Source organism: Cetorhinus maximus, chromosome 12 (genome assembly GCF_964194155.1).
Source record: "Cetorhinus maximus chromosome 12, sCetMax3.hap1.1, whole genome shotgun sequence".
NCBI lineage: Eukaryota > Metazoa > Chordata > Chondrichthyes > Lamniformes > Cetorhinidae > Cetorhinus > Cetorhinus maximus.
The window spans coordinates 90,078,899-90,180,145 of NC_135890.1; the positions used below are offsets into that span (position 1 = coordinate 90,078,899).

Genomic DNA, 101,247 nt, shown 5'->3' on the forward strand with positions numbered 1-101,247 from the left:
CTGAGGCCTGTAAACAATGGGCAAGCTGTGGAGAATACTGCTGTTCACTCACCTCAGTTCCCCCAAAGTGAAGGCTGCCAAGTGCACGTCGCCTGTGTGCTGTTGTGAAACATGTCGGCGTGATTTCCCGCCAGCGTGGACGGATGATACGGCGGGGTTCCAAGTGCCTGGCGGGATGGCCTTTTAATTATATGTTAATGTATTACAATTAGCTCCCTGCCAACCGATGGTGGGAAACGCGGCCCGCTGTTGGCCGGCTGAGTGGAGGATCGCGACCTGCCTTCACGCCGTTGTAAAGTGGGTCCCACCATAATTTCTGTGCACACCACCTATCATGCCCGCCACCAGTGGGCTCGGAAAATTTCGCCCCATGTTGACTCTGCCTGATTGCCTTGAATTTTTCTAAGTGCCCTGTTATAATATCTTTAATAATAGCTTCTAACATTTTCCCGGTGACAGATGTTATGCTAACAGGCCTGTAGTTTCCTGCTTTCTGTCTCCCTCCCTTTTAGAATAAAATTATATTTGCTATTTTCCAATCTAATGGAACCTTCTCCAAGTCTGGGGAATTTTGGAAAATTACCACTTCCCTCGTGATTGTAATTTTCCCAGTTCCTCCCTCCCTTCCATTTCCTTATTTACAGCTATTTTACAACTATCCATGGAAGCACAGACACACACGTATAGCAAGAGGTACAAAATCATCACTTTCTATCATCACTTCTGAGTTTTGTTTGACTTCACAGACTTAATATAAATAAATGTCCAATTTTTGCTTACAATGGCATTTGAAAGGGACAATTTGAATACCTTGTTTTGTATTACATATTGATTCTGAATCTCTAAGACATTTTATTGAAAATTGTGATTATTGCATCCATTATAATCTGACTTTCATGCATTTATGTTTGAATTATTTTAGTATATGTGTGAACTTTGTATGTGAACCCAATTTGTATACATGCAAAGCATGCAAAAGTTTATTGGCACATCAGGTCATTGGCAGTGTTCTGTGTTAACCCTAAAAGTCTTATCTCATCCTTCAACCTATGCCTCAGCAGTTGCAACAACAACAACTTTCATTTGTATAATGCCTTTAACATAAAAAAACACAGCAAGGGATTCCATTTGTAGGCAGGGATGGTCTCTGAGCAGCAGGAAATCTCTGCAATTTAACTGAAAACAGGATGAAGAGATATGTTTTCAGGAAGTCCATAAAATTGAGAGAAATGGAACAACACAAAGGGATTTAGCAAGGGTGTTCCAGACTGCAAGGGAAACAGTTTATTTGAGGGGTGAGTGATAAATGGGTAGAACAAAGTATTGCTGAGAAGTATTTAATGCAATGAAAAATGTTTCTGCCTTTATTTTGAGGGCACCAATCATTCTATGATTTACCCCAATTTGTACCCTACAACTGCTCTTCCCCTGTCACATACTGTTTTGAAAATGCCTAATTTAATGATTCATATGAATTAGGAATATAGCTTTTAGTTTTAGGGAAATTGAATTTTTGAATGTAGGGTAAGTGGAAAAAACCTGGGTTCGAGAAACTGGTAAACACCCCTAAGATAATTACCTTTTACAGGAAGGTGGTGGCATAGTGGTATTGTCACTGACTAGTATTCCAGGAGACCCAGGGTAATGCTCTGGGGACCTGGGTTTGAATCCCACCATGACAGGTGGTGAAATTTGAATTCAATAAAGATCTCTGATGATGACCATTGTTGTTTAAAAACCCATCTGGTTCACTAATGCCTGGAAGGAAATCTGCTGGTCTGGCCTACATGTGACTCCAGACCCACAGCAATGAACAAGGGTGGGCAATAGATGCTGGCCTAGCCAACAATGCCCACATCCCATGAACAAATATAAAAAAAACATTCAAAGGATAGTCCATATTCCCTTAATGGGACTGAGATGTGAAAACAGTAAACAATGGGTGACCCCTTTCTGAGTCTTGGTAAAGACAAGATGTTATAGTTGTCTCTATCAGGAGTTTAAATTATTCCTGTGGGTCCCAGATCAAATAAAGGTTTGGAAGTAAACACTAAACAATAGAAGATCCTAAAGTATCCATATACTTTTCAGATCAGGGGACAAATTTGGAAATTGCAGTTAATTAGTTGAAATCTCTATCTGGGGCATCCCAGGTATGCCATATTACCATGTTGCCTCCATAGGGAGGCAGTCTTTTGTTTTGGGTTTATCTGTGTCTTTTTCTCACAGAAACAGTTAGTCAGCTTTGAAGACTGTGAGACGACAGTGGGGTATCAGTCAGCAACCAGAACAAGGAGCTTTGAGGCCACTGGGAACCAGGGGTGTTCCTGAGTTGGAGTCACTAAGCAGAAATTGCAAGTGAGGCCCATACTTGGAATGAAAAGTCCAAATTCATGCGGATTAAAAGTTGTAAATCTGGCAAAGCTAGCAGAAGAGATCGGCAGTGGAATCCTTGCAAAGAGAGAGAGAGAGAGAGAGAGAGCTCTAGAAGTCTAAGTGCCAGACTGGGAAACTGAGGAGAATCAAAGTAAATTCCTGAGAGTTGTAGCACACCTTGGTTTGGTCCCAGAAGAAGTGAAAGAACCCTCAAGATTAGGGAAAGTATAGGGGAACTCTTGGGTAGAATCAAAAACAGAACAGGAAATGGTCTGTTAAGATTTTTGGCTTTAAAAAATAAGGGTTTATGAAATATAATGTTAAATTAGTGGTACATGCTTTGCTTTTACAATAAAAGTTTTTATTTAATATGGGAATCCTTTTGGTGTAGTTTTTTCAATTAATGGCTGGGAGTTTGAATTTCTTTTTGAAAGTTTATGGTCTCCCTCAGGATCATAACAATACATAAGAATGTAAGAACATAAAAAATACGAGCTGGAGTAGGCCAGTGGCTCTCTGAGCCTGCCTCACTACTCAACAAGATCATGGCTGATCTCCCACAATTCCACCTTCCCACACTATTGCCATTTCCCTTAATAACCAAAAATCTATTTACTGCTGTCCTTTGTATATTCAAGAGCTGAGCAACAAGAGTCCTCTGGGACTCATCATCTTAGTCCTAAATGGCAGCCTCCTTATTCCAAGACTGTGACCCTGTGTTCTAGATTCTCCAGTCTGGGGAAACGTTTTCTCAGCATCTGCCCTGTCAAGCACAGTCCATGTCTCATTCTTCTAAACTCCAGGGAATACAGGCCTAGTCTACTCAATTTCTCTTCACTGAACAATCCCCTAATCCCAGGAATCCATCTAGTGATTCCCTCTAGGACAAGTATGTCCTTTCTTAGTGAGACCAACTGTTTCTGAGAAGGCAGTAAGGCAGCCTACTCCCAGACCTTTCTCAGCAAGTCATAGTGAGATAATGAGATATAAGTGCGATCAACCTGGGAACAAAGGTTTCTCTAATATTTCCTTCCTCCACTTGGGGATTTGAATAAATAGAGGTGGAGAGGGGAACAAACCCATGTTCCCCTCTCAATGATATCATGGATTGTTGCATCATTGCCGCCTCCAGTTTTGCTCAAGAAACACTTTCTTTCCATGGGTCCAATACCCTGCAAGATTAGCATCAGTCAGAAACACCTTTACTTTTGCCCTCACACTAGTGTAGTATATGCCAAGAGTTAAGGCTCAAACTCACTCTGACACAAAGCGGAGCGAGACTCCATTCACAGGGAGTCTCCCATCATCAGGATCAGACTCTGATTCCGCATTCAGGCTGCACGTACACTATAACAATCAATTTATTTCAAAACATTTCCACCATTCTACACAAACTCCCTTAATACAGAAACCAATTAACTTCAGATACATTACTGGGTAGATATAAATCAGAGGAATTGATCAACTGACAATATAAACTCATGAAGAGGAAAGTATATAATTTAACTACAAGAAAGTTGTAAGTGTTCATGGTAATAGTAAAACTTGCCACTTGCCAGCAGAAGGTTTAAATTTATTAATATCATATTCAGCAGCAACAACAGCTGGAATTAATATAGTGTCTTTAATGCAATAAAACATCCCAAGGCCCTAGATTGGTGTGTTATCAGATAAATTTGACACTGAGCCACAAATGAAGATATTAGGGCAGAGAGATAAGTTTTCAGGAGCATCTTAAAGCGGGGGAGAGACTGATAGAGTTCTGGTTTGGTTTAGGAAGCAAATTCCAGACCTTATGGTCTAGGTAACTGAAGGAAAGGCTGCCAATGTTGGGGCAAAGGAAATTGGGGATACAACAGAGATCAAAATTGGAGGAGCACAGAGTTTCGTGGTGCTAGAGTAGGTTGTAAAGATATTAAAGGGATAGGCCACAGAGGAATTTGAAATCAAGGATGAGAATTTTAAATTCAAGACATTGCCAGACTGAGAGGCAATATAGGTCAGTGATGGGTGACTGGGACTTGGAGGTGATGAGTGACTGGGACTTGGGTGTGATGGGTGACTGGGGCTTGGGGTGATGGGTGACTGGGACTTGGGGGTGATGGGTGACTGGGACTTGTGTGTGGTGGGTGACTGGGACTTGGGGGTGATGGGTGACTGGGACTTGGGGGTGATGGGTGACTGGGACTTGGGGGTGATGGGTGATTGTGACTTGGGGGTGATGGGTGACTGGGACTTGGGGGTGATGGGTGACTGGGACTTGGAGGTGATGAGTGACTGGGACTTGGGGGTGATGGGTGACTGGGGCTTGGGGGTGATGAGTGACCGGGACTTGGGGGTGATGGGTGACTGGGACTTGGGGGTGATGGGTGATTGGGACTTGGTGATGAGTGACTGGGACTTGGGGGTGATGGGTGACTGGGGCTTGGGGGTGATGAGTGATTGGGACTTGGGGGTGATGGGTGACTGGGACTTGTGGGTGGTGGGTGACTGGGACTTGGGGGTGATAGGTGACTGGGACTTGGGGGTGATGGGTGACTGGGACTTGGGGATGATGGGTGATTGGGACTTGGGGGTGATGGGTGACTGGGGCTTGGGGTGATGAGTAACTGGGACTTGGGGGTGATGGGTGATTGGAACTAGGAGGGTGATGAGTGACTTGGTGCAAGTTAAGTTACCAGCAGCAGTTTTGAATGAGCTCAAGATTGTGAAGGGTGGAGGCCAGCCAGCAATGTATTGCAATAGTCAAGTCTGGAGCTATCAAAAACATGGACAAGGGTTTCACCATCAGCTGGGCTGAGGCAGGGTGGAGATGGGCGATATTATAGAGGTGGACGTAAGTGGTCTTGGTGATGGACAGGACAACGTGTTCAGAAGCTCAACTCAGGTTCAAATAGGATGCCGAATTTGCAGTTTTATATTCAGTGTATCTTTCCCTGTGGATTTAATTTGAAACCTCTGCGATAACACGATATTTAAATTTAATCAAAACAGGGCAGGAAGAGGTAAGATATTGCCTCTAACTGACATTGCCTCTAACTGACGATGAGCGGTAGGACCCAGAGGAATCCTTCACACGAGCCATAGGAAAGTGTCGAATACGGCACTTACTCATCCCCAGTGACAGCAACTGCGTTCTACATGACTATCGCCAAACACCAGAACATCGTTGCCACCGACCAAGATCAGAGGCTTCAACCGCATAAATAAAAAATCGCGAAGCCAGGTTTCCCAGTATCGGTCAGCTTCCTTCCAAGAACTTTTGCGAGTTTTAAAGCTGTGGATTTGCTGAAGGCAGGGAAGCAGCGATGGGATCTTCACCCTCCCTGCCCGCCTGGGAAATTCGCAATCTTGCGAACACAACTGGCTGTGAGTACACGCGCTTGTTTACAACTGATTTGTTACTCGGTTAAATGTGAATTAAAAGTGAACAAGCCGAACAAACCAGGAGGGCTCGTGAAGGTCGCGCAACAAGAAGGTTGGTTCCAAACGTATTTCCTCACGCGGAAAGGATGGTAAACATTTAGTAACCGGTTCCTTTTCACTTCCCTTTAATCGCACTGCCTAATCTCAAGAGCTGATAATACATCTGTTGTTCTGAAATATATATTTTGACAATATTTCTTCCCCTTGCCCCCACTGTTTCTGGGCTCCTTTCTGGACAGTGGTTTCCAAGGTGAACGAATCTCTGGTCCGCCAGCCAATTGGCCGTTATTGACACGCGACTGTCTGGCGACCGGCTAACCGACATAGAAGCAGAAATGAGGCCATTCGGCCCATCGTGTCTGCTCCGCCATTCAATCATGGCTGACAAGTTTCTCAACCCCATTCTCCCGCCTTCTCCCCGTAACCTTTGATCCCCTTACCAATCAAGAACCTATCTATCTCGGTCTTAAATACACTCAATGACCTGGCCTCCACAGCCTTCTGTGGCAATGAATTCCATAGATTCACCACTCTCTAGCTAAAGAAGTTTCTCCTCATCTCTGTTCTAAAAGGTCTTCCCTTTACTCTGAGGCTGTGCCCTCGGGTCCTAGTCTCTCCTACTAATGGAAACATCTTCCCCACGTCCACTCTATCCAGGCCTTTCAGTATTCTGTAAGTTTCAATCAGATCAGATTCCCCCTCATCCTTCTAAACTCCATCGAGTATAGACCCAAAGTCCTCAAATGTTCCTCATATGTTAAGCCTTTCATTCCTGGGATCGTTCTCGTGAACCTCCTCTGGACCCTCTCCAGGGCCAGAACATCCTTCCTGAGATACGGGGCCCAAAATTGCTCACAATAGGTCCTCACATGTTCACTCCCCCTGTTACCGTGGCGATCGGGAAATCTGCCTGGTTTTCTGTTCCTGAACTGAGAGGGATGCTGAGGCGAGTTGCTGCCTGGGTGACACCAGCCGGGGCTGAGCACAAACCAGGGGTCAAACCTGAAACCCCGCTGAAGTGTATGGATCAGTCAGTCACTCGACTGGATAATAGCAGCCAGCCATAGAAGATCCTGGTCCTTTGCCGCATCCATTCAACTTTGCCCTATCATATTTATCAAACGTATTGTACAATACACCTGTATATGGTGCATTCGATTAACTCCTGGTAGTATTACTATCAGTAATCCACCTACTACTTTTCTGCTTCCTGTATTTCAACAAGCGGATCGTAAGCCTGGAGATCAATGAATTCAAAAGCAAACTGGATGGGCACTTGAGGGCAATGAACTTGCTGGACGAGGGGGATAAGAACGGGGGGATGGGACTGATTGGATTGCTCCACGGCGACTGAGCACGGACTCAATGGGCCGAATGGCCCCCTGGCCTAATCAGTTATGACAATGTAAGCCTTCGGGACAACCTTAGCTAACCTGAAACAAGTCGAGCAGAGCGTACACAATTGTAGTGAACGGCAGCATCAACACGAGCAGCTTCTACATCCAAAATGTGCTGTGCCTGTCAGTGAAACTCGAAACTGATTAAAAGGATTTTTTCCTCTTTCCCAACACTAGATGCTAACCAAAATGACAAAGCCACTACAGTTCCTCCTCCCACGTTCACTAAATAAGGAACTGTGTAACAGAGGTTTTACTTTTTCTGACTTATTTCTGCTTTGTCACTTTTTAAGGGAATAATAAAATGTAATTTACATTGTCTAAAAATTCTCCATAGTGTAGTATAGTTGGCGTCATTTCGATTTCATTATCTATCCCAACTGATGGCACATCAAAGCTGCTCGAGAGTTGTTTAATTTCACCTTTCATTTAAATCCAAAGCGCCCTCCTCACAAACAACCATCTCTTCAAAAAGATGTTTTTTAAATCCTCCCTGTCATTAACATGCAAGGGGAATGTATAATTTGTTACCTTTAGAACCTACCTTTAGAGTTCAGAGTGAAATATGAGGGTTTTCCTAAAATTGTTAGGTTCAGTCTGATAGCAGGTTATATTAGTTAGCCTATGAATTATATTGTGTAAGAAATGCAGGAATAGAAGACACACCCAAGCTTTCATTTGATTTTGCCTAAACTAAGGCCAGTGGAATGTCATTGTATGAAGTTTAACACATTCAATTTAACTTGCTCACTCAGTTATTTTAACAGTTATATCAGAGGTGTTAATCTATTTAAAATAAAAGATTACCTTTAATGGACTCTGTGGGTGTACTGTTAACTGATCTGTCCTCCCAGAATGCACAATGAGCACTGATACAGAAAATCTCATGCAGTGTATGAAATAATATGGACAGCTTAGGATGTCCCCTCTTTGGATATAATATCTAACACTTGGGATTTCTTTCCTCCCAGTTACTTCAGAGCAAATTGAAATCCTCCACAGAAGATTCTTGCACCTAACTGATGGGAAGGATACAATGTGGTATTGTTATTGTCCTGGATATTATGATTTCATAACAACATTTAGAGCAATGTTTCCCCCATGTTTGAGTACCTGCTTGACTACATAAAATACTCATCCACTTTATTTTACAGCAAAGACTGCTTTGATAACATACCAGATCTGGAGTGTAATCCAATTAAGTCAAGAATTGTCAATGCATTCTTTGATAAGAGGTAAGACTTCAGTTCAACGTTTCAAATTAATCCATTTGGGGGAGGTGGTGGCATAGTGGTATTGTCACTAGACCAATAAACCCAGGAGTAATGTTCTGGGGACCCAAGTTTGAATCCCACCATGGCAGATGGTGGAATTTGAATCCAAAAAAAAAATCAGGAATTAAAAAGCCTAATGATGACCATGAAATCATTGTCATAAAAACCCATCTGATTCACTAATGTTCTCCAGGGAAGGAAATCTGCTGCCCTTACCTGGTCTGGCCTACATGTGACTCCAGACCCACAGCAATTTGGTTGACTCTTAAATGCCCCCTGAACAAGGGCAATTTGGGATGGACAATAAATGCTGGCCTAGCCAGCGATGCCCACATCCCATGAATGAATTTTTAAAAAATTTGGAAAAATCACATCTCATTTTATAATAAAGAAAATCTGGCTGTTGGTGGGTGAACCCACTCTGATTACATCTGTGAAATTTGACTACAAATCCAACTCAGACTACTGGAGTGGAAGCCTCCTCACTCTTGTAGGTGGCTTTGAGCAATTCTAGCTGCTTCTATGGAAATGTGGGTACAGAATACAGAAACTGCCCTCAAACTAGAAACCTTAGACCGCAAAGACGCCTGGTGTGCAAATTGGAAATAACACAGCATAAGCAGGAAGTATTTTTCTAGGTTGGGATTGAAGTATGTTGACAGGTTAAGGAAAAGGGGGTTTGTAACCTGTGCTAGACCTGATTTGTGAATAATGGGTGCTTAAAATGTGATTTCCTAGAACAAAAACCACCCAAATCCAGTAGAATAAAACCAAGATATTACAAGTACTTCAAGTCTTCTGATATAAAATTTTCATCCTAATTTCTATGTGTATTATCCTAGAAACCTGGGGCTACAATCGATTGGAACTGTTGATGAAATCACTTTTGAAAACTTCCTGATCACTTTATCGTTTTTCCAACATATGGATAACAGCCACTCAAAAGAGGATCTGGAATACTACAAAACTGAAAAACTGCGATGTAAGGCACTAGTAATAATCATCTTATTTATGCACTAGAAAATCACGAATTAAGTACTGTAGTAAATATATATATATATCTATATATATACATATATAGGAACTAGAAACAAATAAAAACAGAAAATGCTGAAAAAACTCAGCAGGCCTGACAGCATCTGTGGAGAGAGAAACAGAGTTAACGTTTCGAGTTCATATGACTCTTCTTCAGAGCTAAAGAGAAGTAGAAATGTGATGGAATTTATATTGTTTAAGGGGGGTTTAACAGGTGAAGCTAGATAGAAGGTCAGGGATAGGTGGGGGCTGTGGAGAGATTGACAAAGATGTCGTAGACACAACATGACATCTTTGTCAATCTCTCCTTAGCCCCCACTTATTGCTGACCTATCTAGGCAGACACTCTCACCTCACTTGTTAACTTAAATTTAGCTTTCCTTAACTTATTATCATGTTTGCTAGTTATCTTCATTTGATACAATGGATTTCTTTCGTGATTTGAAGAACTTGGACAATGTCCCACTTCAAACACTTATCAAATTCTTACTCAAGAAGCCAAACCTGTATGGTAATTACATTCATTACAGAGATGTTGGGAGATATCCAATTTTGATAGTGACAAAACCAAAATGAGTTACATAATAACTCATGATAAACATGAGGATTTCACAAGCTTACTACTTCAATTGGAGTGCGATATCGTCTATGCTTTTCTATTTCTTGTGCAACTTAGGAAGGCAGCAAATATTATTCACTTAGCTGCAATGGGACATAATAAAGAGAACATGCATCATATAAAAGATGTGTTTTCAGAAACAGAGCGAGAGCCTCAATGTAATCCTATTCTTCATGGTGCTGATTTTTAATTGTTACATAGCATATCATGCAAACCAGTTGTGTCACAGCTGTTGCAATATCAAATCAGAAAAAGCAGGAACACACAACAGGAAACATATGAAACATTTTTTAAAAATGTTTGAAAACAGCTTGAGCTCCTCCCTCCTCTTCAGCTTCTCTAATATCCTCATGTCACAGGAGTCACACCCAGTTTAGAAATCAACCCGAGGCAGGCTGGTGCCCTATCCTGCACAATAGCTCCTGTCAATATTTATTTTTTAACTTTTATTTAATCTTGAATGTTTGCCTAACTTCTGCCTCAATCACTAAATGTTGACGTAAACTCCACAGCTTTGCAACTCTTTAGCTGGAATCGTCCCAGATTTTCACTAAGTGAGGTAGTGGGCAGGAAAAACAACATTTTACCCGCCGGCCACAATGGCAGATTTTCACGCCATATCATTCCAAACCCATCACATTAATTATGCATTCCCAGGAAACACACCGTTTCCATGGCGGGAGGGCTCTAATAGCCCGCCACACCATCTTCTCGCTGCTTCATCATACCAGGCGCCATATTTAAAGTGCAGCCACACACACGTCTCTCAGTGCTTCCAGCCCATGACAGCTGCAAACACATGGCCCTGAAAGGTGAAAAGACTGCAGCCTCCAGGTCCAATGACACATCCCTCGAGCGCCTTTTGGATACAGTGGAGATGCTCTGTGATGTCCTCTACCCCCGCTCTGGCTGCAGGATGAGCAGCAACACCACTAATCCGGCTTGAGAGGCGGTGGCAGTGGTGATCAGCGCCAATGCCCTTCAAAAGAAGACAGCCACTCAGTGTCGCAAGAGGATGAATGAACTCCTCTGTTCTACCAGGGTAAGTCACTCTTCTCATCACTCTCAACTCACACACTCACAAACCCATCACACATCCACAGGGCCCTCACTCACTATTAGTTCAAGGGACATCACCATTCACTCTCTCAAACACACCTTCATTGTCTTCATCCCGCCCATGGGACCAGTCACCACCCACACAAGCCAAGCATACTTCTCATCTGGTCTGGCAGGCATCCTACTTACACTCCCTCCATCTCTATCCATGCAGGACAAGCTAGCACATAACAAGAGGGAGAGGTCACAGACTAGTGGAGGAATGCCTGCAATCAAGTCCTCACAGACTTTGAAAACAGAGCCATCGAGCTGACCGGCGAGGATCTGGACCGGTGCTGTGCTGGACAGTGAGGTCAGCGCTGCTCTACCAAGTGAGGGTCCATCAGTGCAACATCCATCAGACAGCCATGTTGTGAGTGATGTGTCCTCTTTCACAGGCCACTGCCATGCATTCATTATCTCCCCTTGCTTCCGCAGGCAGATCTGGTGACAGCCGACAGAGTCCATGACCCAGGGCCTCTAATCAAGCCCTGAAGAAACCTCTGAAGAGGAATCTGAAGATACCCTCCTTGAAGTCCTGTCACAGCACTCACCCACACTCTCCACCAGCACAGAGACACATGCCTTGGTGAGACCTAGCTTTAGAGTAGCCCCGGGATCACAATCTGGTGAGCACATCGCACTTTCTGATCCATAGCAGGCAGCGGCAGGGACTTCCCAGATGTCTGGCACTTGGAGGACTGCTGGAGGCCAGAACGTTGCTGAGTCCAAGTCAGATGACGAGCCTCTGGACTCGGTCATGTCACAGTTGCTGGAGCTGCAAAGGCAAGCTCGGGAACAACAGGAAGGGATGTCCGCTGCACTCCTCAGATTGCAAGGCACGATGGGGGAGTCCGTCTACCTTCAGGCTGAGGTGATAGCGTCGGCATGCCAATGCACCAAGGTCAACACTGGTAGGATGGTGGTCGCCATGGAGACCTTGGTCCAGAACATTGCTCCTGCACTGCTATGCAGGCTGAACTCCATCGCTGTCGCCATAGTTGGCCTCCAACAGTGTGTATGCGAAAGGGGCATGGGGCAGCTCGATGGTCCGGCCTCACACTCCCTGGACACGTTACAGATGCCTGCACCTAGACGGTGCTTGTCATTGCTGCCAGAATGTTGTGGGCAGGTGTCAAAGAGTTCCATCATTCTCTCTGTGTGCTCTCAGCAACTTTAAGGTGGGACTGGCCCCCATCTCTTCAGCATCTGTGACCAGGCGCTGTGCTCCTGAAGGGGTCAGGTGCTGAAAGTGGGCAAAGGATCAGGTGCTTTTAAAGTTTCATTGCTTGTCTCCATGATATGACCCTGATCACAGAGCGCAAGTGAGCTGTCCTCGGCCAGACAGGAGTCAGACATTCTCAGAGGCTGTGTGAAGATCTATGGAGTGTCGTCACTGCATGTCATCATCATCTTCCTTCAGTCGAGTGACTATTAGGGCCCCCACTGCATCTCCATGACAGGAGCCTTATCACAGAGGGTATGGCACTGTCATAAGCCAGACTGGAGTCAAATGTTCATAGATGCAATGTGAGGATCTTATGGTGTCTCCTCACTGCATGTTGTCACCATCCTCCACAAATCTAGCAGCTATGAGGGCCTCCTGAGCGCCTGCCTCGTCTGGCCAATGCGAGGGCCTCATCACTGTCATCTTCACCTTCGAGGACCTCCTCATTCTCATCACTATCGACATCCTCCAGCAGAGGAGACCTCCAGCTTCTCCATCTCCTCCTCAGCCAGCTCCTCTCTCCGTTGTAGCACCAGGTAGTAAAGGGCACAGCAGGCAACGATGATATGTGACACCCTCTGTGGACTACATTGCAGGACACCATCAGACCAGTCCAGGCACTGGAACCTTATTTTCAGTCTCCCGATGGTCTGATCCACCAAGGTGCGAGTTGCAGCATGAGCCTCATTATAGTGTCGCTCTGTTGCAGCCTGAGGCCGCTGCATGGGTGTCATCAGCCATGGCCTCTGCGGGTAGCCCTTGTCCCCGAGGAGCCAACCCTGCAGCTTCTGTGGACCTTGGAAGACGTCAGGGATCTGTGACCAACTGAGGATGTAGGAGTCATGGACACTCCCTGGAAACCATGTGTAGACCTGCAGGATGTGTTTGTGCTGGTCGCACACCAGCTGCACATTCAGCGAATGGAATCCCTTGCCGTTGACATAGTTGACCACGCATTGCGATGGAGATCTCAGTGACACGTGAGTGCAGTCGATTGCACCCGTTGGGAAAAGAGAGATCTGGGCAAATAGCTTTTGCATCCTGGCTCTCCTGGTCCCAGGCATAATGCAGAAAGTTGTGTGCCCTCGTGAAGATGGCATCCGTGGACCTCATGTGGTGGTGGAGGCTTGTGATATCCCACAGAGGTCATCTGTGGAGCCCTGAAAGGAGCCACTGGCATAGAAATTGAGCATCACGGTCACTTTCACAGCCACTGGCAGTGGATGCCCTCCAAGTCCACGTGGCGCCAAATCCTGCAGTAACTGGCAGATGTGACCGACCACTTCCCTAGACATGTACAAGTCTTTGGCGACACTGGTTCTCAGTCATCTGCAGGAATGAAAGGCAGTGTCTATAGACCCTGGGTCTAGCTAGGCACTGACCAGCGACGGCTCACTCTGGCTCTTTGGCAGCTTGTACAGGAGCCCCAGCCGCCCCTTCTTTCAGAGATTGCTATTCCTCCCTCTGCGTAGCCATGTGCCTCCGTCACTCTCTTCTCCATTGTCTTCGCTCTCTGTATGCCACGAAGCATGCAGCTAGCTCACCAGGCTCCATGATCCTGATGTACTCCTCCCACAGGATGAAAGAGAGAGACGCATGGGTTAGCATGGGTGTACTAAGAACTTGCCTTGGTTAAGTCTGAAGGCCCCTTAACGCATCCTGGAGAGTGCTGGCCACCACCTTGATGGCCAGAGATTGGTGCGCTGCATGGCTGCCTGAAACCCCAGCCACCTCTGCTGCACTCCACCTGACCGATTGGCAGCAGCTTTGCCCACTGGACTATTTGCTGTGCTCTCAGCTCAGGCACGGGCATTCTCCTAACCTGTACTACAAGGCTGCACTGTTAGCTTGAACTATGGGGAAGACTAGTCCAAACTGGGATGATGACATTGCAAGCGTCTGTGAGCGCCTCCAGCAGTGACTGCTCCACGACCAGCTTTCACAAGAAGATTGTACAACATGCTCAGTCGTCTAACTGTTCTTTAGTCCACTAAAACTCTCATTACTTTGCAATCTGTGCCCGAGGGGTGAAAAGCTCTCATGAACTTGGTGGCACTTCGATGTCTCTGCGTTGTTTCAGTAGGCAGGTGAGCTAGAGGCCAGACTCCAATCATATCAAAGTGGCTGCGCCTGAACTGTCTCAGCTGCAGAGGAATTTTATAGAATGTTTCTCTAATGTGTGGCCGCTTCCCTCACCCATACCCCCTGCACCCAGCACGTGCTTATGCGCTACCTTCAACTGCAGGGCAGCCTTTGCCCCCCACCCCCCTTCTTCCCCCCCACAAAGTTACCTCAACTGCAGGGCAGCCTTTGCACCCCCCCACAAAGTCGCCTCAATGCAGGGCAGCTTTTGCCCCCCCACCCCCAAAGCACCTCAACCTTGAAGTCCAACAGGCATCTCTTGCGAGTGACCTTCAACATTACTGTGCACTCACCTCCGAGTTCCCCTCAAAGTGCAGCCCGCCAAGTGCACGCCTTATATATGCTGTTGTGAAATACGTCGGTGTGCAATCACACTGACGTGGTGGACAATCCAGTGGGTGGGGGGGGGGCGCAGATGATTCCGGCATGCTGGCCTTATAATGATATGCAGATGTATTACAATGAGGTTCCCAAAGTCCGATGGTGGGAAACGTGGCCCGCCATCGACAGACTGAGCGGAGGATTGCAAACTGCTTTCACCACTTTTGGCCTTCTCACCATATTGTCTGCTCACGCCACCAAACACGCCCGACGTCAGCGGGCACGGGCGATTCCGCCCTGTGTACCTTTTGTTCTAATTGTCTAATATTTAACCTAGTGTCTATGGCCCCCTCAACTACTGGAAACAGCCAGCTTCTATTTACCTTGACCTATCCTTGCATAATTTTAAACACTTCTATCATATTGCCCTGTAATCTTTCTTGTTTTTCTTCATATTTATATTTTCTTGTACAAGACAGTATCCTGCTGAATCTGCATTATACCCTCTCTAAAGTCTCAATATCCTTTGCATAGGAAACCAATACTGCACACGTTATTCTAAATGAGGTCTTAAGGTTTTAAATTGGCTCAACAATATATGATGACTTTTACGTTCTATCCTTCTTGAGATAAAACCCAGAATTCCATTATCCAACAGGTCAGGCAGTTGTGGAGAAACAGAGTTAACATTTCAGGTTGATTGTCATCTTACCTGCTGAGTAATTCCAACATTTTCTGTTTTTATTTCATATTTCCAGATCCATAGTATTTTGTTTTTGTACTAATATTCCATCAGTTTGTTTTAGAACTGGATGTTCAACTGGCGTGCTGCCTTTACTGTCCTACAAATCTGTATTTCCAATTCCCTCTGCTTCTCCACAGCACCATGTTTACGTCCATTCAGGGTATAATTACTACAAGTGAATTACTGGCGATAACCCTTTCTGTTCCCCAGCCTCTGTCTCTGGTCACCAATCTCTCTGTCTCTGAGCCTCAACCTCTCTGTCACCTTCCAGAAATGGACGATAGTGTCACAATTTTTCATTGCAAAATATCGTAGTACAGCAAGCAAAGTGGGGCTACATTATAAAAATGTTTACATAGTTGAAGTACCAAAGCTAAAATACACAGAGCAACAGCTGCCGTTTTATATAGCCAGGAACCCATGTCCAAAGCTAAAGATAAGGGGCCAGTTTTTTTCCCCACCACTTCTCTAGCTTTAAGTGATTTATATACTGGACTTTTACTCCCTTTATTCATCTAACCTCGATTCTAGCACTTCATCATTTAAATTATAATCTTATCTGCCACTTTTACCCCTATAGTGTACTAACTCACACTTTGTTGCTTTAAATTGCAGCTGGCTTCTCCTGACACTGATTCATTCTCGTCAAGCCTTTTTATAACTTTTTGTTCTCTTCATTATTTCCTGTAATTTCCCTCACAGCATGAAGTACCAATATAAATGCTGACTGTTTTTATTATTCATTTGCTAAGATACTGTAAGAGTTTATACTCTATTTGTGTTGTATAATCACTTAAACCAATGGGCCATCTATCTCAGGTTTTGTTGCCACCTACGTGCACTTAATTGAAAGTAAATACCTGTAGTATTTAAGCTAAAGGATGCCTCATAGTCTATTAAACAGCTAACATTATATACGTGCATAGTATAGTTTACATGCTTATAACAATTCTTGCTTTCTAACAATTAAATAGAGGTTTAGCCACCACGAAGAACAGTTGCTGAAAAAATAAATCCCAGGAGAAGGAGATATACATGTAAATAGGGTGTGGGTTAAAGGGGAATTCAGGGAACAAGGAGTTGTGAGGTGGAGGTCATGTGCCATGATGTGGGGATGAGGGGTCAAGACCCAAGGTGATGGTATAGTAGTCAGCTCTTGAGCTAAGGAGACCGTGAAATGGGAAATATTTGGTAGGCGACTACAATGTCAATCTGGCAGCCAGGATGGGGTCACACAGGCCTGAGGGCTAGACTCAATGTCAGTCGCAGGAATACCAAAACAAACAACAGATAAGAATATCACAGTCTAAGGTTGTGAATTAGGTGATTTCAAGTGGTGGGTAGATGGAAAGTCACAAGTGAGCAAGGGGATCTTAAGTGTCTGATTTTCCAGGTGAAAACCCAAAAATCAGGCTGTGGACACTTGTTAAATGGAGCAAGTAAAAACAAAATGGTGGATGAATCTGGGTGACTTCGACTGACAGGTCAGAAACTATCATGTGACAGACAAAAACTTTTACAACAGTTTTCACATATTAAATGTTGACTTGAAAGTGTCACTCAAATATTGTGACACTGGCAGATTGAGAAAAGAAAGTTCACATAGTAGCAAGACTTTTAATAGAGCATAAAATATGTAAAATATCATAAAAATCAATACACCAATAATCCTTGAATCACCAAGCTGAGCATGTTTCTCTCAGCCCAACTTTCAATGTCTGAAAGACAACCTCCCAACTAGTTTTGTATACATGCCTCAAAGCTATTTTCAATTTCAGATGCCTCTAATTTTAGCTAGCAGTCTCTAGTGCAGGATCTTATTCATTGTCCTTTCAATAGCTATGTACATGACATCTAGTGGTCAACATTTATACTGCAGCCAACACCACTAAAGCATTTATCTGATCGCTATTTGTGGGATATTGTTGAGTGCAAATTAGCTGCTGTGTTCCTCCACATTACAGTGATGGTCACACTTTAAAAGCGCTTTGGGGTATTCTGAAGTTGTGAAAGGTGCTATATAAATACAAATGAACTATTTTCTTATTTCACTTTGTACAGTTTTATGCAGTTTGAATCAAATGTCCTTAATCTACATCTACTAATGTTTGGTATGTACTCACCCCACGTGGGCATTAATACATTTCCTACATTACAACAATAACTACATTAAAAAAGTGCGTATTGGCTGTAAAACACTTTGGGATATCCTGAGGTTGTGAAAGATATTACATAATGCAGGTCTTCTTTAATATGACCTGAAAGTTATTCTATTTATCCACAACTAGGTGCAAATCCCCAGGCAATCTGTTTAAGCTCTTTCTGCATTGGCTTTTACTGTTGAATACCTGAGCTTTGTTTATTTCCATTGTTGGTATTGAGGATAGAACGGCCATGTAGTAGCAAGACCTTTAATGTAGCAAGAAATAGATAAAATATCATTAAAATATCATAAGTCACAGCTAATGAGATTTTGGTCACTCATTAATACCAGTCCAAGATGTCAGTTACCTCTTACAGCATCCCTAATACTTTGGGTCAGAAAGTAGACATGTATTACATTCAGACTCTAGATCACAAGGACATTTTCGACATACTGTTGTGAAAAGGCTGCAACATTGTGTGAAGAAATTTCCAAGTTCTCATTAGAAGTTTGTTTGTGCCCATCACTGCCTTCTGTTAGTCTGTGTCACAACTCCAAGACACAAATGTGCTGGCTAGAATCCTAGCTGTTGATGCTTTAAGACCCATGTCCTGACTCTTCCCTTCCCCTTCAGGTACTACTGCACAAAATTGGTGCTCGGGTATGTTGGATTGCATACTATTAAAGAAGAAATACTGCAGCTTAGACAATGGAAAAATATTATACTATAAGAGGTAACTGACATCTTGGACTGGTATTGATGAGTGACCAAAATTTCATTATCTGTGACTTATGATATTTTTATGATATTTTATCTATTTTCTGCTATATTAAAAGTCTTGCCACTACATGGCCTTTCTATCCTCAATACCAACAATGGAAATAAACAAACCTCAGGTATTTGGCATTGCACCAGCTTTTTGTGCATAAACCCACTAAGGGGTAATTGAAGTAGGGTACTACTTTATACCAGAGAGGACAAAAGATTGCACAAAGAGTACAACCAGGTTTAAGTTATTGAACATTCCACCATCTGCTCCATTTACCCGTTTTGTGAAATCTCTGTATTTCTCCCTTACCATAAGGTGGTCCAGTCCCTTTAACACTCTCAGCTGTTAATATGTGTACAAAAGTTCATTACAAAACAATGACTTTGATTTCACTGCATTGAACATTGTAGCTGTTATTTTCAGAAACAAAAAAAATTATGCTTTAAATATTCTGTTTATCAGCTGTTCAATTATATCAGACCATGAGCACTTTGAAAGTATTTCCAATTTAATATCATTAATTGCTGAACTGATGTGTGTAAATTAATACTGCTATGTAATTCACAAATTTTCTGTGCACATTTGTTGGGGTACTCAGTGCAGTGTAATGTAAAGCTCTTCTGCACTAATGTAAACTATCTTATTTTTCTTCTAGTTTTATTTCGCATGTATGACACTAATGGAGATGGGAAAATCACCTTGGATGAATTAAGAGAGGTATCTTTTAAATTCACAATTTAAATTCAAAGTATTTAAAGGCGAATGTTATGGCATTTAATGCCATATAATTTCTACCAATATATGTAATACAGGATGCCTGAAGGGATGACACCTAACTACTAAGCCCAAAAGGCAAGTCAATTAAGCCAACCAAAATCATTAGTAGGTTATTATTTGTAAACTGCAAAGACCTGTCTTGTATCTTATTTATACAACACACCATAGTGATGTTACATATGGGCACAAAATACTAATTATTTTATGTCAAATTATTGCTCTCTCTTGGAGTAATTAAAGGTGGAGAAGAACTGAGCTCAGTCATAGGAATTTACAATCTTATAGAAAGGGCTCTTCATCAGCGAGTGTGGTAAATAACTGAATGCAGCATGCTGCAGTAAATAACTAAATATAACGTTCAGTAAGATGGGACAACATCCAGAGAGAGAACAGGCAGGACCAATCAGAAGGGATAGCAGTAACAAAAAGGTGAGACTAAGAGAACTGGGGGCAACAGCAAGGAAAACAGGCCAGTGGAAATAGAATCAGCAGCAAGAAGGACAGCAGGGAAAACAGAGACAGCCAAATGGACAGGGTAGAAGAGACAGAGGCAAAACAAGAGGGAGAAGCCAGAAGGGAGAGATGAGGATACTAAGGGAATTAGACTGGAAGGGGAAAATTATAACAACTATGGACCCAGTGGGTGAGCTCCAATGATGGGAATAAGAGAAGCAAAACAGAAGGAAATAGGGTGCTAATGAGGACGACAAGCTAGGAGTCTGCATAAAAGGAAGAAAGGCAACAAACATTGAATAGAGTAGGAGAAAGAGCATCATTAATGAGGAGATGATGGGAAGAAGTGGGGCAATAACCAGAGTTAAAAGCTGGAAGGAAGAATAACCATGATGAGAAAAAGGTAAAGTGATGATGGACAGAAAGGAGGACAACAACAAGAGTCATGGCCGGAAGAGAAAGGTGCCAACCGGAAAGACAAGCTGGATGGCAGCGAGGCAACAGTGAGAAATGTTAGTAAGCCAATGGTGGAGTTAGAAAATTCCAAAGTCTTGGAAGTAGAAAACAAATAACCCCACATCTAAATCACAAAACATGACAAACTATTACAAAATCAGTTTTGGAATACCACTCACCTTTGTACTCGTTGTTGTGGACCTTCAGCCCCTATACCACAATTGGCTGTAAAACTATTACACGCACAACCCTGACTTGGAACTATATAGCCATTCCTTCACTGTCACTGGGTCAAAATCCCTGAACTCCTTCCTTAACGGCACTGCGGGTGTACCTACACCAGATGGACTGCAGTGGTTCAAGAATGCAGTTCACCTTCACCCTCAAGGGCAATTAGGGATGGGCAATAAATGTTGATCCCGCGGCGTTGCTCACGTCCCAAGAAGAAATTTTTTAAAAACATATTTTACTGTGACATTGCTTCTGGCTTAGTGGTTGCACTCTCACCTTTGCATTAGAAATCGCAAATTAGCTGTTGCATTTCCCTATATTGCAACAGTAACTATACTTCAAAAGTATTTGACTGGCTCTGAAGCACTTTGGGTTGTCCTGAGTACATGAAAACCCAACATAACTGTGTATTTTATCTTGACACTGTCCATTCGGTATGCAACCGTCTAATGGTAAATGAAAATAATCTTTTAAAATACTTATTACTGTAAAAACAAATGCAATAAGAATGAGTGAATTAAACTCTGCAATTCAGTCTTTGGGTTCAAAGGTAACTTTGAAACCATTAAGTTGATTCTCATGATTTGGAAAACTTCAATCAGCGTACTGCCTCAAACTCATCATTAGGTTATTATTGTTTGTAATACAAACTTAAATCTGTATTGCCTACTTTTTATGCAGATTATAGATGATCTGTTATCCAAGACATCAGAAAAGACTTCCTCATCAATTGCAGATGCTGCAATGTTGGAGGCTGAAACCATCTGCATAGGACAAACGGTTTGTGACATTTTAGGTTCACATTCATCCAATTATGTTATTTTAATATTTGATTCCTTTTCCATCCAAACCACTCTCTTCACAATTATAATTTGTAATAACTTGTTGATCACACATAGAGGCAGCAGGAATCAACTATGATTTCTTTGTGACATATCTGTGAGGCTGTTATGATGGATAGCAGTCAAGACTAAACAGGATTATCAAACTATACACTCCAGACATGTATTCTATTTATGGAGGGTATTTAGGATCTCTGAGCGAAGAATATATGTATGTGTGTGTATACACTGAACTATTCTACATTGCTGAGAGATGACTTGAATTTAGTGCTTAAAATGCAAAAAATCTTTGAACATAATCTTAAAAGATTTATGAACCCATATAACTGATAGCATTACATGCTTAATAATAGCTGATAATGGCTTTTTGTACTGGGGTGTCTACAGAAGGAATTTTTAGATTGATATACACCAGCCTATTATTATGTTAAAGAGGTGTTGAATGTTTTAATACAGAAGGTCTGTAGGCAATTTTAACAACAGGGATTCCTACACTCGGAATTGCATGACTTCAAATAGTTGGAGATCTGCCCTTTTGAAGGCAAAATTTCCCACTAGTAAAGATTACATTTATTTTCTTTTACGGCCTACGGTGTTAAAAGCTTTTTATGTTTGATGTTTTTGTTTGTTTTTTTTTATGGGGAGACTGACTGACTGTAATTTTTCACTTCCGCATTCATTGGCCTGCAAGTTCCCCTCCTTTAAAATGAATAGGTCTTATTTGGAGGCTGGCCAACATAGAAATAGAAAATACCAGCCATTATTTTTCAGGTATTTTCTTTTACAGGATATTTTGGGTCTATCTTGCACTTACGATAGAGACTCCTCCTCTGCATTTACCTCTCTTGGTGTGGGGGAGTGCTTAGTGTGTGCTGAGAGATGGCACAAAGGGATTAACAATAGTGAAGACTTGGGAGTACATTTGGGATCCTGTAGCCTCCCCTTACACTAATTTTACAAAATTGAAATGTGTGGCTGATGGTAAATAATTTGTAGCACAAAGAGATGTTGCAGAGACATAGGATTGGTCTGGCTGATATTTTATATAACCTTGGCATTCATTTTAACATAACAGCTGATGATAATTCTCCTCTTCAGCTGTGTTCATCCAGTGTAGGATGTAGACCTCTTCATGCCTTTTCCTTGAGGGATTTCTGCCATATACTAGCACTCTGGGAAGGCATGTTGTTGATAATGGCTGACCATAGGAATCTTGCCTGCTCTTACCACCCACCATGAGTGTATTGGAAGAATTAACAGATTAATTATCAACCTGCTTGGCCATGTCATGAACACTCTGGTGATACTTGGTACATGGAATATATTTAACACAATGGCTGTGATCTTTTAAAGGGATAACACAGCAGTCTACCAATGTAAGGTATCACTGTATAATTTAAAATATTTAGTCTTCAGAGGAGATTGATGTAATCAATCAAGTAAAATCTCCTTACAACTATTTGCAACTTAAGTATGTGCCACTGAAACCTTAATCCATACCTTTTTCACATTGAGACAAGACTTCTCCAATTTTCTTCTATTGTCCTTAAACTACAAATAATTCAAAACACCATGAGCCACATCCTCAGCTTTGCAAAGACTACTTCACCCGAATCAATGTCAACTCTTACATACCTTCACAATCCTCTCCAGTTGCACACATCTTTTACGTTCTGACACAAGCCTATTTCCAGTTTACTACTCCCTCTAAAGCACTGGTCGCTGCTCCTACATCCAGCCATGCCCAACCTTCTGAAATTATTTTCCTCAGTATCTGCACTGTTACCTTGCTTTCTCTCTTTAAAATCTCCTAGAGACAGTACTGTCATGTTAACTTCCCTTCTTCCTTCTTTTTCGGTATTCACCATGTAATGTTACAGATAGCTCCTATAGAAGTGTAAGTTAATGCATTTTGATACGAATTGTTCTCTGCAACTGTATGCCCTTATAAAAAGGACTTTAGAAATAGAGCTGTCTGAGTGGAATACGGTGAAATCTTTTCACAATGAAATAACAGTGTACATTGTTTTGGGGACCTTGGGCAAACTGTAGACCTTGCATCTAATCCATAATATGCATTTTAGAATGTTTGAGGATTGACACCAATAATCTACCAATATAGTTTCTTACTGCATAAACTCAGCTAGATATACCCTAACTTTGCGGACTGGATTACTTTGTTAACTGCATTATACAAATTTCAATTAAAATAGTTACTCCATTCCCTGTCTTAATCTCCCAGTGTGTCAACATGTAGCACAGATTAGATGTAAATAAGTGGAGGAGGCCTTTAAGTGCCAGTAAGTGATATTTCCAACATTCCTTTCTCTGTATGCTTCACATACCACAGGCTAACTGCATCAAAACAGCTGGAGACCAGTTTGAAGGATAGCCTGCAGACAGCCACTGAAATCAGAACTATTCTGGCAAATTTCTGATGCAAAAAATGGATTTGGATTTACGTAGTGCCTTTCACGTCCCGAAAATACATTAAAGTTCTTCACAATCAATAAATTACTTCTGCAGGGTAGTTGGCTAAAGCAATGTAGGTAAATGCAAAAGCCAATCTGTACAGGATAGGATCCAACAAAAATAGTGAGGTAAATGACCAGGTAGTGGCTTGGATTTTGCTGTGTGCAGCGACAGAACAGCTTTTTGCTATTCACTTCGGGTACACTTGCCACAGGCATTTAATGGGCTCGTTAGCAATTACTTCTAGTCATTGGCATCTGTTTGAATTTGGCACCTTCCACAGTGAATCTGTGGTGTTTTTGAAACCAACCAGATTGAGAATCCTCACTGAGACATGCAGACTGCAAAGTAGGTTAAAAACAGGGAAATATAAATTAAATATAAATCATTATACAGGGAGCTAAATAAAGATTGGAGCATACGCATGGGATTAAGGGAATGATGGGAAAACAGAAAAATAATTAAAATGTTATTTTTAAATCTACATTAATTTTCTTTTGCTAGAATGAGACTCCAAATTTATAAAGTTAACTTTTCAGGGGAAGGGAGGCTGTTCAGCAGTATTTATCACTTATTACACCATTAAAAACTCCTAAAAGTACAAGGCCTAATTTTTCCATCTGTCTTTGGAGCAAGAATAATAGTTAATTAGCTTCTGGCTCAGTGGTGTCGTTTTTACACCTAAACCAAAGCTGACACCACTGAAGAGAAGCAGGTCAAAGCATTAATACTCAACTGTTGTATATATAATACTTCAATTTTATAGATGTTTTCAAGGTAAACTTCCTTGAAGCAAGCACCAAAAGCTGGTGTCATGTTGTGGGCTACTGACAATTCCTAGAATTGTTTTTTGTTTGGTAAATGGAGACAAAGAAGAATACATGCTGTTTATCCAGTCTGTACTAGTAAGTGCAGTACTCTGTGGTGTGAGTTATGAACATTACTCATACCCTGTTTTTCTTGCTTTTCTTGTACCTTGTGAAATCAGAACAAACGCATACAGCACAGTGCATTAAACAGGGCTCTGGTATTAGGAATCTGGAGCAGAAGTGAATGAGATGTGCAGTTTTCTGAATCTCCTGCAAGTGGGGAGTTATACCTTATGGCCGGAATTTTCCGCTCCCGTTGGCAGTGGGGGTCATGCGGGTGGGGAGTGGTGGGGGCAGAAATCGGTTTTACGCCGGCGTGAAACCACAGTGGGATCATCCAGTGGTGTCAGGCAGATCGCATATGCAGCTGGAGGCCGGCGTGAACACAATTTGCATCCTGCTAATGGGATACAAGGCAAGGCTCAACCAGAATCATTCCCCCCCCCACCACATTTCATTTACCGTTACACCGGCAGGAAAACACGCCGGCCCAGAACATGTCTGGACAAGCGTGAAGTGCAGAAGACAGGACTCGCCCTTAGGGCCTTTCTCTGATCGCGGACATCCGAGGAGATGATGATGCTGGCACCTACATCTTCCGGACCCTGGAGGAACACGTGCATCGCATGCTGGGTGAATCCTCATGCACATGGCTCCACTGTGAAACAGCCCTCAGAAGGTGGGAGGTCTCCACGCAGCAGCTTCAACTTCATTGAGGCTTCTGAACTTCACTGAGGCTTCTGAACTTCACTGACTTCACCATGGGCTGGTATGGATAATCAGCGAAGGTGGGGGATGGTGGGGGGGAAGAGGAAGGTCTCGGTGTGTGTGGGAGAGGAAGATGTACTGGGAGGATGAGACTGTGATGGTGGTGGACGAAGGTGTCGGAGTGTCGTTGGGAGGGGTTGGGGGGGTGAAGGTGTCAGGGGATGACGTTGGGAGGGGGAAAGAAGGTATCCAGGTGGAGGAGGGAATATGGGGAGAGGGGGGTGTAATGGGGACAATGCTGCAAGTTGGAAAATAGGTGTAAGGGGGAGGAAGGTGTAAGGGAGGGAGTTTGGAGGCGGGAAGGTGTCTGGAGGGAGGAGGGAGTATGGAGATGAGGTCATTAAGGTGGAAGAAGGAGTAAGGGTGGAGGAAGGAGTAAGGGGCAGATGGAATGTCCAGGTGGAATCAATGGCTGTCTCCTGGGGATTAAACTCAGGGTGGACGTGTTAGGATGGAATGGTGAGAGTGAGAGGGGGCAGAGTAGGAGGGTGGGAGAGTGGGGGTGCATTGGCACCAGTAGAAGGGGCAGCGAGGGTGGTTGGTGGGGATACAGAGGCAAACACGGACCCAGGGGATGGGAAGGAAGAGGTAGGAGAGGTCAAGGTGGATGGGAGTGGGATTTTCATGAAGGTAGGGAGCATGCACATTCACCTAGACATTCTTGAAGGAGAAGGGTTCGGGCTGTAGGGTAACGGTGGGGAAGTCGAAGGTGATGCCAGGTGGGTCGACTTTGATGGGGGAAAAGACATGGGTGACTGGGAGAGGGGAAAGGACAGGGGAGATTACGAGAAACTTGACCACAACCATGTTATCAAATCAAAAGTGAGCGGAGCCTCATGCTGGACGGGCACAGATTCTGCATGGAAGTGTGATCAGAAGGTGGGTGGAGATACAGGTCAGCTCAGATGGACAGCTGAAAGAGAACCCCAGCAGGCAGCATTGAAAATGCTCGGGAGAGTGAGATGAGTTTAAAGGATGAAGACTCTGCGTGCATGCAAGAATGCTTGCACAAGACTCTGAAAGGCCCTGCCACACACACACTTCTCCCTCCATAATCCAACTGGTCCAGCTGCGTGCAGCTGAACTGCTGGTGGGGAGGGGTGGGGGCCGGTGAATGCAGGAGGAGGACTTGCAAAGCCTGTAAATGAAGCTGAAAGACAACATTACACATTTTACAGTGAAAGTGAATATATTTTCAGATTATAAAGTGACAAAATGTATTCACCCGTACAACCACTTGTGATCAGAATTTCTTAACTTTTCCAGGTGCTGCTCTGACGTTGGCAGCAGGGGTGGAGACAGCATGTATAATTGTTGGCCCTGTTGCCGCTGATGACTTCGGTGTGCGTCTTCTGGAGAACAGAGGCCTTGAGGACCCCGGCTTGCTTTGGCTGTCCTCCTGTGGACCAGCTGCTCCCTCCGCACTGACAGAGGATGAGGTTGCGGGGGTCACAGGCAAAAGGCACTCGGAGGGAGCAGACAGCCTCTGAGATTCATGAGTGGATGACCCAGGGATGCCCAGCTGCCGCTCCTCCTCCCTTCGGGGCCTGAGGGCCCTGGCCTGACTCCTTGAGGGGAAGGAGCACCTGGAGGGATGGCGAGGTGTCCTGTTTCCCTCTTGCGTTACCACTGCAGGAACTCACCCATGGCTACCATGCTGGGGTGCAGGTCTGCACACATCTCCACGTTCTGCTGGACCAGGGTCTCCAAAACATCCGCCATCCTTCCCGTAGAGTCCATATGCGCACATGTGGGCACCACTTCATCAGAGAGCAGGTGGACGCAACTCCTCCGACTCGCGTGTCACTCTGTTGAGGGCTCCCAACAACTCTGCATGATGTTCCCCCACCTTCTATTGACTCTCCAGAATGAGTTGGAAGGCCGAATCCAGAGGCTCGTCATCTGACTCGGACCTCACAGATGCCTCTTCCCCAGCAGTCCTCCGAGTGCTGGGGAGCTCGGCTGAACTTGCCTCCTCCTGTTGCGCACACTTGTCCGTGCGGTGACCACCAGAGTGTGAACCCGAGCCTGCTCTCGATCTAGGTCCCACTGAGGTGTGTCTCTGCGCTGATGGAGGTTGTGGGTAAGCGCTGTGACCGGTCTTCCAGGCTGCTTATTTCCAGCTCCTCAATGGAGGAGGTGTCCTCTTGGCTGGAGGTGAGGATGTGGATGGAGCTGAGGGACTGGCTGGCTGAGGGCATCGGTCACTTGGCAGAGCTCCCTGTGAACCAAAGTAGAGATAATTAGTGCATGGCAGCAGAGTCAAAAGCAGGAGAGAGAGCACTCACAGTTACGTTGAGAGAGGGATGATGTGGTGCAGGATCCTCACTTGGGTGCACACCACCAACCTCACCTTTGCACAGTCCACGTCCTCACCAGTCAGCACGATGGCACTCTCCTCAAAGTGTGAGGTGCCTAATGTTGGCCTCTCCATCCTCAGTTGGGACCTCTCCCTCCTGTTGTAAGCCAGCTTCTCCTGCATGAAAACTGATGGAGAGTGTGCGTGAGCAGGACGCATGCCATGCCAGATGATAAGGATGCATGGAATGTATGTGTGGTGAGCAGAGCCATGGATGGGATGAGGATGTGAGCTCGAGAGGGTATGAGCCTGATGGAGATGTGAGGGTGTGTGTGAGAGTTAGTGGTGTTGGCCCTTGAGGTGTGAGATCCCTGTGGATGTGTGATGGGTTTGGGAGTGTGTGTTGAGAGTGATGAGGTAGTTGACTTACCCTGGCAGAATGGATGAGAGCATTCATCCCATCCCTGCACTGGATGGCTGACCTCCTCTGTGCTCCGTTGGTACTGGCTGCCGCTGCCACCACCTTACCCAGACAGGATTGGTAACTCTGGTGGACCTCCTGCGGCCAGAGCCGGGGTAGAGGAGTTTGCGGCGGCCTTCCATTGTGTCCAGCAGGTGCCCCAGAGAGAGGGCTGCCATCACCTTTGCTTTCGGGGCCACCTGTCACCTGGAGCAGTCCTGGACTGTAGACATGAAGTAGGCTGCGCTCTGGTGCGCTTTAAATATGGCGCCCAGAGTGAGGGCGCTGAGGTCACAGCGTGGCGGGCAAATTTGAGCCCACCTGTCAGCGATCCGGCGTGTTTCCCGTGAATGCAATGGGGCGGGATGCACCAGGAAGGGAACGAACTGGCACGAAAATCCACCATTGAGGCCAGTGGGTAAAACTACACTTAGTGCAAATTTGGGATGATTCCGCCCTGCATCTATTTGGACATTAGGTGTTTTGGGTTTCCCTAAGGTGGCAGAGCTTGGTGTGAAATCCTTTGTGGGTGGAGTTATGTCACATACACAGGTTATCCAAAAAGCTCAGTGTGGTTCACATGAGCTTTCCCAGATCTCTCAGAATCTGCGCTAGAGTGGCACCACTCACAAAACTGGCCCCGAATTCATCACCATTGGGAGTGTCCACTAATTACATTCTTCGTAGATTTTGAGGAGCCTTCAAAAATTAAGCTGGATCTTTCAGGTGCATAGACACTAATTGAAAGATTTTGAATATTTTTTCTTAAGTTTACCATTAAGGAACCTGACAACTGTACCCCAATCTAACTAGAAAATACTGTAATTTACGATCAAGTTACTCATAGCTGGTGAATTCATTTATTTAAAATGCTTATTTTTTGTGATAAACTAATTTTCAGTTGTATTAATCAAACTTCAAGTTACCACTGTAAATATATCATTGAATATTTTTTGCCCAAGTTGGGTGGGAGGAAGCTCAAAGTGGAGCATAAACTAGCTGGGCCAAATGGCCCATTTCTGAGCTGTAAATTCTATGTAACTATATGTAAATGACACAGAATCAGACTCTTCAATCCAGCTGATTTATAGTCCACTTTAAGCTCCCTCTCCCCCTACTGAATCTTGGTCCAAACATGCACAAGAGAGCTGAATTCCAGAAGTGAGGTGAAAGTTACTCTCCTTTACAGGAGATCCTTAGGGCAGTGTCCTTGGCCAAGCCATCTTCAGCTGCTTCATCAATGATCTTCCCTCCATCTTATTATCATAAGTGAAGGTGTCCACTGGTGATTGCACAGGATTCAGTAATATTTGCAACTACTTAAATTACTACTGAAGCAGTCTGTGTGGGCACGCAGCAAGACCTGGACAGCATTCAGGCTTGAGCTGATAAGTGGCAACTGCATTTGTGCCACACAAGCGCTAGGCAATGGCCATCTCCATCAAGAGAATCTAACCATCTCCTCTTAATGTTCCATGGCATCACCGTTGCTGAATCCCCCCACCATCAATATCCTCAGGGTTACCATTGACCAGAATCTTAATTGGACCAGCCATATAAATACTGTGGCTACAAGAACAGGCCAGAGGTTGGGAATTCTGTGGCGACTAACTCACCTCTTGATTCCCCAACGTCTGTTCACCATTTATAAGATACAAGTCCGGAGTTTGATGGAATACTCCCTGCTTGTCGAGATGAGTGCAGCTCCAACAACACTCAAGAAGATCGACACCACCCAAGACAAAGCAGGCCACTTGATTTGTACTCCATCCATGAATTTAAACATTCAATGCATTAACCACCAGTGCGCAGTAGCAGTTGTGTACACCAAATACGATATGCATTGCATCAATTCACCAAGGCTCCTTTGACTGCACCTTCCAAACCTGTGACCTCTACAATATAGAAAAATAAGGGCAGCAGACGCATGGAAATGTCCAAGTCATACAACAAACTGTCTTGGAACTATACATTCCTTCAACGTCACTGGGTCAAAATCTTAGAATGCCCTCCTAAATAGCACCACGGGTGCACCTACACCATATTGACTGCAGCAGTTCAAGAAGGCAGCTCACCACCACCTTCTCAAGGGCAAATAGGGATGGACAATAAATCCTGGCTCTACCAGCGAAGTCCAAATCCCATAACTTTAAATTTTTTAAAATCTGTGTTGGTGTTTATCCTGTACATGAGCAATCATCACATGTAGCCATGCTAATCCCATGTCTTTTCATCCCCCTTTCTGCCAGTCACCTGTCTATATGCTGTTATTAAGATTTGACATGGTCCATGCTTCAATCACTAAATCCAGTTGTGTATTCCACAACTTCACAATCCTCTGCACATTTCTTCTCCTCAATATTAAATGTAAGAGATTTAGGATGGCGTCTCTGTTTCCCTCATAATAGACCTTTCAACCTTGAAAACAGTCTGTTTCTGTTAATTGTGTCCCATTACCTCATTACTTCATAATTTGCATCAACAAATATTCTTCAAAAGAACTTCAATGGCTGTAAAGGACTTTGGTGGGTACCGCAGGTGTGAAAGGTGCTATATAAATGCAAGATTTTCTTTTTCTACACCTCTATTAAAATCCCCATAATCTCCTATGTTTTAATGAAAACAGCTCCAGTTTTTCCAAGGTCATTTTGGAAGAACCAATGCTATCTGCTGTAATGCTGCTCTGCAGTTAGGACAATTATCCACCAATCCTGCCAGATTGAGTTTAGTGGATTTTCAGTATCAAGAATTTCATTTATTTTGGCATGGTATCAGGACCCATCACACTCAGGGGTTGCAGGCTTCTGCATGTCAAATAATCTTTTCATCAGACTCTACCACCTTATTTTCCTTTTGACTTCAAAGTTCTTTGTAAATCTGAATATTTGGATGACAGTGTCTTTTTTAAGAAAACGTTTATCTATTTGGGTAGTAACACCTTTTTCACTATCACAGCTCTCTTTACGAGTGGTATTGATGGAAAACTTTGTGCAAGTAACTTGGAAGGTGCAAAACCAATGCAGCTCAGCAAAACGTCTACAATGTTATTGGGCACTTCCCTGAGGCAGCATGTTGTCTCATTGCTCTGGAAACTATAATTACAAATTTGTGATAGTAATGGGCGGCAGATTGAGGCAAGGAAGACACTGACTCTAACTGACATAGAGTGCCATTCAATTAAATCATATATATTGAATTGAAACTGTCCAACCTTGGGACCAAAAATTGATAGCTTGCCAGAAATGTTAAGTCAAACAAATTCGACAATGTTTACACTGTAAATGGAAAAATAACAAAAATGACCTAAAGCATGTTTGCAAGCAACTAACTAACTCGCTTGCAAGAAACAAAATTGAGATTATAAATACACAATGTTTATTATTTAGAGTGTGTTCGGAAGTCACATGAATAAAATAGCATGTTAAAGTCTCAAGATATTCCGTTGCAACAGTCTAAAGGGGTAACTAGAATTGGGTTCAATGTATGAAAGGGATTGACAGTAAAGAACGCTTGCATGCATAAAGAACACCAAAGCAAGTTGAAAAACCCTTATTCTAGAGGCTAGTAGAAGTAGTTATGCATTAAAAATGGTAAACAATTTACAAATTAACATATTTATAGGCTTTGTTGAGACAAAAATTTGGTTTGATATTGCTACGAGAGCAAGTCAAAGTTGTTCTCTATATGATTCCTAAAGCCCCTCCACCACTTACAAGGCACGATTCAGGAATGTGATGGAACGTTCTCCACTTGCTGGAGCAACTTAGGTCCAACAACACTTAACAAGCTTGATACCATCCCAGGACAAAACAGTCCACTTGATCAGCACCTCGCCTTATAGCCTAAACATCCACCCTCTCCAAACACCTGTGTACTATGGCTACACTGTGCACTGCAGCAACTCGCCAAAACTTTGTACAGCAGCACCTCCCAAAGCAAAGATTGCCACCAAATGAAGGGACAAGAGCAGGTGTATGGGAACACCATTGCCTCCAAGCTATACATCATGTTGATTTGGACAGACATCATCCATCGTTGGGTGAAAATCCTGGATCTCCTTACCGAACAGGATTATGGGAGTATCTTCAAGACAGGCAGCAACGGTTCAGCTCACCACTACCCAGAACAATTTCTCAGCAACACCCACATCCCCAGAATTAATTTTAGAGATGCATGATGTAGATTCTCCAAGCACTGGCATGTCAAGTAATTATAGGGCTTTTTTAATTCGTTCATGGGATGTAGGTTTTGCTGCCAAGGCCAGCATTTATTGCCCATCCCTAATTGCCCTTGAGAAGGTGGTGGTGAGCTGCCTTCTTGAACTGCTGCAGTCCATGTGGTGTATGTACACCCACAGTGCTGTTAGAGAGGGAGTTCCAGGATTTTGTCTCAGCGACAGTGAAGGAACAGCGATATATTTCCAAGTCAGGATAGCGCGTGGCTTGGAGGGAAACTTGCAGGTGATGGTGTTCCCATGTATCAGCTGCCCTTGTCCTTCTAAATCGTAGCGGTCGTGGGCTTGGAAGGTGCTGCCTAAGGAGCCTTGGTGAGTTCCTGCAGTGCATCTTGTAGATGGTACACACTGCTGCTACTGCGCGTTGGTGGTGGAGGGAGTGAATGTTTGTGGATGAGGTGCCAATCAAGCGGGCTGTTTTGTCCTGGATGATGTCAAGCTTCTTGAATGTTGTTGGAGCTGCACTGGTTCAAGCAAGTGGAGAATATTCCATCACACTCCCTAATTTGTGCCTTGTAAATGGTGGACAGGCTTTGGGGAGTCAGAAGGTGAGTTACTCGCCACAGGATTTCTAGCCTCTGACCAGCTCTTGTAGCCACAGTATTTATATGGCTAGTCGAGCTCAGTTTCCGGTCAATGGTAATCCCTCAGGATGTTGATAGTGGGGGATTCAGCGATGGCAATGTCATTGAATATCAAGGGGTGATGATTAGATTCTCTCTTGTTGGAGATGGTCATTGCTTGGCACTTGTATGGCGTGAATGTTACTTGCCACTTGTCAGCCCAAGCCTGGATATTGTCCAGGTCTGCTGCATTTGGACATGGACTGCTTCAGCATCTGAGGGGTTCACGAATGGTGCTGCAAATTGTGCAATCGTCAGCGAACATTCCCACTTCTGACCTTATGATGGAAGTAAGGTCATTGTTGAAGCAGCTGAAGGTGGTTGGGCCTAGGGCCCTGAGGAACTCCTGTAGTGATGTCCTGGAACTGAGATGATTGACCTCCAACCACCACAACCATCTGTGCTAGGTATGACTCTAACCAGTGGAGCATTTTCCCCCTGATTCCCATTGACTCCAGTTTTGCTAGGGCTCCTTGATACCACACTCGGTCAAATACTGCCTTGATGTCAAGGCCAGTCACTCTCACTTCACCTTGGGAGTTAAGCTCTTTTGTCCATGTTTGAGCCAAGGCTGTAATGAGGTCAGGAGCTGAGTGGCCCTGGTGGAACCCAAACGAGCATCAGTGAGCAGGTGATTGTTAAGCAAGTGCCGCTTGATAGCACTGTTGATGGCCCCTTCCAACACTTTACCGATGATTGAGAGTAGACTGATGGGGCAGTAATTGGCCGGGTTGGATTTGTCCTGATTTTTGTGCATGGGACACACCTGGACAATTTTCCACATTGCTGGGTAGATTCCAGTGTTGTAGTTGCACTGGAACAGCTTGGCTTGGGTCGTGGTAAGTTCTGGAGCACAAGTCTTCAGTACTATTGCCAGAATATTGTCAGGGCCCATAGCCTTTGCAATATTCAGTGGCTTCAGCCGTTTCTTGATATCACGTAGAATGAACTGAACTGACTGAAGACTGGCATCTGTGATCCTCGGGACCTCCAGAGGAGACCAAGATGGATCATCCAATCTGGCTGAAGATTATTGCAAATGCTTTAGTCTTATCTTTTGCACTGAAATGCTGGGCTCCCCCATCATTGAGGATGGGGATATTTGTGGAACCTACTCCTCGAGTTGTTTAATTGTCCATCACCATTCACGACTGGATGTGGCAGGACTGCAGAGCCTAGGTCTGAACTGTTGACTGTGGAACCGCTTAGCTCTGTCTATCACTTGCTACTTATGCTGTTTGGCATGCAAGTAATCCTGTGTTGTAGCTTCATGAAGTTGACACCTCATTTTTAGGTATGCCTGGTGCTGCTCCTGGCATGCCCTCCTGCACTCTTCATTGAATCAGAGTTGATCCCCTGGCTTGGTAATGGTAGAGTGGGAGATATGTCGGGCTATGAAGTTACAAATTATAGTGAGAACAATTCTGCTGCTGCTGATGGCCCATAGCGCCTCATAGTTGCCCAGCCTCGAGTTGTTAGATCTGTTTGAAATCTATCCCATTTAGCACAGTGGCAGAGCTACACAATACAATAGAGGGTATACTCAATGTGAAGACAGGACTCCGCCATGGTCACTTCAACTGATATTGCCATGTGCAGATGCATCTGCGGCAGGCAGGTCGGTGAAAACCAAGTCAAGTATATTTTTCCCTCTTGGTTCCCTCACCGCCTGTCGATATTGAGGACTCCCATGGAAACTTCCTCCTGACTCTATACCACTGTCCCGCTACCTCTGCTGGGTCTGTCCTGCCGGTGGGAGAGGACATTTTTTTTTTCATTCACAGGACGTGGGCTTCGCTGGCTGGGTCAGCATTTATTACCCATCCCTAGTTACCCTTGAGAAGATGGTGGTGAGCTGCCTTCTTGAACCGCTGCAGTCCATGTGATGTAGGTACACCCACAATGCTGTTAGGAAGGGAGTTCCAGGGTTTTGACCCAGCAACAGTGAAGGAACGGCGATATATTTCCAAGTCAGGATGGTGAGTGACTTGGAGGGGAAGTCGCAGATGGCGGTGTCTATCTGCTGCCTTTGTCTTCCTAGGAGGTAGTGGTCGTGGGTTTGGAAGGTGATGTCTAAGAAGCCTTGGTGAATTCCTGCTGTGCATCTTGTAGATGGTACACACTGCTGCTATTGTGAGTCAGTGGTGGAGGGAGTGAATGTTTGTGGATGTGGTGCCAATTAAGTGGACTGCTTTTTCCTGGACGGTGTCCAGCTTCTTCAGTGTTGTAGGAGCTGCACTCATCTAAGCAAGTATTCCATCACACTCCTGACTTGTGCTTTGTAGATGGTGGACAGGCTTTGGGGAGTCAGGAGGTGAGTTATTCGTCGCACAATTGCTAGCCTCTGACCTGCTCTTGTAGCCACAGTGTTTATAAGGCTAGTCCAGATCAGTTTCTGGTCAATGGTAACCCCCCAGGATGTTGATAGTGGGGGATTCAGTGATGCCATTGAACATCATGGGGTGATGGTTGGATTCTCTCTTGTTGGAGATGGTCATTGCCTGACAATTGTGTGGCATGAATGTTACTTGCCACTTGTTAGCCCATGCCTGGATATTGTCCAGGTCTTGCTGCATTTGGACATGGACTTCTTCAGTATCTGAAGAGTCGCGAATGGTGCTGAACATTGTACAATCATCGGCGAACATCCCCACTTATGACCTTATGATGGAAGGAAGGCTGCTAAAGATGGTTGGGCCTAGGACACTACCCTGAGGAACTCCTGCAGTGATGTCCTGGAGATAAGATGACTGACCTCCAACAACCACAACCATCTTCCTTTGAGCTAGGTATGACTCCAACCCATGGATGGTGATGTCTGGGACATATTCTGTAAGGTATCATTCCGTGAGTATGGCTATGACAGGCTGTTGCTTGACTAGTCTGTGAGATGGCACTCCCAATTTTGGCACAAGCCCCCAGATGTTAGTAAGGAGGACTTTGCAGAGTCGACAGGGCTGAGTTTTCTATAGTCGTTTCCGGTGCCTAAGTTGATGCAAGGTGGTCCAGTCCAGTTTCATTCCTTATGGACTTGTTTTTAGTGGTTTGATACAACTGAATGGCTCGCTAGGCCTTTTCAGAGGGCATGTGAGAGTCAACACATTGCTGTGGGCCTGAAGTCACATGTAGGCCAGGCCAGGTAAGGATAGCAGATTTCCTTTCCAAAGGGCATTAGTGAACCAGATGAGTTTTTTTTTTACGATAAACGACATGGTTTCTTGGGCATCATTAGATTTTTAATTCCAGATATTTTTACTGAATTGAAATTCCACCATCTGCCATGTTGGGATTCAAACCCGGGTCCCCAGAGCATTACACTGGGTCTCTGGATTATTAGTCCCATGACTATGTCACCTGGTCCCCCGCTGTAATAAATGGGATTTTAAAAGATATTAAATTACACTTTCTGATGAAAGTCTTAGCTCTGACCTAACAAAATATGCTCATCTTCATACTAATGTGTCATTTATATTAATTTTTGATTTTTAAAAATTTCTCCAGGAACCTGATCAAGTGTACGACGGAATAACCTTTAATGACTTCTTTAAGGTCTGTATTTGTTTCCCTTAAACACAAATGAAATTAATATAAAATTTCTAAAGTAAAAGTAGGCCATATGCAAAACTGATAATGTAATACAATGATATCACACTCTACAAATGACTGTTGATGGATTCCAAGTAACTGCTCGGTCAACTAGTTTTATAGAAATAAAATACTGTGGATGCTGGAAATCTGAAACAAAAACAGAAAATGCTGGAAAAACTTAGCAGGTCTAGCAGCATCTGTGGAGAGAGAAACAGAGTTAATGTTTCAAGTCCATGTGACCCTTCTTCATAGCTAAACAGAAGTAGAAATGTGATGAAATTTATACTGTTTAAGGGAGTAGAGCAGGTGAAACTGGATAGAAGGTCAGCGATAGGTGGGGGCAAAGGAGAGATTGACAAAGATGTCGTGAACTAAAGGACAAATGGGGTGTTAATGGTAGTGGTAAGGGCTAAAAAAAGGTGCTTATAGTGGCATAAAGGTAAGAAAGCAGAATGTGATAATAGCAGAACAAGGATAAGCACTAAGTGAAAGAACAACATGGAACAACTAACAGATGACCCTTTTGGGGGTGGGGTGGGGGATGCAGGCAGTGGTGGGGAAAACAGGATAGAAAATGTGATAAAAGAGGGGATAAAACAAAGAATAAACATTAAAATATATAAAAATAAGTGGATAAAAAATAAGTAATTTTGAAAAAAAAAGATTAAAAAAAAGGGTTGAGGATAGAGGAGAGAGTTCATGGTCTGAAGCTATTGAACTCAATGTTAAGTCCAGAAGGCTGTAAAGTGCCTAATCGGAAGATGAGGTGCTGTTCCTCCAGTTTGCGTTGGGCTTCACTGGAACACTGCAGCAGGCCAAGGACGGACATGTGGGCCCGAGGGCAGGATGGTGGTGAACCAGTTTTGTTGGTTTCAGTTCACACTCTGATGCTAAATATACATGTTGCAATATGTACTCAAATATCAAGTTCAGTTTTATTACTGTAGTATCAACCCTAAACTACTGAAATCAACTTACATTTGTTTACATTGTAGCATTTTTGTTCTTTTTTCTTTTGTATTTTAACTTTTTTCCCCTACTTTAACGATTTATTCTTTACATTTAAACTATTTAATTTACCTTTTTCTTTTGCCTTCCTGCTCCAACCACCTATCTTAGAAATTTGAAAAAAAAACAAATGCTTTAATGGAAAAGCAGTCAACAAAAAAGCTGAACTGTAAAAATGGAAATGGTCAGATCGCAGACACAACCTGATCATGTTTTGACACAACAATTTTGACACAAAATTAGTAAAATGCAACACTGACAAGTAAACTAATTGGAGGACACTAAAATTCCGATAGACAACCCTGTCTACCAAATTCAGAGGCTTAACCAGTTCAGATATCAGTATACAATGGCTCACCAGCAGCCTGTATTATGATATGGAGCTAAAGCATTAACTAGAACACAGTTAATAAATATACTGGATAATCCATGATGTTGCTCACAGTAGGTTGGAGGTAAGCCACTATTTTATAATAACTAGGGTGTTATACCATGTGTAATATAAAATCTAACGGAGTGTTTACATCCTCATAGCCCTTTCCTAATCTGCATAAAAGAGCAGGCTTGAGGGAAGTAGTCTGTTGCCAAAATTGAAATGTGATTAATTGGCCTTTCCCTGCAAGACCAACTGTACTTCTGGTGGGGAATCATTCCTTGTGTGAATCCATCAGTTTGGCTGCCTCAGTCAAAGTCACCATTGTCATCCTTTATTGCTGCAATCATGCCAATCTATCTCTCTGTGTCCTCCTTAATCTCTCCACAGAAATCAATACAGGCTCAGCCACTTAATCTGTCATCATTACCCTCTCCTCCACAGTCCTCAGCTGCAGAATTGTCTTTATTTAGCTTTACTCCTGCCAGCATAATGCCAGTTGCAGCTTAAAGGATCCTCATCCCATCCTGTATGTCATCTTGGAAGGCCCCCACAATTCTACCCTTGAGCTTCTCCTATTCCTTGTATACATGCTTATCCATAGCAGCACCCTGTTGGCATGGGGTCAGCTTGCTATCAACACCCAGTTCTACTGTGCTAACGGTTTCAACTTCATTGCTACCATCAAGATGGTGGTAACACGTGAGCCAGAACTACCTCAAATTTAACATCAGCAAGATCAAATGCTCCACTTGCACAAAAAATCTTTGCAAGATAGTCCCTAATTTAATTTTTCTCCTGATCTGACATCGGCAGTGTGCAATTGTGGCGTTCTTTTAGACACGCAACCAAATCTGCCTGTTTGCACCAATGGAACACTGCCTAACTCAGTCCTTCATCCTAGCCATCAATGAAGATCTTGCTTATACCTTTATCACCACCAACTTTGACTTCTCCAATACTTTAGATTAGATGTTAATTGCTATGACTGGCACATCCTGAGGTCATCAGGTGCTAATTGCTGAGGAGAGTTTGTCTTCAGTTGGCACTTGCTCGTGAATCCCCAGGTCCTACCCTTGGGAGAGGTCAAATTATTAAGGTAACCAGAAAACAGTAAAATAAAAGTTAACATTTTGTTTTCAATGTTTCCCTTGTACCTATTGCTGTTTTATGAACATGAACAACCAGTTGCACTTATGACACAGGCTTTGCGTGCATGACAGCTATGTTATTAGAAGACTTTATCTATTATTACTTTTAAAATGGTAGATCTACACACACATTGGCTGGGATTTTCCGGTCCTGCCCACAGTGGGTGTCATGGCGGGCAGGAGCGGAAAATATTGTGAGATGATAAAAAATCAATTTTACCTTGGCTGGAAAACAGGGACCTATCGACTTGGCAGAGCGTGTTTCCCGACGCACAATGTCGGTAAGGCAATTTGAATACATTTGAATGTTATGAATACTCATTATAAAGCCTGCTTGCCAGTATCAACCCCCCAACGCTAGATCAAGAGGGCACATCGGCGTCAAATTGGACAAATGTGTTTCTGTACCGGATATAAGCGACATGCCGAGCAGCACTTCACTCGTGACTTTGAGATTTGCTCACCTACCTTTCATCACACGGCACCTCGACTCAGCGCCAGACTTCACAGGCAGCACCACATCACTCTCTGGGGGGTATCCCAGGCAAGGCTCTACCTACCAGACCAGCAGTAAGGTGGGGGTGTTGTGGAAGGGGCCACAGAGCAAGGCCTCCACCAGGGAAGGGGGCAATAATGGACAGAGATTGTGGAAGGGGCCACAGAGCAAGGCCTCTACCAGTACCAACAGTGGACAGAGATTCAACTCAGAAACATGACATGGGGGGATTTGAGGGTGTGGCGTCCTCTGGGCCAAAATGGGGAAGAGTCTGTCACAAAGGGATATAAGCAAGTTGCGGCCAGAATGGGAGGATCGCGGTATGAAAAGCATTTCATTTTACATGGTTGACCTCACACAGACTGTGCTTGTCCCAGTCCAGGGAGGGTGAGGGCATGTCAGTCCAGAGTCAATGGTGGCCAGAATGTTGTGCATAGGGAGTGGTTGTAGCATCATGCAACTTTGTCCAGGGGGGGGTTTCTGGCACACTCACAGACAGGGGAGGCATCTGCAGCCTGTAGATGAGGAAAAGGTTGTGTAGGGGCATTGGAGGTTTCTGGGGAGGGATGTGCTATATGTCTAACTGGTCAAGAGGCCTCAAGACGGGGAGGGGTGAGGTCCACACTGGGCACAGGCAGATCCACCTCCAAAGATTCAGGGAGCAACATACAGATTTCCACCACAAGCCCAAAGGGTTCAAGGATTGGAGGGGAGGATTGAGTGTTGTTGGATGTAGGGAAACCTGGAAATAGAGCTCCTTCAGGCCAATGGGAGGGACTTTCACAGTCACACAGCGAGGGGTCAAGCTGGTCTGGGAGTGAGAGATCAGCATCACCATCCTCCAGAATCACAGTGCAGAAGAGGCCCTTCGGCCCATCAAGTCTGCACCGACATGTGAGAAACACCTGACCTACCTACCTAATCCCATTTACTGGCACTTGGCCCATAGCCTTGAATGTTATGACATGCCAAGCGCTCATCCAGGTACTTTTTAAAGGATGTGAGGCAACCTGCCTCCCAGGCAGTGCATTCCAGACCATCACCACCCTCTGGGTAAAAAAGTTTTTCCTCACATCCCCCCTAAACCTCCTGCCCCTCACCTTGAACTTATGCCCCCTTGTGACTGACCCTTCAACTAAGGGGAACAGCTGCTCCCTATCCACCCTGTCCATACCCCTCATAATCTTGTACACCTCGATCAGGTCGCCCCTCAGTCTTCTCTGCTCCAACGAAAACAACCCAAGTCTATCCAACCTCTCTTCATAACTTAAATGTTTCATCCCAGGCAACATCCTGGTGAATCTCCTCTGCAACCCCTCCAGTGCAATCACATCCTTCCTATGATGTGGCGACCAGAACTGCACACAGTACTCCAGCTGTGGCCTCACCAAGGTTCTATACAACTCCAACATGACCTCACTACTTTTGTAATCTATGCCTCGATTGTTAAAGGCAAGTGTCCCATATGCCTTTTTCACCATCCCACTAACATGCCTCTCCGCCTTCAGAGATCTATGGACACATATGCCAATGTCCCTTTGTTCCTCAGAACTTCCTAGTGCCATGCTGTTCATTGAATACTTCCTTGTCAAATTACTCCTTCCAAAGTGTATCACCTCACACTTTTCAGGATTAAATTCCATCTGCCACTTATCTGCCCATTTGACCATCCCGTCTATATCTTCCTGTAGTCCAAGACACTCAACCTCACTGTTAACCACCCGGCCAATCTTTGTGTCAACCGCAAACTTACTAATCCTACCCCCTACATAAGTCATCTATGTCGTTCATATAAATGACAAATAATAGGGGACCGAGCGCAGATCCCTGTGGTACAACACTGGACACTGGCTTCCAGTCACTAAAGCATCCTTCTGTCATCACCCTCTGCCTCCTACAACTAAGCCAATTTTGAATCCACCTTATCAAATTACCCTGTATACCATGTACCTTTGCCTTCTTTATAAGTCTTCCAACCTGAAGCAATGGCGCAGCACAAAATTCAAATGAGGTGAGATGCTAATGGTGAGGGCTCTGAGGGCCAATGGAGGACTGGTGCTCTGCACAGGGAGGCCAATTGAAGGGGCACTCAATTGAATTGTGTTTTGCCAAATGAGGGGAGATGCACACCAGAGACATATTAGATGTCTTTCAGTGGCAATGCAGGGAATCAGGAGAGTTAAGCACCGAGGCGCATTCACGCAACATGAATCCTCATTCCTGGCACTAATCGATCTCCTTATGTTAACCCCTTGTTCCAAGTGCTAAAGTTCCCCATTGGACTCAACAACTTGAACCTAAGTCAGTCACTAATCATCGACAGAAACAGGACATTTGGAGGCTCATGCTGACTCATGTCTTTTTCTCATTTATGCTGCAGAGAGGAGACCTTCAGCAAGATGGATGCTGGATTATTGCTGCCTGCATCATTGCATACAGGCAGGAGAGAAGGCAAAGAGATTGCAACAGAGGCGCCTGGCTCTCCAAATGGAGGAGCTTCATCCTTATGAGCAAGATGCAACAGGGCACCGTGCGGCCACTGAGGATGAGGCTCACAGAAATGTCCTGCGTAGCCGACTCTCAAGAAGACGCACATTCTTTCTGCAGATGAACAATCCCCGATGTCTCCACATGTCCAGGGATGTGGTGGCATACATCTGCCTCATTCTGCAGGATTTGACGCCACAGGGACTGGGAGGACATCCATTGCCAGTAGCTGTTAAAATCACCGCTGCTCTTAACTTCAACGCAACTGGCTCTTTCCAGGGCTCCACTGGGGACCTCTGCGGGATCTCAAGCTTCCAGGCACAAATGTAACCAGGAGGAAACAGATGTCCTTTTTTCCATGGCCCACAACTACGCTAACTTCGATTGAGATCAAGTCAGCCAGGATGCCAGAGCACTGAGCTTTGCTGCGATTTCCGGTTTCCCATTAGTGCAGGTTGCCATCAACTATACTCACGTGGCTATCAAAGCTCCCTGGTACTCGGGCCAAGGCAGCTGAGGATGTAATGCAGGTCTTCATGACTCAATTCTGTGTGTCACCTTCATCTCCATTAAGCTGATAGCCAGCACTCTGCGGGCCTACATGTAGCCTGACCTTTCCATATAGATTGACCACCTGAGGATAACCATGTTCACACACTTGCTGGCTACACATTAGAATGCCTCGTCTTGCACACAGACAGTCCCTCCTAATGGCCGACCCTGGCCCTTGCGACCTCGACGCAGCAACAACACTATGGAGACCTGAATGTGAGGCTTGGTTCACATTAAAGAGCACACTTCAGCTTCATTACACCCTGGCTCCTTGGCCATTGCTGCCCCCAACATTGTTTTCCCCATCAAGAATGACATATGCACATCGAGAGCATGCTCTCAAAGGCTCCATTGACCACAACACATCTTCATTTAGAGTTATCAGTGACTCTTTCGGTGAGGGGGTGCTATGCAGACAACAACGAGGCGGGAAAAGCTCAAGGTTGTAGCGTCGGGCGTCAGGCCAATAATGAAGCCACAGAGCTTCAGCACATTAAACTGGGAAGGTGGTCACACTTATGGGTGAGGTTATCAGATGTAGCCTCGGAGAGTGGGCAACACTCCAGGCAGACAGGAGCAGACATGGGCTGGGATTTTGTGCTCATTGACTGAAAACCCTGCCGGATGACAGAGAGAACAGTTCCTGTACATATGAACCTTCTCAATGTGTTTCAACATCTTTCCTTGCACACCAAACCTTCACCTTTCAATAATGCTGAGGAGATGACTGAACACCTCAGCCTCAATCTTACACAGCCAAGATCCAACATTACATGACCCAGCAAAACGAAAGACAAGCTCCCTTCCACAAGCACATTTTACTTTAAGAATGAGGCATAACTGATGTCGGAAACAATCTGAGAAGGGGCACACAGTGTAGCCAGTTGGAAGAATACAACATTGACCAGAGGCACATGAGAGCAATATCTGTGATAAATGGGGGGGAAGGACCATGGTGTCACGCATGATTGACATCGACACAGCTCCTCATAAAGAGGAGGCATATACATGGATGGAGGATATGTGAAATGGGTGCTATTCTATTTATATTTGTGAACACTATATACATGTGTTTAACACCCGTGCCACCGATCTGATCCTAATATTATTTTGTCTTCCTGACCCTACGCTATGTCTTGGTGCTTCCCCAACATCCACAGTGGAGGTAGAGGCAGCCTGCTGACTGCTACACCTTGTTGTCGGGCCTCCTCTGGAGGGCTGAGACTTGGAGGGCCCCAGCCTGCTTTAGGTCTCCCGCTGTGGGCCAGGTGCACCCTCCTCAGCCTGTGGAGCTGGAGGTGATGGGGTAACAGGAAGAGGGGATTGGGATCAGCTGGACACTTCCAAAGTCACCTGGGTGGATGACCCCAGGGTATCCAGCTGCTGGTCTTCATCCCTATGGGTGCCCGAGTGCCCCGGGCTGACTCCATGAGGAGAAAGATAAGCTGGAGTAAGATCTCTCCATCCCCCCTCTCGCGTAGCTACCGATGGATACCACCAATGCCTGCACCAATGAAGTGCACTTTCTGCTGCACTGCAGGACCTATATCTTGGACCAAGGTCTCCATGGTAGCTGCCATCCTTACCAGTGTTGACCTTGATGCATTGGCATGCTGGCACTATTAATTCAGACTGAACACAGATGAACTCCTCCATTGTGTGCTGATATCTAAAGAATGCAGCTGACATCCTTTCCTGATGTTCCATGTTTGTCTCTGCAGCTCCATCGACTGAGAAAGGACCGAGTCCGGAGGCTCGTCATCTGACTCGGACTCAGCAGAATCCCGGCATCCAGCAGCCCTCCAAGTGCTGACTACCTCCGATGGCTCTGGTGGACCAATTGTGCACATCAGATTGTGACCCCGAGCCTGCTTTAGAACTAGGTCCCACCAAGATGTGTGTCTCTGCAGTGGTGGAGGGTGGGGTGAGCACTGTGACGGGCCTTCAACAGTGCTGTCCTCAGATTCCGCATCTGCAGTGTTATTGGGGCTCAAGTTGAGGGCCTGGCTGGCTGAGGGTGTGCGGTGCTTAGAGAGGTGCCCATGAAAGAAAGTAGAGATTAGTGCATGGCAGGTGACTCAATAAACACTCAATTGACTCACAGTCTTGTTTTCTGAGGGATGAACTGGTGCAGGATTCTCACTTGGGTGATTGTCGCTGACCTCTCCGTGGTCCTCCGATGAGGACCTTGAAATCAGACACTCCATCCCCAGTCTGGGACCTCTCTCTCCAATTTTGTGTGAGCTTGTCCTGCATAAAGACAGATGGAGAGAGTGTGGGCAGGTGATAAGGATGCCTGCCATGTGTAGGCACTGAGTGAAGACATAGACGGGATAAGGATGTGAGCTCCAGAGGATATGAGGCCAGATGGAGATGTGAAGGTGTATGTGAGAAAGTGAGTGGCGAGGTTCCTGTGGAGTGTCATCCTGCGAATGGCTGATTGGCTTGTGATTGTGAGAGTTGAGAATGATGAGTTGGCTGACTTACCCTGGTGAAATGGATGAGATCATCCTCTTTCTGAACTGGATGGCTGACCTCCTCTGTGCAGCGTTGGCACAGACCACCTCTGCCACCACCTGCCAAGCTGGAGTGGTGATGTTAGTGGACCTCCTCTGGCCAGAGCGTGATTAGAGGACATCGCAGTGGGCCTCCATGGTGTCCAGTAGGTGGCCCAGGGAGGCATCAGTCAACTTGGGGGCTCGTATGACCTTTCTTGCCTTCCGGGGCCATATCTTCTGAGGAGCAGTCCTGCGCTGCATGCAGTGAGATAGCTGTGTGCAGCTGCTGTTTAAATATGGTGCCTGGAGTGAGGTACTGGTGATCTCACAGCAGGGTGGGCGAATCAGAGGCCACCTGCCTGCAATCCAATGTTTTTTCCCGTGTGTGCATAATTAACTAGGTGGGTAGCGGATGACACAGTGTGAAAACCCGCCATTGCGGCCGGTGGGAAAATGGCAGATTCTCACATCTGTCACTGCACTTAAAGTGCGGATGGGAAATTCCCACCCACAGTCCCTCACCCTTCAGATGCCTTCTGTGGTTCAGATTTCATATTCCAAAAACAGCAACACAGGGGAAACCTGCAACTATGAGAAGCGACAAAAAAAATTGTGTTAGTTAAACAAGCAGAAGCTACACTAATTAAATCTCTGATACTGTTCATCACAAACTCAAAAACAGAGAGTCACAATTAGATTCCTTACATAGTCAAAGCATACAAATTATGGGGTAGGGTTTTCACTTTGGGCACAAATTGAGCCCGTTTTGAAAATGCTTACCTAACCAACTAACAGTGGTAAGAAAAATACAAATTATTTTCCTCGTCAGAAAATGACATCTGCGTCACTATCTTTGCTGTGATTTCTTGCAATGGACCATGGTCCCCACTTCCATGTTCCAACTTCATCCTTGAAATAGTATAACGTCTGATTCATGAGTAACATTGCAGATCCAGTGATATACATGGATAATTGTGTTTGGTCATGGTACTGCTTCAGTCCCACAGTTTTCACAGGAGCTACAAGTGTGATTATGACATCTACCCAATTGTTGTGTATCCCTGAAAGTGAACCTCCCTATAATCGATTGTGGAAAAAGTTAATTCTGTAGTCCTGCCACATGAACTAATGTATCATGTTCAGCATCATTCGCGACTCCTCAGATACTGAAGCAGTCTATGGCCATGTGCAGCAAGATCTGGACAACATTCAGGCTTGGACTGATAAGTGGCAAGTTACATTCGTGCTACACAAGTGCCAGGTAATGACAAGAGAGAATCCAACCACCTGCCCCTTGACATTCAATGGCATTACCATCGCTATATCCCCCATCATTAACACCATGGGGGTTACCATTGACCAGAAACTGGACTGGATCAGCCATATAAACACTGTGGCTCCAAGAACAGGTCAGAGGCTGGAAATTCTATGGCGAGTAACTCACCTCCTGACTCCCCAAAGCCTGTCCACCATCTAAAAGGCACAAGTCAGGAGTGTGATGGAATACTCTCCGCTTGCCTGGATGAGTACAGCTCCAACAACACTCAAGAAGCTTGACACCATCCAGGACAAAGCAGCCCACTTAATTGGCACCACATCCACAAACATTCACTCCCTCCACCACCGATGCATCGTGGCAGCATCATTCAATCGTGTACCATCTACAAGATGCATTGCAGCAAATCACCAAGGCTCCTTCAACAGCACCTTCCAAACCCATGACCTCTACCATCTAGAAGGACAAGGGCCGTAGATAGATAGGAACACCACCATCTGCAAGTTCCCCTCCAAGCCACACACCATTGAATTGGAAAGATATCGCCGTTCTTTCTCTGTTGCTGGATCAAAATCCTGGAACTCTCTTCCTAACAGCACTGTGGGTGTACCTATACCACATAGAATGCAGGGGTTCAAGAAGGTGTCTGACCGCCACCTTCTCAAGGATAATTAGGGATGGGCTTCAAATGCTGGCCTAGCCAGCAACACCCACATCCTGTGAAAGAATTAAAAAGACCTTCAGATTTACTGTTGCAAAATTATCAAGATCCTTCAGCTCCCATTAAGTATTACTACATTAATCTTAAAAAATATTTTCACATCAAGGAAACCAAATGCCATAAATTTTAATTCCATTAACTGACATAAATTCTCAAGGTTAAGATAGTTACATAAGAATTTAAGGCAATAACTTTGTGTCACACGTTGAACACAGCACGTAACCATGGATCTCATGATTTAGAAAATCATCGGATGTATTGAACACTGCTTTGAAATTCCATTAGTACACATCTTCAAGTAACTACAACAAGATAATTTATAAATATTTTGAACAGAAACCCCATGACTAAACCTTTGAGTATTCTGTTAGTTAAACAGCTGGCTAAATGGAACTAAAATGTGCCCTTGTTTTTCATTTCCTTACCTCTTTTGATTACTCTGTTTTCTACCTTCTTTCCATGTAGTCATCTGTATTAACCAGAAAATAAGTTTTGGGCTTTAGTTTAACCTCATAGGTGGGGAAGCTTTTAGAAATGATAATTCGGGACAAAATTAATCGCCACTTGGGCAAACACGGATTAATTAAGGAAAGCCATCAGGAATTTAAGGGCAAATCATGTTCAACTAACGTGCTTGAGTTTTTGATGAGGCAGCAGAGAAGGTAATGCTGTTGATGTGGTGTACATGGACTTACAAAAGAAGCACTTTGATAAAGTGCTGCACAACAGGCTTGTAAGCAAAGATAGAGTTCATGGAATAAAAGGTACAGAGTGACATGGATATAAAGTTGGCTGAGTGACAGGGAAGAGAGAGTAGTGGTTAATGGTTGTTTTTGCAGACTAGAGGAAGGTTTATAATAGAGTTCCCCAGGGTCAGTATTAGGACTCCTGCTCTTCCTGATCTATATGTATATATATATATGTGTGTATTAATGAAATTTCATAGTTTGCAGATGATACAAAGCTAGGAAGTATTGTAAACTGTGAGGAGAGTGTAGAACTCCAAAAAGGCAAAGACAGGTTGGTAAACTGGGTGGAAAAGTGGCGGATGAAATTTAATGCAAAGAAGTGTGAAATGATTCATTTTGGTAGGAAGGCAGAGAGACAATATAAAAATAAGGGTAAATTCTAAAGGGGATACAGGAGCAGAGGGAGCTGGATGTATAAATGCATAAATATTTGAAGGTGGCAGGACAGGTTGAGAGAGTGGTTAATAAAGCTTACATTATCCTGGGCTTTAAAATAATGCATAGACTACAAACGCAAGGAAGTTATTTTAAATCTGTATAATACAGCAGTTTGGCCTTAACTGGAGTACTGCATCCAGTTCTGGCACTACCATTTATGAAGGATGTGAAGGCATTAGTGAAAGTGCAGAAAAGATTATGAGAACGATTCCAAGGATAAAGAACTTCAGATACATAGATAGTTGTGGAAGTTGAGAGCGTTTTCTTTGGAGAAAAGGAAGCTGAGAGAAGATTTGATAGGGGTATTCAAAATCATGAGGGGTCTGGACAGAGTAGATAAGGAGAACCAGGAGGCACAGATTTAAGGTAATTGGTAAAAGTAGTAATGGCAACATGAGGAAAAACTAATTCAAACAGCAAATGGTTAGGATCTGGAATGTAGTGAGAGTGTGGTGGAGGCAGGATTTTTTTTATTCATTCATGGGATGTGGGCATCGCTGGCTAACCCAGCATTTATTGCCATTAAGTGCCCTTGAGAAGGTGGCCTTCTTGAACAGCTGCAGTCCATGTAGTGCAGGTACACTCACAGTGCCGTTAGGGAGGAAGTTCCAGGATTTTGATCCAGCGACAGAGAAGGAACGGTGACAAATTTCCAAGCCAGGATGGTGAGTGGCTTGGAAGGGAACTTCTAGGTGGTGGTGTTCCCATCTGCCTGCTGCCCTTGTCCTTCTATATTGTAGCGATCGTGGTTTTGTAAAGAGCTGTCTAAGCAGCCATGGTGAGTTACTGCAGTGCATCTTTTGGATGGTACACACTACTGCCACTGTGCATCGGTGGTGGAGGGAATGGATGTTTGTGGATGGGGTGCCAATCAAGCGGGCTGCTTTGTCCTGGATGTTGTCGAGCTTCCGAGTGTTGTTGGAGCTGCACTCATCCAGGCAAGTGAAGAGTATTCCATCACACTCTTGACTTCTGCCTTGTAGATGGTGGACAGGCTTTGGGGAATCAGGAGGTGAGTTACTTGTCGCAGTATCCCTAGCCTCTGAACTGCTCTTGCAGCCACAATACTTATATAGCTGGTCCAGTTTAGTTTCTGGTCAATGGTAACCCCAAAGATGTTGATAGTGGGGGATTCAATGATAGTAATGCCATTGACTGTCAAGGGGAGATGTTTGGATTCTCTCTTGTTGGAGATGGTCATTGCCTGGCACTTGTGTGGCACAAATGTTACTTGCCACTTGTCAGTCCAAGCCTGGATATTGACCAGGTGCTGTTGCAGTTGGACATGGACTGCTTCAGTATCTGAAGAGTCATGAATGGTGCTGAATATTGTACAATCATCAACGAACATCCCCACTTCTGACCTTATGTTGGAAGGAAGGTCATTGGTGAAGCAGCTGAAGATGGTTGGGCCTAGGACACTACCCTAAGGAACTTCTGTGGTGATGTCCTGGAACTGAGATGATTGACCTCCAACAACCACAACCATCTTCCTTTGCGCTGGGTATGACTCCAACCAGTGGAGAGTTTTCCCCCTGATTCCCATTGACCCCAGTTTTACAAGGACTCCTTGATGTTACACTTGGTCAAATGCCACCTTGATGCCAAGGCCAGTCAGTCTCACCTCACCTCCAGAGTTCAGCTTTTTGTCCATGTTCGATCCAAGGCTGTAATGAGGTCAAGAGCCAAGTGGCCCTGGCGGAACCCAAACTGAGCATCAGTGAGCAGGTTATTGCTAAGCAGGTGCTGCTTGATAGCACTGTTGATAACCCGTTCCATCATTTTACTGATGATCAAGAGTAGACTGATGGGGCAGTAATTGGCAGTAATTTCCTATAGGAAATTGGATTAAAATCGAAAAGTTAAAATGTGCAGGGCTACAAGGAAAAGGTGGGAGCATGGCACTAGATGGATTGCTCCTTCAGAGAGCCAGCATACACACAATGGACCAAATGGTGGTCTTCTGTGCTGTAACTATTTTATTATTCTATTGGAGTTGATGACCTGTTTAATAATGATCAGCAACTGTACCAAAGTTAATTTTACATAAATTGCAAACAAAAAAGTGTAAGGAAAATTTACAGCTATGATTTATGACGTAACCAGTGATTGATAGGAATCTGCTATGACTGGAAACAGTTTGATGGCCACAGTTGACTAGAAGGTTCTGCTCTCCGATAAGAAGTAATATGATGCATACTGCTTCTAGAGCCCTTAGCAACTCATTAACGATAAAAACAAAAGCTAATCATGTCTAAACTTGTCTAAATGAGGTCAAATTACATTTTCAAATATCAGATATTATTGCTATTAAAGAAATATATATTTGTTAACACTGCAAAGTACTGTAAGTGAATTGTCAAATAGCAGTTCCTTTTCTTTCAGATAATGCAGGATATCAAGATAGAAGCCAAAATGCATGTGCGTTTTCTGAACATGGACACTACTGCCTTTTGTAAATAGTAAAAAAGGACATCCAGATGGAGAAGAATCCGAGCAGACACCATCCCACATGAAGAGCTTTAATATTAAACCATGAAACAAACAAATGATCTCAGACAATATTGGATGGATTAGTATGAGCATGATTCCACTCAAAGTAGCTGCACGCATCGTCATTTTTAGAACTTGCTTACTTGTGTCTTTTTAATCCTTGGAAGAACTAAGTGTTCCATGTGTTGGAATCTAGAACTGGTAGTTCCCTCCTGAATTATCAGCGCTAAAATTTCACACTTTTCTAGCACAGCTTTCTTCTCTTTGCCTCATTAAATGGTGCACTTGATGCTATACAAGCTACTACATCAGTTCTCATGCATTTCCTGGATGAATCCAGCTTAAAATAATGATTTATTTCATAATTCTCTGCCGCCTCCTTCCTTTCTTTTTCTCCCTTTCTCGCCGCCTTAATGGTAAACTGTGCTTTCATAATCAGACATCTTACTGACTCGCCATATCCCCCCAACTAAGCTGCTCAATTTCCCAATATTACTGATAGTCTGCTGTTCAATTTACTGTAGGGTTGAAACATGCTGATGAGTTGACAGCTGCTAATCTCATTATTTATGACATCAATGCAACAATGGGCCTTCCAGTATCCTAACAACAACCTGCATTAGTAATTATACCCACTTAAAAAAAGAGCCCTTCCTTTCAACCGTACAAGTCTCAGCATTACTGAGAAACCAGTTCCACGTGACCGAAATTAATCTGTTTGAAAGCAATCGCTATTGGGCCAGCCAATTTACTAGCATGCACATCAAACCTACTACTCATTGTTTATTTTGCTCAGTCTTTCTTTTACCGTCAGTTTCAGTTCCTGCACTATCTAAAAGCTGAACCTGCACTATACTCTCCCCACTGCTTTAATCGCTGATCATCTATCTTTATAATTCAGTTGTATGTATTTTTTAATGTACCATTTTATTTATCTTTCACTTCCTCTACGGATTTACCCTCTGTTCCAGCCCAAAGAACAGGCAACTAACTAACTCCTGGAGGCCTCAGCCTTTCCACCCTGGTACTGATTCTTAGGGCCGAGAAGTAAACAGGAACGAGCCTTATGACTTTTCATTTCATTGTGTGGTGAAGTGCTCAGCTTCCGTTCAACAGCTGTCTCAGAGGTCAGTCTGGAAAAAGCAGTACTATGAAATGTACCAAAGTACACTGTACCAATATACCAAAGTAATGTCACCAGTGCACTGCAAACTTATTGGATTGTTTTCACTTTATTATTTTGGTGGTTTGTATTTGCATCTAAAATTAATAGAAAACATAAAAAATTTTAAAGTTCCAGGTATTGGTGTACAGAAATGTTCTTTCACAACACATAAAGGCTTCTTTATACAGATGCACATGATTAAAGATTCTTTTGAATAATTAATACAGTATTGAGCTACATTTTCTGCCCACTGACCATACATAGTAATGGGCAAACATCCTGGCACAATGTGTATCATTCAACTGGGTTGCACAATTTGGCACGAGTACACAATATATGAAATGGTTCCTCTGAGGTGTACTTGAATATACTAAATACCAGAATAATCCAAACCTTTGTAAAATAATTACATTAAACATTGCAAATACAATTGCTACTAGTGTCTGTTGCAACCAATTTATGATGATTTTAAATATTAAATGCAGTGCCTTTTGGTTGTTTCCCACAAATTGAAGCCATTCAGGAAACGTAATAAATAGCAGATCTACAGGATACACACAATGCCCAATCCAAGGGACCATATGGTCTATTCCTGCTCCTATTTCTTAAATTCTTAGCTGAATCTTTAGTGGCCTGTAATTAAAACTGGTGCATCTAACTTGACATTTGAGCTTTGTGCAATTGCGCTGGACATACATGTAGAAAAGTTGCACTTCAGCCTGTGCACAGCATAGCCTTCAAAGCAGTTAGTCATGAACATATGCCAGTTTGCCTTATGTTTTCAGATAAAGCATTATCCAGAGTGATTCCAAAAGGGGAGTAAAGGATGCTAATGTTAAATCATTGTCGAGAAGTACGAGCCGAGTACTAATTGGTGTTAACTAATTGGTTTGTGAACCTCAACAAGGGTTTTTTTTTAAATATATTTTTTCTTTGGCATATTTTCTGTCATTCTAATATCCAAAATAACACCATCAAATCACTGGCACACAAGCTCATCTAAGCTCTGCAATGACAGTTATTCACTACTAAGCAAAACTTTATTTATTTCTATTCGTTCATGGGATGTGGGGATCGCTGGCTAGGCCAGCATTTATTGCCCATCCCTAATTGCCCTTGTTTAGAGGGCATTTTTAAGAGTTGCTGTGGTCGCATATAGGCCAGACCAGGTGAGGATGGTAAGACTTCCTTCCCTAAAGGACATTAGTGAACCAGATGGGTTTTTATGACAATGATTTCATGGTCATCATTAGGTCTTTAATTCCAGATATTTAGCACAGTAAAGTCCCACTGTTCGCAACTTTCTCTTTCACGAATTCTCTTATCCTCGCAAAAGCCTTTGTACACCAGTTCAACCTCCTAAATAAAGTTTTTTTTAAAAAAGGTGTCCATGACGTATTTCCTGCAGCCAGCCTCTGCACCGGCCCCCACCGCAATAACTCCTCGTCATCCCGACAAGAAGAACTACTCATGACCCCAATTGCAGTCCACCTGCACTCTCAAGTAGTGTGTGTGACAAGTGTAACATTTTTCTCTTTATATTAAACAATTTCTCCAGTAAATTTCTCTTTAAATTTATTTAGAAGAGTTTTTATTGCCTTTCATCCTTTATACAGGTAAAATTTTAGGATGGCCGGACCCGATCTAATTGACTCCCATCGTAAAGTATGTTCGGCGTTCGTGATTTCACCATTTGTGAGGTTTTGCGGGAACGTAACCCTTGTGAGTGGTGGGACTTTACTGCGTCTCAGAATTCCACTGGTACTGAAATTCACACAATATACATGTAAAAGTGCATATGTTGCCACAGCAACTCGGACTGCCTGAGTGAATTGTAGCACCACCACCACTCAAGTTCATATCTGCATTTGGTTGATAGATTGACATCCAAGAGTAGCAGTTTCTAATCAGCACACTCTATCCAGAGGCAGACTCATCAGATATGATTCGAGGTGGTTTATCTGGCTGGGGCAGCTGATATGGTAGGTTTCTAGCAAAATGTTTTTACAGTTGAAAATTTGCGCTGTCTCATTCTGTAAAAAAAGCCATTCCTTATCACATTTTTCACACAATTTGTGCGAGAGGTATATGAAAATAGACTGACAAAATAACATCTTCAGGGCGTTCATTTTATTGTCTTACAATATTTCACACAGAAACGTTTATTAATGGAACAGTTTGTATTATGTCCAAACAATAGGACATTGCAACTTATTACCGCCAGGAAATCAAATGCCTCTGCACTGGGCATCGCCAAAGGAGATATATTTTCTGTATCTTTTTAATTTTTTTTTCTGATAGGTTCTCCTAGTAAGGTGCTAAAAATGACTTAATTTTATGTAAATTATATACAATACAAAAGATGCCCTGAGATACTTACAGCATTTCCAAACCTGTGTTTATGAGACTCACTTGGTCTATTCTGTTCAGTTAATATGTACATGCTTATTGAGGCGCTTCACTTTTTCCTGAAGAATGACTCAGGAATGGCCATACACCTTCTCCACAAGTTGTGATGTCAGCACCATGTCATCTGGATACTGAACCTGCAGTTCCTCATTTGCAATGTAGTGTGTGCCAGAAAATTCTGAAAAGTAGCGACCAACCTCTTCATGGCTTATTTCCAGTGGTGATGCATTACAAATCAGATTTTCTGCAACATTAATCAGGACATAAGCATTTAAAACGTCAACATGTAAAGGCTTTCATTTTCGATATATACTAAATATGCAGAATTAGTAGCATTTTTACTTCTGCATGGGCATATTAACAAAAGCTTCAGCCCAAGATCAGGTAAAGAGTTGGGTATTGATGTAAACCAATGATAGGGAAAAACTGATGGATGTAACATCCCCAATCATGCTGTGAATCTAGGTGTGACATTGTGGGATAGGACGCTGCAAAGATAGCAGAATTTGTCCATAACCTAAAATGGTAAGTTACAGATTGTAGTCACAGGCATATGACTGGTTGGCCAGGTTGGGCTGGACTATGACTTCAGTCTCTAAGTTGATTGTAAAGGCCAAAATATTCTCCTATCTGGGCAATACAGTGAGGTAGCAACCAAATGCACCGAGTGTGCACAAGTGGCACACAGTCATCAGTGAAGAATATGCAGTGAATGGTTATCTGCATTACTTTTTGGATTACCATGCAGCCAACAAAGTTTGAAGATGCCAGTGTAGTATTAAATATAAATTGTCCTGTCAAAGTTCTTGAACCCCTCAAGTAATAGCGCAGAAAACAGTACACTGAATAGGGTTGGGGCAAGAACACAAGCTAATGACTGTAAATGATGATCACACACCAACGTGAGAGACCCGGTAATGTGCAAGTATCATGAAGTGTTTTTTTTTCTGTTCTCAGCAGGTAGATACAGAGCAACACTGATAAAGGTTTGGGATTGCATCATCTGCTTGACAATCTTGGTGCCCAAAGGCCAAACAGACAACAGATAAATAACAGATATCATACCACTAAACTGTAGGTTTTACTCTGCATGCAATAACACATTTAGCAGAGTTATGAATAAAAGACACAAACAGTTTTTAAGATTTATTTAACCTTTTAAAAAAACATTTTATAGTTCATTTTAAGATTTAACATTAGTGACTGAGTCATTTTAAAATGTTCTGTTTCATTTTATGTATAAAATACAATGTTTTTCTTTACATTGGATTGCTCCAACTATCATAGCTTGCTACTGTGTCTTTGAACCTGTTATTGCAATGTAACAAATTGGAGGTCAATTAATAACTTCTACCCAGAAAGAATTCCCTATCAAAAAGGATTGGGGTCAGTCGGTCTTACATTCAGTAACACTAGAAAAGCTCAGGATGATTCATATACGGCCCATCGGGTCCATGCCAGTTCTCCACAGAGCAATTCAGTCAGTCCCACTCCCCAGCTCGATTTGGTCTTTCCCACTTGCCTGTGCTCAACATCCCTACCCTATGCCACGGCTCTGATTGGGAGCTCGTCATCAGAAAAGTCCTTAGCATAGGTTGGCTTTCGACCATTTGAAAATATCTGCTTGCTGCATCATCCAGTATCAGCACTGTGTTATCAAAGGTAATGAATTGTTCTACAAATTAAACAAAAAGGCATATTGTACATCTGAACATTTACCTTGCGCAGCATATCTGCATGAACCATCTTGGACAAGAACATTGTAGAATGGCTGGTCAGACCCATGTGGTAGATTATGAACTCCCATAGCTCTTATCCAATCCAACCCCATCATACACTTGGGATCCCATCCATATATTACACAGTCATAACCATACCTAAACAAAAGAAATTCAAGGATAAATAAACCTGTAAAACTAATTTTGATTCATGGCCATTGAGAATATAAGCATGTATCAACTAGTGTCTTGCCGCATGCCTGGGATTTAAAATTTATTATTAACCAGCAAAGAAGGTGTGAGGTGCACAAAAGCAGTGTGCAAGATATACAGAAAAGGCAAAATAGGAGACACAAAGTGACAACAGATGACAAGGGGAAGTATAAGACAGCCATACACACAGATATACACACAAAGGAGAAGCAAAATAGAATGATAGAAAGAATTAGGAGAGAGAATCATAGATGGCTACAGAAGACAAGAGATGATTTATATTTTTGTCTATGATCAATGCCACAGACCAACCAGTTATACATAAAGTAAAGTGGTACTGGGGATAGAGATTTTAATTAGCTTAGAAGAAATGTAGACTTGTGTAACTCATTTGATTTGTCTGGCATAAGTCTACACCAGAAAACTGGCTTCACAGACTGAATAACTGCAGTAAATTAAAATACATTCAGGGAAATTAAAATCTCATGAATCACACATAAGGGGCTTAAATTAAAAATCAGATTATTTTGAATCTGAATAAAAATATGCAAAACTGAAGTGCTACTATAAGGTGACCTTTTGCACATCATAAATTAAAATAGGCCCCTATTACACATGTCTGGATTACTGGGGTACAGGTTGCTTATACGATCAAATTACTGAAGGCAACTAGCTGTTGCAGATCACAGACCCAAGTGCTTATCTGTAAACCATATGAACACAGACCAAACAAATGTAATCAATGTATAGGAGCCAACTGGCTCACAAGCAAGACAAACCAGGCATGCCTCAATCACACAAGCACATACTGTTCAGGTTTAGGTCACATGTGTGATGCAAGGGTTGGGGGCGAGTTCAACCAACTAGAGAGGATGTAGAGGGTCATAGATCACAGTAAAATAGAAATAAAACTGTGATGAGGGAAAATTGACTTTTGTAATATGGAAAGAATGTGACAAATGTTACATTTTGTAGCACACATACCAGATCAGATAATTATGTCTTCCTCAAGAAATGTTGGATAATTTGTACACAGATTTATAGGAATTAGCTGTACTTCTAAGTGGTTTAAACAAACCTCTGGCTGCCTCCACATGATGAGGCTGTTATTTAAAGATTACTTGAGGGTAGAACATAAATTGTACCCCTTGGAGAAGCACCCAATATTTGTGTAATCTACAGAGTACTTGTGTCGATCTGCATATGAATTGTAACAGTAGAGGAAAGGCTCTTTCCGCTAGAAAGCCTTTGTTTATAAACAATTGTACTGTATTGTTGAGGAAGTGGGCTGCAATAGCCCAGTACGGTGCATCCATGTCTTACCTCACTCAGTAATTTATAGCAGGGCTTCTTTTCTTGAGATTTCCAATTTGTTCCCACCACTGAGTGTCTTCTGTTACTAAATGCATTGGTAGGCAGTTACTGATTGATGATTATGCATTGTAATGGACCAGCTGCTAGGCTTGCTACAATTTTGTTGTTGTTATTTTATGCTGGCAGGTTTGATTTGGGAACTGAGGCTGCAACTGTTGCACATCATGTTTTCACTTCATTTAATGATTAATTTAATGAATTAAATAAATACTGATTAAGATATATACTATTAACTAGTCAGCTGCCAGTTATGATGAAATCTATTACTGTTAATTGTAGCAGTACATGAATTCAGCACAGTACTGATTAATGCATTAGCTTTATTTCACAGTCTTGTGAGGTGCAGTGTTCTGCAGCAGAAGTGACCTGGAACCAGACCATGGGCCTCAAATTACATCTCACTGCAGAATGAATCTATACTATGGCAAACATGATATTAGTACATTAGTGAACTGTCAATGCACTTCCAGCTGTCAAACAGCCAATGAAGAAGAGAGAAAAATTCTTTCTGGCATGCAAGTTCTGTAATAGTAGTATCAACAAATAGCTGGTGTCACAGGCCAAAACTATACAAGATATCACTGAACATTAAGGCTGTTTCTGAACAAATCCACTTTCATTACTGCTCCTGTAAATATATTAAACTCAATCAAGTCAATCACCACAGCTACTTCGATACAATTCCTCTCACCTTGTCTCCTATAAAGGTCTCCATTCCATTCTCCCAGTTTCTCCGTCTCATCTGTTCTGATGATGCAACCTTGACATTCAATGGCATTACCATCACCGAATCCCCCACTACCAACATCCTGGGGGTTACCATTGACCAGAAACTGAACCGGACCAGCCGTATAAACACTGTGGCTACAAGAGCAGGTCAGAGGCTAGGAATCATGTGACGAGAAACTCACCTCCTGACTCCCCAAAGCCTGTCCACCATCTACAAGGCACAAGTCAGGAGTGTGATAGAATACTCTCCACTTGCCTGGATGAGTGCAGCTCCCACAACACAAGTACAGGATAAAGCAGCCCACTTGATTGGCACCACATTCACAAACATTCACTCCCTCCACCATCAACGCACAGTAGTAGCAGTGTGTACCATCTACAGGATGCACTGCAGGAATTCATCAAGGCTCCTTAGACAGCACCTTCCAAACCCACGATCATTACCATCTAGAAGGAAAAGGGCAGCAGAAAGATGGGAACACCACCACCCACAAGTTCCCCTCCAAGCCACTCACCATCCTGACTTGGAAATATATCGCCGTTCCTTCACTGTCACTGGGTCAAAATCCTGGAACTCCCGTCCTAACAGCACTGTGGGTGTACCTACACCACATGGACCGCAGCGGTTCAAGAAGGCAGCTCACCACCACCTTCTCAATGGCAACTAGGGATGGGCAATAAATGCTAGCCCAGCCAGTGAAGCCCACATCCTGTGAATGAATTTTTAAAAAACAGCACTTCTGATATGCCTTCTTTTTTCCTCAACCAAGGATTCACCCTCACTGTGGTTGACAGGGCCCTCAGCCATGTCTGACCAATTTCCCGCACTTCTGCTCTGTTCTCACCTCTTCCACTTCCTCTTAGAGCCATGATAGGGAGCCCCCTTGTCCTCACTTTTCACCCCACCAGCCTCTGCATTCAAAGGATCATCTTCCACCATCTCCAGCATGATGCCACCCCCAAACACATCTTCCTCTCACCACCCCCCATCAACATTCTGTAGGGATCATTCCCTCCATGATACCCTGGTCCACTCCTCCATCACCCCAACTCCTCACCCACTTCCCATGCAATCACAGAAGGTGCAACCCCTGCCCCTTTACCTCCTCACTGTCCAATGCCCCAAATGCTCCTTTCACTTGCACCACCTTCAATTTGGTCTACTGTATTCGCTGCTCTCATTGGGGAGACTAAATGCAGACTGGATGGCCGCTTTGCGGAACACCTTCGCTCAGACCACAAGCATGACCCAGGCCTTCCTGTTGCTTGCCATTTTAACACACCATCTTGCTCTCATGCCCACAAGTCTGCCCTTGACCTGCTGCAATGTTCCAGTGAAGCCCAACACAAACTGGAGGGACAGCACCTCATCTTCTCATTAGGCACCTTACAGCCTTCTGGGCCTAACATTGAGTTCAACAACTTCAGACCATGAACTCTCTCCTCCATTCTGACCCCTCTGTTTAATTGTTCATTTTTAAAAATCCTTTCCCCCAAACCACGCCCCCACCCTCCCCCACCGTCCCACAAACAGGGCCATCTGTTGCTTGTTTTTATGTTTTCCTTTCAGAGTGCTGACCCTTGTTCTGCTGTTAACACCTTCTATCATCTTACCTTTATGCCACTCTCAGCACCTTATTTACTCTTTACCACTACCATTAACACTCCCTTCGCTTTGTGCCCATGACATCTTTGTAAATCTCTCCTTAGTTGTCACTTATTCCTGACCTTCTATCTTGTTCCACCAGCTCCACCCCCTCTTAAACAGTATAAAATCCATCACATTTCTACTCTGTAGCTGAGGATGTCATACGGACTTGAAATGTTAACTCTGTTTCTCTTTCCACAGATGCTGCCTAGCCTGAGTTTTCCAGCATTTTCTGTTTTTATTTCATATTTCCAGCATCCACAGTATTTTGCTTTTGTCTAACCATTTAGATTCTATTGCCTCTCAGTATTGTTTTTCTTAAAGTGCATAATTTCACACATATCCATATTAAATTGTATCTGCCATATATCTCTTGAAATCAGTTACTGTCCTCCTTACTCCTCACTAAATTTAAAAGTTTTGTATCATCCGCAAACATTGAAATTGTGCCCTGTACACCCATGTCCAGGTCATTTATATATAACAAGAAAAGCAACAGTCCTAATACCGATCCCTGGGGTGACCCAACTGTATTTCCCTCTGGTCAGAAATACATCCACTCACTGCTACTTTCAGTGTCATATCCTTTAGCCAATTATGTCCCAAATTACCACCACGCCTTTGATACTTTTCAATAGTGCTTCTACTTTCCAAATAAGTCTGTTATCTGGCATCTTATCAGATGCCTTTTGAAAGCCCATATATACATTTACTGCAGTACCCTTCATCAACCCTTTTTGTAACTTCAAATAACTCAATCAGGTTGGTCTGGCATAATTTGCCTTTAACAAATCCATTCTGGCTGCCCCTTTTAACTCATGCTTCTCCAAGTGAGAATTAGTTTTGTCCTTGACAATGGTTTGTAGTAGCTTTCCCACCACAGACATTGGGCTGATTGGCCTCCAGTTACCAGGGTTATATCTCTATTATATATATTATATTATATATTTTCTAATATATAACAAAATACATTCTGAAGTTTCAGTCATAATTAGGAGGTGAAAATAACCTTTTTCACAACAGAGAATTAATTCAAATAATAAATGACTAATGGACAAACTGATGTTATATAGTATGTGTGATGCGCATGTAAGGAAATTAAAAAAGAGGTTTCAGGGACGTCAAAATATTTACCTCACATCAGGATGGTCAAATATTAGCATGTTCATTTATAATTATATGGTATAATGAGTGGTGAATAGTTTTTATTCTGCCTGCATAACATGACAAAATATGAGAGAAGGAAAGAAGCATCCACATAAGCTAGACCTCACTTTCATTAATAAAAAAACTATGCAGATATAAAAACAAAAAACTACTGCGGATGCTGGAAATCCAAAACAAAAACAGAATTACCTGGAAAAACTCAGCAGGTCTGGCAGCATCGGCGGAGAAGAAAAAAAAACTATGCATCCTGGGTTTGCAACTTTCAACTAGAGAGATAATCATATTGATTGGAAACAGCATATATAAACAACTTAGTTGGAAAGTTGACTTTCTCAGATGGCTCTCACTCTTATTGATCTTTTCTTTCCTCACAATCAGTTTTTGTTTGCCTGTGTAACAATATTTCCAGTTAATTCAGTAATACTTTGAGGTTTTTCCTAAGAATCTGATAAGGAACTAGAAAAAATGTGTATACAACAAACTACTGCAGATGCTGGAAATCTAAAATGTAAACAGAAAATGCTTGAAATACTCAGATCATCAGTCAGTGACCATGAAGTGAAAAAAACTGTCTCTCTCACTCCACAAATGCTGCCTAACCCTAGTGTTTCCATCATTTTTTTTCATAGTTAATAAGAATGTGTTATTTTTGGTGCTTCCTGGTATTGATACATGACACATCCTACAAAATTCAATAGGTTAATTCACCATCCCCCAGCATCAATTCAATCTTTTATCATCTCATGCAAATCTTCTGGCAGATGGAAAGTTAAAAACATCCTTCAGCACTTCCAAGACAGATTACCAACTGATATCAATACATACACTCCTGATGTTTTTATAAACAGGAATGATAGGATAAGGGAAATGCTTGCCTCTATAGGACTATTTTCATTAGAAGGCTTCTGCTTTACCGGCAGTGAAAAAAATATTCTCTTCCCTGACACTAATAACCTCAGGATAATTGTACTTAAGGTAACCTGGACATATCTGTAACAGACAGAGTTCAGTGAATCAAAATTACCTTTTGTGTTTCATAATAAGCCCCACTGAAAACTCTATTTTTCTGTGCTTCTCATCTGTATGTCGTTTTACTTGAACTTCAGATGTTTGGTTCTTGCGTGCAATCTGTTCCAAAGTTAGCTGGACTAAGTGCCCCACCACACCATGCTGCAAGGGATCCACAGCTTGTATGTGTTGAAGAATATCCAATACCTATGCAAAAGTAAGCAACAGAACTGAATGAATTTATGGGCATATATTTATGTATAAACAGACACCCCAGTAAAAAGACATCAGCAAAATAACAGACACTTGGAGAGATTCAAATAACTTACATGATAAAATATACAAGGGCCACTCTAAAACCATGGACACTTGCACATTCCAAACAATTGAGACCTTCAATGCATCAAGCCCTTCTTCAGCTTAAAACATGGTTGTAAACCATGGAAATTCCACCTAGTCAGGGCCACTGATACTTTCCATTATAGCTTGCCTGCTTTCTGCCTCAAATTCTCTTAAGTCTGTCACTTTCGTAAGGTCTGTGCACAAAGGTCAGCTTGTTTTGAGAAAGAAACAGCTTCTATGGTGTCGAGTGCTCTTTACCCAGTATTCACAGCGGCAGAGAAAGAGCTGTATCTCTGGGGCTGAATGAATATATGGCTCTATCCCAGTGATAGAGCAGTTTCTCTGCTTCAGTGGAAGCTAGGTCAAGAAATCCTAATTTGACAAAAGCAGTTTCCTTCACAAATCTTATTGCCACTTCACAATGGCCTGCACGCACTGACCTCAACAGCCCCCTGAAGCAAGGCAAGCACAAGCTAAACGTGAGCGGTGCTATCTTTTCCTCCCCAGTGCTCTGCCCATGTACTCTTTGGCAGAGTCGGGGAGAGAAGCTGCTATTGACTGGTTTCTGATGGTGGATCCGCTTCTTTGACTAGCTTCGGCTTTAAGAAGTGGTGGTGGATGCTTGCCCCAGGTCTCTCTGCTGCGCTATAGTGATGGACAAACCTAAGAGTCCCAGTTATTAGTCAGTCTTCCATAAAAATTACTGCTCAGGCAGAAAACTGCAGATTCACTCCCATACACAATGACCAGTTATGTTTCTCTTCTCATATATTCTCAACCAGTTCTAAAATTTGCCTTCGAAAGCTTTAACCCATAATCATAGTTTCCCTCTTTTTGCTGCGATAGCCCAAATGCTGGTAAGTAAAATTGAGAAACACAGTTCATTACTGAAGTTACACTTTGCTCCAAATGAGAGTAGTTTGAAATGAAATGGGAATTTAGACTACAAAACAGTTAAGCTTACACAGCGGAACATTGGTGTGTGCGGGGGGATTCTTAGCATTGTTGCAGCTGATTTGGTGCTGATCATAATCTCAACTGGGACTTCAAGATTGTTGGGAAAATATATAATGACCATTTTGAAAATACTAATACCTGCAGAAGAAGTATATCTGATGTCAGTCCCCAAAGGTGAATAGAGTTTACAGGTTTCATTACTACTAGTCCCTTCGTAAACTTTCCTTTTTCTTTGCGGAAGGTTTGGTTACAGCTCCCAGACTGGATTATTAATGAAGTTGGGTTTGGTATTTGGCTTATATTTGCAAATTTGTTGTAGTTTGGTTTTACAGAATGGCCCCATTTGTTTTGCATGTACCGATAAAGTATCTTTGTAGAATCATACAGCATAGGAGGCAGCCATTCAACCCATCATGCTTCTGTTAGCTCTCTGAAAGATCCATCAATTAGTCCAACTCCCTTGCTCTTTCACCATAGCCCTGCACATCTTTCCTTATAAGTAGAGATCCAATTTCCTATTTATAAATGTAAACTGTGATCCATAAAATTAAAGTACAACAGTAGTATCGCAATCAGGCTTCAACATCTAAACATAGGCATGTAGCAGATAAACGATCAATAATCTTTTAACTCCACAGGAATGTTAAGACTTATACTTCAGTAGAATTGACAAAATGCTCCTTCCTTTCTCACTACCACAAAATTAACTCAAAGAAAATCCAAAAAGGAAAAGTTCTAACACAATAATATGATAAAGGCAAAATACTGCGGATGCTGGAAATCTGAAACGAAAACAAAAAATGCTGGAAAAACTCAGCAGGTCTAACAGCATCTGTGGAGAGAGAAACAGAGATAACGTTTTGAGTCCGTATGACTTTTCTTTGGATCTAAAGGGAGGTAGAGATGTGGTGAAATATATACTGATAAAGTGGGGGTGGAACCAGTGAAGCTGGATAGAAGGCCAGCAATAGGTGGAGGCAAAGGAGAGATGGCCAAAGATGCCATGAACAAAAGGTCAAAGAGCTGTTATTGGTGGTGGTACTGGCTAAATGAGGTGCTAATGGTTGACATTAAGAAAGCAAAATGGCCAGACCAGGGTAAGCACTCTGGAAAGTGACAGATGGTCCTAGTGGGGGCGGGGTTGTGGGAGGGGGTGGTGATGGGAAGAAAGATCGAAAATAGGCTAAAAGCTGGGGATAAAACAATGAATGAAAATGAAAATAATTTTTAAAATAATAATAAAATTAAGTGGAAAAAAATTAATTAAAAAAATGAATAAGGAAAAAAGGGGGATGGAAAAGGAGGGGTGGGGATGGAGGCGAGAGTTCATGGTCTGAAGTTGTTGAACTCAATGTTAAGTCAGGCTGTAAAGTGCTTAATCAGATGAGGTGCCGTTCCTCCAGTTTGCGTTGAGCTTCACTGGAACACTGCAGCAAGGCAAGGATGGATATGTAGGCATGAGAGCAGGATAGGGTGTTGAAATGGCAAGCGACAGGAAGGTCTGGGTCATGCTTGCGGACAGGCGGTCTCCTCTACATTGAGGAGACCAAACACAGACTGGGTGACCGCTTTGCTGAATACATTTGGTCTGTCTTCAAGCATGACCCAGGCCTTCCTGTTACTTGCCATTTCAACACCCCATCCTGCTCTCATGCCCACATGTCAGTCCTTGGCCTGCTGCAATGTTCCAGTGAAGTTCAAAGCAAACTGTAGGAACAGCACCTCATCTTCCGATCAGGCACTTTACAGCTTTCCAGACTTAACATTGAGTTCAACAACTTCAGGCCATGAATTCTCTCCTCCATCCCCACCCCCCCACACTTTTCATCCCCCTATTCTCCATATTCATTTTTATTTTTTTAAATTTTTATTAATTTTTTTCCCACTTATTTTCATCATTATTTAAAAAATTATTTCCATTTTCATTTATTGTTCTATCCCCAGCTTTTAGCCTATTTTCGATCTTTCTTCCCACCATCGTCCCCTCCCCCCACCCCACCCCCACTAGGGCCATCTGTCACTTTCCAGAGTGCTTACCCTGGTCCGGCCATTATCACATTTTGCTTTCTTAATGTCACCATTAGCACCTCATTTAGCCAGTACCCACCACCATTACAACTCTTTGACCTTTTGTTTATGACATCCTTTGCCATCTCTCCTTTGCCTCCACCTATTGCCAGCCTTCTATCCAGCTTCACCGGTTCCACCCCTCCTTAATCAGTATATACTTCACCACATCTCTAGCTCCCTTTAGATTTGAAGAGTCATATGGGCTCGAAAAGTTATCTGTGTCTCTCTCTCCACAGATGCTGTCAGACCTGCTGAGTGTTTCCAGCATTTTTTGTTTTTGTTTCAAAGTTCTAACACAGGCTTGTTTTTCTTTCACTTGGTGAAAAGATGTCCAGCTAGGCATTCAGCTACTTATAAGCAGCTATTGTTTCTTTCACAATGCTTTCCTTCATGTTATTGCTGACTTTCACCACCACTCCTCTCCTAATTTCTGATGAACTATACTTCAACAATGGGGTGCATCACATCAGTCTCACCTGATATCTGCACACGCGCAACTTCTAGAAGATGTCATGCAAAGTAATCAGAAGCAGCTGCCAATGCCGATTTTTCCCTTCCTAGTCCAGGGAGCTGAGCCCAATAGCAGTGCCAAACCACTGTCCTGTCTGAGATCAGCTAACTCAGCATAGTCCTGGGATTGATCCAGGAACTTTCCCGAATATAGTTTAGAATACTTATATAGAATCTTACTCTTACTGAGTTACAGTTAAATCCCCGTTTTAAAAAAAAATGTAAGTGGAGGCTATATTTTTTAAAAATTTATATTTCATTCACACCGTCTAGGACTGATGAGGGTCCTGGAAATCTGCTCCCAGACCTCATGGAGTCACTTGGCAGACAGTCACCAGACACAGGGAAGCACCACTTCATTCAATGTCTCTGCCCAACTGTATGTTGACGGCAGAAATTCAACAGATAGACAATCATATCTTACATATGAAGTGGGATTGTGTCTTTCCCAAAGAGCTGCATTTCTACTGGATGCCTTTGTTTTAATCCAGATAGCCTAACAGTGAAAGATAGAACCAGAGCCTAATGTTTACACACTTAAGCTTTAATTTACCGAGACACATTACAAGCAAGCACCTCCAAACCCAACACTTTCAGTTTCAGTCTGGTTCTATATATAGGAGTACAAGTGAATCCCTTTAATGTCCCCGCAACTGAATATGATTAAGCAACTAACAGTGTGTTCTTCATGTTAAGTAGCTACTGGCATATTTCCAGAGTTATATTAATTTAGTCTTGACTGCAGAGAATAATTTGTACTGAATGGTTGAGAGCAGACTGACATTCATTATATGTCCTGTAATTTGCCATATCTTGACCAGGAACATCACAACAAGAAAATGGATGTTCAGTTCAATTTCCATTTCTGCTTGCATTTGCCAGATGTGACTTGCTTTCCAAACTGCTATTAGCAGAAAATGCAAGGCTACGGTTTAGTTTTTTTTCTCTCAATTATGCTACATGACCACCCTGCTGAATAACATTATAAAGCATTCCACAAGGCCATGAGAAACCATAAGTTTAACTACTAACAAACTCCCAATTTCACTAATTACCTTTTCTGGATTGATTCCCAAGTGAAAGTAAAGTCTGGCTTGAAGCATCAGGTATTGAACATCATCAGGAGCCAAGGTGAGATACAAATCAAGAGCATTTCGTAGCAATTGGTAAGACTGGTCACTGCCCTCTCTGCAAACAATAAAATTATTTCAGGCAAATGTGTAAGGAACCATTTCCCTATACAGGGTTTCTTAGGTTTTACAATTAAGTGTTCCATTTTATAATGCAGTTATTGACCCTAGATAGTACCAGCTTAGAACTTGCACTTGTATAGGGCCTTTCAGATACTCAGGGCAGGATTTTCCAGCCCCACCTGCCTCCGGGATCATCTGGTTTTGCCAAAAGTGAACAGACTTTTGGCTGGGCCACCAAATTTCCCGCAGAGGGTCCCGCCACAACGGGGCCAGAAAATCCTGGCCTCAGTGCCCCAAAGCACATCATAGTCAATTATATACATCCAAAAATGTAGTCATTGTTCTTAATGCTGGCAAGCATGGCAGCTAAATTACATGCAAGATCCCAACAAATGAATGCACAGTCAATCTGTTTTTGGCAGTGCTGGGTCAGGGAGGACTCAGGGGAGGCGATGATTTAGTGGTACTATCATTGGACTAGTAAACCAGAGACCCAGAGGGTAATGCTCTTGGGACCCAGGTTCGAATCCCACCTCAACAGCTAGTGAAATTTAATTTAATAAAAAATATCTGCAATTAAAAGTCTAATGATGAAACCATATCGATTGTCATTAAAACCCATCTGGTTCACTGACCTCCTTTAGGGAAGGAAATCTGCTGTCCTTACCTGGACAGGCCTACATGAGACTCTAGACCCACAGCAATATGGTTGACTCTTAAATGCCCTCTAAAATAGCCTAACAAGCCACTCTGTTGTAACAAACTGCTAAAAACAAGTCAATAAGGAATGAAACTGGACGGACCACCCAGCATTGACCTAGGCACCAGAAGTGACAACGGCAAACTCAGCCCCATCAACCCTGCAAAATCGTCCTTACAAACATCTGGAGGCTTATGCCAAAATTGGGAGAGCTGTCTCACAGGCTGGTCAAGCAACAGCCTGACATAGTCATACTCACAGAATCATGCCTTACAGGTAATGCCCCAGACACCACCATCACCATCCCTGGGTATGTCCTGTCCCACCGGCAGGACAGACCTGACAGAGGTGGCGGCACTGTGGCATACAGTCGGGAGGGAGTTTCCCTGGGGGTCCTCAACATCGACACCACACCCCATGAAGTCTCATGGCATCAGGTCAAACATGGGCAAGGAAACTTCCTGCTGATTACCACATACCGTCCCCCTCAGCTGATGGGTCAGTACTCCTCCATGTTGAACACCACTTGGAGGAAGCACTGAGGGTGGCTAGGACACAGAACGTACTCAGGGCGGGACTTCAATGTTTATCACCAAGAGAGGCTTGGTAGCACCACTACTGAGTGGGCCGAGTCCTAAAGAATATAGCTGCTAAACTGGTGTGCGGCAGGTGATGAAGGAACCAACAAGAGGAAAAAACATATTTGACCTCAGGTGCAGATGCATCTAAGTAGGATAGATTACAAACAGACCTAGCAACTCAAGACTGGGCAACTGTGGGCTATCTGCAGCAGTAGGAGAATTGTACTCAACCATGGTCTGTAACTTCATCACCCAGCATATCTCCCACCTTACCATTACTACCAAGCCGGGGGTCAATCCGAGTTCAATGATGAGTTCAGGATGGCATGCGAGGAGCAGCACCAGAATTACCTAAAGATGAGGTGTCAACCTGGTGAAGCTATAACACAGGACTACTTGCACGCCTGTGCATCAGCAAAAGCAACAAGCGATAGAGAGAGCTAAGCAATTCCACAACCAATGGATCATATCTAAGCTCTGCAGTCCTGCCACATCCAGTTGTGAATGGTAGTGGACAATTAAACAACTCACTGGAGGAGGCGGCTCCACAAATATTCCCATCCTCAATGATGGAGGAGCCCAGCACATCAGTGCAAAAGATAAGGTTGAAGCATTCGCAACAATCTTCAGCCATTGGTGCCAAGTGGATGATCCATCACAGATGCCAGTCTTCAGCCAATTCGATTCACTCCACATGATATCAAGAAACGGCTGAAGGCACTGGATACTGCAAAGGCAATGGGCCCTGACAAGGTTCCGGCAATTGTACTGAAGACTTGTGTTCCAGAATTTGCCGTGCCCCTAGCCAAGCTGCTCCAGTACAGCTACAATACTGGCATCTACCCAGCAATATGGAGAATTGCCCAGGTATGTCCTGTAAACAAAAACCAGGACAAATCCAACTGAGCCAATTACTGGCCCATTAGTCAAGTCTCGATCATCAGTAAAGTGATGGAAGGTGTCATCAGCAATGCTATCGAGTGGCACTTGCTTAGCAATCGCCTGCTCAATGACAATCAGTTTAGGTTCTGCCAGGGTCACTCAGCTCCTGACCTCATTACAGCCTTGGTTCAAACATGGACAAAGGTGAGGTGGGAGTCACTGCCCTTGATATCAAGGCAGTATTTGACCGAGTGTGGCATCAGGGAGTCCTAGCATAACTGGAGTCAATGGGTATTGTGGGAAAACTCTCTGCTGGTTGGAGTCATACCTAGCACAAAGGAAGATGGTTGTGGTTGTTGGAAGTCAATCATCTCAGTTCCAGGAAATCACTGCAGGAGTTCCTCAGGGTAGTGTCCTAGACCCAACCATCTTCAACTGCTTCATCAAGGATATTCCTTCCATTATAAGGACAGAAATGGGGATGTTCACTGAAGATTGCACAATGTTCAGCATCATTCGCAACTCCTCAGATACTGAAGCAGTCCATATCCAAAAGGAACGAGACCTGGACAATATCCAGGCTTGGGCTGACAAGTGGCAAGTAACATTCGCGCCACACAGGGCCAAGCAATGACCATCCCAGCAAGAGAGAATCTAACCATTGCCCCTTTACATTCAATGGCATTACCATCATCGAATCCCCTACTATCAACATCCTGGGGGCTATCATTGACCAGAAACTGAACGGAACTAGCCATATAAATACTGTGGCTACAAGAGCAGATTTGAGGCTAGGAATCATAAGACCATAAGACATAGGAGCAGAAATTAGGCCATTCGGCCCATTGAGTCTGCTCCGCCATTCAATCATGGCTGATAAGTTTCTCAACTCCATTCTCCCGCCTTCTCCCCGTAACCTTTGATCCCCTTACCAATCAAGAACCTATCTATCAAGAATCCTCCTGACTCCCCAAAGCCTGTCCACTACCTGCAAGACACAGGTCACGAGTGTGTTGGAATATACTCCACTTGCTTGGATAAGTGCAGCTCCAACAACACTTAAGATGCTTGACAGGGCAAAGCAGGCCACTTGATTGGCACCCCATCTGCAAACATTCACTCCCTCCACCACTGAAGCACAGTAGCAGCAGTGTGTACCATCCAAAAGAGGCTCTGCAGGAATTCACCAAGGCTCCTTAGACAGCACCTTCCAAACCCATGGCCGCTACCATCTAGAAGGACAAGGGTAGCAGACAAATGGGAACACCACCACCAGCAAGTTCCCCTCCAAGCCACATGCCATCATGACTTGGAACCATATCGTTGTTCCTTCACTGTCACTGGGTCAAAATCCTGGAACTCCCTCCCTAACTGCACTGTGGGTGTACCTACACCACATGGACTGCAGCAATTCAGAAGGCAGCTCACCACCACCTTCTCAAGGACAACTAGGGATGGGTAACAAATGTTGGCCTAGCCAGCAACACCCACATCTCATGAATACATTTTTTAAAAACTTGGTCTTCTTTCATGTTCACCTGCTCAGGAAAATGAGGCCTCAGTTTAATGCCTCATTTATTAAACTTAATGGAATGGATGTCCGTAAAATATCTACAAGTGGTCTTCAATCCCTAACAGTGTGTAGCTTTCCAATCTGCTCACTGGCAAGGCAACCGCGACCACAACCCCTACAATCATACAAATTAGCAGCAGGAGTAAGCCGCTCAGCCCCTTGAGCCTGCTTCGCTATTCAATAAGATCATGGCTGATCTGATTGTAACCTTCCACCTTCCCTCCCGATAACCTTCAACCCCTTGATAAACAAGAATCTATCCACCTCTGCCTTAAAAATTTTCAAAGACTCTACTTCTACCAGATTTTGAGGAAAAGAGTTCCAAAGACTCACGGCCCTCAGAAAAAAATTCTCCTCATCTTTGATTTAAATGGGTTACCCCTTATTTTTAAGCACTGACCATTAGTTCAAGATTCTCCCACAAGAGGAAACATCCTCTCCACATCCACCCAGTCAATACTCTTCAGGGTCTTAAAGATTTCAATCAAGACACCTCTGACTCTTATAAACTGCAGTGGATACAAGTCTAGCCTGCCCAACCTTTCCTCCTAAGACAGCCTGCCCATTCCTGGTATTAGACTAGTAAACCTTCTCTAAGCTGCTTCTAACCCAGGCCTCCCCATTGTTTCCAAGATCAAAGTGGGAACATGCTTCAAGCAAAATATCCCCCGATTTCCCCAAGAGCCAACCTAGGCTCATTATCACCCATGCTGGTATCAAAATCCTCATGGTTCAGTCAAAACTAATCAAGGCCGACTGGGACTGCTACTGGGTATCCATCAAAAAGGTGTTGATCTAAATACCTGCACCAACAAAATATTATCTCTGGTTCACTGGTTTTCTGGCCACCACCACCACCACCAAGAAAGCCATCCCTGGGGACTTCTGGGAAGAATACATCACCGTTGGACAAAAGCGACCTGCCCTGACAGTACAACCACTCAGGAAGCCTATAAATCATGAAGGCCCTTCTGAAGACATTGGGCTCAACCAAATGCCAGCAGTGGTTGAGCATATTAAAGTTCTGGACTTTTTAATCATCGTGCCTAGGTCCTACTATAATGCCTTGGAACTGCTAATCCAACAGAATACCAGCCCAATTCATAGCCTCCAAACTGGTGGAGAGCACAAAAGGGCCACTTGACAAAAACAAGTGACAGATCCATCAACTACACTGGACAATGATCTCAATCCCTCCACAAGACCCCGCTCACAATCAGTACAGGTGAAGTGAAGGAGAGTTCAGCTGCAATGAAGAAAAGAGGTGACATCCCTTAGAATTTCTACTTCAACTAGGCGAAACTATACATCAAAACCATAGAATTTAGATGCATAAGCGGAAGAAAATGTCACTGCCATACTCAACCCAGGCAAGCCGACTGATGGCCTGTGAAGTTATAGGCTGATATCGTTCCCGTTCACAGCCTGTAAAATCAAGAACGTATCCTTGTCCAAAAAAAAAATCACCCTGCTCACCCAGTTAGTGACTAAAAGAACAAGTGGGATTCCAGTCTAATCACTGTTGCTGGGACCAAGTTTTGGGCTTTGTAATGTACAGCAAGGCCAGGTTTCAGAAGATATCCAAGCACAGCCTTTGTAGACCTGTCTTCAGCATACAACACGGTGTCGATTAAAGGACTAATGCTTAAGCTTGCAAGAATCATCCCATCTCAAAACTCTGTGCATGCTGTAGATGATGCTGAGCAATAAGCTACATGTCCAGTTGGGCAACAAAGTCTGCTTAGCTTAGTTCTTCAACCATGAACTGTCACAATGTTCAGTACTCTCAACAACACTCTTCAAAGTCTACACAAGTGGCAAGTGGCCAACCAAGTTATGAAAATTTGCACATGAATATGACTTTGCCCTGGCAACACAAGCAATCACCTTCAACTGCACTAGCTCCTTGTTCAAGGTGAACTCCAACACCATGGAAAGTATTTCTGAAAATGGAAGCTCAACTTAAACCCTCAAGAAGTCACTGCATTCCATCTTAATAACAGGAACTGTAAGTGCACCCTGAAAGTGATCTTCCGCAGCAATACTGTGCAACATGACCACACTTCGGCCTATCTCAAAGTGAAGCTGAACCACACGCTGACCATCCACTAGCACCTGAAGGAAGTAGCCGCCAAGACAAAGGCAAGAGTCAACCTGGTCCTGAAACTGGCAAACACAAACTGGGGAGCATCAGCACCAATGTTTCAGACATAAGCAATGGCTATTGTCCACCCTATAACTGAGTACTGTACACCAATATGAATTAGAAGTAGTCATACTCAACTTGATGTCCAGCTGAACACTGCAATACAGTGTATTGCAAAAGCTCAAGCAAACACCAACACCCCAGCTGTCCATGCTGCCACAACCCCTTTGGGAAGTCCTCCAACACTGCTCGAGAACATGCAAGCCCTTTTGAACCCATGTGCTTAACCTTCAACAATGCGACTTCAACACTGACAAAGCTTGGAAAGTCAAATGGAGTTCACAAGAAGTCGCAAGCACCTTGTGAAAGATCAGATGCAGAAGATCCTTGGCTTCGGTCTTCTGTGAAAACCATAAGCTACCCTGAAACACAATCGCACAAACCATGGCAGATGCCAAAACTTGATGCACAAATGGGAACTTTAAAGCTCTTTAGTGTTTGGCCACCCAGAACAGACCATGGATCATAAGGCAACTCAATGCCCAAGTCACAAATACAGTGGAAGCATCACAGCAATATGCTCTGCTACTTCTGATGCAATTATTTGGTTTAACCACTTGGGTGTAAAATTATAGTTGTAGCTTTGTGTCAGCCATGAGAGAAAGTTAGATAGACAGTGTTTCTGATAATGCAGTATTCACTGCACTAAAATGTCAGCCCAAGTCCTGCAGTAGGGTTTGCATCTTCAAACTCCTGACTCAGGCGAGAGTGCTACCAATAACGATCACAAAGGAAAGTTACTGGTAAAGAAATTGGGCATAATATTTCCAATGGTGGTAATAGGATGGTTAGTTGAATGAAGGAGGTTGAAAATTTCAGCTCCAATGGCATGGTTTAACAATTCCCCAAGCATTCAACAAGCGCAAGAGAATAGCACAGCCAAAACACACTACCTGATTTCCTTGCTGCTTGGTCTCCATCATAGGTAGCCATGAATGTTTCATTTTACTTACAGAGCAAATACGGTTTTTAATGATTGGCACCCAATTATACGAACTATCACTCCAAACCCAATACCAACTGCAGACTCAGAATACACCTCTTACCTCTTTCCCAGGTGGAACAGGTTTGTTACCATGCGGAACAACACATCCTTAGTGGTAACAGAACTGTAAAACTTAGCTGCAACTTTCTGGCCAATCAGTTTCTCACATTCTTTTGCAGTACACGATTTCCCATTATCAAAGGCATCAATATAGACATAGTCCAAAACATCAGTACTCCTGGGAAATGTGAGAGAATAAAAGATTCAATTACAAACGTCACAACACAGAAAGCAATGAAGTTTTATACAATGGCAAACAACTAACGATGGAAATAAATTAATCAAATATGCAAATTCCAAAAATAACTGATGATTTTTGGAGGAGACCCCGTATATTATTAAAAAAATATAAAATAAACATATGGAAAAAAAGATTTGTTTTTATATTATGCATTACAAAAGTTAACACTGCAATACCTCACAAGAGCCAAACAGAAACAAATCTGTAATGAAAATGTGCTCAGCATGCCTGACCAGTTTGCAAAAAACATCATTCACTCCACAAATTAAAAAGTACAAAATATTCAAATTCCCCGTGTTAATCAAACATATATTCAACTAAGGTATCGTGATCTTTATTGCATTAAGGGTAAAATTGTCTTTTAAGAATTTATAGGGAAGATTTACTTTGTATATTATGTTGTGAAGTCATAAATATGTTCACAAGTCAGACAAGTGATCTGCTGTGGCACAGATCTGTTTAGAAACCAGCAGCCTTTGATCACTTCATCAGAAGTCATCAGTGCAAATTATGGTAATTGGACAGTTTATTGTGTTGCACACTGTATGTGCAAAACTGATCACTCATCACATTCATAACAACAATAACATGAAATTAGTTAACATCTTTGACAGAGAAAAACATCCCCAGGGTCTTCACACAAGTGTAATCAGAGAAAAATTGATGCTGAGCCAAAGGGGGAGATATTAGGGGGCAGTAACCAGAAGCTTGGCTGAAAGATGGCTTTAAAGGTTTGTAAAGGAGAGGTAGAGATCTTTAGGAAATATGGCTTAAATGGTTGAAGGCCTTACCAGCAACTGATTGAAGGTGCATGAGAAGCGAGAGTGGGAGGAACACCGTTCTGGCTACATTAAAAGAAATGAAATTGATTCTTTCTTCAAAAAGATATATTTATGTTATTACCCTTCAGGTTTTTGGCACCATCTTAAGAGAAAATGACTGGGAAAGCTGACCGGCTCCAGTCGTACACCCAGATTCTTGCCTACTGTTGAATATATCACGCAAAGAGTGATAGGAATTCCTTTCTTTTGTGTAAGCACCTAAATACAAATAACACAAATAATGACTTTTATATATAAATATGTATCTTCATAACTAGGCAGAGCACAATCTTAAATGTTATATACCTGGTGTATATAGGAATTCATGGGATTGTAATAATCATCTTCATTTCCTTTAAATTTGAGCTGCTTGTATAATACACAGTTCATAGCATCCAGAGCCTGTTGCTGCTGTCCCAAATCATCAATAAACACTTCACTGTCTGAAATAGGAAACAAAGAAAAGTGTCATGCAACAATATGCAGAATATTTGCATTTTAGATCAATTTTTCATTTATGTTGTAATACAAAAAGAGAAGGAAGCACTATCCGTTTCACAGAAGAAAATCTTTTTTTCAAAATTTAGTTTAATTCTCCCCCTTAAAAAAAAAAAATCCATTTATTACCTTAATGACCCGCAAATAAATCTTGCTCCCCATTAAGTTTGTCTGTGACACATCAAGTGCACTGAAGAAGGGTCATACAGGCTCAAAACATTAACACTGTTTCTCTCTCCACTAGATGCTCCCAGAGTTGCTGAGTTTTTCCAGCATTTTTTGTGGTCTTTATAACACGAAGCATCAATAGCCAGTAGTCTGGTTTCCTAAGATCTCACGTCTCAGAAGCAGTTTTCACAATGTGTGAAGTTTGGCCCCATTTGGGATGCTCAAGTTCAAATGTCAGTCAAGGTTAGGATTCAAACTTGATTCCCCAGCTGCAAAGGTCTTTGCATTGCAGGCATTGCATTTCACTGTACTTTAGAAGACTGAGATTAGGCCCAAAGTGGCCAAAGAAATTAGATTCCTTATTACAATATGAATACAATGAACACAATGCTGATCCATTGGAGAAATAAGCTGCATAGCTAAAATTATTTACCTCTTTCTGCAGTGATACTTGGATGAGAAGAATGTTTTAAATGCAACACTTTTTTCACCTCTTCTGTAATATAATTTAGCTCTAATAAGACATTCTCCAGGGAGGTGTCTGCTAAAGGGTTGCAGTATTGGTCTATCAGCACAACACCTGGCAAGAAATTAAATCAAACTTTATGATTTACACTCCTTGTTATGTATTTTACATGACATATAACTTTATCATTGTAAGTACATAATCCTCACCAAATTTGGGGGTTGGGGGGGGGGGGGAAGAACTGTCATAGTGTAGTCCAGTGGCATATTAAATTCCACGTTGTAACACTATGGGAGGAAACATACTCACCTGTAATTCCCACATGGCAAGTTCCCCAAACTTATTTCAGAGAGAGGGTGATGCAGGATTAATCTTGAGCCCAAGGTCTGCAAGAGTGGCGCTAAATGAGACTCAAAAGCACGTTTCCCACCTGACCCTTCACCAGAGAATGATGCGTTAAAAATGATAACAGATATGTTCACATGAAAATTATCCATTCCTACTTGCACTAATTGGACATCTTAATAATATCTGTATGCTTATCTTTCTAGTAGTTAACTGAGTAAGAAAGTGAAGCTACACAAGCTTCAGCTGAGAATGCTGTTATTTAACAAGGAACATTGTTACATATGCCATCTCGCTAAATATATGTGTTTTTGCAAAAGAAAGGTATAATTAATTCACTTACCTTCAATTAATTTTTGGTGTTCTGATGGAGTTTTGAGAAACTCCTTCAACTTTTCCATGATGTCCTGCTGACGGAGAAAGCACAGAATTTTCCGGGAATAATATTTCCAGGTCAGGTACTTCCTGCAGTGAAACACATCTCCCTAATTATCTAATATTTGCCTCACTATTAATTTAATTACAATTTTTTTAATTGGAAAAATAAACCACTTGATAGACTGACTTGCAATTTATTTCCTCCTGATTTTCACAGATACACTGTTAACATTTACTCACCTTCCATCCATGTTTAGAATTGACAACAATTCATCCTCTATAAAATGGAATGGACCACCTAGAGCCTCAATGTCTTTAAAACCATCAACAGGAACCTGCCAATGAAAAGCTGTTACAACCAATGTCACATGAGCGCCATCTGCTGGCAATTATACATTTTTAAATTGTTTGACCATTCGTGATCACAAATGAAACGTCATTAGTCAATTGATTATTCAATAACTACATGGAGAGCGATAACATGCTACTGTAATGCAGAAGATTTAGTTATTGTCAACACAATCTGAAAGAAAACACAATGCACATTTAAGTTGCAAGAATTTCCTCCAGATAAACACTGATGCTAATTATATTTTACAGCCTACTTTCTAAGTAAATGATAACCCTTTTTAGTTTAAAACCAACCTATTTATACTTCAAGGTAGTCTCAACACTACGGGGAGTATAATATATTTGCATTAGTGTGCAAACTAATGTATCGAATTATTCTGATTCAATTTTGCACATGTTTAGTGAGTCTCTAACAATCTAATTTTGATCACACTGAACAGATACATCGTTATGCAGTGCACAATGTCTCACAAAAGCAACTAATAAAGGATAGGAATGTTTCAGGCTTGTGTCAATGTTTCCTAATTACATCAGAAAACTAACACCATGAAGCTTTCACTCAAAGAAATCAAAATTACAAGTGATGGCAAAACAAGGAGGTAACTGATGTCTGCCAAGATTACAATGAATATTTAGAATTTCTCAGAGACTCAGTACAATCTATGTAAAATAGCTATCCCAGGAATTTAGACATAGTCAACTTAGGTTTTGACAAAAGAACTGTATTGGGAAAGTGCTTTCCATGAACCAAAAGTGACACTTAAAAGCAAAAGACTGTGGATGCTGGAAAACTGAAATAAAAACAGAATTGATGAAAGATCATTGACCTGAAATGTTAATTCTGTTCCTGTCCACAGATGCTGCCTGATCTGCTGAGTGTTTCTAGCATTCTCTGTTTTTATTGTAGCCAAAAGCAACGGTTTAGCTGAATTGTCACTGGTCACCATCAACAAGGAATCCATCAGCAGATATTCCAGCTCAGGAGATATATGGACAATGGCAGCAATCAACCACATTTAGTCACTTCAATGGCATGCTGATAATGTACAGGAAATTATCGAACATAGTCATGACACTATATTCAACAACAACCTAATATATTTCCAAGAAAGTTGAAGGAAAATCCAACAAAGGTGTACAAGATGATCACAGGTTTAGATAAGGTGTTCAAAGATTTTTTTCCCCCCATTAGCTGATGATACAAGCAATGGGGACACAGATTTAAGGTCTTGGACAAGACATACAGGGGATGAAAGGAAGGACTTTTTTTATGCAGCAAGTATAAGGACCTAGAACTCGCAGCCTACATGGGTGGTAGAAGAGGAAATGCTGAATGATTTTTCAAAACGAAATTAGATAGGCACTTGGGGAAATAAACTTGCAGGGCTACAGAGAAAGGAACTGACTGGATTGCTCCACAGACAACAAGCATGGACTCAATGCTCCTTCTGTTCCATGACTACTAGATGACTCTGTGCGCAGGGTACAACTATTCACACATTAATAGAGCATGATAGTGTTACAAGGCTCAGGTATTAACGCACCATTGGCAAACACATATCAATTTCTTGGTATAATTCTAACCTCTTTTGTAAAGAATCGCTTTGAAAAGGTGTCCACAATTTTTTGCACTTGCCCACCAATAGAATGTCGGGTTCGGTATTCTTCCCACCAGTTATGACTTCCTGTAGTACTGTAGTCTTTTATCAGCGTGGGCCATCTACAAATATAGAAGCATACAGATATTATTACACAGAAAGGATTCAAAACTTATTTTTTGAAGACACATACTCTCCCCAAAAAGTCAAACATCGTCTGGTGTCCGTTCCTTGATGGCCCTCCCTTGGGCTCCAGATATGCAGAGTTTGAAAGCCAGGCAGGCAGCCGGCTCCCACACCACTGCAATTGAAAGTGGAGCTCTAGAAATTTCCCAAAAGAGACAACTGGCACTTCCTTGCAGCACGGACTGAGAAAGCACGATCAGCCTCATACTTCTCAATTCCACAGCATCAAAACTTACAATTCTTAATATATATCTAAAAAAGATCGGATAGACCCAATGGGTCAATAGGCATCAGGAATGCTCCAAGAACATAAGAAATAGGAGCATGAACATGCCATACAACCCCTGGAGTCCGTTCTGCCATTCAATACAGTCATGGCTGATCTTATGCCTCAGCTCTACTTTCCTGCCCTCTCCCCATATCCCTTGTTTCCCTGGAAGATGGAAAAAACCATCTACCCCATCTGTGAATGATGGAGCATTCACAACCTCTGAGATAGAGAATTCCAAAGATTTATAAGCCACCGAGTGAAGACATTTCTCCTCATTTCAGTCCTAAATAATAGACCCCTACCGAGGTTGTGATCCCATAATATAGGTTCCACAGCCAGGGGAAACAACCTCTCAGTGTCTATCCTGTCAAGCACGTACAGAATCTTATATGTTTCAATGAGATCACCCATTCTCCTTAACTTCAGAAAGTACAAGTCCAATTTATTCAGCCTCTTGTCAGAGGACAACCCTCTCATCCCAGGAAGCAATATAGTGAACCTTCACTCCGACTATCCCGCCTGACCCAACCAGACCTGACAACATCCCTAATGTGACTAGCCCCCAACCCAACAAACTCCACCACCGACCCCCCAACCTGACCTCACTCCCATCCCGCCACCCACTCACTCCCTCTACTGAACGATTTGAGGCCAAATGTTTGAAACACTATCCTTTCACCTTCGAGCTTTGTGTTTGAAGCCAAGCTTAGTCTCCTCCATCTAACAGCAGTGAAGGTCATAAATGAAATTAATTGGGACAATTTCACATTCCCACTGAGCACTAGTCCACAGCATAAAACTATCAACAATTAACGACTAGTAACAGTAACTTGGTAATCTCACTCAGAGAGGTTACAAGGTTGCTCAGTGTGAGAAATGGGAATGTACACAGCTCCAGGAAATGTGGTTTTCTAGAGCTGGCATTTAGGCAGTTGAATCAATACAGCAGGGGCTAACACTGATAGAGCAATTTATGTCACGTCTTGACAAATGGACATTGAGGGTAATGGAGACAAAAAGGTGTTCCACCTTCCAGCTGTGACATTACCTGCCTATTTTCATTCTGCCTTTCATATGAAACATCACAACTATAGATTTACCTCACCCAAGCTTCTCCTTTTAATCAAGATACTTTCAAAGGTATCGGCACACTGCTATAAGCACCCATGCCACAACTAAAGCACTATTAAATAAATCCTGGAGGTGATATAATGTTGACAAATCAACATATGGTGTGGCTCCCTGTTTGGGGTGTGGACAAACAAGGTTGGACAGAAATCTTAAGAGTGACAATGGATGGAGAGTTATTTCAAAAGTTCATACAACTGTTAGTGCATTTTTTGGTTTTTTTTAAATGGAGATTATTGTGTCTATAATTGGAAACATACTGTCTTCTGAAGTGGGTGGCAGAGGAGAGTAATAGAACAATGTACTTACTTCATTCAGCACATTTGGTAGTGGTTTTAGATCTATAGTGCCATTATAGAGGAAATGTTAAAAGGAAGGTTGCCCTCATGAATCACATCACAAGGTAACTTTGCTCATTAGATTTCCTGCTTCCCCCGCCCAATAAACTCAGTAGTGTCTTCCCACTACTGCAGAAAGTCTGCTCCTGCTTATGTAAGTGGGGTGTGTGTGTGTTTGTAGGAGGAAGAGGAGAAGAGTGCAAGAAGGAAAAAAAAGAGGCTAAATGGGCCCGGGGGCAGTAGGTTCACAGGGGTAATATTGGATGACAGGGGATAGGGGTGGCAGGACCAGAGCGAGAGCAGATTAAGGTTTGGAAGGTGGGAGATCGGGGAGAGAGAAAGAGGAATGAGGTCAGGGTGGGGGTTCAGAGAAGTGAACGAGACTGGGGAGGGAAAGGAAGGGGAATTGGGGGTTGAGGGGAGAAAGGAAGACTAGGGTCAAGGGAAGAGATGAAAACTGAAGAATGGGGGTCAAGAGATTGGGGCTCAGGTAAATGGAAGGCTGTGGAATGGGTTGGCAAGTGGCCCAACAATTCTACAGAGTGGGGAACAGCAGCAAGGACTGGGGGTAAATAGTGAAGAATTGTTTGCACTGGTGGGAAAATGGGAACACATTGGTGGTCCAGAGGAATGTCCCTGGAAAAACCAAAGGGAAAGGGAGAAGGAAAGGTTTTAAACTGAGAGTTATTATACCACAGAATGCTTCACCATACATGGCTATTCAAGCAGGGACTAGAACATGATTTAAAATGACCCACAGTGCTGTTAGGGAGTTCCAGGACTTTTACCCAGCAACAGTAAAGGAATGGCAATATATTTCCAAGACAGGGTGGCGAGTGGCTTGAAGGAGATCTTCCAGGTGGTGTTGTTCCCATCTATCTGCTGCCCTTGTCCTTCTAGATGGTGGTGGTCGTGGGTTTGGAAGGTGATGTTGAAGAAGCCTTGCTGAGTTCCTGCAATGCATCTTGTAGGTGGTACACACTGCTGCTGCTGTGCATCGGTGGTGGAGGGAGTGAATATTTGTGGATGGGGTGTCAATCAAGCGGGCTGATTTATCCTGGATGGCATTGAGCTTCTTGTTGTTGGAGTAGCACTCATCCAGGAAAGTGGAGAGTATTCCTTCACACTCCTGGCTTATGCCTTGTAGATGGTGGACAGGCTTTGGGGAGTCAGGGGGTGACTTACTCGCTGCAGAATTCCTGGCCTCTGGCCTGCTCTTGTAGCCACAGTATTTACGTGGCTAGTCCAGTTCAGTTTCTGGTCAATGGTAACCCCCAGGATGTTGATAGTGGGGGATTTAGCAATGGAATGCCATTGAATGTCAAGGAGCGATGGTTATATTCTCTCTTGTTGGAGATGGTCATCGCTTGGCACTTGTGTGGCATGAATGTTACTTGCCACTTGTCAGCCCAAACCTGATGTTTTCCAGGTCTTGTTCCTTTTGGGCATGGACTGCTTCAGTATCTGAGGAGACGCGAATGGTGCTGAACATTGCTGTGCAATCATCAGTGAACATCCCCCTGTCTGACTTTATGATGGAAGGAAGGTCATTGATGAAGCAACTGAAAATGGTTGGGCAGGGATACTACCCTGAGGAACCGCTGCAGTGATGTCCTGGAACTGAGATGATTGACCTCCAACAACCACAACCATCTTCCTTTGTGCTTGGTATGACTCCAACCAGCAGAGAGTTTTCCCCTTGATTTCCACTGACTCCAGTTTCGCTAGGGCTCCTTGACGCCACACTCGGTCAAATGCTGCCTTCATGTTAAGGGCAGTCACTCTCACCTCACCTCGAATTCAGCTCCTTTGCCCATGTTTGAATGAGGGCTGTAATGAAGTCAGGAGCTGAGTGATTCTGGCTGAACCCAAACTGAGCATCAGTGAGCAGGTTGTTGCTAAACTTGATAGAACTGTTGATGACCCCTTCTATCAATTTCCTGATGATCAAGAGCAGAATGATGGGGAGTAATTGGTCGGGTTGGATTTGTCCTGCTTGTATTGTAGCTGTACTGGAACATTTTTGCTAAGGGCACGCAAGTTCTGGAGCACAAACCTTCACACAAACATACCAATTAGGAGCAGGAGTAGGCCACTGGGTGCCTTTGAGCCTGCTCGCCATTCAAAAAGATCATGGCTGATCTGAATGTAACCTCAACCCCACATTCCTGCCTACCCCAGATAAGCTTTCACCCTCTTGTTAATCAAGAATCTATCTAGCTCTGCCTTAAAAATATTCAAAGGCTCTGCTTCCACTGCCTTTTGAGGAAAAGAGTTCCAAAGACTTGCTTGCACACAAGCAGGGGACCTCATCCTGAGTGAGACGCAGCCAGGGTGAGTGTGGGTATTGGCAATTTGGTGCACAGTGGGAATTCGGTGCGGTGCGGGGGTGAGGTGCTCTTTGCATTTTTTCTTTGCTATCCAACTTCTTAAATCTTCAGAGAGTGGTCTTGGCCTGCTGCAGCAGTAGAGGCTACAAGGGATATTAATGACTGGTAAGTAATGGGTAAGGTCAGGTAAGTATTTACTACTTTTATCGCTTATAGTTTAAGGTTCTTTAGTGGGTTATAGTTTGTATATTCTGTACTAACGAGGATCAGGAAAGAAGGGCTCTAGAGTAATTGATTTAAAAGGTTTAATTTAAAGGGATAAGTCATGGCAGGAAAGCTCAAAGCCGTGGTGTGCTCCTCGTGCTCCATGTGGGAAGCCGGGAACATTTCCAGTGCCCGGGACCAGCATGTGTGCAGGAAGTGTGTCCAGCTGCAGCTCATGGAAGCTTGGGCTTCAGAGCTGGAAAGGCGGCTGGGGACACTGTGGAGCATCCGCGAGTCTGAGAGCATCGTGGATAGCACGTTTAGAGAGGTGATCACAGCCCAGCTGAAGAGACTTGAGGAAGGAAGGGAATGGGTGACCACCAGGCAGTCCAAGAGAAACAGGCAGGTAGTTCAGGAGTCCCCCGGGGCTGCGCTCGCAAATCGGTATTCCATTTTGGAGGCTGATAAGGGCAGTCCGGGGAGTGCAGACAGAGCCAAGCTTCTGGCACCACAAGCAGCCTGTCTGTACAGGATGAGAGGAAGAGCAATAGTAATAGGGGAACAGATAGGCGCTACTGTGGCCGACAACGTGACTCCAGGATGGTGTGTTGCCTCCCTGGGCCCGGGATGTTACTGAACGGCTGCAGGGCATCCTGAAGGGGGAAGCTGATAAGGCAGAGGTCATGGTACATCTTGGTACCAATGATATAGGTAGGAAGAGGGATGAGGTCTTGCATCAAGGATTCAGGGAGTTAGGCAGTAGACTAAAATGCAAGACCTCTCGGGTTGTAATCTCTGGATTATTCCCAGTGCCACGTGATAGCGAGCTCAGAAAGAGGAGAATAGCACAGATGAATACGCGGCTTAAGAGTTGGTGCAGGAGGGAGGGTTTTAGATTCCTGGATCACTGGGACCGTTTCTGGGGAAGGTGGGACCTGTACAAGCGGGACGATCTGAACCAGAGCGGAACTAACAACTTTGCGGGCGGGTTTGCTAGTGCTGTTGGGAGAAGTTTTAACTAATTCAGCAGGGGGAGGGGACACAGAATGTTAGCAGAATAGGGACACATCATAATACAGTAAAACAATAAAGTCAGAGGGAGTACAGCTGCATTAAGTTTCAAAGGAGTACGGCAAGGCTGGATGGCCTCTACTTTAATGCTAGGAGTGTTGCAGGTAAAACGGATGAGTTAAGGGTGAGGATTGATATGTGAAATTGTGATATAGTAGCCATTACTGAGATGTGGTTGAGGGAGGGGCAGGATTAGCAGCTCAACATTCCGGGATATAGAATCTTCAGGCGAGACTGAGGAGGGGGTAAAAGAGGAGGAGGCGTTGCATTATTAGTTAAGGAGTCAGTTACTGCAGTAAGGAGAGATGATATCTTGGACGGGGCATCGAATGAAGTTTTGTGGGTAGAGCTTAGGAATAAAAAGGGGGCAGCCACATTGTTAGGTGTTTATTATAGACGCCCAGATAGTCAGCGGGAAATTGAGGAGCAAATATGTGCACAATTTGCGGAGGCGTGTAAAAACAATAACAATAGGGCAATTATATTAGATGATTTCAAGTTTCCCAACATTAAATCGGGATAGACAGTGTTAAGGGCTTGGATGGAGTGGGTTTCTTGAAATGTGTACAGGAGAACTTTTTAGGTCAATATGTAGAGGGTCCAACAAGGGACGGCGCAGTGCTGGACCTAATTCTGGGGAATGAAGCCGGACAGGTGGCTGAGGTGGTGTTAGGGGAGCATTTTAGTGATAGTGACCACGACATGGAACAATTTAAGCTTGTTATGGACAAAGAAATAGACAAGTTGCAAAAAAATGTTTTGGATTGGGGGAGAGCGGATTTTAGTAAAATAAGGCAGGATCTGGCCAAGGTAGACTGGGAACAGTTACTTGTGGAGAAATCTGCAGAAGAGCAGTGGGGGGGCGGGGAGGTTCCAAAAGGGAATGGGGGGGTACGGGCTCAACATGTTCCCTCTAGGGTGATAGGAAGGAGTAACAAGCCCAGAGATCCACGGATGACCAAAGATATTCAGGATACGATGAGAAGGAAAAGAGAGGCTTTTAACAGGTACAAGGGGAGCAAATCAGCGGAGGCATTAGTGGAGTACAGAAAGTTCAGGGTGGAGCTTAAGAAAGCAATTAGGAGAGAAAAGAGGGGATATGAGAAAGCTCTGGCTGGTAAAACTAGGAGAAAGCCCAAGATATTATAAGTATATCAATGGGAAGAGGATAACAGGGAAAGAGTAGGGCCCGTTAGGAACCAAGGGGGCAATCTATGGGTGGAGCCAGAGCACATCGGTAGAGTGTTGAACGAATACTTCACATCCGTCTTCACCCAAGAGAATGAGGATGAAGGTATCAAACTTGGGGAGAGAGACTGCGAGGTTCTTGAGCAAATTGATATAGGGAGTGGCAAGGTATTGGAGGTGTTGGCAGGCTTAAAAGTGGACAAATCTCCAGGTCCGGATGATTTGTGTCCCAGACTGCTGAGGGAGGCAAGGGAGGAGATCGCAGGGGCTCTGACCCAAATTTTTAATTCCTCTCTGTCTACGGGGGAGGTGCCAGAGGACTGGAGAACAGCTAATGTAGTTCTGCTATTTAAGAAGGGTTGTAGAGATAAGTAAGGGAACTACAGGCCAATGAGTCTAGGTTTGATCAGGGATAGTCAGCATGACTTTGTCAGAGGGAGGTCATGCCTAACAAATTTGATTGAATTTTTTGAGGAGGTGACCAGGTGTGTAGATGAGGGTAGTGCAGTTGATGTAGTTTATATGGATTTCAGTAAAGCCTTTGACAAGGTCCCACATGGGAGCCTTATAAAGAAGGCAAAGACACATGGGATACAGGGTAATTAAATAAGGTGGATTCAAAATTGGCTTAGTTGTAAGAGACAGAAGCTGATGACAGAAGGCTGCTTTAGTGACTGGAAGACAGTGTCCAGTGGCATACCACAGGGATCTGCGCTGGGTCCCCTATTATTCGACATTTATTTAAACGACATAGATAACTATGTGGGGGGGTAGGATTAGTAAGTATACGGATGACACAAAGATTGGCCGGGTGGTTAATACTGAAGCTGAGTGTCTTGGGCTGCAGGAAGATATAGATGGGATGGTCAAATGGGCAGATAAGTGGCAGATGGAATTTAACCATGAAAAGTGTGAGGTGATACACTTTGGAGGGAGTAATTTGACAAGGAAGTATTCAATGAATGGCATGACACTAGGAAGTTCTCAGGAACAAAGAGACCTTGGCGTGTGTGTCCATAGATCTCTGAAGGCGGAGAGGCATGTTAGTGGGGTGGTGAAAAAGGCATATGGGACACTTACCTTTATCAATCGAGGCATAGATTACAAAAGTAGGGAGGTCATGTTGGAGTTGTATAGAACCTTGGTGAGGCCACAGCTGGAGCCCTGTGTGCAGTTCTGGTCGCCACATTATAGGAAGGATTTGATTGCACTGGAGGGGGTGCAGAGGAGATTCACCAGGATGTTGCCTGGGATGAAACATTTAAGTTATGAAGAGAGGTTGGATAGACTTGGGTTGTTTTCGTTGGAGCAGAGAAGACTGAGGGGCGACCTGATCGAGGTACAAGATTATGAGGGGTATGAACCAGGTGGATAGGGAGCAGCTGTTTCCCCTTAGTTGAAGGGTCAATCATGAGGGGACACAAGATCAAGTTGTGGGACAGGAGGTTTAGGAGGGATGTGAGGAAAAACTTTTTTACCCAGAGGGTGGTGACGGTCTGGAATGCACTGCCTGGGAGGGTGGTGGAGGCAGGTTGCCTCACATCCTTTAAAAAGTACCTGGATGAGTACTTGGCACGTCATAACATTCAAGGCTATGGGCCAAGTACTGATAAATGGGATTTGGTAGGTAGGTCAGGTGTTTCTCTCTTCTGCACTGTGTGATTCTGTGATCATTGAGGATGGGGATATTCGTGGAGCCTCCTCCTGCAGTGAATTGTTTAATTGTCCACCACCATTCGCGATTGGATGTGGTAAGACTGCAGAGCTTAGATCCAATCCATTGCTTGTGGAATTGCTTAGCACTGTTATCGCATGCTGCTTATGCTGTTTGGCACGCAAGCAGTCCTGAGTTGCAGCTTCACCAGGCTGTCACCTCATTTTTAGGTTTGCGTGGTGCTGCTCCTGGCATGCCTTCCTGCACTTTTCATTGAACCAGGGTTGATCCCTAGGCTTGGTGGTAATGGTAGAGTGAGGATATGGGCCATGAGATTACAGATTGTGGTTGAATACAATTCTGTTGCTGCTGATGGCCCACAGCACCTCATACTTGCCCAGTCTTGAGCTGCTAGATCTGTTCGCAATCTATCCCATTTAGCACGGTGCTCGTGCCTCACAACATGATTGAGCATATCCTCAATGTGAAGACGGGACTTTGTCTCCACAAGATTGCGCGGTGATCACTCCTACCAATACTGTCATGGACAGATGCATACGTTGGTTTGGAGCCAAGTTTAGGCTCTGAGTGTATATTGTGAGCAGTATCCCAAACATGAAGCCCATTAACCTTTGTCCAATCTCTCAGTTTAGTTCACGTCAGTCTGTGCCAGCCAGTTTTATCAGCATTACTGGTAGTTCTAGGTGCGATATCAGTGAGTCATTAATAGTTACAAGTGGAATCAAAGTTCCCTCTACTTATGGTTTGCTCCCATGAATCCCTCTCCCACCTTCCGATGGCTCTTGAACGTTTTGCACCACAACTGATGCCGTGAAACCACAAACAATGATTGTCAACATCAGGGATCCCAACCTTTGGAAGCCAATACCACATGGCCAAACATTGCATGGGCAGATATCACACCATCAAACCTCAAGGAACTCCTGCAGGCAGAATTGGCAACTCTATTTGGAGTGAGTTCTGATAGTTGATATGGACTGCAAACTCACTGTAAACACTCAAAAAAAACATGCATTTATATAGCATCTTTCACGACACTGGACTATCAATGAAGTGTAGTCACTGCTGCAATATGGGAAACACAGTAGCCAATTTGCGCACAGCAAGCTCCCACAAATAGCAGCATGATAATAACCAGATAAGTTTTTTTTGTGATGTCGATTGACATCCCAAAACACCAGGGATAACTCCCCTGTTCTTCTTCAAACTAGCACCATGGATCTTTTACATCCTTCCGAGCAGGCTTGGGTTTAAAGTGCCATCCAAAAGACACAGCACCTCTGACAGTGCCGCACTGCACTGGAATCTTAACAGAGATTTTTATGCTCAAGCCCTGGAGTGGGACTTGAACCGTGTGATTCACAAGCAAGTGTGCTACCAACTGAGCCACAGTTGACACTCAACAAGAAGTTGCTTGTTTTGGCAGGCATCTTAAACTGGTCATTTTTTTTCTCAAAAATAAAATGGGATAAGTGACTCCCTGGCACTTGTGTTAAAGGTTGTTTGCCCTGCCCACACACAAGCCTCTGCCTACCTCTGCCTGAACTGGTGTTTCCACACGGCGCTCCGGACCAGGCAAACTTCATGCAGCTTCTTACAGGTCAGACCGACGCTCACCACATCCGCATGGTTCAACAAGGGGCAGTAGAATATCTGCTCCAGTAACTCCTCGGGCAGCCCGATTAAACCTCTCCTCTCACCCTCTCCGCACCCCAAGACTTCCAGCTCCGCCATCTTACTTGTTTACATCCGGCAGGTGTGGGACCGACTTCCGCTTCCGGCCCCGCCCACCGCGGGAAATTCAAACTCCTTCAGCTCTGGCCAGGGTCCCCTGCTTCCCACACAGTGTCACAAGAAGTGGGACAGCATTAGTGGGAGAGAAATAGGAACAGGACAGAATGTAAACCCGTTGAAATTAATACATTTTCCCCCCTACAGTTGACAGGGAAGTAGTTATTCTAACGGAAAATACCGTGTTTGTCTCTGCCAATGAACCAGACGCTTGACTGGTCTGCCCATGGGATAACCAGTTTGCAAACTCAAGTCAGACGTTTATTCTTTAGTTACAAATCCCCAAAGACTGCATTTTAAAAAGAGGATGAATTCAGGAATATTAGAACATAGAAGACCCATTTAGCCACCAGGGAAGTTTGAAAAGTACAATATCCTCAACTGCTTCTTTCGTTTAAAAAATCAGCTCCTTCTTCAATTTGTTAACATTGTTTTCCACAGTACCCCCGAGTAATCTGCTCCTAACCATCACCCTCTATGTGAAGTAGTTTAGCCTAAAATTGTATCTTCTGCAGTTATAGGTGAACCTTTGATTTTCAAAGTTTGTCATCATTCCCAAATATTTTATTACAGCCCAGATTCAATATAACCCCATAATCCTGATATTTTCAATAAGCTCTCCTGTGATCACTTCTCCCGTGTAAATATTCAGATTCCATAGTTACTCATCATTGGCCTAACCACCCACCCCAAAGTTACCCATCAGTTTCATTGCCCTGCCCTGAGCCTTTTCCAAACTCCTAATTAAAGTTAGTGACATTTGGCAAGACATTACCCAACAACCTCAATACACGCATAGAATATACTAGCAGATCTTGTTATATAATCATAGAATAATAAAGCACAGAAGGAGGTTATTTAGCCCATTGTGCCTGCACTGGCTCTTTGGTAGAGCCATACAATTCATTTCATTACCCTGGTCTTTCCCCATATCCATGTAAATCTTTCCCTTCAAGCATTTATCCTACTCTTTTTGATGTTAATATTGAATCTGCTTCTACTATCCTTTCAGGCAGTACATTCAAAATCACAATAACTCACTGTGTAAAAAAAAGGTCTCCTTATATCGGCAATCACCTTAAATCTGTATCCTGTGGTTACTGATCTTTCTGTTGCTGGAAACAATTTCTCCTTGTTTACTGTATGAAAACCATTCATGATTTCAACACCTCTATCAAATTTCATCTTAACCATTTCTGCTGTGAGCCTGAGAATTCCCAGCTTCTCCAGTCTCTCCACAAGACTGAAATCCTCATCCCTTGTACCATTTTAGTAAATCTCTTCTGAATTCTCTCCAAGATCAGTCACAAACTTATTGAAAATGTCGAGGTTATGGGGCTATACTGAATCTGGACATCGGTAGTGTGGGTGTTGTTAGGGAGTTAAGAATATGAGGTGTACTACAGGGCAGTGAAGAAAATTATGAATATCTGAGGGAGAAAAGCAGTTGAGATAAGAGTACTGAATATTGACATGGTAGTGAGTATTTAGAGATATTGGGGAAATCAGTAATCAAGGTAAGCAACATAATTAGTAAGAATTTGTCCAAGGGGTGCAAACTTGAGTATACATTGTGCTTATCCATTCATCACCATACTGGCTCAAAAAATCAAGTTCTACTCAGTTCAATTTTCTCTGGCAAAGCTGCCCAAAACTCCAAAAGTACTAAGATAACCTATGTTCCCTTTTCCTTCCATTGACTAGTTTATAACTTTCTCTTTCTCTGCCCCTTTCTCCTCCTGTTTCCAGCCACACCTCTAACAACAAGCAGGATGGATCTCTGACACGCTGATAGCAACCATCTATTCAGCTGCCTCTGCTGCTTCCCTCTCCCCAGGGTCCATTAAGTCAATTGTCTTTCCCCTATGTCTCTGTTTTTTCTCCATTCCTTTTCACTGCTCTCCATAAGTATTATACATTGAAACCTACTTCATTCCTATTAAATGCCTGACCACCAAACTTCCTTTCCTGACTTCCATGCCAGATGGTAATGCAAAAGTTTTCTTATCCTCAGGTTCCCCCTCTTCTTCCCTTTCTAAACCGTCATCATCGGTTCTAGCTCAAAAAACTATCATTGATCCCTTTGTCCTTGCTATCTACACACCCACCTCCAATATTCTTCTCCTCTCCAAAGTCCTTCAATGTTTTATTGTCTGCCATATCTTTCCCTGCAACTTTCTGCTTGAATAATTCCTATCAGTGTCCACCCTTCCTGCAGCACTGAAATGGTCCTATTCAAAACCTCAGATTATGAATGAGGTTGCCTTGTCTTCTCTGCAGCTTTTGCCACAGTTAGTTGCACCATCCTCCACCAGCATCTCTCCTCTGTTGTCTAATTCCTTGGTCTCGACCTCACTTGGTTCCATAATTATCTTCAACAGCAGCCCCAGTAGTGGCTTCTCTTCCCACCCTTTGGAGTCCTCTAAGGATCACTCAAAGGATCATTCTCCTCCTCTACTCCTTGACAACATCATCTATAGAAATGGGGTCAGCTTGCATTTGTATGCCAATGACACCCAACTCTACCACTCCACTACCTCCATTAACCCTGCCTGTATTGTCACAATACTTATCCACCATCCACTCTTGCATGAACCTTAACTTCTTCTGAAATCATCATTCAAAGTATTCAAAATCCTGAGGGGTATGGACAGGGTAATTAGTGAGAAACTGTTCCCACTCAAGAGACCATCAAGAACCAGAGGGCACAGCTTCAAAATAATTGGCAAAAGGAATAATAATGATGTGAGCAAAATTTTTCTGGAGTCTGGAGCAAACTTCCTGAGAGGGTGGTGGAGGCAGGTCCAATCGAGGTATTCAAAAGGGAATTGGATTGCTTTCTGAAAAGAATGTGCAAGGTTACAGGGATAAGGCAGGGGAATTGGAATAGGTAAATGCTCTTTCAGAGAGCCAGTGCAGACTTGATGAGCTGAATGGCCTCCTTCTGCACTGTAAAGATTCTGTGATCATCTTGCATACCACTCCTCAGCTACTGTCACAGACTAAAAGAGACTGTTCACAAACCTTGACATTCTGTTCAACCCTATATCCTCTCAGTCACTACCTACTTCCATGTCTATAAAAGCACTTACCTCTGCACATCTGCTGAAGCCCTTTGCATTCTATCTCTTACCAAGTTGCACTCATCAATCACCTTCATTTTCACTCATCTAAATTACTGCCAGTCTGGCAATGCCTAGATTTTAAAATTCTCGTCCTTGTTTTCAAATCCCTTCATGATCACACTCTATCTCTGTAACTTCCACCAGCTCTACAATGCACCATGTTCTTCCAATTCTGGTATTCTTTGCTATACCATTGGTGACCATGCTTTTAGTTGCCTAGGCCATAAGCTCTGGAGTTCCCTCCCTAAGGCTTTCCTCTCCTCCTTTAAAGTAATCCTCAAAACCTATCTTATATCTCCTTATGTGGCTTAGAACCTTAGGATATAGGGCAATCCAGCTAGTCCCATTCACCCGCCCTTTCCAATGCAGCCTCACAATTTTTTTTGTTCTCATGTACTTACCTAATTCCATTTGAAAGCCTCAATTGAATTTGCCTTCACCACCTTTTCAGGTAGTGCACTCCAGATCATAACCACTTCCTTTTTATTCCTTCATGCCGCCTTTGGTTCTTTTGCAAATCATCTTTTACCTGTGTCTTCTAGTTCTCAACCCTTCCATTAATGAGAACAGTTCCTATCTACTCTGTCTACACCTCTCATGATTTTGAACATCTATCAGATCTCCCCTCAATCTTCCCTACTGTAAGGAGAATGACTCCAGTTTCTCTAAACTATAATGTAATTCAGTACCTCATCCCTAAACTCATTCTGGTAAATCTCTTCTGCACTCTCTCTAAGGCCTTCACATCCCTCCTGAAGTATGGTGTCCACATTGGACATAGTATTCCAGTTCAAACCAGTGTATTATAGAGTTGGGCATAACTTCCTTGCTTTTTGTATTCTATGCCTTTATTTATAAAGCCCAGATTCCTGTATTTTTTTTAACCACTTTCTCAACCTGCCCTGCCACATTCAAAGATTTATACACATATATACCCAGGTCTTTCTGTTTCTGCACCCCCCATTGGAATTGTACCCTTTAGTTTATATTGCCTCTCTTCATTCTTCCTACTAAAATGTATCACTGCACATCTCTGCGTTAAATTTAATTTGGCATGTGTCCACCCAGTCCACCAGCCTATGTCCTCTTGAAGTCAACTTCTGTTTTGAAAATTGAATTAACATCTAATAGTTCTGTGTTTGTCTCAATCCAATCCAGTTTCTAAAAGTTTACAGAACACATCAAAAGTTCATTAAAGATGTAGAACCGAGTGTAATGTCTTCTCACCTACTCATCCACTCACTGCTTCCCTCTTTAAAAAATTGTATAAACATCATGTCATGAAAGCTTTTGAAATTTGCCCTTTTTATCATTTAAAGAAAAGTTACTATATAGAAAGTGCTAGAGTTTTGGAAAATGTTTTGGAACCATGGATATGTATAACACAGGAGCCCATTGTGTCTGTTCTGACTCTTTGGAAGAGCAATCTAATTAGTCCATTTCCCTGCTCTTTCCCCCTACCCCTGCACATTTTTCTCCTTCAAGTATTTATTCAATTCCCTTTTGGACATAACTTAAAAAAACAAGAATTAGGAGGAGTAGGCCATTTGGCCCCTTGAACTTGCTCTGCCATTCAACAAGATCATGGCTGATCTGATTATGGCCTTAACTCTATTTTCCTGCTTGCCCCTATAACCCTTGACTTCCTTGTCCATCAAAAATCTGTCTAACTCAGCCTTGAATATATTCAATGACCCTACCCCCACTGCTCTCTGGAGAACAGAATCCCAAAAACTAATAACTCTCTGAGAGAAAAAAAATCCTCCACATCTTTGTCTTAAATGAGTGCCCCCTTATTTTAAACTGTATCCCCTAGTTTTCGATTCACCCATGAAGGGAAACATCCTCTCGCATCCATCCTGTCAAGCCCCCCTCAGAATCTTAAATTTCAATAAGATCACCTCTCATTCTTCTAAACTCCAATGAATGTAGGCCCAACCTGCTCAACCTTTCCTCTTATGACAACCCCTTCATCTCAGGAGTCAACCCAGTGAACCTTCTCCGAACTGCTTCCAATGCAAGTAAGTCCGTCGTTAAGTAAGGACATCAAAACTGCACACTGTACTCTAGGTGTGGTCTCACCAAAGCCCTGTACAGTTGTAGCAAGATTTCCCTGCATTTATACTCCATTCCCCTTGCAATAAAGGCCAATACTCCATTTTGTAATTCATGTACTAGGACACCCAGATCCCTCTGGACCACAGCATTCCGCAATCTCGCTCCATTAAACAATATTCTGCCTTACTATTTTTGCTGCCAATGATGACAACATAATACTTCCCCACATTATGCTCCATCTGCCAATTTTTTGCCCACTCACTTAGCATCTGTATCACTTTGTAGACTCTTTGTATCTTCCTCACAACTTGCTTTCCTACCTATTTTGTATCGTCAGCAAATGTGGCTACAATACAGTTGATCCCTTTATACAGGTCATTAATATAGATTATAAAAAGTTGAAGCCCCAGCACTGATTCCTGTGGCACTCCACTAGTTACAGTTTGCCAAGTTAAAAATTACTCATTTATTCCGGCTTCCTCTCTCCTGTTATTTAGCCAATTCTCTATCCATGCTAATGTATCACTCCCAATACCATGAACTCACATCTTGGTGGTGTGGTCCAGTTCCTTCAAGGAACCCGAGTTGTTGTGGAAACATGCGCTTTTACATGTATGTTGTAGTCTGGATCTATGGATAGTGATGATAGAGGCTCCAGCATTCTTTCCTCCAGGAATATCTCCCACTTTAACTAGATGTCACTGGTACGTGTTGGAAGGGTTTGCAAGTTGATAAAAACAAAAAACTACTGCGGATGCTGGAAATCCAAAACAAAAACAGAATTACCTGGAAAAACTCAGCAGGTCTGGCAGCATCGGTGGAGAAGAAAAGAGTTGACGTTTCGAGTCCACATGACCCTTCAACAGAACTCAGTGTAGTTAGGAGAGGGGTGAAATATAAGCTGGTTTAAGGTGGGGGGCGGGGGGAGAGAAGTTGAGGGTGGGGTGGTTGTAGGGACAAGCAAGCAGTGATAGGAGCAGATAATCAAAAGATGTCACAGACAAAAGGATCAAAGAGGTGTTGAAGGTGGTGATATTATCTAAGAAAAGTGCTAATTAAGAATGGATGGCAGGACACTCAAGGTACAGCTCTAGTGGGGGTGGGGTGGAAAGACTGACAAGGTATTAGTTGTAGATTTAAAAATAATGGAAATAGGTGGGAAAAAAAAATCTATATAAATTATTGAAAAAACAAAAGGGAGGGGGAAGAAACGGGATGGGGATGGGGGGAGCGAGTTTAAGATCTAAAGTTGTTGAATTCAATATTCAGCCCAGAAGGCTGTAAAGTGTCTAGTCGGAAGATGAGGTGCTGTTCCTCCAGTTTGCGTTGGGCTTCACTGGAACAATGCAGCAAGCCAAGGACAGATATGTGGGCAAGAGAGCAGGGTGGAGTGTTAAAATGGCAAGCGACAGGGAGGTTTGTCCGCATGAAAGACCCAAACTTCCCTGTCGCTTGCCATTTTAACACTCCACCCTGCTCTCTTGCCCACATGTCTGTCCTTGGCTTGCTGCATTGTTCCAGTGAAGCCCAACGCAAACTGGAGGAACAGCACCTTATCTTCCGACTAGGCACTTTACAGCCTTCTGGGCTGAATATTGAATTCAACAACTTTAGATCTTAAACTCCCTCCCCCCATCCCCACCCCGTTTCTTCCCCCTCCCTTTTGTTTTTTTCAATAATTTATATAGATTTTTATTTTCCCACCTATTTCCATTATTTTTAAATCTACAACTAATACCTTGTCAGTCTTTCCACCCCACCCCCACTAGAGCTGTACCTTGAGTGTCCTGCCATCCATTCTTAATTAGCACTTTTCTTAGATAATATCACCACCTTCAACACCTCTTTGATCCTTTTGCCTGTGTCATCTTTTGCTTATCTGCTCCTATCACTGCTTGCTTGTCCCTACAACCACCCCACCCTCGACTTCTCTCCCCCTGCCCCCCCACCTTAAACCAGCTTATATTTCACCCCTCTCCTAACTACACTGAGTTCTGTTGAAGGGTCATGTGGACTCGAAACGTCAACTCTTTTCTTCTCCACCGATGCTGCCAGACCTGCTGAGTTTTTCCAGGTAATTCTGTTTTTGCAAGTTGATACTGTTTCGCTGCATTATGAACACACTTTCCTTGGCCATTAAGTTCTGGGGTGGGTCCTGAACATGGGGCTTCTGGCTCAGAGGCAGGGATGCATTAACATTTGGGAAGCTGCCAAGGTTAGGCCATGACCAATGAGAAGAATTTATGAGAAAAAAGCAAAGGGCGACAGACTTAAAAATCCACTGAAATAAATAGTGTGTCATCTGTTTGCCATACTAAGAACGGAAGACAAGATTAAAAACTGAGACATTATAAATCTATTTAAAAATGTAGTGTTCTGCTCAGTATAATGAGGATCATCAAATTGCAATGCATTTAGTTACCAAAAAACAAGTCTCACTTTAAATCAGGGGTGGGGAACCCCTGGCCCTGGGGCCAGATCTGACCCGTGGCAAGATTTCAAAATCTGGCCCCGTCCCACCCCCAACCCCACCTACCCACCCCAAGCACGCGTGCTGCACTCTGGGCCAGCTGCCACCATGTTCTGAGCCTTGGCCGCAGTCACCAGGTGCCCAAGCTGTGGGGAGAGACCGAGACCTGAGATCTGGGAGCAGGAGCGCAGGGCAGGGACAGGAATCTGCCGGCTGCCGATCGGGTGGTGAAGTGTGAGTAACCCAGGGTGGGAGAAAAAGGGAGTGGGACACCCGGCTCTATCGGTGGCGGATCACCCACCCTCCCCCTCCATTGGCGTCCCAGGACAGGGGCTCAGCCCCTGCAGACTGAGGAAGAGACCCAGGCTCCAAGTCAGGTGCAGCCTTAAATGGGAGTTGGCCAGAGTCTTGGGTTGTTGAGTCACTGCCATGGTTGATTTGGGGGTGAGACAGAGTGGGAAAGGAGAGGGAGAGAGAGAGAGAGAGACAGTATGGGAAAGGAGAGAGAGACAGACAGACAGAAAAGGAAAGGAGAGAGGAGACAAAGACAGAGTGGGAATCGGAGAGAGACAGACAGACGAGTTGGAAAGGAGAGAGAGAGACACACACACATGTGGGAAAGAAGAGAGACAGAGAGAAAAGCCAGTTGCGAGTAGCAACATCATCAGTGCCAGCAGACATAACAAGAATCATTAAGGAAAAGCAAACTCAGCCATCACATTAAAGCAGTGGGTGAATTGAACTTTTCTGTATTCTAAAAAACAAATTAAGTTGGTTTTTATGTGTCTGTGGCCCGTGACTGATTTTATCTAAGTGTGAGTGGCCCTTGGTAAGAAAAAGGTTCCCCACCACTGCTTTAAATTAACGAGACTTGAGAGCTCACCAGATTGTGCCTGTTTTTACAGTAAACAACAAAGATTTGAAAATATTGCCGTGGAATGTAAGCCTCTCTTAAAATAAGCAGAAGAGTCATGTGGTATCTTCTTGCATGCCTTTTGGGAATTCAAATACGCTACATATTCTGGTTCCCCTTTTTCCATCCTGCTTGTTATATCCTCAAAGAGCTCTAATAAATTTGTCAAACACCATTACCCTTTCACAAAGCCATTTTGATTCTGCCTGATTTTATGATGATTTTCTAAATGTTCTGCTACTACTTCTGTAATAATGATTCTAGCATTTTCGCAATGACAGATGTTGGGCTAACTGGCCTATAGTATTGTGCTTTCTGCACCCCTGCTTTCAGGAATTGAAGTGTTACATTTGCGGTTTTCCAATCTATTGGGAACTTTACAGAATCTAGGGAATTTTGGAATATTACAACTATCTCTACCGTCACTTCTTTTAAGGCTGTAGGCAGGCCATCAGGTCCAGGGGACTTGTCAGTCTTTAGTCCCATTGGGTTTCTCAGTACTTTTTCTCTCATGATAGTGATTAAGTTCCTTGCTCCCTTTTGCCTCGATTTTCTTCTATTCTTGGGATCTTTTTTGTGTCTTCTACTGTGAAGACAGAAACAAAATACTTGTTCAAAGTCTCTGCCATTGTTTCCCATTAAGTCCCCATTCTCACCCTCTAAGGGTCCAATGCTTACTTTAGCTACTCTATTCCCTTAAAAGCTTTTTCAGTTTGTTTTTAGATTTCTTGCTATTTTTTCTCTCAAACTCTAATTTTTCCCTCTTTATTTTGTTTTATTCATCCTTTCCTGGTTTCTAAAAATTTCCTAATCTTCAGGCCTACCACCAATCTTCATAGCACTATAAGCCTTTCCTTTCAATTTGATACCATCCTTAACTTCCTTAGTTAGCCACAGATGATGTGTCCTTCTCATAGAGTCCTTCTTTCTCAATGGAAAATATCTTTGTTGACAGTTGTGAAATGTTTCCTTAAATCTCTGAAGGTCACTATTGAATCTGAATCTATATCCTATCAGGTAATAAAAATATTGCTGAGAGTCAAAGGATATACAGTTGTGTCCTTTATACTGTGTGAGAGAAAACCTGTAACCTTTTGGAATTTGCATGAAGAGCTCCACCTCTTTGCCTCTTTCACATAACCCTCAAGTTCCCGCCACTTGGTGGTATGGCATTCCGTGGGGATAGTTGAAACAGTCTTTTCCCCAAGTGTCACTTCTAACTCCTTCCAGCAGCTTGCCTCATAGTACATAGTCCCAAATTGGGCATTTTTTCAAACTCCTACATCTAAGCACTCCCTGATGGGAAAGGCGATTGCTTCCAAGCTCAACTCAGTCCTGTTGTCTCTGGAGACTCGCATACAACTAAACTAAAATCATTAATATACATATATTTACATCCATGGGTACGACAAGATGGAAAAAAGCCTGCGAGGCTGATCTCCAGGGATCCTCAACAAAAATATTCATTACATTTGCTAAATTTAAAGCCTTACTCTTCTGGGTCAAATGCTTATTTTAAGTGAGGCTTACATTCCATGGCAATGTTTTCAAACCTTTGTTGTTTACTGTAAAAACAGGCACAATCTAGTGAGCTCTCAAGTCTCATTGACTTAAAGTGAGGCTTGTTTTTTGGTAACTAAATGCATTGCAATTTGATGAACCTTATTATACTGAGCAGAAGACTACACATTTAAACAGATTTATAATGTCTCAGTTGTTAATTTTGTCTTCCATTCTTAGTAAGGCAAACAGATAACTACTTATTTCAGTGGATTTTCAAGTCTGCCTCATTTTGCTTTTTTTCTCTCAAATTTTCCTCATTGGTCATGGTCGGACCTTGGCAGCTTTTCAAATGTTGGCATCTGGAAGTTTTCTGAAATATTGAGGCATTTTTTGCCTAAATGCAAAACCTTTTTAGGGAAAGTTTTACACAATGACTGTTCTGAAACTGATTAAAATATGTTTTTTTTAAAAACTGAACTATGTTGGATTGTTGGAAGAGATAAAGAAACATTGTTGGAAAAATATGTGTATAGTGTATTTGTAAATACATTAACTTCTTCGCAACAGTTCATCCGTTAATCCCAGGTTTACTAGCCGTAAAGAACAGCCTAGTTTGTAATATTTCATGTTACTTTTCATAGCACTGCATTAATGCAAATGTTAACCGCAAAGCAAAATCACTAAGATCACAAGTTGGTTCAAAATGCACATTCATAAAGCAATTTCCCATGATTTGTATATACTTAACGTTTCCCGCCAAGGAAAATCCTATTTTTAGTTTGCAATTTAGGTGGGAATTCTTTGACCTGCACGTCGCATTTATTTTCCTCATTCCATGATGCAACAACAACCGGGTGAACAGCATTCACGAGAACTCAGAAGGGAAGATCGCGCTGGGCAATCCTTCTGGAAGTTAGTGCGCTGTGGGATGCACCTAAATTTATAAAAAGCATTTAACAAGATTCCGCATTACAGATTACCAGTTAAACTCAAAGCTCTGGGCAGCCAGAGTAAACTTCGAGAATGAGTAAGAATTTGCTGAGTGCATTGGGTACGAGTTTGAGGAGCTTTCTCCAAATAAACGGAGGAGCAAGCGTCGTGGCTGAGATAGGAGCGAAGAATGGAGAAACCTACGCCTTTCAGTCGTGAAAGGAAGCAAGTGAGAGATGACCTTATGGAGGGGAATAAGATAGCGATTAGAATGGAAAAGTTAGATCCAGAAAGTTACTTAAAACTAAATAGCGAGAGTAGGAAAAGGAACGCAGGTTTAAACTACTAAAAGTAAATTTATGCTGGACGTTCTTCACAAAGAGTAATCAGCACATGGAATGTATTTCCAGGTGAAGGAGTGGGGGCAAAAATCCTTATTATTTAACTAAAATTAGATGCCACAACGAAGCTCTTTCTGTGTGAACCAACGTTGACTGTCCTCAATTCATATTTATCCGATGATTTTCTGAAGACACTGACGTGTGTTGTAGTATGTTTCCACCACAATCTCACCTGAGTGGCCATTCAACAGGGAGAGGGAAATGAACTGGACCTACATCCGTCTTCACCAGAGATCCGCGCAAAAATATTTGCGGTTAAGGGTAAGTGGTCAATCGTCAGGGGAGAGAAAAGGGTGTAGGTTGTCCGTATTCTTAATTCTACAAGAGCTCACTACCGACTTTTATAAATTGCTTCAAGGAATCGTCAGGGGAGAGAATCCTACCTTCCTTCTCCATAGGTTGAGGTTCTTAAGGCTACAGT

General features: G+C 43.2%; 2 protein-coding genes across 5 annotated transcripts; one reads left to right on the plus strand and one right to left on the minus strand.

Moving 5' to 3' along the window:
- The first annotated feature begins 5,370 nt into the window (after positions 1-5,370).
- LOC144687674 (calcineurin B homologous protein 3-like) lies at positions 5,371-52,275 on the plus strand. 4 transcript variants are annotated; one of them, XM_078554068.1, is made up of 9 exons: positions 5,371-5,745; positions 8,171-8,240; positions 8,354-8,434; positions 9,316-9,455; positions 19,230-19,291; positions 21,173-21,271; positions 36,560-36,607; positions 39,297-39,459; positions 42,055-42,506. In XM_078554068.1, the coding sequence occupies exons 1-9, from the start codon at positions 5,685-5,687 to the stop codon at positions 42,489-42,491; spliced, it is 1,161 nt and encodes a 386-aa protein (XP_078410194.1). In that variant the 5' UTR covers positions 5,371-5,684; the 3' UTR covers positions 42,492-42,506. The 4 variants fall into 4 exon arrangements, with proteins under 4 accessions (XP_078410194.1, XP_078410195.1, XP_078410198.1 ...); XM_078554070.1 differs by lacking the exon at positions 42,055-42,506 and adding an exon at positions 50,781-52,275 and having other exon boundaries at positions 5,384-5,745; XM_078554069.1 differs by lacking the exon at positions 21,173-21,271.
- fbxo21 (F-box protein 21) lies at positions 50,904-89,389 on the minus strand. The gene is made up of 12 exons (XM_078554066.1): positions 89,170-89,389; positions 79,231-79,366; positions 77,536-77,630; positions 77,261-77,382; positions 76,540-76,686; positions 75,747-75,883; positions 75,523-75,659; positions 74,380-74,556; positions 67,254-67,386; positions 62,336-62,526; positions 56,182-56,339; positions 50,904-54,706 (listed from the first exon to the last, which is right to left on the minus strand). The coding sequence occupies exons 1-12, from the start codon at positions 89,367-89,369 to the stop codon at positions 54,534-54,536; spliced, it is 1,806 nt and encodes a 601-aa protein (XP_078410192.1). The 5' UTR covers positions 89,370-89,389; the 3' UTR covers positions 50,904-54,533.
- Positions 89,390-101,247: the final 11,858 nt, after the last annotated feature.

Coding starts and splice junctions, on each gene's coding strand:
- LOC144687674 (XM_078554068.1), top strand. CDS start 5,685: ATGGGATCTTCACCCTCCCTGCCCGCCTGGGAAATTCGCAATCTTGCG. Junction 5,746..8,170: donor TCTTGCGAACACAACTGGCT/GTGAGTACACGC, acceptor CTTTCCTCCCAG/TTACTTCAGAGCAAATTGAA. Junction 8,241..8,353: donor GATGGGAAGGATACAATGTG/GTATTGTTATTG, acceptor TTTATTTTACAG/CAAAGACTGCTTTGATAACA.
- fbxo21 (XM_078554066.1), bottom strand. CDS start 89,369: ATGGCGGAGCTGGAAGTCTTGGGGTGCGGAGAGGGTGAGAGGAGAGGT. Junction 79,367..89,169: donor AAACACCAGTTCAGGCAGAG/GTAGGCAGAGGC, acceptor CTATATTTGTAG/ATGGCCCACGCTGATAAAAG. Junction 56,340..62,335: donor CTTATTATGAAACACAAAAG/GTAATTTTGATT, acceptor TCTTTTGTTTAG/GTATGGTTATGACTGTGTAA.